Consider the following 144,179-nt stretch of genomic DNA (forward strand, 5'->3'; position numbering starts at 1 on the left):
AACCGCTCCACCGCGCAGAGCCCACCTTCCCCTTGCCCTTCCGAGTTACCGACAGCAAGTTTTTTTCCAAGCTAAACAATATCAGAGGCTTTTAGGAACTTCTCAGAAATGTCTGCTTAATTTCAGCGTCGATAAGCCCCTGCTCTGACTCGTTCTTAATGCATCACAATTATATGTTTTAAACATATTTATCTAGTTGCTATGACTTCGCCGGGTGCGTCAGACACTTTATCCATCAAATATGACAATTGAATAATATTTTTATTTTTAGATATGGATCACAGATCCTTCTCATGGTACTCTTCCCTCCCCCAGCCCCAGATTTTTGAACTCACTGGAAAATCTGTTCCATAATACGGCGGGTAAATGAATTACAGTCACAGATGGCCTCTGGAGATTTCATACATGCTGCAATTCATTTGTTCAGGAATGGGAAAAAAAAAAAAAAAAAAAAGACCCTTATCTTGCGAGGGCATTATCGGAGACAGCAGATCAGACATGTAATGCTGCCTTGCACTCTGGATTTTACCCGTTTCCTAAGCTTTTATGACTCGGCATTTACCATTCCTGGATTTGAAATTTTTTAAAAGCAATGTCAAATTTCACAAGCAAAATGATTGAATGCTAGGAACTGCAGCATTTTTAAGCTACGATTTGTTTTTACAGTCCTGAGTGGAACTATTGCTTACTGTTGCAGTAAGATGCTCGGAGAATTATTGTCTTTCTGCCTTAACTAGCAAGAAAGAACTTAATTCACAGGTGACTGTTGAGACTTAGTTAAAATTTGCAGTGTGCCTTGACAGCCTCTGGAGGAAAATGCTAGAAAAATAAGAAATAAATCGCGTAGAAAGCAATAAAAAATGTTACTGCGTGGACGCCTTGCTCAGCATAGGCTACGGAGCGTATCTGCAGGCAAGCACCAGGCCCTGACAGTTTTGCCCCGAGCTCGGGCCGTCAGCTCGGGGCGGGAGGGGGGCTGTGACTGCTGCATTCGCCGCTGAGGAAAAACTTCATCTCGCAAAGCAAGCTGCAAACTACAGGGAATTCACCTCAAGAGTGACGTCAGTAAACCTGTTTTCGTTTATGTGATGATATTAAAGATATAGTTCATCGTTCTTGCACGGTAAAATCTAGCGTGTTTCCTCGACTAGCCTCACGGGCAGACTGTCACCTCCTTGCAGGGCCAGGTTGCAAAAGGCCGAGAGCGCGAGTATTTTGATGCTTGATGCCTTGCGGCCCATCCTGCCACTAGGCCTCGTGGATAACACAGCCTAACGGGCAGCTGTGGGAAACCTAACGCAGATTCTTTCCAACTGTCGGCTACAACAGCTGACGCAGTCATTAAAGCAGAGGAGCAGCAGCCAAGGGGCCCCGGCTATTGCGGGACCCGCTCGGGAGTCGCAGGAAACCACCTGAAACATCACTTTGTTCGACGTCTCTGCGAGCGTGCGCGTCCGAACGGGGCTCCTGACCCGTGTGCGAACTCTGCGCCGCGGACCGGCGTGTCTGCCCGGAGCAGCCCCCCGCGCACAGCTCGCTGCACCCTGCCCGCGCGCAACTCATCGCCGGAGCGGCACCCTTGCTCCTCCGAAAATACAAGGTGCTGCAAAGCTTGCGCAGGAACACCTTCATCCGTGCAGCTCACCAGGAATGTAGGGAACCGGGAGGTTCAAATGCCGACCAAATCCTCCCAAGGCTAAAGTTTCCCTCGTTGTAAAATGGTGGTGATTAAGCCCGCTCAGCGCGCTGCAGTTTAATGGCTCGCTCATGATACGGTGCTTGGAGACCCTCTGACAGGGCGCTGTGAAAGGGCAAAGGGGTACTAATAGCTGCTGTGTTTTCCAGCAGCCCCAGCCAGAGATAGTTGTGGATGCGGCTGACAAGCAGTCACCGTCTGCTCCCTGTCTCTGTTTGCACTTCATCGAGTTATCTCCTCGCAAGCAAAGAAATCCCAGCTCATTGCACAGCACATTCATCATCTGCATTTCCCGCCTATCTTTTTCTGTATCGATGGTGCCATAAAAAGCCCACCAGAAAAGTTGACGGAGTTGATCCGTCTTCCATTAAAAGCTTTTGCAGAGCCACATCAAGATCTGAAGTTAAAAAAAACAAAACAAAACAAAACAAAAAAAAAAAAAAACAAAACGCAACAAGACTTTTTTTTCCCACTCACATGTCAATCAAGGAACATTAAACAAAAAGATTAGTTCTGCTCTTATTTGTTTGTAAAACAAAAAGCATGAAATATTTAGCAGTATTGTAATGCAAACCAGATGGGAATAATGCAGGCTTTCAAGGGCGCTGTTAACCGCCTCTCTTTCATGCGGCTGCGGCAGCAGGACGACTCAAGCAGCCCATTAGGACAATTTATGAACTGGACTTCCACAGAGGGAGTTCTAGCAAGAGGTCCGCAGCGCGTACGGAGCAACCCTGATAACATCTGTTAGGGTTATTCATTGAAGAGGATTATATTACAATCCTTCTTAATACCACGAATGCTGCAGTAAAACCGGATGAAACTTCAGTCTCATTTGCCCCAGCAATATGTGTTTATCAGAGTGTTTTTCTACCAGTTGGAAGCCAAGGCTGCATTCACGGTATGTCAAAAAATGGAATTTAGAAAGCTTGAAATATTAACCTAGAAAAACCCCCAGCCACTGCTTTTAATCTCTCAGGCCTGTAACGCTCAGCGTCTATGCGCAGCATCAAGCACACCATCAGCCCTTTTCCGCGGAAAGCCCCTCCCCACTGGCTCTCCAGGGCTGACTTTAATTTTACTTAAATAGTTCTCACTCGGTAACCTTGCTCCATCCTTTTTATTTAAGACTTTGCTAATGACGCTTTTTATTTTTCTTAATTTTACCTAATCATATAATGAATGCTCACATCTGAAATGACCTCATTATACTACCGAGGACTTTTCTGTGGATACGATTTAGTGCACAGACATAAGGGAGAAAAGAACTACAAAATGGAGAGGTTTTACGCATTCTGTAAAATCCCAGTTGACTATGAGCCAGATCCTCACCACTGTAAATTGACTTAGTTCCAACAACTTCAGCGAAGCTAACACTGATTTACTCCACCTGAGGGTCTTACCCTATTATTTTCATTTATTGAACTTGCCACCTTTTCTTGTTGTAACAAAAAGAGATACTTTCATCCTCTCACAGCAGGGTTGCTATCTGAAACAGGTGTTTCTCCAGTACTGTATGGCCTAGAGATTTTCAACTGGCTGGAGTACTTCAGTGTCCTCTAAAAGCATTTAGAGTAATTCTCCTTGACTGTATCATCTCCCACAGATCAGCTGCAGAGATGTTTGCAGCCTGAATCTGGTCAACAAAATATTCACTTACCACATAAGTGTGAGTTATTTTCTCTTTTCTGATACTTTTCTGTCTTCTCTGCTGGAAGAGAGTCCTCTGGGTCAATTTACAGTATCTGAGACAAAAGCAATTTTCTGGGTTTCTTTAATGGTTCCAGAAGAACTGGACTGACATACATATAAAGATCATGAATACCCCAGAAGTCTTGTCTCTGGCTCCACAAAAGAATAAGTTGTAAGAAAGAAAATATTTTGCAAAAGGAAAATACTTTGCAAAGGACAAAAAGGAAACCACTAAGAACAAAGATTTCTTTCGTGCGCTGATTATAGCACTTGTGGCAACGCAGCCATCTCACCATCATAGTTTGTTGTTCCTAAAGCTCTGAACTCCAGTTTCCCCTGTCCTCTCCTGGAGGGATCCAAGCTGCTACCCTCATCTTCACACAGCTACGAGCAGCTGAAGTGTTTGTTTTTGTATTTTTGAGGCTTAGCAGGAGATGGCTTACAGGAAGGCATAGGACCACATGGTACAAAAACCCTCAGAGAAGTCACAAAGACTTTATAAAGGTCAGTGCATTCATAAAAGCAACGGGAAACCTAGCCAGAGGTTATCTAAAAGCATCTTAGCAGTTTTCTACTCTTCCAGAAGTAACTGCCTGTGGTGTGGCTGTTACTTTAATGTCAGAGATCCCAGCAGACACTCTCTCTTAAATATGCAAGAAAGGAACTGGCAATTACTTGGATGCTAACGAGAGCTGTGCATCCACACGCAGAGACGCTGCAGTGATTAGCCTTCAGAGGAGTCAGCAGTGGCTAAACTGCACTCAGTGCAGGTGATCAGAGTTAACTTCAAATCTGAGGTTGTGAAAAAAACCCTGTTGCCTTAGAAGATCTGCGGCTCCCTAGAGAAGAAGTCTCAAAGGCTAGAGCCCTAAGAAATCATACAGAAATATAATATGATTTAGCAAATATACTTTTTCTATGGGCCCTGAAGAATTCTGTTCAAACAACAGCATGGTCTTATATCTTACAGAGTTTTATATATATGTATGTGTGTATATATATATATATATATACACACATACATATTCAGCACAATCATCTTCCAGCAGTACATGAGCAAAAGAGGAGGCAGGCGGTAGCAAATGCTACCCTTGCTTTGCTTGTTCAGGGTGTTTTGAGGTCATCACAAATCTACTGATGGTAAGAAATCAGCACAGAGAAAATGTGAGACCACTCCCCAGGAAAATATAAAAGCCCTTAAAAAGAAATATATACGTGTTTATTTACTGCATCGTAACTGCAATGTCAAATACAATTATTTTTTCATTACAAAAAAGGACACATGCAATAAAGTACTCTGATTTTATAATCTGATTCAGCATAGCTCAGGCGTAACAGTAAAGCATCACAGAACAGTCACAAGCTAGGGCTTGGGATGATGTATTTCCAGTCTCTTTATCCTACCTGCAAAGCCACATCATATTTTATTTGTCATCAAGGGATAAACTTTCAGAATAATGTGGCCTGATCCCAGAAGGTCCCAACTGCCCTTAGCTCCCAGAATAATTTTGCAGAATCTGATTCTTTTATTTGAGAAAATACTATTCTCTTCCAGGCAGTCATCAAAAGTCCTTCCATATTACACCATGATCAAGGTACAAAGCAATGGCCTCTATTTCAAAGGTGCACAGAAGCCAAGGCTGTGAGTGCCTTTAAACACAAACTATTATTTTGAAGAAGGAAATCAGGCCATTTTCTGCAATATTTTACTGCAGATTTCTATTACATTCATCTGTGCATGGGGCTTCAATTGATTTAATCTGGCATTCCAGCTATGGAATAAATCCAGAATATCAGGAGGCATCCACAGCAGAGAACTAAAACATTGTCATAAAATATTCAAAACATAACCTCTTCTCTAGTTAAAAGGTTCTGTTCTTCATTAGAAAAGGGTTTTATTCTGCCTGGCTATTCACACATCATAGGCTCTTATTTGTAACATTTCCAGTGAAATTTCAGGGGAGTACTTGTGAAATAAGGTCCTAAACAGTGTGAATAAACTACAAAATCAGGCTCCGAAATGGCACCATTCCTCGGGTAATTCTCATGACTTTCAGTCAAGACTTTTTAGGAAGTGTTACATAACAAGGTCCAGACTTCTCAAAAAATGACCTGATTTCTTTCTTTATATATAGTGTAGAGTAACACTAAGGATGACTTAGCTCCAGTACATTTAAATAAAAAATAAAGTTAGTCTTCTTATGCAGTTACATTTTTATACATTTTCATAGACAGTCAATATACAGAAGCTTACAGCATCTTTAGCTAATTCTGGCATATAGGAGGACATACAGGAAAACAGAGAGTTTCAAAACTACATGGAATTTTGTAGAATAAAATATATATCTATATATTATTTCGCAACACAAAGCAAGAGGCAGTTTAGAAAAATAGGATTGGTACAGTCTTTCTGCATCAATAGTTGTAAAAAGAAAGGATCTAAAAAATAAGTTTAGCTTTTCAAAAAACCACATTTTTAATAGGAAAATAGACTGGTCCACATTTCCCTGAATCAAGCCAAAAAGGTTAAGGAAAGGTCCAAGCAAGACAAGGAGTCTGACTTAGACTTGCTATCAGCTGTGATAACATGCACATGTACAGAGACAGCTGTTTGGCTCCAGTATTGTTTACCTTAGAAATGAGCCTAATTTATCACAAATGTATTTAAAAAGCATAAATAACATGACAAAAGTGGAACTGGTCCCTGCAATGCAAATAATTATGCTCATACAAGCAAACAGTGACATCAGTCCAGTTATTTTCTTGTGAAACTAAAAAGTATTTTGTACCCAACTGCTACACTGAACAGCACATGTATAAACATAGATTATTATTACAGACTCTGCTATCAGCTACTATACATAAACAAGCGATGTTCATGCTGTAATTGCTGCTAACATTTTTGTTCTACTTGAATATTAACAAGAAACAGAGATGGGGACCTGAATTCAAGCCGGCGTTTCCAAAGCGCAGAATCCACAGGGTTCGCATGAAGTTTTCTGATCCTCCCCACTGCAAACGTGCAAGTGGGCAGGAGCTCTAGGGAATTTTAAAACCGTTCACAAGAAGAGTTTGCATTGTGAATGGCCTCAGGTTTCCCTAGCGCTCAGAAGCAGTGAGACAGACTGGGACATACTGGTGAAATTTAGATCCACATCGACAAACCTCCCGTTCTGGAGGATTCACGTTTTAGTTACCAGTCCATTTCTAACAGAAGGCGGCAAAATATATCTTGATATGTGGTGATTTTTAAACTAAAAACAGACAAGGGTTTGATTACAGAAAACTTCACTCCAGGCTGTTCTTATTAACTTTTTAATAAGTTAATTAGAACTTATTAATTCTGTTCAATGTGAGAGTTGATTTTAATTTTTGTGAAGTTTACGGGATATTTATGTACCCTTCAAGGGGCTCATAGCACAACTCCTTAAACTTTCTTCTAGCTAAAAAAAAGCACAAAAACTGATGGAAGCAAGACTGACAGAGTGTTGGCGAAGTGAATCCAAGATTATTTATAATCCAGCCTTGTTAATGAAGTTGGGCCCAACCCAGCCAGCTGCTCTGAGAAGTGAGGACAGGTCCTCTGCAGAAGCACCATACATTGCTTAAGTTCTAGAAAATAATAATGCAGCTTCCAGGTCTCCCACCACTTTCCAATGTCAATGCAGTGCTGCATCTCACAAAACGTAATGACGGAAAAATGCAACACCCATGTTATTGCTTGTGTAACTGTTTCACAGTGGTCCAGTACCCCCAAGTAAACGCATGAGAAGAAGGTAAACTGCCAGAAAGGTGACTCTGAGGCTGAGCAGGTGGAATATGCTCTCCTGGAATCACCTGATAAACTGAGTAAGCACAAATTAAAAGGAAGGGAAAAAATGGAAAGAATGAGACTGATCAAAAGCAGTATGTCCATCGAGACAAAAAAGACAGTCAGGGCCTCAGAGCAAGTCAAAGATGTGTTTTTTGACTTGCAGTCAAGCGCATGCACAAAATGGAAGTTGGTACTTGGAGAGCTGACATATGTTTAGTACATGTAACATCCAAATACCTTCAGAAATAGCCAGTGCTCAATTTGTGATTATCAGGTTAAAAACTTTTACAGGGACTGATCTGAGAAGGTGATGGGAAAATCATCTTGGGTGCTTTCCACCTCAGAGGATGAGGCCCTAACTCAAAGCTTATTAAAGCTCATTAAAGGTCATTAAAACACATACCTCTAAACTCTCCCAGCTTCCCTTCCAGACACACTTTCCTTTAAAAGCTGCACTTGAAAGTTACATTGATGTGGAATGTCACCTATCTTTAAGCAGAAGAATAACACTCCCCATTACACACACATACATATATACATATATATCATAGCAATGGAAAGTACTGTACAGAGGCATTCATATCTGCAATGAAACCAAGTCTGTGGTGTTCAATGCGTATTGGATTTGACAAAAGAAACAGGTTAATTTTGAAGGTGGGGGATACATTAGGAAAAATAACAGATCTTGAATTCTAGCTGGAGACCTCAAGGCAAAGAGCTGATAGCGGTGGGTGGCACCACAGCCTGCCTCCAGCTTCCAGCCTCTTAAATTCACCTCTCCTTTCTTAACATACAGCTTTTGAGTGGAAAAAAAGGAGCTAAAATAAATGCTTTGGTAAAGAGCTTGATAAATGAGTTGTGAAATCAGTGCTTAAAAGTGACCATTTTCTTTTCTTACTTTCCTTTTTCCAGTTCAAAAAAAAAAAGAATTTGGCTTATTATGATGTATAACAGCAATATTCAAACATTCCTGGCAGCTCAAGGGCATACACTGCTCAATGCACAGCCCAGGGCTGGGGAGCACATGGTAGTGCTTATGCAGGCAGCGACAAGGCGAGGGTAATAGTGCTGCAGCTGGAACACTGGCCCTCTGCTCTGATTAAGGGGCAATTTTCTGTACGTTGTAATTGGATTACCCATCAAAACCTGCTTAGAGGGAACAAGAGAAAGAATCTGGGCAGGCTACGAACAATGCCAATGGCAAGGCTTTCACTACCAATAAATTGTTAAGTGACACCCTTGCGCTCTGACCTGCAGATGTGAATATTAAGAACAGGCCTGAGCTGATGCAGAAGACAGATAAGGGCAAGCCTCAGCCAGGAGACTCGTGAGAGATGGCTATCAAGGGCCAGAGTACCCTCAGACAGCTACCAAGGTTGCTCTGACATAAGTAGAGAAGAACAGGTACTGGAGCAGAGCATCTGCAGGAGGAATTGCAATGAGGAATGATTCGGGCTGGTCATGCTGGGACCAATATTCTGTCCTATGTGTTGAGCCTTACTAATTCCATGACTGCCTAAGAAGGCAAGGGTGGGTGAAGGTACAGAAAGGAGGGAACGATTCTGTGTGCAGGGCTCTGTTGTGAAGAGGCTAAGACACAAGACTGAAGGGGCAGGCTGAAACTGGACTGTGCTGGGTGTAGGCACGAGGATGAGACACTAAACAACCCTTGGCAGGAAGGACGGGAAAAGGGGAGCATTTGGCCTTTGGGACTGAGAAGTCCAACAGCTGTGGCAGGGATGGACACCAGGGCACAGAGGGAGAAGCTGAAGGAGATGGAGCTGTAATAACATGGAGCAAAGTGGCTGGGCAGCTGATAGATGTTTCAATTTGTTAAAACAGGACCAGATTTTTTGCTTTACTTGTGGAGGAAGGAATAGCACTGGAAACAGCTTAGAGAAAGGGGACAGGAATGATCCAGAACACAGAACAGTACTCTTATGAAAAGAAGCAGAAAGGATGTAATTGTTTCCCATAGGAGGGAGACAAAGCAGAGAACACGTGATAGAAGAAGGAAAGACAATGAATGCTCTGGAGAGGTAACGCTGCACTTTCTGTTTCCTTGGATTCAACGCGCAGAGGCCGAGAGAAGCAAAACCAAACAACTCTCTCCCCTCCTCCAAACAAAAGGTTTCTATTTCAGAAACAATTCAACGGAGTAAGTTTTTCAAACAACTCATAGGTAGGATGTGGAACTTATTGCTATGAAAAGCACTGAAGCCAGAAAGCTAAAAGTGTTCAGTAAGGCACTGAATAGGATCACCTCCAAATATCCAGAAGGCTAATGGTCAAACCTAGCTTTTACTTGGAAAGGAACAGAAAAAAATCTTACTTCAGTTCTACAATGAGCCTCTAATTCCTAGGGATTAAACAGAGACCCCCATGATTATCTTTCCATCTACAACAGCATTTCCTGCAACTTCTCCTGGGGCATCAGCAGCTACTACCTGTGTTTTATCTGTCTCTGGAGGGCTTAACCTAGTGGTTTCCTCTATATTTGATGGAGAGGAAAAAGCACCTCCAAGCTTCAAATCTCATCTGGAGTCAATCACCCTGAAGAGAGTCTCTTTCCACAGCCAGAGAGAGGTGAAACTGGACAATGCTGATAGCCACTGTCAAATTTTTGCCTGATAGAGCAGATTGGCAAGCCCTGTGTCCTGTGCCATTGACCTCAGGTTGCTTTCATCATGTCAGGATGGCTGCTCAGGGAGGATGGTGGTCAAACCTACAGGTTTATCTCCTGCATCAAGAAACCAAGTTGCCTTTTGAAAACTTAAATGTCTCCTGCTACCTCCACTGGGATGTAGTACCTTCAGCAGTGCAGCTCAGTCTTGCTCATGATTTAATAGGAGAATGGATAGCCCACAACTATAACTATTTCAACCCTGGCAAGTGCTAAAAATGTTGGGTGACAATGATGCCATTTAGGCTACTGCTTTAATTGGAGTATTTCTGACACAATCTTTTCTTTTTTTTTTTTTTTTTCCCTCCTAAATCTATAGCTCTCTTGGGCACTTTTTAAACTGGATAGACCAAAGATAATCAAAAAAATTCAACTGTATGACAGGTTATTCCATTCCATTTTATACTTTTTTGGAAAATGCTATATTCAAGATTCTTAGCTTTGCTTTGTTTTACCTCTGAGCAAGTCCAAAATGAACTCACAATTCTTAAACATATTTGCAAGTCAGAAAGTCTTGGGACTAAAACATGCAACAGAGTTACCCAACACTTACGACTAATCTGATTATAACCCAGCATAACCCATTTATTATTATATTTAAACATGACAAAGTAATAAGATTGGTTTATGAATGAATCATGATTTCTGTACTGACAATGTTATCTTTAGTATTTTAATAAACTGGTTTCTGAGAGTTGCCAGCAGCTGACAGCTAGATTAATGCAATAGACTTGTAATGGCTCATAGCAGGTCAATGATCTGCGAACTACTAAGAATATCCTTGACAGCTCCTGGCGACTCTGGAAGGAGTTGATGTAGTTCATTGGGCAAACGTGTTTTCAGCTGCAAGCTAGCAACTGATACTACCAATGGATAATAAAGTTTCCAAATCAGTTATTTTAGCCATTTGGGTACATAATCTATGACCTGAAAAGACATGAATGATGCCTAGCAAAGGTATGATTATTGGGGTATTTATACCAGTATTTCTTGAAAGGCAAAACTACTTCTCCACTTTACTAGGATGGATAATAAATAAATTTCAATCTCTAATTTTCAATCTCTAATCTTTAGTTCTTCCCAAAGGTTTTGTTTTCTCTGGGAATTTCTGCTATACAGATTTTTATTTTTGCTTGAGGAAAGAGAAAAATGTATTATCTCATTGACAAAATTTAAAAGAATTCCTGTATATAAACTCACTCTTCAAATCTCATTAGTGCTAACGAGATCTGTATGCACGCATCAGAGTAAAACGTTTCTTATTTAATATTAAAGAAGAGATTAGACTGAGCAAACTTCTAAGGTCCTACAGCAACTATACAGAACACACCACTTGTTTGGATATGCAGCGATTGCAATCTGCACATCTAATGATGGCCATTTCCAGAAGACATTTATTCTTTCTTGGGTCTTTGACTATTGCAATGAACAGGATTAAGGAGAAATGGAGCGTGATTCTAGCAGCTCTGTAAATTATTCAGTTATCATTAGATGTTTTTATCAGTTAGTTTAGTAGCTTTCTTTTCAGCCCCAAATGTTTGAGTTTAGTAAGTGTCTCAGCCAGAATAAATAAACTAGTGTTTATTATGATTGCTCTGAAGCTTCTGTGCTTAGGAGGATATGATTTTTGTAATGTGTGTGCATAGAACATGCTTTTCATACAGGGATTTCCAAAGAGGTCACATATAAATAGTATGTAATACAATCTTAATTGCTAGTTCAAACCAGAGAAAGGGCTATTAATGGACATGTGGCACAACAGCAAATTTCTACCTCGCTGTACTGCAGTCACAGAGAATTCTGTTGAAAGTGTCTGGCTACAAAATCAATTACAATTTATAAATTAGACTTGCTTTCACTCCAAAGGCTGAGTCTGAAGTCTGCCCTTGGGGCTGTGCAGAATTCTTAATTTAATACATGGGCACAGGAATGCTGGATTTTGCCTTCAACACTAGAGGGTCATTAATGTGGTCAATCAAATACTGGGTCCACTTGTGCAGGCAAAAGAGCTTGGGCAGATGCACAAGAGCTCTGCTCTGCGAACAGGATGGATATCTGCACGCAGTATAGGCTATGTGGCCTGAGACAGACGCACAGTTTACAAGCCCAAATATATTTGGTCTACTTCAGGGTTTTAGCACTCTGCCAGCGGCTGGATCTGGGTTAGAGCAAGGCAGCATGAGTACTCAACTGCAGACACTTAGTCAGTTTGCACATCCAAGGCTTTCAGTGAGGAGGGTCTTAAGACATTGGCCCAGTCTGAAGCTCAGCTATAAAACATTTGTTAGGTACACGCATGTCAGGGAGGTACGAGCTGGGATTTTATAGGTACAAAAGCTAGGGCATAACTCCCAAACTGTGTGTGAGCAAAGACTCAGGCATGAAGAACAGTACTCAAGATTTTAAAGACTGATTTGGAAATGGTTTAATGGTAAATGATTTAATATGCATTTTGCTCATGTTCCGGGAAGCTGAACCGGGCATTCTGTTTTCATTCTTCAAGCGACTGACTTGAGTAGTATTTGTGCTCTCAGAAATCAGCATCTCAAACTCTTCAGAAGTAAAATCAGAGAATTAAAAAGAGAATAAGTTTTGGATTTACATTTAAAACTTACTTTTCTGATTTTTTAAATTCTTTATTAAAAAATAAAGGCTTAATTTTCATGTCTCATCTGTATAAGACAGGAACATCCCTGGTGAGGTCAATGACATTTATAGAAGAAAGAAAGTGTCCTAACTGAGATGAAAACCAAGGCCCTGTACTTTATGCAGTTTCCACTGCAAAAAAAGTAGAAAGATTCATTAGTTATGTGAGATATTCAAATTACTTGAAGTTTATGAGAATGGATTTGCTGAGATTTAAAGTAAAAAGACTCCAAGATTACAGACAGGGGACTTCAACTGAATGCAAACCCAGCAGCAAAAGTGTGTTTCTAATTTAGTTTTTTTCTTTTTTTTTTTTAATCTGCCACAGCCTTGAAACACATCAAGGTGATAATGCAGTTGTTCTCTTATGGTCCTTTCCATGGAAATTTTATTATCCAGTTGCATACTTTACTGTTGTCCCATGTATTTGTGAACCCAGGGGAAACAGCCAGATCAGAAAGACTAGTCAGAAAGGGAACGGATGTGCAATTGTGTGCTTTCACAGACTCACAGACTTGTCTATCTCTCTGCTGACTTTCTCGTGCGGTTATATTTTTTCCTCAGTATTGTATTCTTTCTCTCTCACTGGCATTTTATATTCAGCACAAGGGAACAGCGAAGCAAAGCTCAGAGAAATGCAATATAGCTTTGCCACAGAAAAGTGCATGCAGGAGTACACCTATAAACAACCCCAGGCTTTGTTACTGCCCCTCTTCCCCCACACTTCTTTTCTGCCACAGCATTTAATTTGAAATGGAGATGTGTATGATGATTAGCTCCTTGCCGTGCAGCCACAGGGTTCTTCCCTCAGGGCTGGCAGCAAATTTTGGAGAAGCATTGTGAAAATGTGCATGGCTCTTGAACAGCTAATCGGGGGAGAGGAGGAGGTACATTCTCCAGCACCAGAAAAAGCAGTTGCAAGCAAGGAATTAATTTGCTCCATTCTCTGATGAATTATAGCTCCTTTCCATCTGGCTCCTTCATGAAAGAAAGCACAGACCATGCCTTCTTTCCCTCCCTGTTCAGCTGTGAATGTCTCATTTCTCTCTCTCGGTGTATGTTTTCTCTCCTCACTTTTAGGATTTCAGTCCCCCCTCTGCCTGTTCTCCAGATTTCTTCTCCTACCTCCTAACAGTCAGGTTTTAGTCTTCATCAGTTCAGATCCTCCTCACATTCCCCTTGGGCTCTACATTAATTCCTTCACCTTCTCTGCTATCTTTCTTCTGAATTTCCAGCCTCCTTTTCACTTCAGTGGAAATTTGACATTTTTATCCAGCTCTTGCAAAACCAATATAATTGGAAACATTAGGAACACAGGGGTAGAGTCCCACCAGTGGAGAAGTCTCCTCAGAACGCTAGTAGAGTCCCTGTTGCTTGCCCCATTTTAAACTGCACTGAATAAAGCTGTTTAATATGCAATAGTAACAATGCTCTAGCAGGGAGATGGGACCAACAGGAAAAGAGATTTATTTTCACAAGATCCTATACTCTTGTCCTGTCTGTTCATCATGACTTCCTTTCTTAGGCTTTGTACGCTGTTGGACATCTCTCTTCTCTATCTTTATCTAGTCCTCTTTTCACATCTGCCTGTTCCCTGCTCTGTGCCTGAAACAAGCTCCTTTCTTCTGTACCTTCCTGTCTTCTATCCAAGCTTTCTTGCTTTAGGAAAACTTTCACGTTTTTGCTACAGAAAAATGACTTCCTCCTCTAGTCCCCCAGCTACTAAATAATTCACCTGCACAACAGATTTAATACTATTTGGGACTTGTTTGGAAAACAACAACAAATACAACATGCTGCTGCCCAGAAGAGAAGCGCCTGCCACAACACAGCTGAGATGGGGAAAGTAACTGTTTCTTTGGTTAATATATTTTTGGGATGATTACTACTGAGGCTAAAAAGAAGGTTAACTAGAGAAAGCCCTCAGAAATGGCATAAAATTTTAGAAATTACCTTCTCTTTTAGAAGTCCAATAAGCTAAAACACCACAAAGAATGGTTTCATCACAATAAAGCTGAAAATTGTGTTTACATTAAAAGGCAACATTAAAAATAACATTCAAAAAAATTGATAAACTAGCATAAGGCAAGATAAATAAATGACAAGTTGTCATCATCTTGAAGTTTATACTGTATAGAAAACTATGCTTGACTGTCTTTGATGCAATCAGTTTACATTAGTCTAAAAATCATTAATATAACATTTTAAGAAGGAATCTTGTTTCCATGGTGGTATTATTAAAGTACTAGCGAGTTTTGTTTTGCTGAGGCTGAGCTAGGCTGCATCCAACTGCTTCAGCTTTATGATCTATTCACAAATGACTCTTATAAAACAAAAAAATCCCCATTGCTTTTTAAAGACAAGATCACTGATACAAAGTGTTGTTTAGTGGACCTCACATATTTGTTCAGAAAATTATTACTTGATTTTAGAAGTTCCCTTATTAGAGGTATATATTAAATAAAAAAGTTATTTTTTTCCAGCTTCTCTTCTATTATATTCCTCTTCTGATTCAGGTGGGCTAGAGAATATGATAACTGGAAAAGAAACCTGTTAAAAAATGAGAACAAGAGGAGGCCCGCCCCCACTCCTACTGAAGTCAGTGGGAATATTCCCAGTGCCTTCTGCAATCCTAGCATTGAACTACTGAAAAAATAGCTCAGGATTTTAAACAGAATTGTTCAAATTTTGCTTGGGCTGAACATCGACCACTGTATTTAAACATGATTCAATTTTGCCTGCTCTCCAATTTTCACTCTGGTGCATACTGACATCTTCTCATACCTACTTTGACTTCAGCTGTAAACAACAAGAATTTGATTTTTAAAAAAACCAACCAAAACAAAAAAATCCCATCATTCAGCGTTTCTTGCTGAAAGATGGCAGAAACAGAAATATTGCAGAATTATCCCCAAACAAGTGGATAGTGGATATTAGTTTGACCACAGATATGCAATTATATATACACACACATACATATATACACACACATGTATGTCTATGTCTATATATGTCTACGTATATGTACACACACATATACAATCTCTATATACACATTATAAATATAATCATAAAATGTAAAAATACTACATTTGCTCAAATACCTGATTAATGTGGACTAATATTATGCTGCATTTATGTGGCAAACCCAGTTAATATGATGGCCTTGTTGGAAGCCCTAATATCTACAATAATTGCTATTGTTAAAAACCAAGAGAGGAGCAGTCTGTGTTTCTGAGACCATCACCTTTGCCATGTGGAGAAGTTAGGTTGGAGGTGGGCCTTCGTATCTCAGCATCAGGTTGAAGGATCGAGCAAAGTTGTTGGCCAGCTTGCAGCTATGGGTCTCTTCTATCACGGGGAGAAGAAAGGCGAGGAGCAGGAGGAGCAGGAGGAGTAGCTGCAAAGGCAGTGCTGCCCAGCACACTCGACGCAGGAAAGCGCACACACCTCCAGAGTGTTTCTGAAAGACACAAATCAAGCAGCAACTCAGCCAGAAAAATGACAAATTGCTAAACAGGCACATTTCAAATACATCAGACCTCCAGACAGAGGGGCAGAACGAGTCATTCAACCATGTTGTCCAAAGCAGAACTGGCCTTAGTATCCAGCCTGGCTGTTTGGTACACCACAGCTGGCTGAAGTTAGTGCTTAAACAATTTTTCTTAGGAGACTATTTCACTCTGAAGAAGTGTTTCAGAGAAATTCACTGCTGTACACTGTCTTCTTCCAGCAGGGAAACACTTCTGACTTAATAGCAGAAGAAAACAACTGCCATCTAGTCCACTCCATGGTTATAAATGCTCATATCACAGCTGCTAGGTGGTCTCCTCACAGTAAGCATAAGGCACAGAAGGTCTGCTTTAGCAACTCTCGTGTTAGTAGAAGGAGAGTGCTGATGCCCAGAAGACAAGAGCCAGCCTTCCTGTCAGCAGAAAAGAGCTTCAGGTTCAGCTCATAGTCACCTACTCAATGCAACACGCTCTTTGGACCCTGACATTGGGGCATATGAGGCTGGAGGCTAGAAAAAGGGCACTGCACTGAAGTCTGCCTCAATACCTCTTGTATCTCACCTGGTATGTCTTTACACTTCTACATGATATAAGAGAATAAGGGAAAACACAACAGACAGTGAAGAGGACCTTAAAGTCACATTTACTGCTGAGCATCCACAAAGTTACATATCACTTTGCACTGGTGCAAATCTAAAGTATCTCAGTTAACCTTACAAGTTTAATCTGTATTGGCATCACTAGGAGAGAATAGATTTAGGACTACAGAGTTCAAGAAATATTAATTAAGAAGTAAAAATTCCATTGGCAGGTTTCCTGAATAGCTCCTGCCAATAAACTGAACAGGGCATTTCACAGAAAGGCCATATCCAACTATCTTTAAGGGAGTCCTAAAAAAAATGGGTCAAAATCCATTTATTTCATTAAACATGATTTACACACAGAATATAGAAATAATACTTAATGCTGACACAGCATTAGGCATCAACCTGCCTCACAAATACAAATATCAGCTCAGAATATTCACTGAATTGGGATCCACATTTTCTGCAGGGCAAGTTAAGTCAAAGATGCTTAGGTTTCTATTTGAGCCACAGAAGATGTTAGTGCCAGAGCAAAACTATGGCTTCTGGCCTCTACTGGATGCCTTATTAGGCAATGCCTTCCTCCCACTAAAGCAACATCAGGACTGTCACTGACAAAATCTGCTATCATTGATCACTTCTCACTCTTCTAATGTGCAGCAACATGACAGGGACATTTATTATAGTATCTTATCTTTAAGGAATAAGGCCTTTTCTAGGTTTCAGAAGCTATTATTATTTATATTATTTATAATATATATAACTTATTTATAATAATTTATATTATTATTATTTATTAACAGAGTTAGTTCTACTGGTGGTAGGTCAGGTTGGAGTTAAGCAAAGAAATGTAAGCCTACTCTTTCTTCTACTTCTAAGATGTAGCAGGATTTAATTTTTATGTTGTTGCAGAGTAGGCTCCTATGACTGCATGACTGCTCAACAGTTCATTATGGCTGGGACTGTTAAAAAGGTCCTCACAAATTCAAGCAGGGAGTTAGAAACCCACCTCCCACTGACATGCAATTGTGACAAAGGCTGCCTGCCTTCCTTGGAGCACTTCAACTGCCCATCCTTTAGAGTTGATTTTGAAAGACACCTCATTTTGAAACTGTTCTTCTCCTCCCAGACCAGATACTGTACCCATCTTCTCCCTTTGCCTATAAATCAGTGGGAAATACTGGGCTTTTCATGTTGTGTCTCATCTCTATTTCTGCCACAGCCCAGGAAGCAGGTGCCTTAACGTCATTCAGGTTTGTCTTTGGCTTGCTAAGATGATCACACTACCAGTCAGACTAGTCACTCCAATTGCTCCTACCCCAATTCATTTACTGATGCAGCATTTGATTCAGAGCAGGTCACTGGCAGTGGCTCTCTGTCCTGCTCTCTAAAGCAGAGACTATTACTGCAACTCTCAGAAGTGTGATGAGATTGAAATGCTATTTGTCAAATGCTTTGCTTTCAGATCTACAGGAAGGAGCTATAAAATAGATCTGCCAGGGAAAGCTCTCCTTAGAGCTTCTGCCAGGCAAATTCTAGCATTAGATAAGTCAATGGAGGGACTTTCACCTGGAAGCAAAACTTCAGAGAAGGAGAAATAATTTTTCTTTATCTGCTGCTTCTCTCCTACCTCCTTGCTAGGGTTACAGGCATTTGTGTTTGATGAACTTTTGTTTTTGCTGCCCAGCTTCTCTATTTTGTTTGATCACACAGCAAGGTCAAAATCTTGTATTTCTGACTCCATTTGTTGCCATGGAAATGACTCTGCTATCACAAACATGGTATTACAATGTCTCTGCAGGACTGAAGATGAGGCACATATGAGCTGTGAGGGTTTGGTGCTTTCAGTAAATTTGCAATGATAAGCCCTTAATATATGAAGGTCTCAACTTCCACACACTGAAATCCATGGGAGATTTACCACTAACTTCAGTGTCTGCAGCAGGATTATGCACATAGACATCTAAATAAAGTGAGGACTGGGAACTACTTATTCATGGAGTTTAAAAGATACCATTACAAATGGATTCATTACTTATATGCCCAGGTTCTGATGTTCCTGTGCATACGAATCCTATATTAGTCCTGTTGCTTTGTGCTGGCTGGAACTACTTTAGTGATATGAAATTTTTCAGTGGTGGTACTGCCAAAGGTATTATAGTTTAAGGACAGAAATTTTGAGGGAGAGAGAGTAACTTTTAATAGGTGAGACGATACAGTCGGAAAAAGTAGAGATTCTTTCTGGAACAGACTCCATCTCCTGCATGTGAAGAAAGCAGTATTTCAGTTTCACAAAGACTGAGTCAAGGTATTTTTTAGGTCTGTTCTGGGAGAAAGATGTTTTCAGGCTGTGGTGACCTGAGACGAGGGCACCAACAGAGAATTCAGGAGGCCAAGATTCAGACCTCCTCTCTGCTGGACTCAAAGTGATGTAAATGTCTACTTTCAGTCAGGATCACTTTCCCAACCTTTCAGAACATCTTTCTGGGTTAGGTAAGGACAGTATGACACAGTTTCAACTTTGCAAAAGAAAGCTAGAATATTTCATTTCCATATGAGACCAAATGTGGGAATCACAAACCTTGCTATGCAGTGGAACTCCCCTTCTCCAGTCACTCCAGCTACTGGTGTTGGCAGAGCTACTAACCAGCGCCCTCTCTGTATGCAGTATGTGTGTCAGATCTAGGCTTCATAAAATATTCTGAAACTAAATCCTCCTCTAAGAAAAACTGGCAAAGCTCCAGTGAAGTCAACAGAACTTTAATTTCCACCATCTTAGACTAACAGCTGGAATACCTCGGTATTAAGCCGAAGTGTCAGAGACATTTTTGAAATGCACACAGAAAAGGAATAGCTTGATATTAAAAATGAAAATATACTTTAAAAGTTGACCAATAATGATGAACACCCCCCTTTTCTCTCCAAATACAAGGACAAACATGGACTGTGCTGGCTGTGAACATTCACATTGGTACTTGATTCATGTTTGGGCATTTGAATGACAAGCATTGGTTTAGATCTAGAGAGTCCTCAGCACTTAAATCTGTTTGCAGTTAATAACTTCTTACAAAATACACCATGAAAAATCACTTGGATAGAAAACAGCAGAAAAGCACTTTAGAACTTGCTACATAATGTTCCTATGTAAGTTGCTAAAGTGTTTTGCTATCGACCACATTCCAGAATATAGGAAAACACACAGTTAATCCAGCTATATGAGGGAGCAGAGGGATGTGACCTCTTATACCAAGCTCATTAGTGGGGTTTTGCTGCTGCTTGCATGTCACCAGCATGCCTAACAAAAGCCATACTTGCACCACTGAAGCAATGATTCACTAGAGAAAAATGAAATAGCCTGGATTAATTCCTCTTATCTTAGAGAACTCCTGCTGTACATGGATAAAGGGACCAACGACTAGTGTTCTAACACGGACATACAAATACACAGTCATGCTGGTTCATGGCGATGCTCTACCCAGCCCCGCATCCTCTATTCTGCAGCAATCATAGTAAACTGGCAAGCACCTAGGCAAGCGTAAATACCTTCCTTTAACATTCAGCTTTCAACTGCTTTCAGCTCAGGTAGTTTCCTGAGCCTAATGTGGCATGTCCAACGAGCAATACTCGACCTTTCTTCCAGGAACTTGTCCTGTCTTCCCCTGAACCTATGTAAACTTTTAAAGTTCTCAATATCCCTTAACAAGGAGTTCCAAAGGTTGATTAACTGTGGCATGAAGAACAAACCCCTTTTGTTAGCTTTGAACGTTGCTCCCAGTTCTTTTTGTGGAAGAGATGGAGGACAATCAACCCCTATCCATACTCTGCACCGCGCATGTTTTTGTAGACTCCTCAGGTGAGACAGGATGAATCCAGGCCTGGATTCAAAGTGAGCAGACCACAACATAACTTTAACTCTAAGGGCTTAAATCACAGTGAGAACTGAGGAAGAACATTTTAATGTGAAGAACAGCTAAGTCCTAGCAGTAATTGCCTACGTGGGTTTGAACCCTATCACTTCACTATTCCTCTGAGAATAAGCAAAGCCGCCAGGAAGACAGTAAGAGCCTTCTAACATATTTCTCTTTTATTCTGAACAGGAGCATGCATTGATTTTTTTGGTGAGGCAGTTGCATTATCAGTGATATTTTGCCTCTAAAAGGTACTGTGTTTCTGTCCCTTGATGTTACTAGATACTAATTCAGTTGCTGCTTACAGACACAGGGTGCTGCTAATGAGGGAAAAGTTCCTGGGGGTGCAAGAGCTGCTCTCTCAGACCAAGGCAAATTGGACTTTTACCTCTATGTGAGGTAGAGCTGTGCTTTTCATGAGTTTTCAACTTGGTAAGAGCAATGAACATTCCTCTTCTGAGAGGAGCAATATATTGCAAATCACAGCTGGTATTTTCAAGAGAAGAATCCTTTTTTCTTGCTGAGTTTATAATTTGGGGGAGTTAGGTGCCCTGGCCCATACACAGCTGAGTCCAATATGCTCTTCAACAAAGCTGGGGCTCTTTCCCATGCAACACAGCAAGAACTGAGAGCTGAAAATGGTGGATCTGAGGTATCTGGCCTCTGCAAAGGGATGCTTAGCCACTGAGTTCAGAACTGGGCCTTTGTATGTAGGTTAGACAGGTTAGACAACCAGCGGTGAGGAATGGTAAGGCCAGCTGGGACCCCTTGGAGTCCTGTGCTTATCATTCTCTATCTAATAAAGAGCTACCAGAACATACATATGCTGAAGGGAGGTTAACTGAGGTCACATAAGCAATTTTAGTTCTGACATCTTCTATCTTCAGATTGCTTGACTTCCAATGTAAACGTTTCTTTCAATTCTGAAGTGTATGTATTTAATTAAGAAAGTATACAGGCATATTACACGCTTTGTTTTCCCCCTTGGAGGACATTCTGGGGCACTTTAACATAGCTGGATGATAAGCTAGAATCTTTGATAACAGCTTGGTTTAAAAGAAAAGAAAATGAAGAAACAGCCAGCAGTTTGTATCTAAAGTTTCAGCAGTAGCATATGGCAGATATTTTAGAATTTTTGCCGCAAAGTCGCTTAGAACTAAGCACTCTGCCATATGCCACTGTGACACGAACGGATTTACAAAGGCTCGCTTCTGCGTGCAGATACAGCATGACATACATTTAGGATAAAAATGCCAAAGGACAAGGGCCACGGCCTGACCACTTGAAGTAGCACTATATGTAAGGTACTGATTTCTTTAACATCTCCAGGCCTCAGCAACCACAAGAAGTCTCTCGTTTGGGATTCTGTCTCTTCAACACAAGGGCAGTGAAAATTATTTGCTTTCGATCTGGAGAGCGTTTGATGTATGAAAAAAGTTAGGAAGCCCTGTGGAAGAATAGTAAAGGGGTATGTAGAATGGGTCACTACAAAGATCTTAGTTCCATCCTATAAGAATATGGAAGGACAAACTTCCTCTGGGATAATTTTGAAGTATATTTTAGATCTAACAGCAGCCAATACATTAACGTGAGTCTCCTAGGGATCACAAGCGAAGTATCTGCAAGTTTCAGACCAGGATGAGAGTACTATTCAAGTAAGTACTCTGGAAATTCAGTCAGTATTAAAAGATGGATAGTCATTCCTCACTTTCATTGTGATCTCCCCAAAAAGTCACTGCAGAAACATTAAAGTGGACAATTTAAACCCACACATTTTGCTTGTTGTTTAAAATCTCAGCTGCTTCCAAAAATCAGCTTGCAAGAGACTTTATGTAGACAGTTTAATCTTACACTCATCTGCAATGAAATAACATCTTTGCAGTTTATTTGGACTTTCCGGTTGCTTTCCAATTGCATGAGGATATACTGCATGCACACAGACACAACTTTACAGTTTAAAATACGTTCAGTTAGAGTTCTAATTTTGACATATTAAGGTGTTAGATAATGGCAAACAGTAGTCGCCTTTGCTTAAATGATATATATTTTACTCATGATTTGTGTCAAGTTGTATTTGGAGGGAAATGGGAATTCAGTTAAAAACACAAATACCTAAGCAGTTTTATATACAAAAGCAATGCAATTTATCCAAATATATTTTGTCCTTAAAAGCAAGGCTGTATTACTTTTAGAAGAGTTGTCTGCAGCTAGTGAACTGAATGACTATTTTCAGTTAGCATACCCGACACTTTAAAGGTAGCAGATACCTGTGACTCACATTAATTCAGGAACAGTTCTCAATTTCCAGCTTCCAGTTAGCCTTGTAATTTGAAATACACTAATTAAAATTGGACATAAAAAGAATAAAGCTGAAATGAAGGCAATAGTTTCTTACACCTGTAAAAGTGGATATTGATATCAAAAACTGGCTTATAAATTCAACAATATCTGTTTCCTACTGCTTTACAAGTGACTTCCCTCGATTCAAGGTTAAACTTTTTAAAAACAGCTAATCCTACATAGTTGAATAGTATTTGCATTTTATTTAATCACTTAAAAATGTGATGGCTTACTTAAAAAAAAAATCTAAAACGTATTCACATTAATATATTCCCTTTAAAAGTTTTTCTTACCTACTTTTTGCAATGGTGTTAAAAATATGTTCAAGGTATCTACTGAGTACTGGTTTCACCAACTACATATACTGCTAGTACCACGGTAACACTAACAGAAGGCAAGAACTAGCCATCCTGAGAACCAGGTATCTTCTCCGCTGTGCAACGGCACTGCGTTTGCAGTGAGAGCATCAGGAGGGCGCAAAAGTGGCAGAATGGGATCTGAGACAAATAAAGAATCCCTGCTTCCTAGCATTTTTCTGGCATCTTGGGATGCAGATTGCTAACAACGTTAACGTCACAGAAATAGGTTGGACAGGCAGAGGCAGGCAGTCCCACAGCTGCAGTAAGGTGAAGAGAAGCTCCCAGGCCAGCCGGAGGACGAAGGGAATGATGCTGCCGGCACAGCACATCTTGCAGCGTCAGCATCAGAACAGGCACAGGCAGGATTTTTAGCTCCTCTTTTTGGCTTAGGAAGTTTCTGTCCCAAGCAAACATCACTGCTGAGGGGAAATAAGTCTTTCTGCTAATTTTAAGTAGTTAGATACCCTTCCTCCTGTGTCTGGGCCACAATACAATTCCTAAACCAGGCAGGCAGAGCTGAAGGGATACAGTGATGAAAAGATACGGACCAGGTCTTCTGAGAACAAGATTGTCCCTCACCACAGTGAAGTGCTTGTGCTTGACCTGCAAAACAGGGCCTAGCTCTCAACTTCCCTATGGTCCTGAAGTACCTGGGATTCATCTCTGCTTATATCCCATCTTTTTTATACAGATGGAATGTATTTCCTTTAGCGCTCTATAAAGGGAAAATAAAAAAAAAATGAAGTGAAAGATAGCTTTTCCTAAGTATACCTTCTGTTTCACTAAAAATGTAATTGTATAGAAGATTTCAAATGACTAACACCCAGCAAGACTTCAGGAAAACAAATGAACCACACACTTTCAATAAAAAGACACTGTACAGTGACATGAACAGGTCTATGTGATGCAATACACTTCTGTAAATGGACTTTGTGCCTTGTAAAATTCCTGTCGTATCTTCAGTTGAAGAGAGTAGAACATATTACTGTTTTCTTCCTGGCAAACTGTGGCAGCTCTTGCTTTGCACACGGCTTTCTGAATGGCTACATTAATTTGATTGACTCCAGATCAATGGTGTCTCGGTGTTTCTAAATAAGATTAAACTACACACTCCTTCTGTCTACGTGTTAAAGGAGATTACTCTTAGCAATACCTCAAAGGAAGCAATTAGCTGACCACAAATGTAATGAATCCTAATTATTTTATTTGTACAAACAATAGAGCCAGAATTATTTGTTTAGCAAGGAAATGTAATTACACTGAGAACTCAAGAAAATAAATCAAACAGCACTACCTAGGCCTGTAAATAATGAGCTTTTGACTTCCTATGTATGCTAAGAATTCTCATGGAATATTTTCAGTTAGCTGGGAGCCAGCCTTTGAAAGTAACATTCATCACAGTTATTATTTAGCATTTGGTTGATTATGTCCTTGAGTGTGCTAGGTGCCCTGCAGAAATATCCATCTACATTGCCCTGTCACTGGCACCTGCTAAAAATTCACTGCAGCCAGTGCAATTTCCTGCAACTGCTTTTTGTTAATCAACAAGAAGTTGCTCACATCGCAATCATTAGACCATACTGTTCCATCTACGGGGACCAGCAGCTAGAAGCATGTCCTCAGCAAAGGATGAATGATCAGAAAAAAAGTACATTAATATACAAGGAACAGGCTCTATCTTGACCAACGTTCAGCCCTGCAGGCTAGGAATGGAATAAAAACTGAAGGCAGTGGAATGAGACTGGCTGCAGCTAGGTTGTCCTCTTCCTGAGGCTGATCTACTGCTGCAACAAAAAATTCGTTGTTCAAAAGTGAAAGATGAGCAGAGAGTCACTAGAGACTTCATACTGCAGAAAGCAAGATCAGTCCAAAACATCTGAAATTTTGTCTCCTCTTCTGATTCTGTGCAAGCCACAAGAAAGAAAGAGCTGACAAATTAGACAATCTGATCCTCAAACAGGGATCCATGAACCTTCCATTGCATGTAAAGTCACTGGATGTGGCAAATGCAGTGATGCAGCCCCCAACAATGTACACTTTCTGCAGATATTAACTCTGGAAATCAGTAGTTCTCTCAGGGCAGTTTCTTTCCCCATGGTTTTGAAAGGATACTCAAAATATCAAAAATACTTTTCTAATCTTTCACTCATTTTCTAACTACACTTTAAGCATTAATTCTGAATTTAAAATAAACTGCAAGGCCACCATTGGTTGGTTTGCTTTTCCCTTTCTTGCAGCCTGAATAGTGATGCACCCAAAGGGATCAACATTATCTTCTGGTTCTCTGAAGTGATGCTCAGTGGTCAAATGCCAAGGCAGGCTTATGTAATGGTAAGAGCCTTAGCTTGAGGTGGGGGGGGGGGAGCAAGACAGTTCAGCTTATAGCACTAAGACTCAGATTGCAGTGATACTGCTTAAATCCAGAAAAAATGCTCTGAACTCAGCAGAATCACACTGATGGAAGCAAGGTGTAAATCATGGCAACATTTGTTCTAGCTGGTGGGGGACTGCAAATAACTTGGTGCTAGGGGAGCCATTTCATTTATTCTTCTGAGCTATTTCAGTTTATCATTCTTTCCCACACTGAGCTGTTTCTGTTTTTGTCTAGTAGCTATTCAAATCTCAGAGAATGCTTTTTTGTGCTGCCTGGTATAGGCCTCATTGACAAACTTGTGCTGCCTGCCATTATGTTATTCTAGTATCCTTCTAGATTATCAGAAGACTTCAGTCTTCTTCAGAGAAGTCAAGGAGGAATGAGTATCACCCACACTGAGCTGGTGGGACAGATGAATTCAACAATGGCACCTAACTGCTCAGTGGAGATGCAGTGATGCTCAAAGCCTATCTATTTTTCTTTTTTGCTATGAACAGCTCTAGTCAACTGAATCATATGAAAGCAGAGAACTCCTTGGTAGTTATTTTGGACTACTCCTTTAAGTCTTTTCTAGAGGAAAGCAGCACTGCTTAAGGTCTGGCTGCCTCCACATTAAGAATTAAAATGTCACATTGTTTTGCCAACCTGAAAAATTCTAGTGATCTTACTGTATGACCAACAGCACTGAATGATTAATGCTGAGCCAAACACGCAAAATGGAAATGCTTTGGGGATTACCAGGAAGGCTGAACTGTGGCCAAAATTATTCAGGAGATGCGTGAAAGCTACTCTGAATAGGTCAGTATTTCACTGGGGAAAAACATGGTAGATTCTATTCCAGCTCTGAGCACCAGAGGAGTAGCTCATCTGAACGAAGAAGTTGTGATCTTTGAGCATACTGAAGACGGTCAGTACAGTATGTTTTAACTATTGGTCTCTTTTAAAGAAATTTTGCAACAGGAGAAATCAAGGCTTTGATCTGGCTTAAAGTGATTATGTGATATGTGCATACAGCACAATATTTACTTTGTACTGGGCAAATAAAGCCCTATTCTGTTCCTTCTAAAAAACAAGGGAAAGTGAGTTAACAGTGCAAAGTGGAAGCCAAGAGTGTCTATAAACAGAGCAAGTTCTGATATAGATGAAGGTCTCCATTCAATACTACTGAGGCCAATGGAAACACCCACTGACTTCAGAGGAATGGGATCAGAAATGCTCCTTGGGCTTACTAAGAAGCTGGCAGTATTTCGTTTTCTTTAAGCTTGTACTTATTGTCTCTTGTACTGCTTTTGTTTCTTATGTCATCACTTCCAAGAAAAATTCCTTCACGAGAGGAATTCTGCTGCATTAGAAAGAAGGTGGACCGAATGATTCAAAGTACTTTTTTCAGAAATACCTAAAGGAATTAGGAGTCCCATTTTCAAAATTATTTTAGGCACTTAGCCCCTGAATCCTTTAGACAGAGATTTGGGCTCTTGCCTAGACTTTTTTGAAAAATGAATTGAGTGCCTGTAGCATGCAGCTGGGTGAGAGATGAGTTCCCCTAGTCAGCCTGAAGATAGATATTTAGCTTCTAGGGATATAGCAAGCACAGCTCAAGAGCAAAACTTTATGAGTAAAACAAGCTTAATATTCTTCCCTTTTAAAATGCAGAAAAGATAAATTTCCTTTTTACAGTATTTCAAAGAGATGCTCTTAACCATCAAATTAGTCTCAAGAATCTTTTTTAAAAGTCTAATTTAACATAATGACCTGTGAAATGCCCAATCAAACTTTTTTTTTAGCTTAATGATAGGAAACTCTCATACCTTTCTGAATCTGTCTGGTCCTTCCAAAGACCTAGGAGTCTGTTAAAAAAAAAAAAAGAAAAGAAAAAAAAAATATATATATATAAAAAAAATGCATGAACTTCAGATCCTAGTGGCGCCTATAAATGAATATTTTCCTCACTGGGGGTAGTTCTTTCACATTCATGGTCATCTGGATAGAGTGAACCAGCAGGTGATTTTTATTTAATGAGCTTTTAACACGCATTAGGAAGACGGCTAAAATGGTTTCAGGTTCCTGACTATTTGAATCAGATGCAGAGTTCTTGCAGCAATAGCTTTGATTTTACTGACCCCTATTGATAATACTTATGTTTACACAAGGTATTTAGTTAACAAAACATACCTCATTATTAGCAATTACACAGTTCATATAAATATGCTATTTATTGATAGCGGTCATGTTCATTTTCCATGCAATTTAAAGGATTTGTGTTCTGGATCAACTTTGGATTTGAATCCAAAGTTTCTTGGAGAGGAAAAATTTGATGCCTCAAATTTTAGGTTCTTGAGTTCAGATATCATAAAAAGTATATGGAAAATATACACTTTATACAGTTCTACATACTTACAAAGTATGTAGAGAGTGCCAAATGTACAGTGGGGAAGTCTAATCCCCTGATTAAGGTATCTTGAACTTGAACAGACAAAATAAATTGTTACGCTAGAAAATCTTACTTAGTAATTATGTATACATATGCTAAGAAACTGGAAATACCTTACAGCGTGACTTGGAATATCTTGGTATAAGTTCTGCCATCCTCAGTATGTCTTCTATGTATACTACCTTGAAAAGTTCTTTAATCTTTTGGTTCTCACATTAAAATACACTGCGGTTGTCCTTTAAAAATACATTCCAAATTCCTAGCCCATGAAAGTTTCACAAACAAAGTACCTAGCAATAGGTCCTTCTCTGTAACTTCCTGAGTCAGTTCAGTCAGTCAATGGCTACTCTGATCACTATGTCTCACAGCAGGAGACAAATAATGAACACTGAATATATTCTTACTGCAGGAACTATTTAAAAGAATTCAGTGGAAATTGTTCTGCTGAGAAATAGCCAAAAGCTGGAAATCTCAGAATAAGATTCCTTTATATGCCCCAAATGAGGTGTAAATACAGATTATTCACACACACAACCACACAGTCTCCAACTGTGTCTTTGACAGTGACCAATTGTTACTTTATTCTGAACACTCTACTTTGAAAAATATTCTGAGCATTGTTTACATAAGGAAAAAGACAATGCAGGACTTTTATTTTCATGCAAGAATGCTTGTGCTTACATTTATTGTACTGCCTGTACTGGTAGTTATCAAGGCTTTTTAATTAAGCACACACATACGTGCTCTTTAAGTGGGACTAGCACTGACTGACTAGACTGACTAGCAAGTGGGACATGTAGCAACCTAAAAGAGCAATAGCAGAGATCTACAGTGACTGTAAGTCAAGTGCTGTCACCTACCGGCAAACTGAAGGACTCTTTCAGTTTAGATTTGTAGAGCATCCATCGGTAACGCAAGTCCTCCAGATCTTCAGAGCTTCCAATAACAGGATGAAGACGAAGAAGGTCTTCAAAGCGACGCTGACCATCAGGAACATGAGACTGGAGCTCCTGCAGGAAAAGACAAGGTCATCAGCAACTAGGAATTTGAACAAGACCCCACTTTCATAATCTAACACTTAAAAGAATAGGAGCACTAAATCAAATTATTAAGTACTATGCACTAGCATATTTATCTTTGTGATTACTTTTTTGGCCTGAAATGGTACAGATGGTCCACTAATCTGCAGAACTCATTTGTCCCTTTCGCTCTTACAGCTTCCATCGTTGTTACCTCCAACTGCATTCAACAGAAAGGAAAATACTGAGGCCAAATACTAGACACTGGTTTTAACCAGCTTCTTTTAAACACCTTTGCCATACCAGCTACAGGCCAGGCTACTTCCTTCCCTTCTACCACTCTGGCTATGACAGACCTTCCTTAATAAAGTAGTAAAATACTTGTCTTAAATTACTGAGACTTCTAGCCTCTCTTCTCTCTGTGGGTCTTCTAGAGCAGGTAGTGCAAGATGCTTCTTTAATTCTGAGAGAATTTTCACTGACTGCAACTTTCATCTCCACCTTCATCCTCTGAAAACTAACCTCCAGCTTGTTGTATCGAGCCTTAATTTCCTCCACAGAAGATGACTGCAGAGCAAGAATTTCGGTCAGTTTGGTGTTTTCTCCTTGTAACCACTCTTCAAAGTCACGTAAGAGCTTAAGGTGGCTGCTCTTATTTCGCCATTCTCCTATCCTTTCCTAGGTTACAGAGAAGCAGGAATAAAAAAAAGTCCTTTTATGTCACGCACATCTTCCAAATGCCCGACTGCAAGATCTTCACCTCCAAGCTTGTAACCCATAATATCAGATGAAGCCAATAAACTTGTTTTTGTGAAGCTGACAAGAAAGCAGAGTCCTTCTCTCACCTGCTTGTGACTGGAATCTACACCCACAGGACGGAAGGCTATTCCAGACTTTTGTCTGCTGTCCACAAAAGCTATTTTCTTCTTCTTATCAGTCACTGGTCTATTTAACTGCCATTGTTTGAGAAGGCTTGAAAACACAAAACCAGAGATATCAGTGCAGTCACACAGTTAATGATGAGATGATATCCACATTTTGACTAGGGCTGTGGGGGACAACTCTAGAGAAATAACAGTCTTACTATTGCAGTTATTTCTAACTTCTTATCAACAAAATAAGATGAAACTACGAATGTCCCAGAGCAGCACTAGTTCTCCAGTTCTAACGCTTTCATTAGACTGTTTTGTTTGTTTTAGTGGGGTGAGGGTTGGGCGAGGAGGAAGAGGGAGACAAAAGCCCCACACCTTGGCAATATACCTTCTGATCCAAAACCAGCAAGTAGTAAAACCAGGCTTGACTCAATTTAATCAGTCCATTTTCATGCTGTTAACTATTCTGTAACTATTTATGTATGAATATACACACATTCACACATGTAGCATGGCACTAAATTTTAATACAGACTAACAAATCTGAACAGCCGTTAGATACTGCACAATGGGGCCAAAATAAATGAAGTGTACATCTGTCAGCTAAGGGAGGATTTTGGCTCTACTAAGAGCAGGTTTGCAAAAGGCACAGATTCCAGTGCAGAAGCAGCCTCCTTGGAGATATTCCCAGATGAGACAGAGAAGAACTGACAGATAAGGCACAACAGCAGAAGCCAGTGGGTCTCTGTCCTATTCTCTCTGCAGTGTGGACCAGCTCTAGGAGGGTAAGCCAGGCCCTAAGGACATATTGCCTACTCCAAGAGTGATGAGAAGGTAGCTTCAGAGATTGCTCTCACCCCTGGATTCCTCAAAGCAGTGTTGTTTGAAAATTATGGTTTCCAATTTACAAGTGGTTAAATAAAATCTCAACTTTCTTCCCTAGTGTTGTAACATAGCCATTCACTTTCACAGCGCAGAACATGAAGTACAAGTGTGTCTGGTCATACAGCAGGAAAGAGCATCCCCTTGAAATAGTAGGGGGAAGATGTACATGACCACTTACTTGTTTGCCACATCTCTGAGTGGGCTCCAGGACTCCTTCAGTTGATTTAGCTCTGCCTGGATATGGGCAGTCTCCTCTGGGGAAGATTTCTCCATGACTAGCTGGCCATGAGCTTCCACAAGGTGCAGCTGGATCTCCTTATCTGGAAACTCAGCTAGCAATCTCTGAAACGTACAGCCCTTACAGTTACTTCTAGGCATCCTGGGTAAAGCAGTCTATGTCAGACTGAAGGCCATGTTCAGTCCAGGACTATGCTGGTTCTGTTGATACTAGCTAGAAAATACCTATCGGGGAAAAAAAATATGCTGTGGATTCTCGCAAAGAGCTGATGGAAAAATTTAAAGGGGGAATCTGTCAGTACATCCCTGCTGCAATCTCCCTACGAGGTATCTTGGTTTCCTCTATGAAAACAAAAGTTGCTAGCCAAAGTAACCCACAGTGATTCAAGCATGCAAAATACTGCTATACAGGGAGAAGTCAGCAGCTGAGGGGGAACTTAGTTCAATACAAGTATAAGTTCAATACAGTATAAGGTTAGCTAACAAAGTAATGTTCACTGTATTGATTCAGACATACAGTCAAAGGTGAGTATTGTCCAGAGAGACTACCCTGGCAGGAAGAACTCTTTTTAAGACCACTTCTTTAATAATACGTTAGCCATTTCAACAGAACCTCACTGTTCTTTTCTTTTACTTAGATCCACACCCCATGACACAACACAAAGCAGCAGAGAGGCAGCTGCAACCAACAGTTGTCTAAGGAGGAACAAACCCCTATCACTCTCCACAGCCAGGAGCTTCTTGCTATAAAACCCTTTCCCCCAATGTCTAAATGCTGCAAAGTGAGTAATCAATATCTTAGATTAAGATGCTTTCCTCACCTTAAGGTCTGCCACCCTGCCCTCGATGCTCTGCTCCCCATCAGCATGCTGGTAAGAGTCTAGTTTCTCGGTGGTTATTGCGATCCACTGCTGGAGGTCAGAGAGTTTGTCACTAAACGCCCAGTACTTCTGAATGTGCTCCTCACTCTGCTGTATCATCATCTACAATTGATAAAAATGTGTCAGCAACTGAACACAATCAGAAGGCAGTTTCATTAGCCGGTCCAACACTGTGACTAATGGCACAGAATCTCATGAAGAGAAAGGGACCCCCCCCCCCAAACTATTAACAAGACACAAAAGCTTTAGCCTTTAGCATCAATGACACAGAAGACTTTTCTACAGGCCCCTGCAGGCCTGAATTCAACCACGTGGGGGGGTGTTAAGCACTAGAATAACTACCTTTCTTTTCAGTGGACAAAACATAAAGAATGAGATTTTTTTTAATACCTCAACCAATGTTACCTACATTTGACACTTTCAACCACAGAGAATTGTATAGACAAGAAAACTTCTTCTATGCTTTTTTTTTCCTTTTGATAAAAGTCCAGTTTAGAAATAAATGAAATTACTGAAACTTAAACTAGATTTCCACAATGCGTATTAGGGTTAACACTTTATTATAAATAATTTTATGCTGACCTACATAACTAGAGGTCATTTGAGAGGCTCTTCTAAGATTGCTTTGGAAGGAAGTTTTATAGGTATGTTTACCAGCTACAGAAAGCCTCAGGTCAAAATGAGTACTTACACAATAGCAACACTTTTTTCTCATCAACTTTTAGGTTACATAAAGCTATACAGTTTTGTATAGCTTTACACATACACACAGCAGTGAATGCTGGTACACTCTCATATGATAAAATTTTATTTATTTATCTATTTATTTACAGTGGCAACTGCTAACTCCACAGGCAGCTAAAAACTCTTCCTTATGTTACCTCCAATGATCTCTTCAGGGCCTGAGAGTCAGATGAAAGCTGGTTCATTTCATGTCTATGTGTGGTATTTGACTGAACAAGCTTCTCTACCTCTTCCATTTGAATTGCAAGCTCTGCCAAATCATCTTGGAGCATCTGCAGAGGAAAAGACAGATTACAGCATAGGGTAATATGCTAAACGTAACATGACCCTCCAGATGGATACAAAACCACACACTAAAGTTAGTTTCATTTTACAATGTGAAGAAAAAAAAGATATTTTTTTGACATCTAGAAGTGAATTCTTGCATGTTACCAATTGGTAAGAAAGAAGATAAGCTGCTAAGAAGGTGCCAGAGGAGAGATGGTACTACAGCTAAGCACTGCAAGAAGTTATGGTGACAACATCCCTATGGTCACCATGGTGAGGTGACACAATATAGCTGAATCTCCACAGTACATCATGGCAAAAGGAAGAATCACATTCCCCTTCTCTACCTCTCTTGCTCTTCCCTCCCCTTTTCCAATAGCCAGGCCCACTGCATGCCTTAAACAAGCCCTATTGCATGTTTGCTGAACTAATTCAGGACACTAACTAGGTAGAAAACTATCATCATTTTTTTTTTTTTATTTTTTCCCCTATTTTGGCCAGTTGAATCAGCTCTTGGAGCAAATTGGGTGAGTGTCAAAGCTTAGACAAGATAAACAGCAGGAACAGGAGATGTGGAAGGGGGTAGGACAGTGGAAGCTCCTGATTTTGGAGGAGTTTGATTGGTGTTTGATTGCTGTTTGATTGGTTCAGTTTTTCTTGTGCAGTTTCATCTCCAGCAGGTTCTATGAGAGTATGTTTTCTCTGTCAATAAAAGTTGCTCAAAATGTTGTGGCACCAATAGCCTTTCAGCTGCTTGTTCTTTCCCTTGTACATCAATTTGCCAGCTTCAGCTGCATTGCTTCAATTTCTTCTAGTCCATGTTATAAACTGGACCAAATGAAATTTTCTGACACACAGCCAGTTGAGGGGATAAGGTGTTGAATTTCTAATGCTAATAAAACACTAATTTTGCCTCAGATTAAATGATCTTGATTATGTATACAAACATGAGTATAATTAACTGAGGATACAAGGGACAGACATTTACTGTAATATACCTGGAGTCTCTGGAGTTGTGTCTTTTTACTTAACAGGTCAGGCTGTGGTTCATTCTCTAGATCAACTTTGGCCTTGATTGCAGATAATTTCTTCTGCAAAGGTGCAAAACCAGCATCGAAGTCCTTATGTTGCAATATCAAATTCTGGACAAAGAGGGAAAAAAAATTCACCATTCAACATTATGCCCTTGACATTATTTTTTGTCCACGTCCATCTCACACTCGGAACAAAACTAAGCCACATTGTGCAACAAGCCATACCTTCCTATAAGTCTTTGATCAATTTAGAAAAAGGTATTGGGTGCAGCTGCTTAGTACTAAATTTTTTGCTGTAAAACTGGCTTTATAAAAGATTAATATTATCTTTGTTGCAGACAAAACTGCAGATGGTTGCAGCTCACCTGCAGCTTGCGCTTGCTTTGCAGCAGACTTTTATGTAGAATTTCTCTCTCCTTTGAAGCTTCAGCTACTTCCATCAGAAAAGACTTTGCTTTTTCCTCACCAAGGATATTGTTTAGCAAATCTTTCTTCAGCTGTAATGTCATCAACTTATCTTTGAGTTGGGAGCTTTCAGCTAGAGCAGCCTGAAGGAGAAAAATTCTTCCAGTGAAATCATAACTAAAGTAAAATAATCACATAACCATGTTATTCTCACATAAGTCACATAACCAAAGCAGTATGACAAAGCTAGCTAAAACATCCTACTGGGCCGCCAAAGGAGGTACCTGGATGGTGCCAGTTAAAGGAGAAATCTTCCCAGTAATGTCACAAATACCAGGCCTGCATCCATTTTGCAAACAGAAATAGAGGAAAACAGTACTATGGAGAGAGCTGTCCGTGTAAGGGAGAGGCCAGAAGAAAGGACAGCAGAATGCTTGGACAGAAAGGACAGCCTGAATGCTCATCCCAAGGATAAACTCTATCCCTGTTCAGGGGCATGCTTATTCCAGAGATCAGAGGAATGACAAAGGAGCAAACAACTTTCAAGCGACAGGCAGAAACCATACATTTTAATCTCTGAACTGTATTACTGCACGCTTATTAACTGAGTTCACAGACTTCTTGCCCAGGGAGATTTGGGGTTAATGCCTAAACAATAATTATTGTTAATGAAAATTGGCATTTTAACTCACTTTAAGTTGACAACCCTAGCTCACCAAATGGAGGGCAGAAAATAGGACATTCTATTACAGCTAGAGGTAAGAGTTGCCCCCTGTACCCTGGGGTTTCCTATTATATTGCAAATGCCTTTCCAGCTGTTGCTCTCTGACAGCTGTATGCAGGCAGTTAGTCACATAGCCTTGGCAAATACAACCCAGATGACACAGCCTTGGCAAATACAACCCAAATATCAGCTTTGTAACTTAGCAATAGGTTTGCTACCTCAATCTGAGCCAGCGCTGGCTCTGGAGTGTCCAGGAGCATCTTGACTGATGGCTTCCACTGTTCAAAATCTTGCAGAGGGTTTTGAAAAAGCTGCCTCAGTTGACCTTCCGTATCAGCGCTCATTTTAGATGTCTTCCCTCTAACACTGCAGGGATAAAGTGACAACTGAGAGAAGAATTACAAAGAAATCTGAGTCCAAACATCCTATTCATCAAGGCATGACTTTACGCAATCCTCATGTGTAAACCGTATCCTACACAAAGGGCCTCAGTCTTTTTTACTCTCTGTGCCTGGTGTTGCACACCAACAGCTGCCCTGTCAGTCCGAGATGGCTGACAAAACTTTATTTAGACACTGTGAGACACACTTGTCTCTTGTGCAACTACATATCAGGAATTACTCTGCACCCTCGCACTCAGCAATCTTGTCTTGTCCGTGAGTATTGCTATCACCAGCATGATTTACCAAATAACATTATGGGAGCAGTCTCACCGATTGTTGGGAGGAACAAGCCAAGAGCATGCAGAATTTAACTGTAGTTGTCTGAATCATTTTACATACTACAGAGTATTCGCACCTTTAAATATTAAATTAAAAATAAATTGCGATCATCCCAAGTTACCTATAAAAGGGGGGAGATACATAATCTTTTTTGTCTTCAGATCTAATTTTTTAAAACTTTGCAGAATAGCATATATATTTTTTATTTCTCTATATACGTTCTTATATATGTGCATTTACACACACTTACAAATCTGTACATATCTCCACATGTACATATATAAATCAGAGGCTAAAAGCAAACAGCACTCACTTGCTAAATATCCAGGTTTCTCTTAAACAGGCTTAACCAAAATACAGCTGAGTAACAACGCCTTGCTGTGACACACCCTGTGCAGCTGCCTCCTGTTTTTCTAAGCTTTCCTGACCTCCCAGTCTGATGAATCCTATTTGAAATGGCAGTATACAGCCCAAATTGTATGTTCATATGGAAACAGGATCCTGCAGGCTCACAGGACAGGCAGGCAAGAGTCATGCCACCAACTTCCAAGGCAATCACCATTAATTCTGCCTTTTTATAAAAGTAGAAACAATAATCTTACCTGTATGACTACGATTTTACTGAACTACACAAAGATAAGGTTGTGGAGGACAAAAGCTCTGCAAATGGAAAGTCTGGATATTAGAGGTCCTTTGCCATTTGCTCCGCTGCTTCTGCCAGGCTCAGTGTGAAGCTGCCACACTTTGCAAAGAAGCTTCAGAGAGAAGCTGGCAAAAGAGCAGCTGCCATTTTCTACTGAGAGACAAGTTCTTCTGCCTTCTCTGCTTCTCTTTCAACTTCATTTACTTGTTAGTTTTTAAAGTAAAATCCTTTTTTCTAATGACCTATAACCCCCCCAGAATGGGCAGCACAGTGTGCACTGGGCAGAGGAAAATAAGTTTGAATACAGTAAAAAAAAAAAACTGACCTTTTTCCTCAAAAAAATTTGATCCTTTCTTCTAGTTTGCAAATTTTGCTGCAGCTTCTTTACTTCCTGATTCCAGGCAGCCTGGAAACGGAAACACTGAAGTCTGGGGAGAGGCTAAACTTTCAGCGCTTCCAACCCAAGGCAAGTTGAAAACAGGAGTTTCGTGAATACAAGCCGTCAGGAGAAGGGGGAATGAACTCTGCCAAATAATTACTAAGGCGGATGAGTCATCACAACAGACTCAAAAAGGAAGGGCCATAATTCTTCTGAACCGTTTACTGCTGCAGCCCCTATACTGATTTTCTAGTTGCTGTCATGAAAGGCAAGCAAAATATATAAATTATACAATGCTAAGAAGACTAAACTAGCTACCAAACAGTATCATTTTCTTCAAACCATATTCAACATTAATGATGCAAGATCTTGAAAACTTGAAAATGGCCAGCAGCCTGCAGCTCCAAAGAAACGGCTAAAATTGCAATGTAACTGGTAAACACCTTTCTTTCCTAATCATGTCACCTACAGTCAGATTGCATTTCATACTTTTCTCATAGGCCCTTGTCAATCCCTTTAGTGTCAGAGAAGATTCTCCCTCACATAATCAGACTTCCCAATACCTTTGATACTCCTGTATTGCAGAGACAACACTCTCAGTGTGCGGCTGTACATCTTGGGAAAAACGTAGCAGTTCCTTAAGCTGAGCTTTCAGCCTCTCAACCTTGGACTCTTCCGCAGCCAGAGACGCTCTTGTTGCCTAAAACAAAGAAATAATGAACAGATCACACCTTATGTAGTGCTTTGTGCATGAAATGGAGTGATACGACTGTCTCTCAAGGTAGGCACACTGCTAGCCACCAGTCCTCCTCCTGCTACCTTTTTTCATGGCTGTAATGAATAAGGACTTTGTTAGACAGACTACACTCTCTGGAACAGTGTTGATCCTGCAGCCTCTCTCTACTCTCTTCATACCACCTAGCCTCTGCCTCTGATCTGCAGGATTCACTGTTTGAACAGGGTGAATTGCAAACAAGCCCAATTTCAGTTTTCTGCACCTAATGTGAGATGCACGCCTGGCACAGTCTTACCTGCTTCTGCTCGCATGCACAGATCTTTCTCAAACACTCATATGTACAAGAGGTTAATTCTAAGGTCATGTGGAGAAACAGGAGAAGAAAATGTAGCTGGACTGAACTAATTAGTATTTTGTGGAGCATGTTTGTACATACTTTTCCCAACTACACGTGCCTGAGCACTAGCCACATGAATTGCAACGAAAGGTATTTTGAAAAGTGGTAATAAATGCAAAACCAACTCTCTAGAGGAAATGACTGTTAAAAATTCTCACCTACTTTATGTGTGGAGAACTTTTTCACTCTTATTTTTTCAACAGTTTTATTTTGGTTTAAATACTGGATTGTTACAAACTGCATTTCTTCTCAGGCATGAACATGTATCTCATGATATTGGAATACAGGTATCCACCTTGCACAGATGAAGGACATAACAGAGAAACAGTCCCACAAAATACTCCAAATTATATATGTACATAACTCACATGTACAGTGAGGCATTATTTTTTCTACTTCTTTATAAGTAGAGCAAATTCTATTGCTTGCTTTGTATTGTGCATTTTTTTGCAGATGGTCCTTTTGAAGTCAAGACACAAACTTCATTACTTTCTCCACACCACCCCTTGTGCAGAGTAAGATAAAAATTAGAATAGCTGATTCCACGGCTGCTATTCACAGTTTTCTTCAATCTCTTTCATACACCCTCCTACTCTTTCTTTATCACCTTTCAGCAGTGGGACAGGCATCTGTTGGATGTGACTAGGTTTGCTCAGTCTACAAAGAATAGGACGGCACTTGATACCTACTACTTTTAGGCATACAAAGGACAACAACTTACATTGCATTTTCTCCACAGAGCTACAAACTCATCTTCACTCTTCTCCCCCACCCCAGGGTCCAAGTTGTTTTCTAGTTTCTGTAGACCTTTTCTGAATTCCTGGACGTCTGCTTCTAACTGTCTGGCTTGGGACTCATAGGCACCTTCTGACTGTAGGACCTTGAGCAATCTATCCTCCTCCTCATTACACAGTAGTTTCAGCTTCTCCAAGGCTTTTCGCAGCTCTTCGAGTTCATCCTTCATTCTCTCAGCTCCCAGTGGGGAGGTATTCTGAATCACATCTGCACACTGATTTTCAAGATGCTTCCACTTCTTTCCACCACTCCTAATGTTTTTGGCAATTTCCTGCAGAAAGAGGAAGTTAAATAAAAATAAGTTGGGGGGGACAGCAAATTAGGGAAAAAGGTGAAACTATCTCTCCTGGCTGTATATATATATTTCTTTACTGCTTACATCAAAATATGCCTTTTTTTCAAGTGGCCAGGTGCTAGGCTTTGCACATGATGCATATGCCTTCTGAGCAATGTTAACTGGCAAAAAGAAAACATTGGCTCTCTGGAAATACTGGCTTGATTTTCAGAAATACTTGCCATCTTAGGTCTGTGATGAACACGACAGGAGCTGCAGGCAGTAAGAAGAACTGATAATCAGACTTCTGAGAGATTTAAAGCTGAACAATTTAAGCCTTGGAACCAAAGTACTAAGAGACTGTTTTCAAAACAGGTGCTTTCATTGCTAGCTCTGAATTTTCAAAGCCTGGCAGCTTTCTGGCTCTATTTGGATCACACTTACCAAGCACCATTCATTTAAAAATGTTTAAAGGCACGATTCTCAAAGACTCATGTAACTGTGGAAGATGAGGCTTTCCAAAAAATCCTGAGCAGCCCGTGACTCGTGATACAATTGGGAGAATCGTATGTACTAACGATCTTTCAGACCTGGTATAACTCTCCCTGCTAGCCCACATTACAGCAACGATCAACTTGATTTGCTTACATAATTCTTTTCTAAGAACATTTTTGTATGGCTCCACAGACGTGGAGAATGCACAGTCCTGGCCCCTTTGCAGAAGTATATCATATAAAGACCTGTAGTGCCTTTAACTTGTCCTTTGCTGAAGACTTGGTTGTTTCTCTAACGCAGTCATTTAATCTTTCTGTCACACCATTCAGCCACAACTGAAACTGGTTGACGTTAGCGCTGTACCGCTCATGTTCTTTGGTTATCTTTTCAAGCAGTTTCACTCTGGTCTGTAACGAGAGACATCAGAAACAGTGAGGACATGGCTTATCTGGCTTTTTCCTTTATACTGTAACCCAGAAAATTCAAACAAGAGTCCCTTTTTGCAAGCCTCCACAGCATTTGGCTCTGCAGAAATTCACAGTTTGTCTCAAGTAAGAGGATTCAAAAGTACATAAAGGCTTGTCCCAAGTCTTGGTCACGTTGCACTGTCTCAAGGGTTAGTCTCTGAGCATGCAAACTTCAAGATCCTCTCAGGTGAATTTCTAGCCTTCCCTTTCAAAAAGGTTCACATTGTGTCATTGGAAAATGAAGAGACAGAAGTCTGTTTCTTCAGAGAGGCAAAAACAGCTATGTTCCCTAGTGAAAAAATAAAGATAAGCAATATGATAGATTTCCTTTGCCTACCTGTCAAAATGAGAAAGAGAGACTGGGATAAATTATTTCAAAGTACTCACTATTTAAACAGGCTGTAAAGAAAGTGACTGTACATTCAACTCAAAGCATCCCTCGAAATCATGCAACCCAGGAGTTTTGTACTTTTTTGATTTGCAGGTCACAAACGATCCTCCGGTGGCGGTGCAGCCCCTGGAAGCAAATTTAAGCCTATGGGCAACAGGCTTGATTTTCTAAGCTACTCTTTGTGCATCCTATAGGAGGAATCTGTGGTCTCAGGGAGGCCAGCACACCACGAGTTGCTCACAGCTGATCTAGCCTGACAGCCCTTATAACAAGGCAGGGTCACATTTGCCCAAACTATCCCTGTTCGTCAGCTGAAGATTAGTCCTTTGCTGAGGGAGATTCTACATGAATCATGAAGAATCCTGTTCTGTTATTTCACTAACATAATATCCAACCTAAATATTATTTCCTGCAATTCAGACTGATTTTTTTTTCTTCCCCTTCCCCAGTTGGCATGGAGAACTATTAAATTACACTACAGTTACCCTAGAAAGAAATTTGTCTCTTGTGCAATACATTTAGTGCTTGCAGCACCCTTCAAAGGCTTTGCTCTCACTGGCACAACGGGCACGACTGGCTGAGTTTCATTTTGCGTAATATGGGATACATCCTGCACCTCTGAGCAGAGTTTAATCCCCGGCGCTCTCCACAGAGAGGAGGAGGACAGCCGCAACCGTGGGCAGAGGTTTGGGATCTCCCTTGTTGCTGTGAGCCTCTGGGCAGAGCCCCCCACCCCGTTGTGCTAATGGGGGGTGCCCCCTTGGGGGCTTTGCCTTTGGGACCTCTGGGACAGGTTATGCCCATGGTGCAATGCAAAGCCATCGCTCTCCAGGTGCCACCAGGCCTCACTGTGCCAGCGTTTTCCGCAGTTACGCTCTTATCTCCGCTGATACGTGCAAACCAAGAGTGACTCCCCTAAAGGTAGCTGGGTTGCTCTGGGACCAAAGAGACATGCTTAAGGGACAAGTGGGTGCAGTACTGCTTCCCCCTGTGAACAAAATACTGCCCCCTTAGAGCAGCCCCTTTAAAAGCACCAGCTGTGCAAACAGGGGTTTGCATGACAGACCAAGAGGCAGAATTATGGTAGCACACTTCTGTGACCAAGATGTATCCAGCAACACCTCATTTGTGTACTAGACCCCCTTGCCTCGATTCTCAGATCTGCAGAGGCGTGTAACAGTTCAACAACTGCTTTTCCTCAAGTCAAAGCTCTAGAGGTGTAAATGGGCCAAACACTGAGCTGAAGCAAGTCAGTCAAAGCTTACTGATACTCATGAATTAGGCCAATTTATTGAATCAACAGAAATACAAGTAGCAAAATCAGAAGCTCCAAAGGAAGCAAGTCAGATTAACAAAGCAGAGCCATTACACTAATCTACAGAGGGTTAAAAGGAAGTAGAAACGACCTCCCCCAGGACAGGCTGTGCAGCCACACAAAGGAGTGCACAGTTTGGATACTCCTGCTGGTCAGGGAGGTCAAGGAGATGACATGGATATGAACAGACTTTGTTAGCTGTCTAGCAAAAGGCTAACCAATTACTGGCTGAACCCCCAGCAAGAGGTTAAGCAGGGAATTTTTCTAATGATGTGAAAGATGCTGTCACTTGCTGTTAGTCTGCTGCTTGGGGAACGGGACAGCATCGAACTCCTTCTGCCTCCACGTGCACTTGGAAAACCTGAGGAGGCTTGCTCAGCAAGGACGTGGCCCTGGAAGAAATGAGAGCACTGGCAGGAACAGGACGGTCCCCCTGGGCTGCAGAGTAAGAGACGTGTCAGGGCAGGATACCCCCAGGCCTGGGTACTCACCAAGGGTCAGGTGAGGCACAGGAAATCCTCTCCCTACGTTCCCCCTATAGCAGGGGCACAGCCTCCTCTGGAAGGCATTTCAGAGCACACAAACTAATTCCTGCTTTAAAGCCCTCTGCGGGATCCTCTCTGCTGCCCGTGATGGGAATGCAGCCTAAGAGCAGCCTCTCTAAGTCAGCCTCTCCCTTCCCATTCCCCCGCCCGGCCCCAGGCGGCTGCGGGCGCTGCTGGTGCTGCGAGCCCCGGGCTGAGCCCTGCGAAGGGTGCAGGTGGCTCCAGAGCCCGGCAAGGCTGCTCTGCTCTGGAGCGCCGTCAGGAGCTGCCTCCGCTGCTTCGGGGCAGCACTGCTCCAGTTCTGTCCCTTGGGCTCTTCAGAGCTGCAGACCGTGCTGAAAAGCCCTGTGCGCGCTCCGCGGGCTGGAGGGACGCCTCGGTGCTGCACGCAGGAAGGCTGGACCCAGCCTCCTCCTCCATGCGCGGGCAGAGGCAGCGGGCTGGGAACAGGAATTTTTGCCTCGTGGCATTAAAGGGACGGAAGGATCTGAAACGTCAAACAAACCTGCAGGACAGGCTGCCTCGTCCCTGTAGCCCTTCCTGGTGCTTTCAGTCTTGGGAGCTCTGGGATACATGAGGCATGGCATTATAAATATCTAGTTTTGAGTTAACGGAGACAACATGCAGTGAAATTGATTTGACCTGCTAAGGCTTTAATTTGAATAAATTTGAGTAAGTATCAACATCCCGTATATTGTAACTTTTTCTACCATCTTCAGTCACCATTTCTGCTAAAAATCACAACCTATACCTCCGCATTATACCTCTGTTATTTTATCTGGCAAGGGAGTGTGGGAGGTGGATGCCACATCTAAATAAACTGCCTCAGTCAACGTAATTAATAGAAAATGAGGTTCTTTTAAAATTTCTCAGTGACAAGGAAACATGATAGTATTAAGGGAGGAAAATAAAAACCAAATCAACCCCCCAAAAGCTCCCATGTGCTCATACCAGAAGAGCAATGTCACAGGCAAGCCATTTAAGAAACACTGTCCAAGAGCTTCTCTTCTGATAGAGCTGGACAACTGCACAGGATCTAAAAATGCTCTTCAACTGCAAGTGTAATCTGTGAACAGCAGCAATCCTCCTCTGACAGGCATCTCAGACATTCAGCTGGCATCTGCAATTCACATTTAGCCTGGGCTGTCCTCACCAGAGAGGCCCCTTGCAACTCCTATGCCTCTTTCAACCACTCCTCCCTCTGGTGGAAGAGGTGGCAGGGTTTCTTTTAACTGCTGTTACACTCTCCAGAGTGCTTCCCAAGGTGCTGGTAACCTTGGCGTTAGCTAATGAATTTATTTCAGCTGCAAAATCTAAGGCTTCTCAACCCCCTTCGTTATTCTCTAACTCCTGAAAGAGGGCTTTCTTAGCTGGATTTTCTCACTCCATCTTTCTGTGAAATGTGGTATTTATAACCAATGCCAAAGAAGAGAACCTTTTACTAGCATCTCTGTCGGCTGGAGACATAAAGGTATTTTAACTGAGTACTATGAGCCACTTCCTCATCTCATTTACACCAGCATCTATCCAGATCAGTCAGAGAAATTACTCTATGCAAAATCAGTCTCGGAAGACATCAGATTCGGGCTCTGTGTATTCAAATGTCTTGTTTGAAAGAGCTGCTTTATTAGAGTATCTAATGACAGTCTCTTGCTTACAAACCACAGAAAATTTTTGGTTAGGAGGGAGCAAGTGAGAATTTAAAATGCCAATTTAGAGACACAACACTCTGAATTCCCAGGAACCTTCTTATTCCAAAAACCAGCTGCCTGCTACTGAACAGATCTACCTTTGAAAGGGAATTAAAAAAAAAAAAAAAAAAAAGAAAGAAAAAGAAAGTCAAAGTTGCGGTGCTAGTCTATCAGAGGCTTTACAGCTCTTCGCAGCAGCTGCAGATATACAATTTCCAAATCCTCTTGGCTTTTGGAGAAAGTTATTACAGCAGTTTGGGCTATTTTATGACAAAAAAAAAAAAAAAAGAAAGAAAGAAAGAAAAAGAAAAAAAAGAGTTTCGCATTTCTGAAAGCTGCCAGCTCCTGTATTTTACAGGACTAGTATGTGTAGAGCAACAGAGCGATGACATGAGCATCCTCATGTTGTTCTTCCAGTGTGATCTGAAGTTAACCTTGTATGACAACATCCAGGGAGGGAGAGCATACATCTCCATGACCAAATAGAAGGTGACAAAGTGATAGAGGCAGATGGTAGAGCCAAGGTAATGAAAATTATTTATATTTGCATCAGATAATTCCAGCTTACAGAATTCTCGGAAACTATTATGAAAAAAAGATGACATTTTAAGCAGCTCTTTATGCTTGGGGTAGATCCATCTCAATATTCCTCTGAGTATTCCTATTGATCTAGGATAGTGAGGAACTGAATTGAACTCTTCTGCCCATCTGCAGGTCTCTGCCCTTTAGCCATGGCATACAATCTAATCCTACCTTTACCCCATTTTTTTTTTTAGTGAAAAGTATGAGTCTTATCTGAAATCTGTACCCAGGAATAGTGTGAAAGGAAACCACTGGCACTGAAAGATAAACTAGAATGAATTATACCAGCACATCTAACAGCTGCTTGAACTGGGAGATTAGTGGCAGGCGAAAAAACTGTGTGTGTCCAGTAAAAATCCTTCAGGTAACAGAACTGGCCATTTGTGTTCAGTGCTGGAGGAGCACCTGATTCCCATCTCAATGTCTGCCAGTTCTGCAGGTGAGGACTGTAGCTCTAGATCTGGACTAATGCTCCTCCAACAAGCGTGGGTGCGTGCATGCATCAGACTTTACAAAGAGATGACCTAAACCAATATTCACTAGATCGCAGCAAGCAGCTTGCAATTAGTCTTCAAAAATATATTATAGCTGTATATATATATACAATGTGAGAGCATTGCAATTGTTGTTGCAAATAGTCCACTGAATGAAAAAACAGTGGTCCCCCACCCTGTTTCCTTTTGCCATTCTATCAGGAAAGCCTCATCACTCAAGAAACATGAATAGTAAATACTATTCACATTTAAGTACTATACTGTACACAGATAAAAACTTAACACCTCCCATTCTTTATAGGTATACCTGAGCTTCTTCCTTGATTCCTTCATATTCCACCCTCATCTTCTTCTGAGCATCTTCATCAACGCTGGGGTCACCTATCCTGTTGAACAAGGAAGCAGCTTCCTCTAGCAGCCTTTCCAGCAGGACTGACTGATTTAAGACGTCGTTCAGCAGAACCTGAGCGTGGCTCAGCTGCCACTGCTTCTCCTTTAAGCCAAGCTGCAACTCAATGTCAGGCTCCAAGGTCACCCTCATACTGTGAATCCATGCGTAAAACTCATCTTGGGCTTTCAGGTACTCACTCCAGTGCAGCCAGACCCACTCAATACGGCTATTGGAGAGAGCAAGAGAGATGAAATTATGATGGGTTCAGTGGAGACTGGCAAGTTCAAAATGAACCGGTTCTCAGCAATTTTAAGCTGTTCTCTCGGACTTCAGAAGCTCAGGATTAATTTACAGGTTCTCCCTGCTCATTGGAGGAAATCTCCTGCACAAGGCCAATGTGCCCAGCAAAACTGATCATTTAAGTCCCTGAGCTGTGCTGGCTATGCAGGGAGGAAGTGCTGAGGTCCCATGGCCTGTTTCTTCCCACAGTTACCACCTGGTCCTGGGATAAGAAGTGACTACTATCTACAGTTCAGCAGCAGAGAGAGGCAAGAAGCACTTTATGAAAGCAGTGGATGAGACAACTACCCCAACACACCTAACAGTCTTGTGCAAACAGTACATTTGCCTTACCTGTGGCAGTGAGTAATGTATATGGCTGTCTCTTCCCATAAGGCCTTAATGTCTTTCAGTTTAGACAGTACCTCATGTTTCTTATCCTCACTGACGCTGCGGAGAGCAGCATCTGCCTTCACAAGAATCAAGTCCATTTTCAAGCTGCCTTCTGGCTCCAGCTCGCGTATTTTCTATTAGAGAAACAAATGCGACTGAAAGCATGAGAAGAAAGCAGGCAGAATTAATGACATTCTAACTTTGTTTTTACCCAGGAATTATAAAGACCCTGCTGCAAAGCATCTCCTGAACAGAAAATAAGAACTTTCCTCAGATTTGTTTATTCTAAAAAAAAAAAAAAAAAAAAAACAAAAGCAAGCAATGGTCAGAGAGAAAGCTGTGGCTATACAGGCATTTTTCTATTCCAGATATTGCTTTTTAAATGATTGCTGTCCTTGGCTGGCATTTTCATTAACAAATTAACAAGAAATAAACCACAGGAAGGAAGGAAGGAAGGAAGGAAGGAAGCATGAAAAAAATGCAAGCCAGATGCAAAAAGAGAAATTGAAAAATGATCACTAGATTTGAAAACAGCCAGTAAGTGAAGCAGCGAGCACATCATGAAGAAGATTTGGCTGTTTTATTTAGAGAACAGACCAGTTAGAATTAAAGGTAATTATAAAATTAGTTTCAATGCTAATCACAGAAATAACACCACTCCTTCTAATCATGGATGGTAGAGATGGAACAAACAATAGTGTTTCATTTTCTGAGATTATAAAACCAAGATAACACCCAATGAAACTGAAGTTAATGAATGTGAATCACAAGAAGAAAGCAGGCATAACCTGCAAAGGCATCTCTGTGAAAATAGTTATAACAAGGGATTAAGTAAGAATAGAAGAAATGATAACATTTGCATTTTCATTAGACAGAATATAAAGGGGAGTCGTAAATCCACTTTATCAATGGGCCTTATGGAAAAGGACCAGTGGATTACTCTAGAATGCTCATTCCTCAGACCTACAATCTTTTTCTATCACTGTCAGTGCCAGGGTCCTGGAGGAGATGGAACACTAAGATGATCTGATTCTGTGTTACTATATACTGAACTTTTGCAAACCACTATCTGGTAATTGCAAGCAGCAACTCAGCCATCATTGCAGCTCCTGAACATGCTCTTCTGGGAGAGTAAACATTTTATCTGACAAATCAGAATCGCTGCTAGACTTTTAAATCAATATGAAAAATTTGGAAACCTGTGATACACAATTGCCTTCCTCTTTTTCTACAATGTCTGTAAACTTTTTGCAGAAGTAAAAATTAGAAAGGATACTGATGCAAGCCTATCCACACAGGAACGCTACTCTAGTGAGAGGGGACAGCTGATAATTTCCTAATGGAAAACTCCATGGCTCACAGCAATACCTGCAACACATCCCAGTGACACCTGGCTCTGAACTGCTACATCACACTCCCCTTACCTCAGTCTCTCTCAGTCTGGCTTCTAGGGCTGATCGAGGTCCCTTGGTGTTGTCATTGATCCTCAGCCTCTCTTGGATGGCCTTCATCCAAGCTTCTGCATTCTCCACGCTACTGTCAAATTCATCCTGTGGCTGCTGAGTCATTGCATTTGAAGAAACTGAAAGGATAAGAAGCAAGGAAGTATGACGTTTTTGATTAAGACCTCAGCAGGAAAACATCCAAAGCAATCTAAAGGAGCAAAGAGGAGAAACTACTAATGTTGTGGCTTTTCTTTTTAATAGTTATACCAAAAAAGCTCATCCATACAACAGTACAGTGATTCAGCAGAATGCAGAGTAGACATTCACATTCCAGCTTTTTCAAAAAAAAAGTCTACCAGTAAATAAAAAGTAGGTGGAGAATTGTGGAAGGCTCCATTACAATACACGGTTTTAATTCAAAGCCTTCAAATTAGATTAATTTGGTGTTCATGGTACCTTCAGACTGGCTAAACCAGTTACAAATATACTGTCTCTTTCCAGAGCCTACTCAGCACAAGACTCTTAAGTCCTTCCAGGCTCACGCACTGAGCATCTGACACTAGACTAGCAAAGCATTTAAGCACATGCTTAACTTAGAGGTATGTAAACCCCTTAAAGCTGGTGAGATCACGATCAGATACTTAGCCTTGTTCTGCTTAGGCTGGGCGGAGGTTATTTGAATGTGTGTGCTTTGAGTCTAGGATACACAAACACAACACAAATTGGCCAGCAAATGCCAAGACAAACCACTAATAAGCCATCACATGGAAACATCTATCAACACTTAAGAATTTCTTCTTTCACCATCTCTTCTATTCCTTATCTGCTTTTCTCCACCTCGTGGAAGTTTTGGTTTTCCCCTCCCTTCTCTTTACTCCCTTGTTGCTCCTGCACCACTGCAAGGAGCAGACATGACAATTGCTCGCACTGTTCACTCTGTTGATGTATTTTTACGTCCTGTTTAAAGCACGTGCTCCTGGCAGCCCAAACAGCATCCTGTGTGCCAGTTCAAATAAAAAAAATAATAAAAAATAATAATATAAAAAAAAAGGAAAGGAAAGGAAAGCCACCCTATGCTAGGCCTTAGGCACTGCCATACTGAACTTGATTAATAAGGATGAATCATAATAAAACCCTCTGTAGGTCAGCTCCACTGAAGTGAACAAAAAGACAGCCACTGACATAAATGGCTTTGGATCAGATCCTACAGCTACTGCCAGCCAAGAAAACAGTGTTTCTTGTAAATTAAAACATTTTTTCTCTTTGTTATTCATCACAGACATCTTTTCCAACACAACGTTTTAGAGTTAATTACTGAACCCAAATCTGTTGTACAGAATTTGATCCTATTACAGCCTCCTCACTTTCCCTGAGACATTTCATGTGGAAGAAACTGCTTAGTGTAAGAGGCAAAGCAGGGCTTTGATGAAGCTGGGCCAGTGGCGTTTTATAACCACTTGAAATTCTAGGTCAACAAGTTGTCACCATGAGAAGACAGCATCCTGCTCTTGTCCACTGGCAGAAAGCTTCCCATCATCCTGCTGATGTTCCTCTCCATGTGGTGGAGGACACAAGATATTTGCATTTGCAACATTGATGTTTGGCAATAGAGACTGTCTCAGTTGTTGCTTCCCAGCCTTCAATAGGCTTTATGCTCAACAGGGCCCTGTACAGATTGAGAAGACATCTACAGAGCACCTACTGCCCTATCCACAGGAATTACTAGAAGAAACAGAACAGGTTAAACCTCAATGTACAGACAAGTAGAGCTGCTTTTACGTGGAAAAAAGGAATTATTCTATAAGAGGGAGATGTCAGAAGAGGCAAAAGCCACAGATGTAACTCTTAGAGCTAGAGGGCAATTTTAAAAAACCTGACCTCGCCTTGAAATAATTAAAGAACAGAACAGGATGCACTAGATTTAGTGAGGGTGGTGTGAAATGGGGGAGTTACTCCCTCTGTCAGATTTAAAAAGCATGTTAGGATATATAATTAAAGGTAAAATCATTGACTTACATATCCAGAATCCTAAGGATGAAGCTGTCTAATTGAGTAGTGTTATTTTCAGTGGCTTGCTAGATAGTGCTGTCTTCCTCCAACAATGACTGGTCTACAGCTGATGTTTCTGAACTATAACCATCTAACTCTCATAAAAGAACTCCCATCTCTGCAGCTGACTGATCAGCTCATTTTCACACTAACATTTATCCTTGTATCTATATAAGCCATAGAGTAACCGCTCCCTATCCATTTTCCTTGTTTTAGGCTATCTGAGCAAGCAGGCTCTGACTGCATGAGTGTAAGCTGTGGTGATTCCAGTTACACTACTGTGAAACAAAAGCTCTCAGTAGATTTTCCAGACAGACTCTGATGAGGAGTGACATTCTTTTCCTAGGAGAGGTTTCTATTCCTGGCAACATCCATATCATAGTTAAAAATGGCTTCAGGACTCCAGTCACAGAGGAGCTAAGAGAGACCATTATGTTATCCCTATCCTGCTTCTCACAAAACGTGGAGGGCAATCCAACATGATTGGGAAGCACTGGAAAATCTACCATAATCTAACATGAAGAAAACCCCACTCACGCTTTCCTCTCACACTTCTGTCCTCTAAGAGTAAGTGTTTTCTGTCTAATGAACACAGGAACGCCAATCCTCATCCTACACACCCAGAGATTCCACTTATGCAGCCCACATAAAAGGCCATGAAAAAAGTTATTTCAATAATGAGGTCAGCAATTTTCAAAGCAAGAGAAACACTTGCTCTACCCAGCCGCCTGCATAACATCACTTACTGATTTTGACTAATTCCTATACCTAGACCAACAAAACAATCAGATTTAACATTTGCTCTGACTCAGTCCCCAGCTGGATTTCATGGTAGTTATGGCATACAATACCTGATACGTGTTTGAACTGACTGTTGAGACTTCTTGTGTCCTCCTTCCTCCACTCTGGGCCAGTCAGACCCCAGCTGAAGCAATTAGTTGAAATGTCCTGGAGTCTTTTGCTCTGGAACCCACTTTCTCTTCCCAGGTATTTAAAGGCATGAGTTGATATCTGTGGAGAAAAAGTATGTTTTCTGACTTATTGCCTGCTTGGGAAGAAAAATAGTTGATGACAACAGTTGTTTGGCAGTATCTTGATTATTTTGCAAAAACTCCTAAAGCTGGGATGATTCCTGGATAAATGTTTGTTATAAATCCGAAGCATTTACTCCTCTTCTGCTGTATCATTGGGAACAAAGGATTGAGCAATAGTTTTGGAGATGAAACACAGGACTCTGCTCAGTGTAAGAAATACAAAGGAGAAACAGCAGATCCTGAGCCAGACCAGAGCAGTTCAGCTGTGTAATGGCAACATTCATGGACCTGCCTGAAGGAGTGGTGCACTGTCAGGGCTACCAGTACCATGGTGGGACAGCCCCTGTCCCAGTCACTAGGATCCACTGTGCCAAGAAAAGCTTCTGCTGAAAAAAAAAAAAACAAAAAAAAAAACAAAAAAAACCAAACCCACAGATGCAACCTGCTAAGCAATTTGTACAAAAACAAAACATGTTTTTATCGTAGTCATTTTCAAATGCATGTAGCTGTTTAAACAGCCTCTTGTCACATGAATCAGTCCATTAAGTCACACTGTGGAAGGCATACTGACACTGCAGAAAGCTTTTAAAGGCTGTATACATATATTACTAAATAAGGCTAATAATTAGGCCTGAGAAATTCTGGCATAAATAATGAGGCACTAAGCAAAGCACAATTCTATTTCCCCAAATGCAATGATACAGGTCACTTAGTAAAGGCAAGCAAGAAGCACATTTCAAGGTGCTGAATATAACTGACCCAGGACAGCACCTGCATCCAGAGGTTATAAAAATGATTTGACTACTTCAGGAACGGGAAAATATTAGAGAGGGATCAGTGCCAGAATCCTTTAGCTGATCCTCTCCCACAATGCCAGTCCTCATACTTTCTCTGAGTTGCCCTTCACTGTCCCCAAAACACCGTCTGGCAGTGCCTGGGAGGGCACAGGCGTCTCAGTGGTGCAGAAGATGTGCTCATCCGACCTCCTGCATGCCCACGGCACAGCCAGTTTATCACGGTGGGTCAATGGTGGGCACGCAGCTCAGCCACCACGGGTGGGATATCCACACTTTTGACAGAGGGCCAAATCAACTCCTATGGCAGCAGACACCTCCCTCCAGCCAACATCGCTGCTCTCACCCCCTTTTGCCCAGCCACTAAGCCGTTTCATGAGGAGGAGGTCAGACAGCGGCTCTCAAACAGCCGGAGGAGGCCAGGTAGCTGACAGGGTGCTGGGGGCACGCTTGCTGTCCCACGAGCAGACAAATCAGAGTAATTAGCTGACTGGTCTGCATTATAGCTCATGGAGCCACGACATGGTAGCAGGGACGTTCAGAGATACAGAGATGTGCAGCTCTCCAGGGCAGACCACAGGACAGTGAGAGCTACCGACCATCCACCACATGATCCAGCCAGCACCCGCAGAGCCTAATTTCTCAGAGCACTTTTTCCTTAAGTACATCTGCTTTAGCTATCTTTCTACTGCACCTAATAACCCCCACCAGGGTACTGAGAGGTTTACTTATTTAATAATTGTAAAGTACTACCGAGAGCGTTTAAAGTTATTACGCAAGCACAGTGTCTTTTTGGTAGGATTATCCTATTGTTTTGCAATGTTTCCTAATGTACTTGTTCTCTCTCCACCAAGTCACGTTGCTACCCTCCGCTTAAAACATTTCTCATAACCGCTCCCATTTTAAACATTCTTTTAAACCTTACATTTATAGAACACAGGCTGCTAAATGGTTTCAATATGTCCTGAATTCTTATGTTCATGTACTACTTGAGTAACTTCCAGAACCCAGTTCTTACAAAAATAAAAAGAAAGTACAAAATCGCTCCAGGAAATTCAAATCACTCACCGTTAGGGAGACTGTTTTCCCATTATTGAAAGACTTCAAACTTTTCATAAGCCTTTCCATTTGGTAGAAATCTAAGTTACAGAATTGCATGTGAGAAAGATAAAAAACACTCGAGTGTGTCAAATTTTATATAAATGCACGAGTGTGGAAGTAATTGTGGTTCTGGGAATTGTTTGGTTCCTGGGGTAATTTAATAACTTTTCAGCTGCCCTGGATATTGTTAGAGCAGCTCTGAGAAGGGGCAGAGTTGGAAGCTCTGATTGGACTTTTGCAGGCTGGACTGATGGGCCAGTCTTTGGTACAGATCACATGAAGCACAGATCTCTGTTTTTCCAAAACTGTATATTTTTGGCCCACTCCAGGAGATGCTATTCTGAATCACCATTAGAAGGTGCTTTGCCAGCCAAGGGACCAAAAGCCTCCTGTGGAACTGCACCCACGTACAGCAAAGCTGAACTGCAAAACTAGATAGGAAGTCCTCAAGATGCAAATAAAAGGTTTTGCCATTTCCAGCATAATCTTTTTGGGACTCAAAACATTAATCCTACCATCTTGGCCATATTCCAGGACAGCCTTTTCTTGGGTTATCTGAAGAGAATATTTATGACTCTCAGTGATTGTTTGTCCTAATTAATGAAAGAGAGAAAATAAACAGTTTTTGGAATAATCACATCCAAATCCTAGTTACAAGTATCCTTTTCAACCAAGGAACAGTAACATCACCTACAGTGCATACAGCATTCGTGCATATCACAAGGATTTCCTTTCCCTTACAAAACAATACCCATAGGAAGCCTATGGCTAACGCAAGGCAGTCTGCCACAACATGATCACACCAGACAATTTTATATCTAATTGATCAATACAACTGAAAAGTAGATTGAAAAATGTGTCTGCCAGATAAGTTTTGGGTCAGACCAATTCTGAAAAGACGTTATTTTTCCTACTACGTTTAAAGAGTAATTTCAGACCTTGGTGAGAGCCAGTGTAAATGGGATATCACTTTTTCTTTTTATAAAACACCTTTGGCAAGTATGTAATTTCCAGGTCTAAAAAGCCATTTCCTAAAAATAGATCAAAAATTTAAAATAATTCTATATCTGAATAAAATCATTGCATGCAATAGGGCAGAGCTGGGTTCTGAAACAATCTTCCCTTTTGATATCAGCAACAACAGTCGGTATATCTGACTGCAGTATTTTTAGTTTTGACTCAAAACCATTTGGAAAAAAAAATGTTATGGAGGGGACCCTTCACTACAAATCTCTCCTCCATCCATACACTCCACGCACGCGCGCATGCACACACACACACACACACACGCACACACTTCTGTTTCCCCAAGTGACACTATGAGACAGGTGGGTCTACCATGATTAAACTAGATTAGTAAAATGCAGGATTTAGTAATGGTCCAGAATTTCTTCTTACTGGGGTTAGGTTTAGCTTAGTTGGTTAGAACGTGGTGCTAGTAATGCCAAGGTTGCGGGTTCGATCCCTGTATGGGCCACTCGTTTGAGGGTTGGACTAGATGATCTCCAGAGTTCCCTTCCAACCTTACTGATTCTATGATTACCACTAGGAAGACAGAGCATCCGTACTAGCTATTTGTCTTAGATTTTGGTCCTTGATCTCCACATTATTGAGGCATTAAACAATCATTAGAGCACTTATTCAGTCAGTACCACTGGAAGTTAGACAGTACTCCATCCCCCTTTTAGAAACAACTTTAGGTTCAAAGGTGCGTTGTTTCTTGCCTCTAGGCAATACGGAAAAGCAGGACAGGACAAGAATGAAATTGTTATTTCATGTTCTAGGCTAGTGGCCAAAACACTACAGAGAGTGTTTTTCAACCTCTTCTAATTGATGCATCCTTGCAAGTTTTTCTATAGAGATGCAGATCTCTGTTTAGTGACTTTAAGTCTAATGATGACTTGTTTCTCCCAGTTACCTTTCACAGACTCTTCAGCAGTAGCCTGAGAAATCTCAGGTTAAATGCTTCTACTCTAAAACATCATTCTTCATATTCAGGGTAGATTTTCACTTCTGAAATCACCCATAATTGGTATCTACTAGCTTACCAGCTATCTTCATCTTGTGAACTTGTATCCAGCTGCTGAAATAGGCTAGATTAACTTTTTCATCTCCCTAAGTTTTACTACCAGTCAGACAAAAAAGAAAGAAAGAAAGAAAGAAAGAAAGAAAGAAAGAAAAAGAAGTACAGCAAGCCAACAGCATTAGACTCATGGTTTCTAGAGGCTAGGAGTTGGGTGTTTGTTTATCTCCTACTTGTCCTCTACAGACTCTATGATCCTTCTTCAGTACCAGGTGCTAGTCATAGCATTGATATACTGACTAATAAACCTCTGCAGTATCTGAGTCTTGGGTAGAGATAAGTGAAAAATTCAGAGTGAATAATATACCTGATAAATTGTTCCTCTTTTGCTGGTCATATATTGCATATGGACAATCTATAATTTTCTCAAAGGTATGGTTATTCCAAATTATTTGCCAAATAAATTCCCCAAATTAGCTTTAAGCTGTAGATTGCTCCCAAGTTATTCCTTGGGATTCTTAATACTCCATCTGCATTGCTTAATTTTCGTTAGACATCATCACCCTATTAAGAAATTGGGTCTCTTCCCTAGCTGGCTTGCTCATCTCATTTATGTGTCCATTTTCATAATCAGGGCCACTTCCATAATCAGGATGCCAATGTGTTTAAGCTGTGGACAAACAGCACACCTTCCACAACACACAACGTGAGCAGAAGTGTTTTGTAGTTAAAAAGATAACACCTCTGTCCTGAAGAGACTGCAGGCTACACATCTGGAAGGGTTCAGCAGTGAAGGCAGCGCACCGGTACATAGTTAGGGAGCGGTGGAGGGAAGAAGGGACAATCAGAGAGTGCAGCTGTGTTTCTAGTGCCCTGTGCAAGCTGTGGTAGTTCTAATACACATCTCCCCTCCTCGAGCCAGAGATGCTCAAAAAAGAGAGGAGGCAGCCTCAACCAGGGGCCTGCAAAAATGCTGGGGCTCAGAAGAGTGTCTCACACTAGAGAGGCGAATTCTTTGCACGAGACCTCAGGCTGCCGGTGGGATGCCCTGAGCCACAAGTGTATTAGCCTGGCAATTCCCTGGGGAGCTGATGCAAGAGACAGGCACCTGCAGGCAAGGATTCGTGTCAGAGGGACCACTTGCCTTTTGCAGGACCCTGTGTCCAGGAGAAGCCTACGATCCTGACTGGGTGCTCACAGCTAGGGAACGGACGTCAATCTGTCTGCAAGTCTGCAGCCTCTCTTCTTCCTAAACAGCTTCCACATTTGGATCTGAGGGGTTTTGTGCACACATTTTTTTCCTTAAGAAAGCAGTGTTAACTCTTATTTGACCATGAGTTCTGCACTATTCTGTACCTGACAGACTCTGCCTCTGAGTGAGCAACTGTGCCCAGCTGAGCTGTAGGAGCACTTGGCATGCAGCTTTTAAACTAGTAAACCTTGTTAGCCAAATACTTATTAGAAATAAAGTCACTTACAAGTACTATGCAAATATATAAATATATACTAGGATCTCAGTATCTTTCTCCTCTTTAGAAAAACACCCTAAAGGCCAACTCCCCAAACTGTAACATTTCTCAGATCTGTCTGAACATCATTATCAGGATGATGCTGACGAGCTACTTAAATGTGGAAAGAGTGACACCTGAAAAGAATTGACAAGTAATTAGGACAATCCTAATTCTAAATGCTGAACTTGTTGATTAAAGTAAGTGTGTAACATTCCTAGGATTAAATGTGATTAATAGGATTAATATGGGATTGTGGAAAAATCAGCATTTTTTTTTGTACCAAACAAGAAGATTTGTTTATATATATATATATATATATAAAAATAATCACCACAAGAGCTAAAGCCCTGAAATGTTCTCAAAAACATATACCAGGGTAAGTAAAGCTACACCTAAACAGCCAGCCATTCAAACATAATTTAAAGTAATATTTGCACTAAGCTGATAATACCAAGCTTTATATTGCAAAATGGTACTGGTTTGTGTTCAAACAAACTAACTCTGGGGGAAACATGAACTGCCTATGTCCCAAACACAATAAATTATTGGAACTGGCAGCAACCTTATCCCCAAGCTCTTTTTTTCCACAGAAAGCAAGCAGACCACTGCAAACCAGAAACTTCATCTAAATTAGTTTTGAATGGTTGAGAGCATTTCTGGAATTGAATAAAATAAAGTGCTTTCCCATGACTCATTTCTGCCTGAACTTTTGCAGTTTCCGTATCTTTGTCACCCACCCACTGCGTGTACTCGCTAGGCACTGTGGGTCAATAACCAAGAAGGCATCTGCTTTCAATTGCGAAGACCACTCCTACCAGCCGTTGCAGTTGGAGCATATTTTCGACTCTGTAAAGAGCACCTCAAAAACTTAAGTGCTGCGTGTAACCAGGATCCTACAGCAACATGATGAAACAGACTCTTTTTAGTAGTCTTTTTAGCATGCTTGAAGGCTGAAGTCCTATAGTTTATAAACCTAAAGGTGATTTGAACCTACTCCTACTGAAGTTACTCGTAGTTTTGTCTCTGATTAAAGTGGCAGGACTCAGCCTTAAGCCGTGTTTGTCAGCAGTCCACTTCCAGTGAGAATGATCAGGGAGTTATTTAAAGCTGGGCTCACAGATAATTACTGCGCTCAGCAGTAAGAGTAAAGCCGATGCTTATTCATCTCACTCTTACATCATCCAATTTTAATCACCTTTTAGAAATAGAATGTTAGAATAAACCAAGGCCCCCCTTCTCCCCCCTGTGGACATCTGAGAAGATTAGGAGGCTCAGATCTATTTAGATTCCAACGTGAGCTCAATTCCTACTTCCTCTTGCCAACCTTGAAAGCCCCATTCCGACTCCCGCAGGATGCATCTCGGGAGCTGCCAGCGCTCAGAGAGCTAAGGCAGAGGCACCATCAGAGCAATGGTGATTTACATCAGCTGAGGATCTGCTGAGCATCTGATTTACATCAGACTCACACTGACACCTGGGACAAACACATTTGCTGAGTAACATGTCAGAGGTCTAATGATACTGAAGCATTTAGAGTAAGTAAAAGGAGTAAAGATAGTATACACTTTTATAAAGCAAGTAGTAAACAATTCTTCCATTGGGAGTAGTATGTATTTACATCATGGCAAACACTTAGCTTTGATCTCAAAAAAATACCCATCTTTTTCCTCAGTAATCTCCAAGAAAAACATTAAAGTCTTCAGAATAAAAATGTGTCCATTTTTTAAAGGATACCACAAACACTTGTTATATTTTAAAGACATTTCATGTCACAAATTTTCCAGCACTCTTTCTACTTTGAATTAATAGTTCAGAGCTTAGCAGGCACCTAGCTAAAGGTTGGATCAGAAAACAGGTAAAGCAAGTTATCACCTTTCTGGATAAAAATGCAACAGGCTCTGTGGTAGGGCACTACTGCCAAACTGCAGCACAACAAAGCCTGCAATGATCAGATGTTTACTGCAAAGTGCTCAATATGCACAACGCGAGAAACAAAGCTACGTGCAAATTATACTCCCTATTTAAAAATAAATTTGCATTTCTTTAGTCTCTTTTTAACTTCCTGTGTACACCTAGATCATGCTTCTATAGTGGTATATGGGATTTTAAAACCACACTACTTAACAAACTCTAGGGAAACAATCCCAGCAGTCCCAGTTCAGTGAGCATTTTGGAGCTGTAAAAACCAGTATCATGTCTTGAGCTTTAGCAACCCTCCCGGACCCCAAAAGACACTCCGTATTACCTTCCCTGGCTGCCCCTTATCTCTAACCCTCTGCCTTGCAGTCAGTGGTGAGTACCATAGCAGGGATATTTTCAGGGCTTCTTCCCCGTCTTACATCAGGGAGACAACCCCCAGCCTGGTTCCATGCAACAATACATTCTGCTGCTCAAAACCAAGTTTATCAGGCCTCAGTTCATCAGAGAGCGTCCATGTCCTCAGGCCCTCCCAACCTAAACATGCTTGCTGCCACTGCCCTGCGGCACTTCCACCAAGCAGCAGATGACACATGGGGCTTCTCCAGAGACAAGCACGCGAACTGGCTGATCTTCATGCACGTCAGGAGCAGCCAGCCGGGTGCTGCCGGGTGCTCAACCATTGCCCTCCCCCAGAAAAGCAATTATTTCTATCTCCTCATTTATAATTCAGCTCCATGAGATTTAGAGGAAACAAAATGCTTCTAGCTCCCTAGCAAATTTCATTGACAGTAGAGTTCAAAAAGTTATTAGTAGCAAAAAAAAAGAGAGACAAACAGAGGCACACAGCATGGCCACGACAACCTCATTTCATTTCATTAAGGAACCAAATCAGCAAATCCTGCAGAAACCTTACCAAGATCTGGGGGATTCCGGAAAAAAGAGACCGGTAAAAGTCTGTGGCGATTTCATCAATGCTGCCCCGTGGGACCCACGGGCACAGTCCGAGCCGCCTGTGCTGGGCGGCGTTACGCCGCTCGGCGCGGCTCGCGCTAGTCCGGCGGGAGGAGAAACCGACGGGTTCCTTCTCTGTCGTGTCAGACGTAGAACAGGATTTCCTCTCTGCCTCCTGCCGCAGGGTAGGGGCAAGAGAGAGGAAGGCAATCGCAAGAGCAGTCAGACTGGAGGGAAAAAACCCAACAACAACAGCAAAAAACCACCAGCGTGGCATGCTGCCTCTGTTTGGAAGGTGAGTAAGATTTAAATAGCAGTAATCCCCAGAAACTAAATAGAGTTCAGGTCATGAAATAACAAGCTGGTTAATTCCTGTAAGGATTAATGCTTGAAATTATTATGCCCGGCAGATGTTTGCTGAACAGGAATTAGTCCAGAATACTCAGCCTGAAAAGCAGCAAAAAGCAAAAGTGCAGCTACATTTCACAGCTGAGATTTTCAGAAATTGCTGGCTCCAACTTTAACACAAATATAACTTTCCTTGTGTCCAATCTATCTACCACTTTTTTTTTAAGCTCTCAGCTCCCTAGCAAGAGATTTCCTTCCTAGACTGACACACTAATCTAGATTCTGCTCTCAATTATAACTGTGCAATGGGAAGAACAGCTTAGCTAATATTTTCAAGCAATGCTAGTGTTGGCACAATTTGGCTGAAAGATATGCACTTTTTAGACATTAGCCGTCTCTCATGATTGAGTGCATGATGATTTCACTGCTTCCCAACTCTCTGAAACTACTGGAAAATATAAAGCAGCATTTTCCCTCAACTAATGATTCCTCTGGGGGCTCTTGCTGCTAGACTTGCAATGAAGTGGTTTTATCTACCAACCCACTGCCATCTACATCATCTTAATAGTGTAAATCTAGTTAATATACTCCAGGGCCAAACCAGATCCCACTTGCACTCCAGCTAGTATAAATCCACAATTAGCTCACAGGGCCAAAAACATCCCCTCCAGTTTCACAGTTTCTCTGTATCACAATTTGTACTACACTAAGCGGTATTTCTAGGATTACAGTAAATGTAAGTAGGAAAGGTGAAGAAATCACAGTGAAAGGAAGTGGGAAAAAAGGTGAAAATTCTCATTTCAGACTAGGGGTCAATAGGCGTGAACAGGGATCAAACTTTGACAATCTCCATCCATTTTGGTGATGGAAACAGACAACACAGGAAGGCAACGTGAAGAAAAGCTGAAGAGAGACGGGATTAAAATTCTAAGTGAAAGAAGAGGAAAGGGACAGAAACTGTGCTTCAGGCTAACCCAGTGGAGCTGCTAATATAGCATATTTACTGAAGACCAGTAGTCCAAGCTATGTTGTGACACCCACTTGCAATAGTGATCCCAACACAGCCAACAGAGCACAGAGATTTGCCAATTACGGTAAAAACAATCAGGGGACAGAAATAGAGGAATATCTTAGGAGTTAGCAACACTGTCAGTGCACTCCAAGGAGGTAGCTGATCTACCCGCTGTTTTGGAAAGGTCTTGTTAGCCTTTTGCTGACTTGCATGATCCCTAGAAATCCTAAGAACATCTCAAAACACTTCCGTCTGCAGACTGAAATACGTGATGCCTGGAGAAACGTGAAGAGTAGGTCAGTTTATCTGAAAGTTATTGGGATTGTGTTGCTGTTTGAGAGGCAGGACTTAAAACGCCTGTAAGTGAACCTCTTCACATGCTTTTTCCCTACCCTCCTTCTGCTGTGTTAAATCCCATAGCTACTATAAATTTACCATAACCTTGTAAAAACTTAACTAATACTACAAATACTAAGGAAGCAAAACATGTATGGTTAAAATCAGCAATATACAATCACTTCTAAGCGCAGTAAGCAGCAGTCTCTTTGGATGACTTACCTAGAAAGCAATGGGGCCTAGCAGCTACCCTGGTGTGCATAGACAGCCACAACCCAGAATGAGCAATGAAAGAATCAAAAACCAGTCATAAATCTGGCAATTCCCCATAAAACTTTCAGAAAGTTGGTATCAAAACATAATACTTTTAAAATATATAAATCCCAAATCACCACATTGAGCACAATTCCCTTCCAATCTAATCTGATTTTAAATTTTGTCTATATTTTAAAAAAGAAACTGTAGTTTCAGCAAAACACAGAATGCTCCCACAGCACCTGACCTGCCTTTCCCTCCCATACGAAGGATGCTATGTTCAGGTTCAGTGAGGGATGGAGTAGTATTTTTCCTACCCCTTAGACCCACCATCATTACTTTTGTGTTAGAAATATGTATTGAAACAGCATTCTTCGTAGTCAGATAACTCTATGTTCAAATACGGATTCAACTACATCTCCAAGGAAAATAGTTGGATGATCTTACATTAGCTAACAGTCCATCTTAGATTAGCTGACTGTCTACGCGCATTGCAAGGGAAACACATTTCTGCAGACCTAGTGCAGCCAATTGTGTTAAAGGATACGTTGGCCCACTGATTAACCTACTCAAATGATACTCTGGACAGACTGGCCTCATTACGCAGTAGTCATCTGCAACCTTGAACAGGCAGTGGTGTACCAGGAGCAAGTCCCATAACTGTTTAGGAGACAGAAGTTGTCCTTGTCCCACCAGTATGGTCACAAGAATTATGAAGTGCTGTCAGAGCTCTAACAAAGAGCCACAAAACCTCAGAAGGATGAAACAGAGCAGCAGAGTAACTGTATAAACGGTTTCTTCCAAGAACAAAAACATGGCTGTGTTATGTATCTTTCTACTCCACAGAGTCCCAGCTACGAACCAGCACTCCTCCATGCTGCAGGTGGCACGTGCAGGGCAACGATGGCATCTCCACCTCGTAGAGGTTACTACACGAGCAGAAGAGAAGATGGATGCAGACAGAGGGGGAAACACACAAAAGCAACAAGGCAGTATCAGTCAGCACGAAAAGCCACAGCCAGAACAGCAGCAGGCTAACCACTGTCAAATTTCCACAGACTCTGCAGCAAAAGAGTTTTGAGGCATTTGAGAGATTGTAATAGCATGGATCTGGGAATGGTGACATGTGAGGACAAGAATGAGGGAAAAAGTGTGAAAGTTCAGTGTTCAGGTGAAAATCAATCAATTATTAGTGAAGACTGGCACCGCAGGCTGGCCAGAAATAGAAGGTAGTCTCTCACGAACCAGATGCGGATGTATGGGAATCAAAATTTCCATCTTATGGAGAAGTTTGTATCTCTAAGTATATTTTCATTCTGAACTGGAGCAATGTTAATAGGTAAGAGCTCTCCACATAGCTGACACTCTCTAAAGAGCCTGCTGTGAAAGGACTTTTCTGAAAAGGAACACCCATACCAAACATTCAAGTTGTTGTCCTACGTACTGGGCTTAGAGTCACTGTGGCAGGACTGGCAAAGACAGGTGCCAAGTTCTAAGTCTCCTTCTGTACAATTTCACTCTGTGCAAAGAATGAATCATTAGGCAGAGCAGGGATGCAAACCCTAGTGTCTCACCTCCAAGCTGAGCACCTGAAAGGTCAGGCTAAGTCAGTCATTATGCTACAATAAAAGCAGTATTCTGAATTTATCTCTTGGCAAGAAAAAAAAAACATTAAAAAATGTCTAAGTTGATTTGGACAAAACTGAAAAAAAGAGGGTCAGCTGTTGGCTTTATTGCTTAACTGAAAAATCATCTATCTGCCAATTAAGGTGTACAGCTGTTAGTGGCAGTTGCACAAACACCATGGTGATGGACAACATGGGAAGGGACACTGTACAAAATACAATTATAAAGTGGAGCACTGAAGCAGCCTCCACACTGGCAGGGTTTTAGGAAAAATAAAAGGAGGGCTGTGACATTTAAAGCATTGGGATTAAAAGTGTTCATGTATTTATTTACAAAAATGGCTTTTAAAACACCTTCAGCTCTTTCATTAGATAGCAAATGCTACTGCACTCTGCAGCCTTGCTGACAGCCCTGCTCCATAATTAGGATTCTCACAACAAGCAATAGCTAGACAAGCAAACAAGCTTCTAAAAGAAGCATTGGAAGAAGAGCTGATTTTGCAAACAGACAGAAGACAGTTTTACACCTCATCCATGGCATCAGAGAAGGTACGAGGTGTTTGCAGGTGAAATGAATGCGGGCAGCAAACTGTGGTCCGATGAAGAGGTGACAAAAGCTGGCCATACCGGGGGCAGGCAGGAATGGTGCAGATGTGACAGCACGGCACAAGCCAGTGTGCAGGCAGCCTGCCAGGCTACGCCAGCGATGGGCTCCTCCTGCCCTGCCTCCCTGCAATAGCTCTTCTTGATACTTTACCCTCATTCTCTTTCTACATTGTTCTTCATCTCCTTAATCATTAACTTAACATTTCCAGGCTGATACATAAGCTTTTTTTAGGGCAGGAAATTATCATTTTAAGTTCTTCACAACAGGGCCATTTTTATGATAAGAACCTTCAGTACTGGGCCAAGAGTTTTGCTGCAGTGGCACTGCCTTCCAACTGCAGTTCTGCAAAGCAGAAACAGTTGTCCCTGGAGCCAGGTTTTAAAAGTCAAAAAATCTGGGTAAAGCGATTAAAATCACTTTAAAAAAATTAACCAGGGGAACAAAGACACAAGGGATAGGGGAGAAATTCTACAACAGAGGAATTTGAAGCCTTTATGCTAAAAAAACAAATCAAAACAAAACAAAAAATACCAACAACAAAAAAAACACTTTAAGGTTGGCGATGTGTTCTGTAGACTAGTGTCTCCATACCAGCAGTATGCACTCATTGATAGAACAACTAATTCAGTCTTTAGGCCTATAATCTGAGAATATAAAGGCAAATCCCAGGTTTAGGTGAAGCCGATGGCAATACTGTCATAAAGCCAATACTTCTCCCACGACTCCTACTGACTTACAAGACAAAGTAACAAGAACATTTTTCCTTGGGTGCTCTCTTTAGCTGGAGATCTAAATAAAGATGAAAGCTTCTCTGCTTTTTACCGAGCTAGCATTATTTACATGCATTATTACATACTTTACACACAAAACCCGTGCTGAGCCCGCTGTGTTTCACCAGTAGAGCTATACAACTTTCTTGCCAACTTGCATAAAGAACGTCACCTATACTTACCAACCATGTCATCTGCCATTCATATAACCACTACTGCATTCCCACAAGGAGTCAAAAGCAGTCAAGCAGTGAGACTTCTGCATTAAGAAAAAAAATCAATCATTTAAGTTAAAGAAAATGTATTGCTTGAAGAAGAACTGTCAGCACTAAAGATTGGCTTATTTACTCATATAATCTTCAAGGCATGGGCAAATTTCCTCACGTGGCCCTGCCTTTCCATCTAAGTGACTTGAAACCATAGCAGGTACATCAGTGACTGTATACTTCCCATTCTCAGCTTCCTTGACCTTTTTCAGGCTATACTGACTACAAGGTACAAAGTCTGGACAGAGACAAGCTATTACATCTCTTAAACTATTCCTCACTTAGGCATAACACATGTTTTCCCTATAGAATTGCCTCATTAAAACAGTAAAATGATAAAACCATGCAATAGTTTAAATCAGTTATCACTGTTACGCAAGGCTAAGAGAAAATATAGCCAAAAATAATCCTTACATCCTTTTTTTCCTCCCACAATTTCATTTCTTCTTGTTGTTTTATCAGTCTAGCTGAGTAAGTGCGTGCAATAGTCTCATAGGGTAAAAACTCTAATCTCGCTGGTTCTTAAGTAAATCTGAATACCCAGATCCAGTATGGGCTGTTTACTCTGTTCTGCCCATGACACCCTCAGCCTAGTGACTCACAGCACAGGTGCCGCACACAATGAGTGTCCCCTGTGAGGGGAGATGTCAGTATCCTGGATCACACGTGGAGATACTGTTGCCCTAAGTAGGGCCTCTGACTACAAGTGCCAGACTCAAAGATCCATTAAGCACCCAAAATCATTGGTGACATTTTAAATCTTTGACTACGCACACTCATGCAACATCATGCAGGAAACCTGTGGCCCAGAACCCAGCTCTTCTGAATCACAGTTTAACACATTAGGAGAAGTATGGCCATGTACTCAACCACATCTAACTCACACGTTGTTCAGGAGGCATGAAAAAGAAAGCCTTGATGAGCATGCTTTTTGCTCAGCAAAACTATGTGAACACTTCAGGAGAATTCCAGCCTGGATCAAATCAGTACTCACAGGTACAGTTGCTCTCGAAAATCAAGTATTTTCGAGATGTTTTGAAGAACATCTCTCACTACATCAAAGATAATTTCCTGAATCTTCTGTTATTTAGTCCCACAAGATGACATTCAATGAGATTACAAGGTGCTATTACTCTTCGGTAGAGGAAAGAACATGTCTTGGGGAGGAAGCCTGCAATATGGTCTGCTGGTTGGACTTCTCTTGCTGTTCCCAACCCTGTCAATGAATTTCTGTGTCACCTGGGCAAGCAACACAACATCACATGCCTTAGTTTGTTCAGTTACCCTACAGATTTAGTAATACTCACCTACTGCTCAAGGGAGCCCAGAGGCTTTTGTGGGTCTAATTGCCTTCCTACTAAAGCCAGTGGATACTTTTTATTGTTAGCCACAGGGGGAACAGCATGTGGCCTTAAATAAAATACTTCTAGGATTCACTCATGATAGGCACTATGTGACTAACTCCCCAACTATATGACTAACTCCCGCAGGACAAGTATCTCACATGGGCCTTGCATTTATCATGTGCTCCCAAGTATTACTGAACAGACTTTCTGCATAGCACAACTGTAACAAGTTACTTCACGTTTTTAATACCATTACACAAATCAACCATGAACAAAACAAAATAAGCAATCCATAGCTTGATATCTGAATTCCAGGTAAATTATAATCTCACGGTTGTCCTTAAATCTTGTTATCTCATTTACTTTATTCCAGTATGTTATTTCACGCTACATTATCTGTTCAGTGAGATCCAAAAGCTGATTGCCACTTAATCCTCAGCCTAAAGTCAAAGCAGAAATTCCCTTGAAATCCCATGATATGAAGGACTTCATATCATGCCCATGTGTTCTGTTTAACTGTAATATCGAAGAGATACTAGCAGCGACAGAGACATAAAACGTCCATTCTGCTAAAGGAAGTAGGCTAGTCAGCAAGAATCCCAGGGGAAACAAACAAGCCCACACCTCCTCTAAAATCACTGCATTTTTTCCAGGTAATTCATTAAGCTGTGCACTCAGAACAGGCTGTCAAAGGTTGCTTATTAACCCAACATATGCTAAGTGTCAATGAGAATGCTCTTCTCTATCAAAGAGATTTAGCATCTTTATCTTGACATTGAGGTGGGGCTATTTAAGATAGCAGCTATGAAATACCCAGAACTCAAAACTCCATGAGTCATTTTTGTTGTAATACAGGCAATATCATCCTGTGATTCAATCATTAGCAATGTAGGCACATAATCTGACAAGCAATGGTTTCCTTCACTTTAAGTCCACGAAACAGGGAAGCCAAGAACAAGGCCTAACAGACTGTGTGCTTACTGCGTGCCCTGGCTTCATCCAGCTGCAATTAAGCATCTTCCAGAGTCATCAACTCTTGTAGAAGGCAATGACTTACTTAGAGCTTCATCTCTGGAGAAGAGTGATTATGTAAGGATCTTCACTTTCATTTAAAAAGACCTTTCTTTGTAGCTCTTTCAGAAAGAAATGCATATGCCCTAAATATTCAAGCACTAGAGAGCAAAAAAAGAACAGTAAATTTTCAAATAAAAGAGAATTACATTTCAGCTGATGTTGAAAATACTGCAGTTGGTCATGTCAGAATTTTAATAAGAAAATTCTACCTTTTTAGGTACATACGGTAATATCAGATACAGGTAATGCAATCACCTTTCAGTCCAAAACTTCTATGAAATTCAGGGATGTCTAGTATGAGGTCTACCACTAACGAGGCCATGAACACCTGCTCTCTATTTTTAGATCTCACAGAATTGTAGTCAAATCAAGCCTGACAAAACAGAAACACTACTGACCATCAGTGAATATCACCGTAAGAGAGGTGTTCCCTGAGGACCTATGCCAAGATAATAAAACATTCCAAAGCCGACACTCCGCAGACCTGTAGAGCAGGGCAGATGGAGGCTTTAGGCCAGACTCACAGAGGTATTTAGGAACCTGGCTTTTACTCCTGTGGATCTCAGGTGACTAAATACCTTTGCCTTCCTGTTTTTGTGCCAAATAAGGAACTCCTTTGCCAATCACACCCACTGTCAACATCCCTGGAGCTCAAGAATATTTCCTGTTACCACATGGCTTCTTCCTTTTAGATGATCAAATCACTAGATTTCAAGCCGAGCTCATGATCCTTAAGTGGACATGTATGATGCAGTTTTAAGGGAACTCTTTCTAAGGATGCCATTGCACCTGCAAGAACCTCAGTGTATTCAGTGTACCTCACTGTACTGTATCTACCTCAGAGCAAATTTCCAGGACAGGTCATAGCCTCTTACAGCAGACAGGGCCTAACAGTTAGAAAAGCCAATATTGTGTCACTGCTACAAACGATCCAGGATTTGCCCTGTCAGCCAGATCAAGGAATGTATCATTCTGAGTTAAGATGAATAACGATCAGTTTTGCCTCATTTCCTATGGGAATTATGCTTATCACCTTCAGTAAGTTTTGAAACTGTTGGCTAATTGTTGACAAAATAAATTACAGCTAAAGAAGCTATTGAGATCACAGTCCTTCTTGTACTTGATGTGCTGGTGCAAACGTGTGCCTGGCAGAGCAAAGACAGGAGGAGCTGTGCCCTGGGGATGCAGCCATGTGAAAACAAAGAGCTTTGTGACTAGCACAACTCAGGAAATCAGATTTCCTACAGAACTGTGCCTCTTGGTTGATTAAATGTTTACACTGAACTATATTAAGATTTTCTGTTTCCATGTTCAAAATGCAATGTATCAAATCAGTCACGTGTCCTCCTCAAAACTTTCAGGGAGATGTCAATTCAGAGGAATTTACCCAGAAAATCCTTCTCCTTTTTTTCCATATGGAAGCAGTCACATCTGAAAGTATCATTCAGTCATTGGATTAAAAAGCCATCGGAGAAAACTGACAAATATCTAACCCTAGACTTACATTTTCCTGTTGCTCTATTTTTACAAAACTTATAAGAACTTAATTCCCCTTATATCACATTTGGTTTAAACTGGGAAAGTGAAACAAACTATTATTTAAGGAACAGATACCAAGGTGCATGTGCATACACGTATTAAGAGATAGCAAAGACCTCGTTTTCAACAGAAACTGTGTGGTTCTGATGAAGGCCAGTTATCTTTTATGATGCTTTGAAGGTTTGGAGCATCACCCCAGGCAGTGGTGTTGCACTTTAAAGTCGTGCAGGTGCAACTACTGCTCTTAGGACCTAGGACCGATGATCCACAAGTGTACAGAGAGGTGCTGAGGATTATTCAGGAGTCACAGAGAACTGAACATGGGGCACAGGAAAATGGCTTACACCACAGGAAGAGTAGAGATCCTTTTCACTAAAGGACAGCGCATGAAGGCCACACGAAGGAAATGCACAAAAAAAAAAGAAGGGACTTGAAAGTGTGGTAAAAGCCTTGGCCGGGGTATTAGGGAAAGGGGGAGAACTGAAACAAATGACTGAAGAGGTGGAATTAACAGAAGGGATAAAAGTAAGAGAGCCAAGCACTGCAGTAACTCCTCCTGAAAGGCAGCAAATTCTGTCTCTGCTGGGAATCTGAGAGGACTCAAAGTGCGATCCATGAAGAACAAGAAAACAGCACGGGGCATGGAGCAAAGCTGTTTTTACTGACAGCCCATCTTTGCCAGACTGTGCTTCCTGACAGCTAGCTCGCAGGGAACAATGCGAGTTCCAGTGACTCACTAAAAAAAAGTTTCCCTCTTGTAGAAATAAAAGTCGCAATGGGGCTGCAGTGAGTTACATTTCCTTGAGATGCAGCTGGCTCACACGCTCGGCAGCCACAGAGACTGTGCCAAGCTGGCGTGCATTTCAGCTACGCACAGTTCCGAGACGCTAAAAAAAAAAAAGGAAAACATTTGAAAAGCAACCAATCAGCTTTTAAAGTTTTGTGGCATTTTTTAAATTTCTTCTCTAGAAAACAACGACTGTGTGCAAAGGTTTTCAAATAGCATGCAGAATGCCAAGGGCTTAAAGCAACAACAAGAAGTAGCAGCAAAGAGCTAGCAAGAGTAGCTTAATGATACTATTTTTCATTAATGCTATAAGATGACAAGGCTTACATTTAAGGCAAAGAAGACAACATATCCTGCCTTAAGGAACCTGCAAAAGAAAGCACAGTCTCACAACCCTGATTCATGCATAAAATGATTAATTTTTAAAAATCATTCATGCAGATTTCAGTGTCATCACCTATTTGAGTGCAAGCTATCTGCAAGAATAAGGACCTTCTGGACAAGGACCTAAACGAATGCAGCTCATAAAAATAAGCATTTGGAAATAGAAGAGAGAGCGGAAATTAGTGTATGAGAAAATAGCGCCTTACTACATATTGCAGTGTGGCTGTTTATATATGGAAGTTGAGCAGATTCTAGGAAATGACCGTTAATGACTCTCTTGCAGAAAACCAGGGAACCCTTCAAACTTGTTTGGAAAAAACAAGGGAGACAAGGTCAGACCTGCTGAAGGGGAATCACAGCTGAGCTGGGTTAATGGATTTGAAGGGGAGAGAGGCCAGAACGGAGAAGAGAAACAAGGATCTTGCAAACCGCGTTAGACTTCTGGCAGTGCGGACCAAGACCGAAAGAAAACCGACAATAAAGATGAGCAATCAGATTTGGCAAGAGCCCGACATCTGGGAAAGAAAAGTTGCAGAATGCTGCTGTACACTTCTACCAGGCTGCTACTCATTCAGAGATGCGGGTTTTTTTTTTGTTTGTTTTTTTGTTTTTTTTTTTGTTTTTTTTTTTTTGTTTGTTTTTTTTTTTTTTTGTTTTTTAAAAAAAAAAAAAAAGACCCGAGGTGCGAGCTGTCACCCGTTTAGCTCACCCTGCTTAGGGCGCGATGTTGTTACTAGAGGCGCTGTGCTCACCGGATCGCTGCCCCCACGCAGGGGCTCGCGCCGCGTGGGGGGCCCTCCGCGAGGGGCAGCCGTGCTGCCCGCCCCCGCGTTGCACGCACCGCCGCACCCCGAGCCCTCCCGCGCGACCGCGGCCGCGGCGCCCACGGGGCTCCGCTCCCGCCGCGGCCCCGCCGGCTCCGAGCCCAGCAACAGGCGGCCGCGCCGCGCCGCCGGGCGCGCTGTCACCGACCCCCCCCCCCCCGCCGCCGCCGGGCCCCGCTACTCCCCCTCCTCCGGGCCGCGGGCAGCGCCCCCACTCACCGCCGCGCCGCGCCGGGCCCGCTCCCGCGGCAGGGACGGGGCCGCGCCGCTCCTCCCCCGGGCCGCTCGCTCGGCCGCCCGCCCGCCCACGGCGCGGCCGCCCGGCCCCGGCGCGCTGGGGGCTGCGCGCAGGGCGCGGCGCGGCGTTATGTAACGGCGCCGCGGCCCCGCCGCGAGGGGAACCCCGGCGGGCGGGCGGGCGGGCGGCCGGGGCGCCGTGCGCGGGTCCCGCCGCCGCCGCGGGGTGGGCTCCCCGCGCTCGTCGCCCTAGCGCGGCGGGGCGACCTCGGCGTGCGGGGACGCCGCGGGTGCGGCAAACCGCGCCGCTTGCCCCGGCGGAAGGGGAAGGCAGGCGGCGGCACTCGGGAACGGGGGGCCCTGCCCCGAGACGCCCTCCGCGACACCCTAGAAATCGGAAGAGGGGGTTAAAAATAAAAGGAGCTTAGCCGTCCCTTCCCCCACACTCGTCTTTAAGCACGTAGGCTTTACATTTTTAAGCTTAAAAATTAAGCATTTCTTTTAAGCTCTACCGCTTCTAGCTCGAGCTAAAAAAGCTAAAGCTAGAGCTAAAGAAAAAGCTGAAGTTCTTAGAGGATCATGTTTTGGGCCTCAGAGCTATGAGAATCACCAACCACTGGGAGACCGGTGACAAAAACAAGAACATCCTTTACACGTGCAGGCAGCCCCAAGCGTTCACACCAGCGTAGCATACGGGCAAGTTCTTAAGCAAGGCCGCCTTCCTTCCGAGCGCCCAGAGAACAGCCCCGCGGGCTGCCCTTCACCAGCTGAACGCAGATGAAACAATCCCAGGCCTTTGCAGTCAGTACCTACAGAAAGCCCTGTAGACCCACGGACTGCTACAACAAGCAAAACTTTCTGAAGCAAAACCTAGGAACCAAAAACTCTTTCTACGCTGTCATGATACTATGCAAGTTTGAGTCAGATGATTCTTTCCTGTGTAACCTATCCAAGCAAAAAATCTTAATACGTATTTCAAATTACTCTGGAAAATTAGTTAGAAACAATATGAAAAGCACGGCTTTGTAGCCAACCACAGCATAGGCTTTTTAATCAGACAACCCAGAGCGTCACGAGCATCTAGTAGCTGACCAGAGTACGACCATCTGTAATCACATAAAAGCAGTGTGAAGGAGGAAAGAATGAGCAGCATCTTCATATTTGAACAATAATATAATAGGAACTGGATGAACACGTGACACTCAATATTTCCTAAGGGCCACAAATGCACTCTATGGGCAATCTTGCATTACTGCCCTCTGCTGCTGAGAGTTTGGAGGGTTCACCCGCACAACAGGAGCAGAAAAACTGACCGTTTGTGATGAAGTTCTTGAGCCCCACGCAGCATTAATGTGGCCAGCACCCTCAAGATACATAGCTCCAAAGTGAAAAGAGGGCGAGCTCTGGCAGTAAGTCAGAGGCAGGGGACACCGAGCCTCGGTGTAGCCCCTCTCCTCTAATGCAGGACGGAGCAGGGCGTTATCCGGCCCTATTAGCTACGGTCGCCTTTGCAGGCTCACCTCTGCCCGCAGTCAGGCGTTCAGATCATCGGCCATCCCCATGCCAGCACAGCCTTTCCAGGAATAGCTCGGTATTTAAATTGCTCCCAAGCCATCAGAATTGTCCTCCCTCATCCGTAAGGAAAAAGTAGATGGAAACACCAGTTTAATAGTGAGGCCTGTACTTCTATGGCTGGCTCTGAATACCCATGACAGGTCCTGTAGTGACATGATTTGGAGTTGCTATGACCTTTTATATCATCACTGAGAGGAGATCTGAATACTGTAAGCTCTCAACGTTTGCAGATGAGCTTGTTATCAAACTTGGGAAGTCTGAGTTATTTGCTAACGTTTTGATGGACTATTTACTTGTAGTAAAGTTTAGGTCATTGTGTCAATGCAACTGCTCTTGCTCCTTAGTAAATGTGAAGTTGGTTATCTCTTAATGAACTTTGGAATAGCCAGAGGAACTGGATACAGTTAAAAAGGTTTAGACTACATGAGATTATGTTGAGGGTAAGTAAATGATACAGAACTGAAATAAGATCTTACCTGCTTATTTGGGTAGGTTATCACAGTGAGCAGCCTTCACAGCACTGATTTATTTATAAAGCCACCACCTAAAAATGACCTTTTTTTCTTTTTTTAATCAAAAAAAATCAGCCCCTTGACTTCAGAAAGCATGCTTGTATTGAACAATGCACCATTATAGATTAAAAAGAAAAAAAAAGGAAAAAAAAAAGTTTGCAACTTTGGCTCTTCTACATCTCTCCCAGCATGGAGGCTGTCATGGCTCTAGTTAGATTTTGCTACTTCATACAACTTTGTACATGCCGAGTTATAAAGACCAATATATTCAGACAAGTAGTATGTATTAAGCAGATGAGTGCTCAGTACATTATCCAAACAATATAAAGCTGCCCATATACCACACCTAAGCAACACAGAGTGACTGAAATCAGAATGGAAGGGTGGAGAGCTTCTGTTCAGAAAAGAGCAGCAGCTCTCTCTTGGAAGAAAGGAATATATATATATATTTAGAATCAGTTTGCTCAGCCTCTAAAGAAAACCTTAACTGTAAATACAGCATTTTCAGATGTTTCCTGTGATGGGCAGAATGCCCAAGAGACTGGGTGGAACGTGCCGAATAACATTACTGATAGGCAGAAGTAACAATAGCGTTGGCATGGTTTACTCCACAGGAGGAACTGCACAACGCTTTTATGACAGTTGAGAAGCGCTTATAAAGCTGCAGGCAACTGCTCTCTCATTAGTATAACACACCCATTTATCCACACTCACTAACTGATGACAAACAAGTATTACAAGATATTAAGATGTTTCCCTTTATGTTTGCTTGCATACAGCAATGCAAAATTATATTCACATAATGAGTCATTTGGCAGTCTTTGGAGTAGGAAGAACAGTTTTTACTGGGAGAGAACATCTGGGCACAGCATACCAATGACATGTCTTTGGCATGAGAGATTGCAACATCGGGGCATCTCAGATTTTTCTTTTATAGCTACTAGAAGGTGCACATTGCTGGACAGAAAACCTCAGTAGGTGTCAGCAGGAGTTGGTACAGAACACTTTCCTCAGTGAATGAGGAATGAAAAGCCATAACCTTTAGCTGCTAGTGTCAGTATCACTGGGGCAAGGACCTCATCTGTAAAACTAGCTCATTTTTTAATTCTGTATTCACACAGAGATAACAGAGACTTAAGTAGGCATTTCACATTCTTCCTTCTGCATGGTTTGAAGTTTGCCTTTTGTCTGATTAGGCTCCTCATCCTGGGCACAGACTTAATATCTCTGCATGAAGTGGGACCTCATGATACAGCATCAGTTCTGTCACTCCTGTCCCAAATAGCCCCACTGTTAAGCACATACTATTCAGAGTTTAACTCATGAGAAGACTTGGACAGTTGCATCAAATTAACAGTTCTTAACCGAGCACCTTTTACCCACATATCCTTCTGAGAAAAGGAACTTTGATCATGTAGAATATCAAAGTCTGGATTTAGTACTCCTGATACCACTCCTAGAACGGGAATATGCAACTAAGAACAAAGGAAACTTGTTAGCAGTTTTCTGCTAGGGCCAGAGCACTGCTAAAGAAACCTCAGATCTCTATAGCTTCTGTAATTGATAGAAGAAAGCCTAACACAGTAAAAAAGAATAAGGGAAGAAGCTTAGCAGATAAAGTCCACTGAAGTCAAGGGAGGAAGATAGTATAAGTCAGCTGATGCACCACCTCAATTATTTGTTTTCAAGCAAAACAGACTGCATCATATGTTCTAGACATTTCAGGATTCTTCAGATGAAGAGCACTTGCTTAAACCACACCATATTAATTGGTACGTGTGTTCTAAAGGAACAGTTTTCATTTTGATGGTACTGGAGTCCTTCAGCAGACTAGAAACATTCCCAAATAACATTCAACATACCTGTTAAAAAATCAAAGAATTCTATTCTTGAGAATAAAGCAGTTCAGGCAGGAGGTAAATACATACTAACAGCCATTATTTTTCTAAGAGATTTTGTATTTTGGTATCCTAGTGTTTGCTTTATTTTCAGCAGCAGCACTGGCCTAAGGCACATGTGAACCCCAGCACTACTTAAATCCATCTCTAGTGCTCTCAGTATTAACATATTTTATATATATATATGTATGTATGTATACAATCTCTCCATAAATTGGGCTACATTTGTATCAATAGCAATTATGCAATGAAGATAAAAGTGAACTCAAGGGCTTTAAGATATTTCTCTGTCAAAAATCTCTTTCACAGACTCACAGAAGAGCGTATAAATTAGTCTCCACTTTGATACAATAGGAAAAAGTGGAGGGGGTATACATCTTCAGAGACAGAATATGCAATATGAACCTATGATTTTGATTCCATAGTGTCTTGTATCTATTTACCTTGCACAAAAAGGATGACAGACTAAGAGTTAACATCAGCACAGTTATTTTAAAGGGTCTCCTCCTTCCTACCACCTTCCAATGCCATTCATAACTAAAGCAATGACACTCCAGAAGAGGAGACTTATTTCTTCTACCCATTTTTCTTTGCAGGTCCTCCGAGGCTCTGCACTTCATTTTCTGTCTACTGAAAGCACTCAGAAAGCTTCTCTTTTCTCCCTAAACACAAGAAACACTCAGTTCATGGAAAGGTATAGTAGGGATGTTCAAAGCTGACAAAAGAAAATGATCACATTCAGGGTTGAGACATCATTTCACAGCTGATTCATGGAGAAATTTGTAGTATGCCTAACTACTCTGGTGAAGTTTTTTTTTTTTTTTTTTCCTGAAGTATCTGCAGTAGTGAAACTCATTATATTGTGGCTTTATTTATAGTCTTTCTGTATAAAAGTGGTATAAGACTGTATCTTAATACTAAAAATTATTTCTGTTTAAGACACGTATATATTCCTCAGGTAAAAATATCAAACAGAAAACAACTGAATGTAAACCAGGTCAGGAGACAGGCAGAGTGAGAAAAACAGCCAAATTCCAGTTAAAGCTCAAACGTATTTTTGATGACTTATCACAATATCCCCCCCCCAAAAAAAAAAAAAAAAAAAAGAGAGAGAGAGCAGCAGCAGTCTGTGGAATATAAATACTTGGCTGTATGCCACTTCACCCCCCTCATAGGCTGGTCACAGAAGGGAAAGTTTTATGATGTATCATCACACATACAATACCTCATAAGAGAAATAAGTTCTAGGAAATAAATCCAAAAAGTGAATGAAGTCCCCTGCACTTGAGTGGATTCAAAGTCTACATTATGAACTCAAAGTCCTGCACAATGCCTAGAAAATATTTATTTAGTGCCAAAGGATAGGATTATAATTAAACTGTCTGCTAAGTGTGCTCACCTGGGTCAGCACCTTCAGCATGCAACTTCCTAGACAAATCCAAGAGACAGCAAGGAAGACTAGAGAGTGTTCAACCTCCCACCCTTTCCTGAAGTTTATGCATCTCATTAAGAACTGCATGCTCAGGATGCCCAGGCTATTTTCTTTTCTTTTAATATTTATTTATTTTTAAGTCACCTGAAAAGGTCTGTAGTAGGAACTTGTCTGCATAGCACAGTAATACTACTGCTCACAGACCACAAAGACAACCTCAAAAGCAGAACCCCAAGCCCATGATGTTCCTTGCCCCAACAAACATTTTCACTAGTAGGCTATAAAATCTCACAGTTTGCTCTCTGCACCTCCCAAGTCAGTTGAGTTCTTCTCTGCAAGTTGCCTGTAACATTTAGGCATCTGCAAGGTTAGCATCTAAGTAATGAATACAATTTGACTTTTCTACATTTTGCTCCCAGGCCAAACGGTTGAGTTTACTTTGTTTCTCTTGATAATCATCTCTCCTACTTTCAGTTACTTTCTTCACAAGGTATTCTGAAAGTGAACTATTCTGCATAGTTCTGTATTTTCCTGAGGGTAGAGTCTCCTTACACTCCTCAGTAACTTAAGTTGGATTATATGCTAACATGCAAATAGCAAGAGGCTACAAACTAGAGTGTTGAAATATCTTTAAGGGAAAAGAGATCCTTCTTCACTTGTAGACAGAATAATGAATGCAGAAGTGAATGTATCCACTACTTGCTGTACAATAGCAAATTCTCCAGAGTTATTCAAGCTTATACAACTTAGACCACTGCACTTCTACAGCACACACCATTTGTGAATCCAGAGCAATTCTGGAAACCATGAAAGCAATATGCTAAGAACAGACAATAACCAACCTCCAACCAAGCTAATTAGAGCTGTTATAACAAGAGCAGAAACAACTTCCTACCTGTAAAACTTCACACATTAAGAAAATGTGATTTTTTTTAAACAAATTTGGCAAATATGGTAAATTGGAATAAGAATAAAGACTTAAAGACAAATCAAAATGTCTACCCTCATTTTGAAGTGAAAATGAATCTTCATTTTGTATGTTTTACATTGTATTTAGAGTAGAAAAAAATGACATTCACATTTTTTAAAGAAAGGTATGAGCAATATGCTTAGGTTTATAAATAATTCTGTATACAAACAGTGTTTTTATAACTTTATGGACAGCAGCTGAAGAAGTCTCAGATTTCATGCATTTATTGCTTTACGCTGTGAACTCTGACAACCAAATAAAGTTTTATGACGATACTACAGTAGCACCCAGAGGCCTTCAAGTGTAATCAGATGCACAGTATGACAGAGAGTCTGAATAAACCTAGAAAAGACTAAATTTCTGAAGCAGCAACAACCTAATCAAGGTAGAAAGCAAATGAGGAAAGGGCTATGTTGACTTCTACAACAAAATTGAAGGGGTGTGTGTGTGTGTGTATATGTAGAAGTACTCAGTCTTAACTTTTTCTAACTAGACAGCAATGCTCTCATTGACTTCAGCAGGAGATAAGGCAGTGGGAAATCAAGGCCTTTTGGAAATTAAAACAAAATTTGAACCCAAACATCCTGTGTTCAACTGCAGCATGTTGGCTCTTTTTCTTACTTCCATACCATTTTCTAAGTTACAAAAGTAACTGACAATCTGGTTTAATTAATACCTGGAGTCCTTTATCCAAAGAGCAAAATTCTAACCTTTAAAACAAAACATTTCTTGAACCCTCTATTAATCACAAATGACTACATTTGGCTCTGCCTGTTTCCCTTCATGCTAGATGCTAAAACACTATATTCAGTGATAAACGCAGTTTTGCTATTTTGATTTCTCTTAACACTTAGTAGTTTGCAGTTATGCTTTTATCTCTACTGGACTCTCTGCTTCCAGATGTGCCAACTTTATGAAGCACTTATTTGTTTGTATCCAGTCTTAAGAGGTAGAAAACAAACTCTAGCCAAAAATGACTGAGCAACAGTATTTAAAAGTGTGTAGTTGCAGAAGTCAGTAAAGCTTTCCATCTTCCTTGGTTCAAGGACCTTAAATCATTCATGCTAGCTTACTGTGGTAAAGGAATACAGAGCAGCATTTCCTCAGATCAACAGCATCTCAAATGAAAATATAGCAATGGAGAGCACCTGCTAGAATGCATTTTGTGCTCTCATGGCTCCCATGGCTAGCAAGTCAAAAACTAGTGTAAGAATAAACCTTTGGAGAGAGATTTGAAAGGCTACCAATAGGGAAAAGCATCCAAGGACAACTCAAAAATATCTGCTTTTACTGTACAAAACCCCACTGTCACAAGAAAAGTATTGTTCTGAAAATCAGAGCTTTTTCCTGGCTTCATTCATGGGGACCAAAAAAAGGCTTTTTATTTTTAAATGAAGTCAAACTGCTCATAAAACAGCCTTTTGCACAAGCACAAAGTGCTACAATTAAACACCACATCTTACAAGATCTTCATCCTGCAATTTGCTAGGTCCAAGGATGTTGCCTAGCAATCTCAGGTGCTACTGACAGTGAGAGCAGGCAGCTACTACAAACCTTAGAGCTTAGGCCACTGCAACATTGAAACTTAGACGGATGTATGGGGAAAAACTTGACTGAAAGGTAAACATGAAGATTTGAGAGAGTTTCCAAGCAATTACGTTTTTATGCAAGTTTATGGAAAGCGCATATGTGGGTATTTGTGGAGAAGCTGCCTATCCTGTGAAAGGAATGCTTACCCTCTAAAAATGCATGGTTAACAGCCAAACAAACCTGTACACTTGCATCATGCAATTATAAGCATTAAAGACATTGCATGCAAAAAAGAAGTAATTAAAATACTTATATGAAGCATTTGGCAGTGTTTCATCAATTAGTTCTTTTGTTCCTTAGAACAGTCAGATTTTCAAGAGATACTAGTTTTCCTACTTCAAAAAGGAGAAAAAATACCACTTAGAACACCAAAAAAACCCATACAAACTCCTCTTTTGTCATATTGATATTTTTAGTTTCACTTTTTTTAAAAAATAAGTATAGAAAATTAAAAATTCACCTAGAATTCAGGTTTCTGGCCTCCCTTTAAGAATCTATATTTTTGTCTCTCTCACAAGATATTTCAACTCTGCTCTTTAACTTTTAGTCCACATATTGTAAGTGCAAATATGCCAACACACCCACTCTCTGCCAGGGTGTTTTTACAACTAGTTGTCTAGATAAAGGTCAGACTTATTAAAACTCTAAATGCTCAGGACAAGTTTTTGTGCCTAAAGAATATATACAATATCAGAAACAATACCAATGAAACCCCGAAGTCAAATGTGACCATGCAATGCAAGTGAAGGACAAGGCCCAGGACAGGTAGCGCTCACAAATACAGGTGAATTTTTAAATCCTCAAATTCCAAGCCACACCTGTCTTCTAAGAAGCATCACAAATATGAGTGATATGGACATAAAATAAGTTAGCAGAACATAAAATATTAACTCCCACGGGAAGCTTAAGTCAATACAATTCAAACTCACTTAAAAATTTGACAGAAAACTTCAATCCACATCAGAAGTTGTGAACAAATGAGTCATTTTATCCTGCAAAACACTTCATATAACAGTAGGAATAAGAACACCACAAATTACAATGATTAATTTTAGCTGTTTCACTTTTAACCTTTGCTTCATTCCTGCTTTAAAATGTCACCTCTGCACCACCAAACATGCTATATAGCTGAGACTTGACTTCATTGGTTTTAATAGAAATAACAGCTAATTTATATCTGATGTAATACTATCTTGAAAACATAAGCAACTGAAGACTAATGTTTTAAAGAAGAGCTTCCATGCTGCCAAGGATTAGTTTAATACAGATTTGTCAAGCAAAGATTAAGCAATAGCAATTCATGTGATTTAGGCTTGAAGTATAAGTTAGACTACAGTTCCTTTTGAAAGGAAAGTTATGAAGACTTAAGCATGTTAAGATGTGTACACACACTCCTAGAAAGAATTGAAAGACTGAAGGGTGTGTGTGATAAAAAGAACTCAAATCTTTATTCAAATTCAGAATAGTAGCACCAAATTCAGAAGATTATAATTAAGGTTCTTCATAAAAGTTCCATCCATTTCACAAATAGGTGGATGTGTGCAAAACTCGGGAGATTTCTTCAAGTAAAAATTCATGCGATACCACATGCTTGGCAGTCTCTCCTCTGTCAGAGAGATTATCATATAGTCATGCTGCTCAGGGAAGTTTTTGTAAAAGATGATGCTGTGCACATCTCAAAATGAGATAAAAATACCCTGCTATAAAGTCTTATTCTTTAAGCTTTACATGGCAGAGATAAGGGTATTCAAAAGCACTGAACAAGAACAGATGCAATCATTTTCAGAGGAACAGCAAGTAACAAGCATTCAATTGCTACAAATTGTCATTTCAATAGAATTTAGAACTCTTACATATCTTTAGCTGCCACATCTGATCGAGCCCCCTCGTGGAGATCTAGACTGGAAAAGACTAACTGGCTTTTTTGCTTCATAGCAATTACACATTCTTGACTGACAAGCTAAGTCAACAAAAGCACTCCTGTCATCATAGCTATATTCAGGGTTTGTTAGTATACATTAGCTAGGGCACGGAACCTGTCTTACAGGCAGGAAGTGCCCCGGGGTTTTCTCAGGATTCAAGAAAGCCCAGAAGACACTTCCAGTGTTTGCAAGTAAATTACAATTTGTAAGAATTATCATACCAACTAAAGCCAAAAGCTCAAAGTCCAGGATCCTGCTTTTCAATATTGATCAAAAGTGAATGCACAGAAAACAAAAAATAGGACATGTACATAGTTATAATCCCAATCTAGAATGTCTAGTTAGAACTCTGCATTCAAGCTTGAATATCACGTTCCATTCAGTTTGTTAAATGTCAGGCTCAAACAGTTTTCCTTAGATGATGTAAGGAATGCCTTTGGCAGAAAGAAGTCAGGCTAGTCATCAAAGTCAAACAACTGGCTTAGATCATGTAAAATCACCCATCAAGTAAACTGACCTAGCTAATTTCATATATGTTCTCTGCCTCTAAATTATGAGATGAACTCTTTATTTTCAAGCTAACATCGTTTTGGGCACATGCTATGAATCTATAATATGAATTTATTACCCACCTAATAAAGAAATAAACTTGGAAAGAAGTTAGATGCTGTTTAGATTCTAAATCTGTGTCTTCCCATTGGACTCAAGCTTCTACCATAAAAGCACTTCCACATTTCTACTGCTTGACACACAACTCCAAACTATCACATCTTCAAAATGTTCAGGAGCTTTTCACAGCTCTTTCTTCAGCATTCATCTTTTAGGCGGCCACACAAGTTTTTAACAGTGCAATCCAAAACTGTATATACACTTAAACTCTTAATGCTCTCAATACTAAAGATATGTTGGTGCTATCAGATATTGCCCTGACAGTATGTCCAAATTATTCACCAGACATGTAGAACAGCAGGAGCTCATACTATCCTCTTAGAAAGCTTCAGGAGGAAATAAAGCTACCTAAACAGAGCTCAATCATTAAGGCACATAGTAGATTCAAGGAACCCTCACAAATCAGAATGACAGAGATACCAAACCCGGGTATGAAGCTGTCCCATTCCCATAAGCTGAAATAAGAGACCTTTAATCCAATCTTTCTCACTAGCTAATATTTTAAGTTCCTCCCCCCCCCACACACAAAATATCATTCTTAGATGTCTAACTCCTCTTGTGCACTGTAAACAAACTGCCAGTCCACAACTAATAGTTTTGTTCAGCCTCAAAATGACTGGAAGTAATCTGAATTGTGATTCTAACCTTGAATGTTTGTTTAAGTACAGCAGTTTGAACACTGGTAGTTTTATTACTGATTTCAGAACGAGACGGTAATTGTTCTTCTAACAGGAAGATCAGCAAGATGTGAGGAATCCCATGGGAGTCTCATTAGTGTTTCTTCTGAACAGATGATTTAAATCATTATCTGGAAAACAGAAGAAGTTTCACTCAGACTGATGGAAGACTTGACCACATATAGAGAAATAATTATTTTTTAACAAGTGTATTTGGGGTCTTTGTTCTAAATCTTACCAGCAGTATTATTTCATAATTCAAAAGCATTTCTGTACCTTTACCATACTAAGTATTTTACTAAAAAGCATTCTATTTTAACATTATCTCAAAGGCCACTTTTTTCACCAGATTATAGTAAATAATTATAAATACAGATACCTGTAATTAACCCAATACACAGGCTTTGGAGAACATTTCCAACATGTATAGCAGTTTAAGTGTTCAGCAGATGCTACTCAATTTGCTAAACAATATCAGACTGCAAAATTGCTCTTACTGTTGATAGATCAATAATGACATGAGGTAAGTCATTATCTCCGTGGCAACAGAATTGTAACTGTCAGAGGAATAATGCACATGTTACTGCTGCGACTCTTACAGGCATGCCTCGGCTTCCTCACACAGGTACTCTCTCTGCAAGCCTGGTATGCCCAGAGTACTAACAACCAAGGGCACCTCTTGGACTGCAGAGGATAAAACTGCAACAGTGGCTACATTATTTCTGGAGGTGAACATCCTCACAAGTGTCCTTCATACACTTCAATTTCACATCGTTATTTCACTTTTTATTTTTTCTACACATCTCCTTACAGAAATAGTTAGAATGAAATTTTGAAAGGCAAATAACATGAAGTTCTCTTTATAGTCCAACATTTTCTAAGTTTAAAGATATTTGGTTGTCTTTCTGAAAGAAAGATCTTTCACTTTCAACTCAGTTTCCATTTAGTTCCCTTCTCACCAGCATCTTAAAATAGCAAGATTCTTTTTGCTAGATCAAAAAGAACAAAGTAGCTTGCTTAATTATTACAGATAACACTTCTTAAGCTTCTGCTTGTGGATATCATACCAGTTCAAGAAAAAACAAATGTTAATTTTTTCCTTGCAGAATTTGAACTGTAAGAAGAACTGTAGAAAACACCTTTTTTGTCCTGATCAGTATGATTCTGCCTCGCTCCTGATAGCCTAAGAGTAAAACACTGATACACAAAATGCACAGTATTAATCAACAACACTGTAACTTTACATCGTGATTCATACTAGAAAGTATTTCTTCATAACTAGAGACATTCTCAAATACTACACTTCTTTCTAATTATTCATAACCTATTCACACGGAAGAATAATTGTGACACTATTTGCTTTGGGATTTTTTCTAATTAAATTGCAATAAAGACCATAGAAGCAATGCCTGAAGTTAGATCAGTTTAGAAATTCAGTGTCAAAAGTACATTTCACTTCTTCTGAGCAGAAGTTTCTGTACAGAGTATTCTTCTCCCCTCCAAAAAAAGTTTGATTTTGTAGGAAATTAAGACTGAGTTGTCATTTAAGTGTCAACTGGATTCCAGAAATTGAAAAACTAGAAAACCTAGCCACCGAAAAAAAAAAGGTGCTCCTGTTTGTAAAGCTTCTACATTAGTATAACTGTGGAATAAGGTTTCAAAAAGTTTCTTTTCCTTACAAATGCATGTCAAACAACACAAGTGGCCATTAACCTACCAGAAGTCTAAATGCCAGAGCCACAATGCATGCTAATACTTAGTGTATTTTTGAAAATAACAAATCAAAGTATATTCCTGTTTTGTGCTTTAATAAAGACTTTTCAACTCTTTCTCTCTACTTACAGCGTGGACCTTGCTTCTGTAGATGACTTCTATGCTCTGTTCCATGTTCTTGGAAAGAATTCTGAATCAGCCCAGGAGCTCTAACAAAGCTTGCAGCACACACAGCCATTTCCAGGACATGTTCCAATTTCATCACTTTTCTTATACAGCACAGTTCAACTGGTCTTTCAGCACCACACCAGTCAAGCCTTTTGCACACACAGCTAAGTCTAGCCTTTGTTTCCATCTCTCCACCTTGCTGCAACCCCAGCAAGTTGATCCAGCAACATACCAACCTGCACAAGAGTATCAGTTGCTTTGCTGCTAGTACTAAACTGAAGCCTGCAGAGAACTGCCAGTTCCTCGATAATATCAACTGCTGTATTCACCCCACTAAAACCAAAAAGTCAAACCAAACAGCTGAATGCTGAAGTCAGAATGGCCACTAGAAACAACCAAAGGTACCAAGAAAACTGACACCTCTAGCATGTTCTCAGCTGCACAGATAAGTCTTCCACTGTTTCTTCCACCTGCCTACACAAAAGAACCAGAAAGTACCAATTCAACAGTGCTGCTCTTTTTAGGACACATACTTCTGTCACTACAGCTTAAGTGTACTTCTACACACCTCACCACCAAGGCAACACACCCTGCACAGGCTGAAGATACACAAGTGGCCGTCCCTTCCACAACCACGTTCTCCTCACGTTTCATGTAAGTGTTTTAAACCGCTGTCCACCTGCCCCCAGCCCCACAGAGCTCTATCACAGCCTGAGCCACCCCAGGGCTGGCTGAAAGAAACCCCACCCGCACACACAGCGCCGAGAGCACCGGTTTGGTTTAGCCACAGTCCCCCAGCGCGCCGAAACAGGCCCCAAGCCCACGGCCCGCACCGCCCTACTCCGCCCGGGAAGCGCCAGGGCCCCGCCCGCACACAGCGGCGCTGGCGGGCACCCGGCCGCGACGAGCCGCCAGCAGGAGCCTGCGGCGCCGCGCGGCCTGGCCCAGCGGCCGGAACCTCCGCCGGCGGCAGGCCCAGGCCCAGCGGCCAGCAGGCGGCTGAGGGGCCCGGGCGCCACCGGCCACGCCGCCACCGCGGCGACCGCTACCCGGAAACGGAAACACTCGCACGCTCACGCCCTCGCGCCGCCCCGGACAAAATACCGCACAAGGGGAAGCGCGACCAATCGCGGCCCGAGAGGAGGAGGCGGGATTAACCAAATCGGGTGGGAGTGGCAGGTTATCCACCCAATGCAACTGCAGCAGCTCGATTCCCTCCACAAATAGGAAAGCAAGCTGCCCTTAACGCTACTGGGTGGGAGAAGGCTGGCTAGAGCCTAGCGCTATTGGCTAGTAGCGGTGATTGGCAGACGACCGCTCCTATGCGGGGGAGAAGCCCCTCGTGACCTGTTCTCCGCTCTGCCAATAGGCGGGCGGTGGGGGCCGCGGGTCGCGGAGCGCGGCGGGCGCGGGGCAAGATGAGCGGGGCGCTGCGCGCGGCCTGGCGGCTGCGCGGCGCCGCGCCGGGCTGGGCCCAGCGGCGGCTGAGCCAGGCGGCGGCGGCGGCCGGCGGGGCCGAGGGCGGCGGCGGCGGCGGCGGCGATGGCGAGGGCGGCGGCGGCTCGGGGTCGCGGGAGGCGGTGGAGCGGCTGGTGCGGGCGCACCCGGTGGTGGTGTTCATGAAGGGCAGCCCGGCGCAGCCGCTGTGCGGCTTCAGCAACGCCGTGGTGCAGATCCTGCGGCTGCACGGCGTGCAGGACTACCGCGCCCACGACGTGCTGCAGGACCCCGACCTCCGGCAAGGTCAGCGCGGCTGCGGGCTGCGGCGGGGCCGCGCGGCGGGGCGCCTGGCCGCCGCGGGGAGCTGCGGGCGGTCGGGCTGCGCGGGTTTGCGCACCTAGATCGCCCCCCGGCAGAGGCAGATCTGCCCTGAGAGCTTATTTCTGTTAGTTCTCCAGCTTCTTTTTTCTTGTAGATTATTTAGTGCTCTGAAAAACGGGTTGTTAGCTCATCAAGTTCATAATTACGCGGCAATCCTTTTTCCCTCTCCAGAGACACCGCTTACTTTTGCTTACTTTCTTATTTTCTGCTTCATGAGAAGGCTTGCACCAAAGGAGCTTGGGGGTATACAGAGCATACCGACACGAAGCGTCTCACAGAGATAAAGCTTAGAGGCTGCCCTGCCTAGATGTGTCCGTTTGATTTCTGTAATACTTACCGTGTCTCTGAGCATTTTAGTTATGTACAGAATACAGATACGCGCACAAGGAAATTCTTGGAGGCTGGTCTTTTCAGGCCGTGCTGCCTTTCCTAGTTAATAGAGACGAAGTTGCTAGTCATTTTTGGCAGATACTAAAATACTTCATTTTCCAGTCAGAATTTTTGTTTTCTTTGTGAACAGTGTTGTGAAACTTGAATAGCTTGGAAAAGCTCAAGCTTGTGCCATTGTATTCTCTGCTGGTGCTGCCAGCCGAGGATCTGGACTACTTTTGATGAAAGTACAAAATTATGCTGTCATATCCTAATCACTTGCATAAGAAATATTTACTAGTTATTTTACTATTACTGCTCAAGTAGTAGGAGCTACTCTACATGAGATATTTTTGCAAATTTGTAGAACACTAATACTCTGTTCACCTGATGCTTTGGTGCTGTCTTTCCCTGTTGGAAACACATAGTTGACCAACTGTTGAGATTTCATGTGGGGTTTTTAGAGAAAATTTTAAACAAAAGTGTGTAATAATTGGTCGTGCAGATGCATAGCATTATTATTTCTTTCTCAGAACATACTAAAATGTATGCTGAATTCCCCATTCTATGGGAAAAAAAGTAGTGTTGGCATGTATCGAGTGACTTCCTTCTCATGTGTTTTTGGTCTCAGTTGACTTAGTTTTTCATTAATTGTTAGCTGAAAGGCTGATTCTCTAATCTTGCTCTCCGAAGATGCTTTTCAGTTCACAAGTACGATGGTATTATATAAAAACTTAAATAGTATAATTTTGGTGTGATTATGGCATGTTTTATTAATGACTGCTGGACTTACTAATTCATTCAAGTAAATCTCTTTACCAGCCTTTAGCAGACAAACAGATGGTGGTAATTTTCCTAAACTTTAATACATATAAGAATTTATTAATCTTACAGTTTACTGGAACAAATTGGTCAAGTAAAAGACCTTTCCTCCCCAGTTCACTGAAGTAAAACATTCAGCTTTTCATTTTTGGTAGAGAGGCCTTTCACGAACCCTTGAATGGGCAATGCTTATGTCAGCTGCAGTCTTTGGGGATTGGACCACATGAATATATAGTTCCCTTCCTTGCACCGGCTTTGGTGCTTGCCCAGCTGCATAGAGAGCCAGCTCAGTTTATTAATGGATTTCTGGGTTCATGAGTTGAACTAGCTTTCTGCAATGTGACACAAATGCCAGAGCGAGCATGAGAGATGGAGCTTTGAGGTGAGGACCTGGGGAATAGCAACATTGCTTTCAAGGGCAATGGCCTGTTATATTGCTTCAGCTGTATTACCTATTCCACCCAGTATATGCTTCCTTCAGTGGATAGCTGTCTGACAGAGAAGACTAGGCTGCTAGAAGACTAGCTCTGTAAATTGCCAGGGTCATTCAGCTGTGTTTAAAGGCCTTCCTAGTCTGTTCCTGGGTCTGACCTCAGGTGCTGAAAAGTTAATTTGCAACATATGACACTTTTCTAAGTCTTTTTTTGTGAACATAATCTGTACTGTGTGCATATGGTGTTAGTGAGGGGATACTTCAGTTGTGACGATATCTAACACATCAATTAAAAAAACCCTACTGTTCTGCGTAGGAGAATAGTTTGATAGTTCTTTGATCTGGCTCATCATTCATGAGTGCTAGTGTTGGCAGGAGGGAGACTGAAGACTTGTAGCTAGAGCTGGGGAGTTTGGATGAGAGTGCTCTAGATACTCCTTTCGGTAGCCATTTGCACAGACTCTGGTTTCACAATCACCTTTCAGTGTGCTAGTTCAGTTGTCAAGCTTTAAATCAGATCCGTGGAGCATGGTTTTACAAAACAAACAAGCAGTATTTAAAAAAACAGAAGCCTACAGCTTTTTAACTGCCTTAGTTGTGTGACTGAGCTCTTTGCAGTGGCGTAAGTGCAGCTGGAAAGTGTAACCTTCAAGGAATGGGGAGGAAATCTTTTTGCCTGTCTGCACTGCCAGGGATTCATAACTGAAGCTCATCCTGAGTGCAACAATTGTAGGAGAACTTGCTCTAACCTTACTAAAATAGTTGCATTGAACAGTTCTATTATACCAGAAGATAGCTGACAGGTTCACTAGCTGTTCAGTTTGTAATCTGGTTGAACCTGAACATGCAAACATTTAAAGTAGTTTGTCTGATACATGAAATACAGAATGCAGATGAATTAAGCTTGATTATATTCATATTTTTAGCTGAAGTTGAATTGATCCTTGAAACTCCTATCAGTGCTTGTATGTATGTGCAGTTGGTCCTTGAAGAAAATACTCCTGTAGAAGAGTAATTGGTGTAAATATTATCCTGGAATGTTTATTAACAGTAGACTTATTATGCAATGCCCTTGGTTCACAATGTGTGTTTAGTATTACAGTATCTTAACAAAAACAACACTTTATTTCTGTGTATAATGGCTCCTTTTAGAAGGGCTATCCCTGAGCATGCTTCAATGTTTGGGCTCTGAATTCTTTGTTGCAACTATTAAAGACTAAAAAAAATTTAGGATAGTTTTAAGTACTTATGAGGACAAGGAGTGTTTAAGAAAAGTGCTTATAAAAACAAGTTCACATCAAAACTTCATATTTCTGCAACCTGTAGCTAAACAAGTGAGAGAGGTTTTAACGGAACACTAGGGAACAGATTGTTAGGCTAGAGATCAGGTTAGCGGTTGTGTGGTTCTTCTTGGCTTGATTTGTGTGTAAAACTTACTATTTTGGACTTACGAAGCATTAGATGTTCATGTACAAAATCATAAAACAAAATCTCCTAGCTGTTGTTGCACTTCATAGTTTAGAGAAGTTTTTGCTGTGACAAAGTATTCTTGATTACTACTACTTTAGTGGATGCTTTTATTACTGCTGTTTACCTAATGAGAAGTATTAGCTTTCTTTTATCTAATAAGGCCTTAATTCTTTTACATATACATAGACTTTTACATATTTATTTAAAAACAAGTATTTTAAGTTCCAGTAAAATAAAAACAATTTGCTAATGTGGTTATATTTTTACATAAGATATTTTTACTTCTACAGTCTTTAGAGGTTATAAATGACCGAGTTGCTTTGGATAGGTCATGCTTATGCAATTGGAGAAATCAAGTTAAGGTGTTTCAGCTTGATTCACTATCAGCTCTAACAGTGATCAGGTGTTTTTCATAAGCATCCTTTTCTGTAGGAGTTTATGCAATTCCATATCATAGTAGCTGGTATCTGCGAAGCTTTGTTCTTTATGAAGAGTTAAGGATCATCTTTTTTTGTCTTTAACATCTATCTACCTTTTGTAGGTGTAGGGTGTATCCTTTATCAAGGTGGAAGGTTGTAGAACTGTGGAGAAGTGTGTTTGAGAGGACAAATAAGCATTTTTCTAAATTTCTCTGTGTTTGCTGCACATGTAGCAAATCTACTGTTAATAATTTGACAGCTAAAGGATGTGCTGGTTGGGTGAAAAGGAGTGACTTCCAGAGTTCACGGGCTCCTGAGAGTCTCTGAAGTAGTCCTGATGATCTGAAAAAGTATGCGTGTTGTCTGTAGGCTTAAATTTGCTGTATGGCCTTTCATGCCTTTGTGGATAAATTCTAAGCATCTGTGTATGGAATATTTAAGACATCGGATTACAAACATGATATCTAACCAAATGCTGATGGGCTAGGTATAAGAGCATGTAGACATGGAATTTAACGGCATTTCTCGTGCTACAAAAATAATAGCTTTCAGTGTGAATGATTATTTTAAAGTGACAAATTAGATGCACTAATTCTTCTGTGGGTGTCCCCTCTCCTTCCCTGATGTCTTTTATAAATTGAGTCCCAATTTGCACTTAAAGATTTAACTTTAATTCTTTGTTTTGTAGCTGTGACTCAAGTTCTATTTTATATAGTGAATACTCTTAAGAGAATTTAACATTTGTGCCCCTCCCATGGACTGTAAAGTCTGGCAATGAAAGATAAGTAATTTGAAATTCACAAGGCTTCTGAAAGGGTGAATGTGTCTTGGAATTGAGCTTGCAGTAGTAAGTATTGCTGTATGAATTAAAGACAAACATAAAACATAAAACAAACATTTACATTCCCTTTGGGGAAACGTAAACGCTTCTCAGTGTTTATGAAAACTTCCCATTTCTTTAATTGAATGAAAACCTTATTTGCCTGTTTTCCAACTCCTCTGAATAGGAGCCAACTCCGTATCTTTCAACCCATAGGTTTTAGTTGGAGTGAGAACCAAAAATAACTGTAATGCAGTTTTGCTTACAATACTGTTGTAATGTAGATAAATTCTTGCCTCAGTGGGGAAAAAAAATGAAAGTATCAGTAGTTCTGTCAGCCTGAAACAGTGTATTCTGTTTAAAATTTGAGACAATTTGTTGAGGAAAAAACAGAATCACAGAATGGTTGAGGTTGGAAGGGACCTCTGGAGATCATCTAGTCCAACCCCCCTGCTCAAGCAGGGTCACCTAGAGCATGTTAGACAGGGTTGCATCCAGACAGGCCTTGAATACCTCCAGAGGAGACTCCACAACCTCTCTGGGCAACCTGTTCCAGTGCTAACACTTAATAGTTTCATTTTTCTCTTATACAGGGATAAAAAACTACTCTAACTGGCCTACCATCCCACAAGTATACCTCAATGGTGAATTTGTTGGTGGCTGTGATATACTCCTCCAGATGCATCAGAATGGAGATCTAGTAGAAGAGCTGAAGAAGTTAGGAATCCGTTCAGCACTTCTGGATGCAGAAAAAGACCAAGACAAGAAGTAAAGCAAGCAAAAAGATGCTGTTACAGGAATAAAGAAAATCTTCAACAAGAACTTGTTACCAGAAAAGCCTTATGTACTTTTTCTCAAAGAAGGCATCTTTTTGAACTGACACTAAGATTTATCTGTGAACATTTGTTAATTCATGGCAAATATGTAGTAATCATGGTATTCTGATTTATGGATATTGTTGTGAAAATTTGAGTATAACCACTGCTCTATAAAGCATACATTTGTGGAGATGGTTCCAAAAAGTTCACATCTGAAAGGCTTCTCTTAATTGAGGCAGGAGTAAACCAAAAGACCTAATATTTTTATGGATTGTCTGTGTGTGTTTTCTTGTTCTTTGATACATGAAGCTATGCAAACAATGTTTGCAGTTCTCTTGCTTCTCTTGAAAAAGTGTTCACTAACAGTACATTTTTTTTTTTATGTATAAACACATGCTGATAAGACTTCCTGAGAGCCTGTAAAATTTCTGTAACCTCATACAGTACAGGAGAAAGTCTTTAAACAATATAGAAGAAAACAAATAATGTGAGAGTGCATGAAATACACTTTTACTCCAAAGGGTAAAAATAAACACACTAGTACAAATACATGTCTAATGGTCGTTATTACTTTGTAACTTGCTGGTGGCTCTTAAAAGACCGCTGAGAATTGTGCCTAAAGATTTTACAAAACCTTTTCTACCTCCTGCAATATGGCTTTCCCCCCTGCGTATACACTTTTGTATTGTAATTTCTGTATCAGGGCTTAAATGTGGGAATTGGTCAAGGCTTCAGGCTATTTGCTTGAAATAGTAAAGAGAAGAAGAGTTAAGTTACTCACTGTAATCTTACACTATTTACTAGTTATCAGGTTATCTTTTTAGATTTGTTGTATTTCCAAGTATTTTTTCCTGACTGTTGTGCTTCAAAGAGTATAGTCGTTAAACATGGGATAAACAAATGAAATGTTTCATGTAGATAATGAGGGCAGCAGAAAGGCCACTGAACAGATAAACCTTTCTTTGTTGGAAAGTCTCTGACGTCTTCATGAGCTATGTAATCCTGCTTCCCTAAGTTAAAAGAAATTATTTTAAGCAGTGGAGCTTCAACTGTACAACAGGACTGCTAAAGTTAAAAGTTCATTGAGGTATTCGTAAGTGTAGTGTACTTAATTAATTAAAACCAATGTCTGCATGTGAATTAGGCAAATGATCAAAAATAAACTGTATTTTATGTTGAATGTCTACAATATTTCCTTTTTTCCTCCTTTAATGAAACTGTTCTTCCCCTTCATTTGAATATGTTCTTAAAACTTTTCCACTACACATGATAGAAAATAGGGCTTTTTAAGAATAAGGAAAGATTGTGAATGGTCAGTGGGAGAACTCAGGACTGTAATTTGTAGACTAGTATTGAACAAGAGAGGTTTGATGCAAGTTCCAGTTCTAAATCCCTTCTTTCTGCTTGAGTAAGATGTCCAGTGCAGAAACTATATACTAGTTCAGTCTTCACAGACTTTACAAAGTGTGTGCTGGTTACAGTAAACTTACTATATATTTTAAATGCAGTCAGCATCACCCTGGTTGACGAGTGTGTGCAGCCTCTAAGTATTTACTCTTTCATGAAATTCATAGAGCTGCTGAGCTCCAGTACAAGAAGTGACTTGAATGATCGCTCATTATGAATAAACTGCACTTGAAGGCAGTCATTTGTGACTGTGAATCACGTATACATAATGAGTACCAGAATTTTACCAGTGCAAGAATAACACATTCATGAAAGGGACTCACTCCATAGGTGAAGGCTGAATTTGCGTAGGTGAATTCAATTTAAATAAGATGTCTGTCTTACAATTAAACTTCATGAGTAATTTTTACCATTCTGAATGTAAAATGAAATTTGGAAAAAATACAAACTTCAAAAGGCTTTGTGTCAAAAGATGAGTTGAAATTAAGGTATGCTACAAATGGAGAATAAGGTAACTTGAAGAAAAGTCAATGATTTTCTGCTTCAACAGTTAACTTTGGCTAGTGAATCTTATAACACTAACCCAGTATTTTGCAGAACTCTTATTCTGTGAAAGTTGACTGTTTTTTTCTGCTATTAGTTTAACATAAATGCAACTTTAGCGTTGTCAGTTCTTTCTTCTCTGAACAATCAAAAAAATTTTTTTTCGTTTTTTTTCAGTTACAGTTAATAAAAGTATAAATAGCTGCCTTTTAGGCTTTAGCTTTTAATCATTCAGTTCACATTTTGCATAACATACAATACCGTTTATATCAATCATTTGCCTGAGTGTAAAGTTGTTATTGAGCAAGTAAAGATTCAAATACTGTAAAGTACATACAGCAAAGTCACAGAGGTGGGAGTATTGTATGTGATTTCAGTCTGCATTTTTGTGCAGTCTATATCTTTTCAGTCTTTGTGTTTATGCACATTTTACCTATTACATCTGTGCAAATGCTCATACTAATCCCATTGCAATATGAAATCAGCATCTGTTTAAGGCATAAAACTTAAAATGCTCCTGAAGAGGGTACTTTAAAAGTTGACTGTCTTTCCTTAACTAGTTCTCAATTGGTTTGATTTGGTTTTAGAAAATTCACTGATCAACTGTTACTATCCCTCAAACTAGAGGCAAAAAAGGAGCATGAGCTTACAATCACGAAGGAAAATCAAAGGAGCTGATTTTTATCCAAAAAAACCCACGTCTCATTGCTGAGAGGTTTGTACCTGCTTTCATCATGTCCATTGGGAGGTGAGAAAAGGCAACTGATAACATTAGAGTCTGGGGTGATAATGGTGCATGTACTGAACTCGTAGTAGGGGGCTGGTGCTGGCTGGGTACTCATTGGAAAGATGAACAAGGAGTTCATGGTTGTGCTACAGAGGGTTCTGAAGGTCAAAGTGTGACTTTTTTTTCCTTGAGCAGAGGGAGCAGAGGAGGCAGCAAATGCAAATGTGATGGATAATGTGGAAAGTCCCCTGGGTACTGCTGCTCTTCTTTCCCTGATTACTTTCTAGTAAAATGATGACGGAGGAGGAACAAAAGGGGTAACAGTGCTCAGGAATACAGCTTGAGAAGTCCATGGTGGGTCTGGGTGAAGTTCCTGAGGAAGACAACCAAGAGCAATGACAGCTGTCCGAGGCATCTTTCTTGGTCTTGAGGTTTATGTGCTGACAAGAGTACAGCTCAGTGAGATAGGTGTCAAGGTTGTGCGTGAGTACTGCTACCTGCACTGCTTCTGTTCATCAAGATCAGTTTTATCGAGTTGCCAGCTCCAGAAATGCCAGGTATTCCCATTCCTGCTATTTCCAGTTTTAGTGTGTCCAGAAGTATCTCACTTCAGGACTCATTTTGACTATATTGCAGTATAGGGGGCTTAAAATGAGAAGAAAGTGTGTAAACTAATCAGCTATCATTGACAAATAATGTCATCAGAAGGACGGGCAATTTAGCGGGAAGATGGTCTTCATGTTGGGTTTTTTTAACCACATTTGGCAAGATATGTTAAATGCAGACTTAATTGGCAAAGCATTTGCTTTAGCAGTGAGATGGTCTTTGAACTTAATATGTATAAATTTTCTCAGAGCGCTCAAAGTTTTCCATCTCTTAAGCCTAAATGAAAATCTTTAGAATCAAAGAAGTTTTCTGTTATTAAAGGATTGTAATATAAATGCTTCCCTAATTGGAAACTTTACTTTCATTATCATAATTACTTGCATGTTTTTTTGAGGAGGTCTGCCTTACACCTTTGGCACTGCTGCAGTGGTAAAAGGCCGAGCTAATTGGATCAGCCTATTCAGCAGGCCCTAAATTAAGCCAATCCTTTGCATCTTGAAATTCTTCTCACCTTTTACATATAAAGCAAGGTGGCTTAAGCAACTTAGATTGTTTCTCTTCCCAAAGACAGCTAATACCTCCAGAAGCTAATGAGTTAGAACTTCACTAAAGGAGGTGCTATTCCTTAATGGAGGGGAAGGTGGAGAACAGAAGAGGGCCACAAACACAGGTTATGTGGTAAGGGGGTTTCTCAGCCCTAGTGACCTTTTCCTTGGTTTAAATTTGCTGGCAAAGATTCTGATGTGGTCAATATTTTCCTTTTCCTGTCTCATGAAAAAAGAAGTTTATGCAATTTAAAATGGCCTGAAATATTTGAAGTGTCCTTATTTGAGTCATGATATAAAGGCCTTTTTTTGTGTGTATTCTGAGTGAATGCTGAGATTCTCTCCAAAAGGTGGACTAGAGATCTTTGGTGAGACTTTTCCAGGAGTGTGTCAATGTTAACAAAGTGCATAGAAAACAGCCACGCATGAAAACGTGAAATTGAAGAATCACACCAAGGAAAATACTTCTGTAGTTTAAGAAACCAATGAAGGCCTTTTCAGTACCTATATCTACAAAGGGTAATATTAAAATGTAGAATTGGTAGTTTTAAGAGCAAATCCTTGTCTAATCCAGCTTATGCATCCCCTCTGCAAAAACAGATCTTCTTATGTTGGATTTTCAACATCCATATTGCAGAATTGTCTAAGAAAAAGTGTTCATTTATTACAAGATAGGCATTACCTTGAAAGAGTCTCTGCGAAGGAAGAAAGGTGGAGAGAGCAGCAAGGAAGGTTAAAGAGTGTCTGAGACTGTTGGATTGTTTATTCTGTCAGATGCTTGGTGAAGCTTGCTTTTTGGCTGAAAGGGTTAATCTGAGAACAGTGGTCTGGCAAAGGCTGTTGGTTGTTATTTGGTTCTGACTTTTAATTGTGGTGTTGCTTGCTTTATTTAATAGTTCTGTCTTAAGGCACCTTTGTCTTTTACCTGGCCTGATTATTGCTATAGAAACCACCAACAGATATAATGACTTGAGGCCTATCTTGACCTTTTTTAAGAACGATAGGTTTTAACTACACAGAAAATAAGACTGAAGTAGCTAGTTGGATTGAGTTCCTATTTTCAATATTTTTTCTTTTCTAGAAGGTCTACATGGAAACTCACATTTCAGATTCAGACTTTAACTGAATTAAACTAAACCAAAAACAAGGGCCTCAATAATGTTGGCACTGCAGTTGGCACAGATACAGATAGGGGAAATGAGAATAGTAGTTTCCAGGTCATAGTATCTGCGTCTTTGCTCTGTCACGGTTATTCTTCAGAATACTTCTCTACATTTGCATGCCAAAGTATCAAAAGCAAAAATAAGCTTAAGTCTTGATGTGGTTTAAGAGAAGGGGGAAGAGATTCTGACTTTGCCTTCTCCTACAGCTTCTCACAAATATTTTGCTCCCATGGAAGTAAGGGAAGGTAGGCTAGAAGCAAAGACAGTTTTAATTAGAAAGACCATGTTTATAGTGTTTACAAGTCTTGGTAGTTATGGAGTGTAGCTGGCTGAGAAGAAAGTTGCAATATTTTCTTTGAAAAAGAAAAAATTCAACAAGTTTCAAGGACCATTTATTAATCCAGAAATGCAGGACAGCAGGTTGCTTTTGTTCCTCTTGAGAAGAAAGAGAATCCTTTAATGGTGACTTTAGTCACAAATAGTTTAGAAACTTCCACATTTTTTGAATCAGAGCACACAATAGACTTCCTTAAAGATGGAGGAAGTCAGTTTATTCAGAAGATGTGAGATCATTTGAAATTTGCCCCTCTAACTGCTGGAATACCTGGCACAACTTCCAAAGGATAATTTGGGTATGTGCAGGTGGCGATCCTTTGTAGGACTTGAGAAGAATCCAAAAGCCAAGCTCAACATCCACTTTTGAAATGGCTTTGATAATTTAAGAAGTTAATTCTAACAAGAAACTGGGGGACAAAAAAATTTTTTTTTAATCACTACTGCTGTTCTACATGAAAAGCAATGAGAATGCCCCTGAATATGTACAGAGGTGCATACACGTATGTATTTTTGTAATTATTCTCTGTCCTATCTAACAAAGTTTACTTGGGGGCTTATTTAGCATTTTGTAAAGATGATCTGCTGTAAAATTCTACTTGTCATTTAACAGTGAATGGAGTCAAAAAGGCTTTGGAGGAATGTTGAATTAGGAAGAATCACTTTTTACTTTTTATATAAGCCCATTCTTCAAAACTTGAAGGATTTTATGTATGATTTAGCCTCAGAATAGTGAAGCAGGGCACTCAAATATTTGTTTTATGGACTAATATAAACTGAAGTAAAGAGAAGTGATTTGATAGTCTTTTATTTTTTAAAAAATAGCTATAGAGCAAAGAAGAAAATCTTGTAGTCTTTATTCTTACACCTATAGTTGAGTGAGTGAAGAACACTTGTGTACAAGGGTATCTCTGAAGACATCTTAAAGCTACAAATACACACTACAATATGTATTTTTGAGATGCTACTTGTTAGCCAGGATATCATTATTGAATAATAGTACTGTGAAAACTAACATTTCTGTTCTTTCCCACCATTCCATTTATCTAAAATCTAAACACTTCTTCAGGTAGGTTTAACGTTGTTTTCTGCTAAAAGAAAATGTAGATATTCCGCCCAAAGAGTCCCTTTTTTTTCTTTACTCTCCTTCAAAGAGAAGGTAGTCCATGAAGACTATGTTCGTGTCCAAACATTCACTGTTCAGCATTAGGGCTGGTATTCAAGAGTGTCTTATACTTGGATTTTAAGAACATATAGAATCTAGGAAGTGCTTTTCTTCAAGTGTTTCATGTATTAGCTAATCTGTCTTCCTAAGATGCAAGGAAATGAATGCAAGAAGATTAATACTTCTGAAAGGACCAAAGCAGCAGAACTGAAATAAAACATGTAGAATTTCTGGCTCTCAAAGAAGATTGTGGAGGGTCCCTCTGTAGAAAGTGCTCTCAGGCCAGCAAGACTTTCAGATGAATTCTTGTGCCTGAGCGAAATTCTGGAGCTACCCAGGAGGTGGTGCTATTGAACCGAAGAAGCAGCACAGCCCTGACCCAGAAGCATCTCTTTATGCAGCCCTCCCTGTTTTCCATTCGTGTTGCGTATTATTCTTTAGGGTCCTCGTTTTATTTTCGAAAAAAATGTCTGTGTTGAACCTGGAATATATTCCAGTATGATCTGTAATGCAATTTTCAGAAAGACAATCTTACATCCCCAACTGCAATGACACTAGCGCCCAAAGGAAATGTTTTTTCCTTGGAGTGCTTGGCTAGAAAGAAAGCAAAGCCGAGGCAGGGGATGGCCTCAGAGCTAATTGCCCTAATCTGAGCAACTGCATGAGCAGCGCTGTGCCAAAGCCAAGCGTTTGCCGGGTGGCCGGCTTCGCCGCGGCGAGCTGCTGGCTGCGCGGGGGTGGCCGGCAGCCGGGCTCTGCAGAAACACGGTGCTCGCAGGCTTCCTCCGGCCGCCCTGCGAGACTGCCCGTCCCCAGATAAGGGTTTCTCAGAAAGGTAAGTGCAACAGCAGCTCTGCTGCTCCATGGCAAGGGCTCGAGCGGGGCTGAGCGCAGGACGCGAAGCCGTTCTGCTCGCCGTGTGGCAGCGGCTGGCTCTGGCACCCAGCACGTGCCAGACCCGCGGGACGAAGGGAGCTGCAAACGCGTGTGTACGTGTGGGGCATCCTCACCGCGTGTTCCTCGTGAGCGGGGGGGTCAGAGCTGGGTGCCTGGACACCTTTCTGCTCACTGGTGCCTGCAGCTTGGCAGGCCATAGCAGGCGCGTGGGTCTTGAACTGATTTAGGATAGGGAACGTTGAGGTGGCAAAGGGGAATTGTGCTTCTGGTTTTCTTTTAGTCCAGGTTGTCTCAGCTGAGAGTGGCAACAGGTGAGGTACTTGTGGTGAAGTTTCCTGCTGATTTGCTGTGTTACCAGCATCCTGGAGTTAGGTTCAGAGGCTCTGAATTTGGCCAGGAAAGAACAGCTGGATCAGATCAGGGCTGGGCATTTACAGACTGCATGGTGGGGAAGTTTGGTAAAGGACTTTTTCCCCCGATGCAGGAGGGCTGATGTCTCTGAGTCTTTTTGCATGCTCAACCAGGCAGTTCTGACTTGGTCATATAGGTGATATGAATCAGAGGATCTAAGTTACCAGATCTGCTACCCGAGACAGTTTGTCTAAAGTGGTATTACAAACTTAGGCCTCTTATGTTCAGGTGCAGAAGGCAGATAGCAAGCCTACTGCTGATGTGGGGTGGTTTATAAAGCCTTGATAAATGTAGCTGCTTTTCTGGTACCAACTCTTTTTGAGTTTGTTGCACCTAATAATCTAGGTGATTTAACTGAGTGCTGCTGCCTGCACCGAAATGGTCGGTGATGAGAGAGCTGACCCCAGGCAAGATGGGCAAGGCATGTGTCATGAAAGCCTCCAGGAAGGCCAGTGAAAGATTTGGGAATTGCATTTGTTACTCTGCATTTCATCTCTTTCTAAATGATTAATAACAACCCACTGCTTAGCATTTTCCGTGGTTTTGCCAGGCAGTGCTGTGTTAATTCTCATTGTCTTTTGCATGGCCAGAGGTAGCCTGATTTTTCAGCTACTTGCTAACAATAAATGATTTAAAATTCAACTGACACTTTGTGAGGGCTTTTACTGCCTGAGTAATTATTTGGCCACTTGTGTGGTTACAGATGTGGCTGAGAAACCTTGTTGTCCAACAGTAATTATGTTTGTCAGCAGCAACGAATCAAAAGAAAATTCTAAAGAGACTTCTACCAATTTGAGAATGAGAGTAACTGAAATAAATTAGCCTGCAGCCCATCCATTCAAATACCTTTAGTTTTCTTGTAGACCTGAGGTACAATTCATCTTGCTCTGCTGAAGAACTGTCAAGCTTTAAGGCTGAAACTGCGGGTTGCTCAAACCTGGGTCTTGGGATTTAAAGCTGTGAACAGGAGATGGGTTAGGGCTCAGGCCATGACTTTAACTCCATAAATACAGTCCTGCTCATCTCCTGCCTCGGAAAGATAATCTCTTCCTGTGTATCAAGGGAGAGTCTCAATAAGCAGGCACTAGGCTGATGTTACACGTGCTTTTTTGTGGATGTATCTATGTATTTTGAGGTAAACTCTCTCTGATTTTTTTAAAAAAAAAAAAAAAAAGCTAAGAATCAGCATGGTGATCAAACCTAGGGCACCTCCTTCCTCTGAGACCCCAAACCACCAAGCTATAGAGAGTCACTCTTCACTCCAGAAACTTTGCCTTCTTTTTCTGAAACGAGGAACCTTGCATCAGCAAGTTAGAGAACGAATGTCCTCTTCCTCCTCTGAGACTCCTTCCCAGCCTGGTAGCTGGGTGCGTCCCCTGAGGTGGGGGATGCTGGTTTGAACCAATTCGTGCGTATGCTTCCTGTTTCTGGAAGGACATACCCTAACCAGCAGGCTGTTCCTGGAAGGTGGATGCCACCACTACCACTGCCATCATGTAGTACATACATATTCTAGGCTTGTCAGCTGCTGCCTAGTTTCTTCCTTCTGGCAAGTCTAATACAGGAGGTAGATGTCTATCTATTCAGGCTGGGACAGATTTATGTATAGGCAGGGAATTTCAGACTGAAATTTTCTTTTATTAGGTATCTAAATCCTGGATTTGGCTTCTAATCTTAAGCAACACACAAGAAGGAGTTAAAGATTGCATCTGAAGGCACTAACAGACATAGGAACATAATATGGTCCAGCATCCTAGTGGGAGATAAAGTACAGGAAAGTAACTGAAACTAAACTTCAGAATCGAAGTATTGATATGATAGCATTGAGATGATTAGTTAAGAAAGCTCCTGGGGAAAAATAAAGGAAGAAAAATCCTTAAAGATGGCATGAACTCATCCTAAAAATAATAATAGATTCTGGAGGGCATGTGTGTTGCTAACTAAAATAATACTATGCCGACAAGGAGGAAACAAGCACAGCTGAATTGCAAGGCTTGAGAAGTTATTTGAATCAAACAGAAATCCTTCTAAATTTAAAAATCTAACCTTAGCTTACTGATATAGGTGTATTGATTAATGTAAAGATTAGAAAAGAGGTAAAGTAAAAGAAACACACTAGACTGCAAACAATTAGAGTCATAAAAAATGCTTTAGGTATATCAATCAGAAGAGTAGAAATAATTAATTGATTATTCAGAAACAGGATCACTGAAGAATAAAGGTAGGCATTAGAGCAGATGAAGACATTGCTGAGAATCTAAATGATTTCTGCACATCAGTCTTCAGCACAGAGAATATTAGAGCAATACCTACTGGGACTTGCTCTTTTCTGGTAATCAAGATGCCTCAGAAGAAGAGGAGCTGGAACAAATGGATAATTTAAAAAGTAGTAAGTCATCAGCTCCAGATGGCATGTCGAAGAGTTCTGAAGAAGTTGAGTATAAAATAGCTGATCTGCAGCACAAATATGCTTTTCCTAATTAAGAACTGCTACTTCATCAGAGAACTGGAGGATAACATTTATACCTGTAGTTAAAACTGGCATTGAGATGATCTGGGGAAGCACATGCTCTTTTAACCCAGCCTTACATTTCTATCTTATAAACTGGCTGAAAAAAGAACTTAAAGTGGTGGTGGTGGTGGGGGGGGGAATCCACACAGGGAAGATCATGACTTGTTAGGCTCTGAAGAGCAAGGTTCCTGCAAAGAAAAAATATGCCTCATTCCTTAATATGTTATTTTTCTAACTGGGCCAATCTAGTCATGGACAAAGAAAACGCGATTACTGTCACATAGGTAAACTTTGGAGGACATTTGACCTAGGTAGGATACCGTATAGACAGGGGATCAGAGGCAATATGTTGTCTGGAATCGGAAAGGGCTACCGGGTGTAGCATGTGGCTGATGTGCCTGTGCCAGGTGTGTGTTTAAAAAGCCCTGGCCATCCTTGGCATCTCTTTACTGTATCAGTCCTGTGACATGTTTCCAGGTGACGCCAGCTACGCTTTGGAGCTGAGAAATCCAGAAAGGGAACAAGTGATCTGTTTCCAGCCTCTGCGAAAGGTTAGCAGTGGGGTGGTTTTCCCTCTATGTTAGGAAAAGGTGAGTATTAGTGAGAAAGCTGACACACTGCTTTTTTAAAGTCCTGCAGAGGTTGCAAAGGCCATTCTGGAGAATTCATGAGGGCAGACTGACAGCAGAGGAGCATCAGGCAGCGTGGTTAGTCTGAAAGACAATGTAACCCTTGGGTATCTAAATCCCCCCCAGACTGAGGAATTTGAGTGAGGGGCCTTCATGCAGTTAGCACCAAGACAGCTTTGTACTGAATGCACACACCATTTGAGTTACTGGTAGAAGTATTTTTAAAAAAAATCTGATTGACACTTGCTAGAGGTACAAATATGTATTTTAAAATAACTAGAAGTAGCTGTGTAAAAGGAGGAATTTGATGTTAGGGAAACAGAAAATGAACAGAGCAATGAATCTAACTAGAGAAGAAGAACGAGGAAGAGGGACTGCATTAACTCTCCTGAGATCCCAGGCAGTTTCATCATGAGCATCATTTAACAACATCCCTGTATGTTTATAAGGAATATTCTGGGTGCCCTGAAGGTGAAACAGCATCGGAACTAATATCTTTCCCTTTAAGTGTCTGTGTGTTATACCTGAATTTTATGCAAATTGTGGCTTGCTCGTTATGGTCTTTGTCCCACATGCTGCTGCAGAGATACCCTCCTGCTTCCGTGCTGCCAGTGAAGCCAGATAAACTGCTCGTGTTCCTTCTACCTAGAAAAAACCTTCAGTGGAATACAAACCTCTTTCTATAGAACAGAAATGATGTTTCTATGGCATGATTCTGTGGATTTTTTTTTTTAAGCATTAATAAATATTTAATGCCTAGACTCTTAATAAATAGAAATCAACATAGTTTTTATCAGCTTCAACAAGTGGTTCTTCACTTCTTTAGACAGACCCTAAAGCTACTCTTTCTCCTTGTTTCTGCTTCTTTATGCTTTCTTTCTGCCTTGTCTATTTTCCTTCTTTTATCCCTCATCATCTCTGCTTCTGTGGCTCCCTCTCTGCCCTCTTCCTAGGATCACCACATCTCCCCAGATGTGTAATGCTGCTGCTACTCGTCTTCTTCTGACCCTGATGCTGCTGCCTCATGGCTCTTCCAGCTCACAGCTGTACTGACTCTAGTGCAAAGCCAAAGTCAATTAAGCCATCATAGTTAATTAGAAGGCATAGGATGCAAGGCCTCACTTTTGAGAACCGTACGGCTCAAGATAGTAGTGCCCTTTGCTGGTTGGGAGATACTGATATATAGTAACATTAAATGACACAATCCAAAAAAACCTGGATTTACAGGCTTCTGGAATAGCCCTCCTCCTTTTACTTCTGCTGTGTTCTATACAGTTATTTTCACATCAGCAGGCTGCAGTCTACAGCATGCCTAGTGTTTCATTGGGCATTTGGTAGGGAACAGCATCAGCAGTGAGATGCCTTGAGAAGCATTATATTTAAGAAGAGTAGATATCTAGAGTGTAGATTCTAAGGGGACTGTGCTTCACCTTTCTATTTAAACTCCTTATGCAGTGTCACAGAAGGGAGGAAGAGGTGGTGTAGAGGCTACCTTTAAATTAGCTAATTTAGATGCCAAATCAGTTTAGCCGTGGCAGCATGGAGTATAGCAGCACGGCTGATTCACTCAGCTTGGCAACAGTCCCAAGGGTCCTGCCACTCTGCTGTTTCAGTACTTTTCTGCTAGATGTGTCTCCCCTGTCCTAATACCGCAGGATGCTGTGATCTGTGTCATCACACAGCAGTTCAGCTGCCTGCCCACGCAGTTTGATGAGATGTAGACTGTGTCAGTCACACATTGGGCTCTTCTAAATGCAAGGTCCATGGCAGAGTTAAATCTCTAACATTTCAGGTTCATTATATTTGGGTCCTTCCTTTCCACTTCTGAAAGCACTCATAACTATTTACTGTGAGCTCAAGAAAAGTAAGACCTACAGATAGCATGAACTGCTTGTTTATCAAATGCTTCTCTAAACCTGGTTTCTGTCTCTTGAGTCTCAGCCCAATGTGCAGTGATGTTGTTACCTTTGCATTGATGGAGAGCAGACAGCTGTGACATCTCTTCCTACAGCTGAAATTGCTCTGGACTGGGTAACACAATAAAATGCTGGAACTGGTGATGGTTAGTCAGAGAATTTCTCGAAAACGTTTTATTCATCATTAAGACGAGGAGAACGTTCCTCCTCAGTAGCAGGACTATAGAGTGGGAAATGGAGAATTATAGGCACAACCTTGGGACAAACCTTGTTCTTGGTTTTAGAATAGTTCAGAAGAATGTAGGATAGTAAGATGTCCAAATTGTTAGTTTAGCTTGGCTCCACCTCATGCTAAAACATAAAGATTTTTTTATGATCATTCTTGCCAGATAATGACAAATTGTAACTATGTACTCTGTGATTTTCTTGTCCTTTTTCACTTCATGGCTTTATTTGGGATCTTCATTGAGCTGGTAGACAAGCTTTTTGAGCTTTTATCTCCCCCAAAAAATGGAGCGGGAGAGTGAAATTTCAGATCTCTTGTGTAGGAGACACTGCTAGGATTTATTCTGATTTTCTGCTTGGAGCAGCCAAAGCAGAGGGAAGCTAACGCTAATTTTTCCAAAGAGGTGTATTGTTTCGCATGGTCAGGTTTTGAGAGTATGATTTCCACACCTTTTGAACTTAGCTGGAACCGTAGGTGCTTAGTTACTTTGAAAATCATGCACAGAGTCTCTAAACCTGGGCAAGAGGTCGTGATGGTTTATGCGGTAATTCTGGCACATAGGCTGAAGTAGAAGTTCCTTCTCTTAGAGCAGCCTTTTCACTTCAAAGGCTTCAGGGCTAATGAATACTGAAACATCACTGTTTGCCATACTTTGCACTTTGAGCTAAATTCCGCTAGAATGTGCAATCCCTGAGTCCAGCCCAAAATATTGCAGCCCCAGGTGAGGAGCTGCCTCTGAGTCCCCTCTGTAGGTTAGTATTTGTCACTTTATTTTTTCTTGGAAAATCATAAATTATGCATGATGAAACTCTACAACAGCCCACCAGAAGTATATTGGGGTTTGGTATTCCTGGAGGAAGCCAGGAAAGTGACTATCAGTTGGAATTTTATTAACTAGACACATTCTTATTTCACTATACCTGTAACTAGATTAATACTTAATCCCGTTAACTGTTCCACTTTGATTGGAATTTCAAATGCTAAGGCCAAATTGAGCACTGTATGTTTACCTTCTGATTTTAACACTTCTGTTTTCGTATGACCACACTGTATTGCCATCTTCCCTTTAAGTCTGGATGCCTCTGTTCAGATCTTCTGAAAGCACGTTTACCCTATTCTGGCAAGCAGAACGTTCCCAGTGAGTCCTGGAAACTGATTTCTGGGGACTCATTCGACTTTGAATTCAAATGCTGGAGAATGTAGGTATAGAACTATAATTGGATTTTCAGTGTTGTTTTTCTCCTCCTATTAGTTGACTGCAGATGAGTGATTCACTCTCTTAACTTTAGATTGGCTCATGAGATTAAGGAGCCCCTACCTGCACTCATATTTTAGATGTGTCCTGCCATTCCTTTATAAACAGACTGTTTAATGATAATAAGTTTGAACCTAAAGCACCTATTTTCTATTTACCACATTAAAGTGTAGCTGAAGGCATCCAAAGTTCAGTGCAGCTGTTAAGGAAAGTGATTTACTGTTTTCTTGAAACATATATATATGCACACACACACACATATATATGTATGTATATTTTGGCTGATATGCCCTATTGGAACTCAACAAAGGTAATACTTGGATTATTGTAATAATCCAAAACTGTACTCTTTCTAATGAAATTCAAAGAGGCGCTTGCATTCTCTTCTGCGTGCAATTAGAGCAGAACAAACAGTGCAAGAGAAGACCTTGACCCCTTGCAGCTGTCCATGCTGGTGCTGTGGTGAAGAAGCCAGAGGAGTCAAGAGACTCTTTAAGCTCCGTTACTGACTTTTTTTTTAGAGATGCTGCCTTGGAAAATCCAGTGCTCAGGATCCAGGTTTTGTTTCCTGTTATATCAATCATTTTAACATGAATTTTTAAGCAATGAATTAACACTAATGAACCCATTGAGTAGGATTTATTAACCCATTATGCAGGATTTGTCCTTCAGCCCGTAGACTGAATTTTATACCTTTATGGCACAGAAAGTATATCTAGATGACAATACTTTCCTGCCCTGAGATCAGCCTCTCTTTTCATGCCTGGTGGGTTGTGCTGAGCTACAGATCTTTACATACCCAAATTTCTAAGATCGAGGAAAAATCAGAGAGTTGCAGAGCTTCAGCAAACCTGTGGGCCTGGGCACCTAAGGTCTGCATAGACCCAATAAGAGTGACCAGAACAGCCCAAATGCATCAGAAAACTGTGTGCTATTCAGTGTGTAATTTTAAAATAAGATTTGAGCATGTTGGTTTCTACAACTTTTTAATTTTTAGTTTATGATTTAGGCCATTTCCTCAAGTTGTTCAGAGTTCCAGCTCAGAATTATTTGCTTTTATTTATTTCCTTCCTAATGAAAATGGTATCTTTTCTCCTGTCTGAATAATATAAACATAGCTAACAGCTGAGACATACAAAGTTTGGTTTATGACAAAGAAACACGCAGTGGAAGAGCTCTCTGGCTCATCCCAGACATTAAGAACATGATCGCAATTAGAGCTCTTCTGTAACCAGCCTGGGGACACTCACTGCAATGAACATCTTGGTTGCCCCAGAGTCGTTTTCACTCGCTACAGTTTTTTCTTCTTTAATTTTTACCTCCTGTCACAGAGTGACTTCTTAAATTTTTCTCTCTTTCTTTTTTCCTTACTCTGATGGTTAGTAGACGTTAGCACAGATGTGTCAATCCTACGGCTTATTTAGCCTTCTGTTTAGTTCTTCTAAATCTTCAAAGGTGCCTTTCTTTGCATTTCCAAGCTTCTTGGAGTATATCTCAAGCTTCATGATCCTTTAGGGTACAGTGACATAAACAGAGCTTTAATTCTACTAATGAGTAGAACAATGTTCCCAGGGTCCTGAAATTTGCAGTGAATAAGTTCTGAGTCTGAAAATAGACAGGTTTGGTTTTGCCTTGTTTAATTCTTGTTAACATCTTTTGATTTACAAAGTTCTTTGATTACACTTTTTCAGCTAATCAGAATCTGGAAAGAGAAAGAGCCAAAATTTCCTTCTTTGATTTGTATTTTTTTTCTCTGAGAAGACACATCTTCAAAATAAGTAATGTTCTTTCGTTACGCTTAGCTAGTGAAATGCATGTTGCTCATGTTCAACTGGTCAGACAAAAAGCTCTGGTGAGTGCTGTGAGAGAGGCCGGTGTCTCACTAGCTCTGAGCTGTCTTTGCTGGCCCTAGCTGCTGCTGCCAGATAACATCTGTTACAGATGTGTCCGCAGTACACGACAAGCATGGGGGAGAGCGGGTACGTGCTATGATGTGAGCTATGCAGTCCTGTTCTTGTCTTCAGCGATTTGTCCCATCCTGAAGATGGCTGCTGAAGGTAAGCACACAAGAGAGAAGAGGGCAGTGATACTTCTAGCATGCTGCAGTGAGAGCAGAGAGCACAGCCGGGGTTGTGCAACAGAGCTGGAAAAGGGATACTTCTCATGTGTCTATACCAGTCACTTCTTTTCCATGCCTGTGCTTCCCTCAGTTCAGCCCTCTGAACACCCATCTTTTCTGAAAACCAGTATTAAATCTCTTACTTGGAAGCTTTCATAGGCAAAATTACACTAAAAAAGCCCTGGGGAAAAAAAAAAAAAAAAAAAAAAAAAAAAAAATCACCTGCCTTCACGTCTGCTTTTACTACTTCTTATAATTCCTTGAGCTGATTTTACCATCCCTTTGCTCCTCCAGATGCTGTCACAGTTTTCGTACACCAGCACAAGGCTCAGGCAACCTTACCAGTCAGCCGTCCTGCTTCAGGCAACAGATTCATGAACAGGAATTATTTGCTGGAAGGAGAGATCTCACTCATTTTAAGCTGGTAGGAAGAAGAGTTGATATTGACAGAGGAATTGGAGTAAACCACAGTCCAGTGCATACCGGGGGTGGCTAGCTGTCACTAGAAAACATAATCCCTCTTTTGGAATAATACGTCTGACAGATGAAGCCATTTTCGTCATTAATTTGGATCCTGACAGGAAAAGAAATTCTCCTATACAGAAGACATTGCTTGTCCTTCACTTAGGTTAGAGCCATGGCTTCTGGGCTCTAACCAAACACTGAAATCCTTTTCTTTGTACTTTTCTAGCTCATTCGATGTGCCTTAAAAAAAAAAAAAAAAGAAAAAAGAAAAAAAGATGTATTAATCACACAAAAGGTTTAAGCTTTAGGTTCAGTTTGGATGAATGCCTAAACTTAGTTCTGAACCAGTGGTAGTCTTTGAGTTTATAAATGTCAATATCCACTTGAGAATCTGATCCAAAGCAAGAGAAAACTTTAATTCTGTTCAGATTCCTTGTTGTCTGCTTATCACTTAGCAAATGAGCCCCTTTCAGACAAGCGACAAGTGGCATGACCAACAGCCATGCAGCATTTATTCTGTCTTTCCAGCGGTTCTGGTGAGAGCAGCCAAGGCCCAGCTGTTCAGGCTGATGACTTAAAAAGGCATCTGATGTTTTTGAGGAGATTTGAAAAATTGAATAGAAATTTTCTTTCTTTGGGAATTTTCCCACTCCTGTTTAATCAAACATGGAGCATGGTTTCATGCCAACATCCATTCCCTTTCCCAAAGCTGCTGAGTGAGCAGATATCCCACCATAATGTAACACTTCGTCAAAGAAGACGGTGCTCAAGAACAGCATGATCAAATTAGATGATTAGTCTGACAACAGCTGAAGGCATGACAATACTGCAGGGACAGCAGGGATAGTTATGATAAAATTGGGGGAAAAGGCTCACACATTTAAAAATGAGGAATTTGTATTTTGCTGACATAGAAAAACAGTATAGGATTTGGTGGTGACATCAAATAGCTGAGTGAAACGCTGGCTTTGGAGTTGGATACATGATAAAGGTTAAGAAACTTGGTGAGGATTTTTTCTGAATAATTGATAGGATTTTAGGAAGAAATGTCTGCGGTGCCACAAGCTATGTAAGCGAATGCATCTTTTCAGCCTACTGTTAAGTATTTGCGTGTTTTTGGGTGTATATGGCAGTTCCAACATAGATAAAATCATGCTATTATCTCTTGGTAACAGGCTGTCTGGATGGATTTGGGGAATTTTCAGCTTCTGGTAAGGCTGGAAATATCACCAGGACACGGCATTTTGTGCTAATTTGAGATTTCTATTTCCAGTGTCAAGATAGACAGCATAGAAAAAGTGTCATCTTTCCAAATCCTGTACACATTTCATTTGGGCCTGGGTATAGGACAAGAGGGTATGCAGCAATATTTTATTCTGAAGGAGCTCTTCTTTTATTTGCAAAAAGGTGAGCAGAATCAGAAGCTTCTTTTCTTGACAAACAGTGAGTGAATATTCTTAGCATTTGACACTTGTATTCAATGTTAGACAATTGATAGTGTGCTGAACCATGGTCTCAACTTACCCACATGCAATTAATAATATTGATCACTCTGCACTGACCTTGCGAGTTAATAACATTTTTTTCTATTTTTGACCGTGACGAATGGTGCTTTCTAAATGCTAACTAATAATTTTGTCAAGTTGTCAGACTACAGGATCTGATCCTGCAAACAATGAAACGCACCTTAGCTCTTGCTGCTCTGAGTCAATAGGACTACTCAAGCCTAGGCCAAGAAAGAAGTACTTTTTTTCCAGGATTTGGTCTGGGGAAAGGCTTTGGAATGCTTTGAAGCCTACAGTTTTATCTGTATATGAGCTGGGTTGCTTGAGAGCAGGCGAAGATACAGGGCTAAAGATTTCGAGTCTGTTAATAGGATTACGGCTGTTGTCTCTGGTACCAGGGACAAACTATGGAGGTAGCAGTCCTCATTGCCCATTCCAATAGTTAGCGCTGGATGAGCAATCTCATTCTTTTTTCCAGCCAACTTTAATTTTGTTACTAATTATATTTTTTGTAGATGGGAGGGGGGAATAAGCATTTGTTCTGTACATAGATTGTTATCAGCAGATTAGCAGAATCACAGGAATCAATGCTGTAAGACCATATATTCACATAGTACCTGGAAAGAAATGGGCTAAAGAGGACGATTCTAGTTTAGAAGTAATGAATCTGTAAAGCTATGACACTGATACTAATCACTTCCATCTCCAGAATTGTTTAGCTCCTACTAAATACCCTTGTTTTGGATGACATTAACTCTTGGATGACAAAGACAGTCAAGGCTGCTTGTAACTTTGTGCTGCTTGCTAGAGTTGCATGATAGAGTTGTGTGTGAATCTTCATCTCACTGTGAAGAGGGATCCACACTATTCTGGACCAACAACTTAAAGTAAGTCAGGGATAACTTCCTCAGTCGCAGCTTTATTCTCCCTTCTCTTTTGAGCCAGGGAAGTTTTTAAAATCACTTTTTCCATCTATACATATCTTTTTAAAGTCTTTTCTGGTGTACATATCATGGTTAACACACAAAATACTAGAATAATTGGAACAATTTTTGTCTTGTTTCATTTGGAGGTCTTTTTGCTCTAGGTAGTCTAAACCACATCTTTTTCCCAGTTGGCCTTGAGCAAACCAAAGACTTCAGTTCTGCTTGTCTTTTATTTATAGGCTGCCCTGTTTATCTAATTCAATTCTTGTTATCTAATATTATCTTGATAATGAATGCTGCTCTTGTTTTGTATGACATTGATCTCTTAAACCTCTATTGCACTAGATGCATGTACACTCATGCACATTTATCTGCTACAAATTTTTCTGTTGATATTCCTACCAGCTGAAAGGTTTAGGCCTGCCACTAGGTTGGAAAATGGAGAAATTAGCAGACAGGCTTCTGTCAAAACCTCTGAAACATTTGATTTCCTTTGCAACAGAGAACGGGAACAAGCCTGGAATGTCTTGAAGTGGTGCTACCAACCTCGTGTGCACCATCACTGAGAAAAGCTTTGCAGGGCTGTTCTATCCAAGAGATGCATCAAGGGAGGTTTGGACCTCTCCATACCAGTTTTTCCACATCTGTATTGAGGTCCGTTGGCAGAGTAGTATGTGGGAATAATGTGCCAATAATCTCACTGCTGCCTGCAGAGCAAACAGAGCTTGACATCTTCTCGTGCCAGCCACCCTGCACTGCTGTTTAGCACCTATTTGTCTCCCCTATAGACATATATAATCCCCCTCTTTTCTCAGACAACAGCACTATCTTAAGACACCTTATCTCTGTAGAAATCATCTTAACAAACTGTTCAAATACTGCCTCCTTCTTGCTTTTTGTGTACTCATTTATTTCTTTCTTATTGCAGCATTCACTAAACAAGATTATTGCAAAATCCATTTAAAAAATACAGTAGTTTTAAACTGAAAGATTTCTAGAGGGCATCAAATCCAGAGGGAAATGCCATTCTCCAGCGCAAAAGAAGGCTTCTCTTTTATTTCAATTATTTGTGAAAAAATCAAGCACAGAGTTCCATAAAGCTTTTTTTTCTGCTGTGCAAAGAAGCAATAGTAATAAGATATCTTTATAAGGCTGACAGAGGTAATCATACCTCAGAGCAAATTTTTAATTTGATTAAAGCATCTGAAGTTCAGGTGTGAGTTATGAAGAAACTGCTTGGCCATTTAAAATCATCTCTGAAAGCAAATCTATTTCTAGAATGCTGCTGTGCAACATGGAATGGTCTCCTAAGTTATTTGTTCGTAACTGCAGTTGATATGCAGAACGTATTTAATTAACTATTAAGATTGTGCTGCTGATTGTACATCAGTCATTCTTTATGTTTGGTTCAAATTCTAGTTGGCCAAGCAGTAACTGGGATCCAATTAACTGCAAACAATGAAAATCAAGGTTTCTGTGTCATCTTGTTTTATTGTACACAGCATTCTTCAGCACATTTTGAAGCCCTTTGAGAAGTATTTCTACAAGTACACCTACTGAATTTCATTGCCCACTGTTAATACATTCAGTAACAGGGCTATCAGTAACTTCTCTTTTCCTTGTTTCCCTCATATCGTATGCTTGGTACTTGAGGCCTGGAGTTTGGCCATCATGAAGGTATCAGTATGCTTTAAAAAAATCACAGTTTAAAAGTATCCAACCAAATGGTTTGGGTTCTTAGTCCTTTTGTGAATATTTGTGCTTTGATTGTGTATAGCTAACTGGCACTTGTGCGTTGAGTTGTCCACGCAGGTGTATATTAGTGCAGCTTTGTGTATATGCTGGCAGTAACCAGAAGGTGAACAAGCTTGAGCACACTCAGCAATATTAGTGCCTAAACAGCCAAGCCAGACTGTGTGCCTCGAGACCGATCCCCCAGGACCTGTATAATACAACCGTGCTCACCTAAATCATCCTTGTGTGAAGCCTGGGCTGCAAACGCAGAGGTTAGCCCGGGTCTAAGGGACGCAGGGGAGGACAGCTGGGCACGGAAGTCCTGCCTCTGTTTCAGCCTGCCGGGAGGCCTTGGGAGGTTACCCATTCCTCAGTTTCTGAACATTCAAAATGGGGATAATGAACTGATCTCTGTTGCTCTGATGTTTGTTTTTGCATTTACTGATGAAAAATGTGATAGGAAAGCTGTGAGTGATCATTATCAAAAGGAACATAATTGTATCAAAATAGGACAGGATGTATGTAAGAGAGAGAGAGACTGGGTCTGCATGACCTGTTTGTGCTAGAAGGCGTGCCTGGAAATGGAAGGACTCGTGTGGAACTCTGTCAGTGCGGATCGCAAAAGCTATACCAAAGGACATCTGTATTGATGTTTTTCTTCCAATAACAGTTCTTCTGATGTGCAGACTAATTCCCTTTCCTGTCTGGTACATGTAGAGATTTTGCACGGTTAACATTACAATACTTTAAAACATCAGGGAGTTTTTGTTGCTGAAATGGTCAAATGTTACTGAGTATACAAAAGGTAGCAACTTCCTTAAATGACTATCCCTCTGAACATCTGTTCATCTTTCTTCTGCAGAAAGGGAGGATTCTTGACGAGTTGAGCAAACCATCTTCGGGTGAATTCTGAGCAGATTCCTGACTGTCAAGATGACATCAGGAGTAGCTTTACTAAAGTTTTCCTTTTGTCTCAGATAACTACACCATGACCACTCAGTGACTTCTCAACACAGCTGCAAGCTGTGAGGTATGAGTTCAGAATGAAGTACTGCTGAAAACAGATGGCCTGGTGCTATTTGATTTAGTGACTATTATATATACACACACACACACTATATATGTGTATATATATATGTATGTATATATATTTTTTTTCTTCCAAGACCTTTGGTTAATTCATATACATCAGGCATGGAGCGCTGATGTATATGAATTAACCAGAAGCTTGTAGCCTCTGAGAGGCGTCCCTCTTTCCTCCGCACGTGAGCAGGCTCAATCTGGCAGTGCATGGGCTGGAGGTGGCTCTCTGACTTTCACAGGAAGAGGCTTTGCTGCTGGGTCCAGGCAAGGGGGAGCACGAGGGCAGAACAAGCGGCTGCTGGGGTGGGTAGGGATGCGGGCAGGGGGCTGCTGCCGGGATCAGGGGGAGATCGCTGCCGCGGAGAGTGACTTGGGGTGCGGGCAGGTAGTTGCTGCAGGCGGAGGATGTGGTTGTATGAATGAAGGGATGGTCCTAGGTCAGAGGATCTCAAACAGGAGATGTGATTTCTGCTGACAGCATGCTGTCGGTTCGCCCTGAACACTGAAATTTTTTTTCCTAACTGCTCAAAATTGGCCCAATAAGAAATAAATACTGTTGCCTTTTGGGGAGGAGAGGAATCAGGAATGCAGAACAGCACTTCTCTGCCACATACAGTCTGTAGATGATGGAGGGCCTGATTGAGGTCACACTAAGTCAAAAGGAGTCTTTCAAGATATTCCAGCCGGAGATGATTCTCAAAAGGATACTTTGCCCTGCAAATGTAAGGCATATCTGAGCTGTGAGGGGTTAATCTTTTTTGAACTCCTGCAATGTTTGCTCAGAAAACTCTCACTACTATGTGCTTCATAGATTAAATATAAACACCATTTACATCTGCTCAAATTCCGAATTGAACTTGAAATTTATGTTCAGTCCAGTCGTGAATGTAGCTGCTGTTAAATTGCTCCATTAAATATAAAGCAAAGTTTAATCTGCTGTGTTTTACTTCCATGAAGTGCTTTCATGGAAACACTGGTAATGTTCCCTTTATTGAGTTTCTTTAACTTTACAGGAAACTGGATTTTATTTCAAGCTTTCTTTCTTTCTTTTTAAAAAGAAGATTTTAGGATTAAAGTAGCCATGAAGGCGATGCAAACATTCAAAAAAGAGAAAGAAGGAAGGATCAGCATTATGAGGATGAATTAAACAAAGTTTTGGAGCAGCTTGCTAGTTTGCTTTTTCCTTTTCAAATATTCTGTGGTGAAAGAGCTATAGTAAGTAGATTACCTCAAGTACTCATAGAAAGAGTACAAGTACAATCCAGAAAGGCAATTACTTTTTCATTCAAATAGATTTCTTTGCTTTAGCTTACAAGGTGGAGTTAATTGCCTTCTTTTTTTCTCTTTTTCTTCCTGTAATAGTCCTTCATATAGATTTAGTCATCCTTGAGGGCAGCTGTTCTGTCTGTACAGCAATTGCCAGATGATTACATCTTTAATGCTTTCACTGAGTACTATACTGGTTAACCTCCTTAACTGGAGTGCTGCTTATTGATATTTATGTCTTGTCAGCAAGAGGTTCATTAAGCGTTGGTAAATGACATGTTTTTATATCTGCTGACACTAGAAATGCAAAATGATCAATTGCAAATTGGCTTTAGTGCAGCAATAGAGTGCATTTAACACACATCAGTGGATCATTCATACAAGCAGAGCTAGATTTTTTTATGACTGTTTATCTCTGTCTTACAGCCAAGAATAAATTCTCCCAAGTAAAGGAATTTTTAGTAAAACAACATGTGGACAAGTGGTCCAGTGTCCCAGGTCAGCTCAGTACGGTGTCTTATGGGCTATTGCCTTTCCTTTTAACCAATCTCTTCTGGCTGGAATAGGTCACGTTCACAGCTGTTTCTGGATCTCTGCTCCCCTTTCTGCAGAAGTACGTCTCAGCGGCATGTGTAAAGTTTTCAACCCAACACATTCCGGGCAGATTATATGATACAGAAGTGCTACCACAGCTAGAAAAGTCATATGTTAAAAAAGAAAAGGCCAAAAGAAGACCTTTCTGAACACAAATCTTCATTTAAAAAAAGAAGATCAGGTTCCAATTTAACAAAACACTGTAAAATAAAAGGAGGTGATGAATGCAGGCAGTAGCCTTGGCGGCATCCAATGCTTATTTACTATGCCGGGATAATATGTTCCATAAAGTTAGTATATATTTTTTTACTATTCTGTCACACACTGGTGCATGTCTGAGATCGCTCACCAGTAACTGACAAAAAGCTGAGGATTTACTTGCATTAAGTCCATTGTTTTATATACTAGAGAAGAAATTAATGGTTTATATTAAAATTTCTTTGGGAAGAGAGTAGGATCATTTCACTGCTTAGTGGGGGTAGATTTCATAACTAAAAAGGTATATGTAATGCTAAAATTCTCTGTATTTATCTGGGGTACCCTAGCTTTCAGCTTATGCTTTTCTTCAGTTGGAATACTTGGAATATACTCTTCGCTTTATGCTCTGTTAACCTTTTTGTTTTGTCTTACAAAAACAAAATGAAACTTTAGATTGTCTTTTCTGCATAGAAAGGAGCTGAACTTCAAATCTGGTCTGTTTGGTTAGTGACCCTCCTAAAGAAATCTTTCAGTTCTGTAGTCTTCCTGCTTATAATTACTCTTACTGAATGCACCAAATCACATTCTCGCATTTGCAATTGAGCCGCAGGTTGTGTATGTTTGCTCTCTGTGAGTCAAACCTCACGAAATAGCATTGTTTCAGCCTCGTGACTAGCTGAATACTAAACTAATTTTATGACACTATAGCAAAATAAGGATATCAGTATCTTACATCAAAGTAATTTTGTTATTGAGCCATAATATTAATTTAGCATTCTGTTATTCACAGTGCTGAAGCAATAGTGGTAGTCTTGCTAGAAGTACAGCTATGGAGTTATTGCTGAGGTAGAGAATCAGTTGGAAGAAGGCAAATATCAATTCAAGTTTAAGGTATAAGATGGCTCAGATGGCAGAGCAAGTGATTCAATGTTGCTTGTAAACATAACCCTTTGTTTTCTAGAACAGCGCAAGGCCGGATCCTGCCCCCAGGAAAGCTGCAGTGCTTTGGCAGTCCTGGCCCATCTGCCAAACTGTCCCTGGCACGAGGAGAGGGGCTGGCTGGAGACAGCTGCCCTGCTCGGCACAGGAGGGCCGGGCAGGAAGAGATGTGGCTAGGGCTGGGGCTGGCTGAGCTTCAGCAACTCCACCCTTCTGATAGCTGGTGTGACCGGGAGTCATTTGAGCTGAGAACTGAGTTGCTTAAAGTTGAGGCTCCCCACCATTTTTCCATGAAGAACCCCTGCAGTATCTCAGTGTCTCCCATCTCAATGCCTTTTGTCTTTTCTATGCCCTTGTGCATGCCCCATACCTGATGTCCCTGATCCCACCATGCCTCTCCTCTTCTCCTCGTTCTGCTGCCTGGGCTGCAGAGCCCAGCTCTGCGCAGGCGCTGGCTGGCCAGACACTGCCCAGAAGAGTGAGCAGCAGCTGAGCTGTGCTTGCCCTGCTGCTGGAGTACGTGCTGTCTCCCTCGTGTGCTAGGATACCTGTTTTCTTTGACACTTCTACTCCTTTGTCAAATTTGGTTGCAATTAACCAGTGTGTTTTTAGGTGTGCAACTGAGAGAGACATCCTTCTGGAGGAAACCAGGCTAAAAATCATTGAGGGGCTTTCCTGGAGAGATGGTGATTTCAACAAGAAAATGAAATATGTTGTAAGGCAGTGTGTTGCAGGAGCGATGGCTGATCACAGACCTGCCACAGTAGGGTTCCTGAGGTGAGGTGCCACCGTGGGCACCAGTGTCCTGCAGTGGTGATGGGTCAGCACCAGCGCAGCTGGTGCTGTGCCAATGCTGAGGAAGGGCAGGGAGTGTTTGCTCTACCCAGACACCTGAGGGAGGGAGCACTGATGCAAGATGGGCTTGCAAGTCTGCGGGGAAAGGCAGCAAATGAGGGTTTTGAGCAGGACCTCGCACACCAAAGTTATGGGCCGTAACCTGGGCTCCTCGCTGCTTGTGCAGTATACCAGTGAGGAACAGAAAACACCAGCTGGTATTGGATGGCATTTAGTGTCAGCCCATATCTGTGATCCTGCTGTAGTCACTGTCTGATACCTGTGAAGACCCTGGCCTAATACCCAACTTAAACTAGAACAAAGCTGAGGTTTGAAATAAGTAACTCCTTCAGTTTTAATAATTGACAGCGCCACTGTGCTATGAAAAGGTTAATCATGATATAATAAGAGCAGTAGCTTAAAAGGGCATGCGTTACCCTGCATATAACTGTAACCTAGACAAAGAATCATTCTCACCGCAGGCCTCCAAGTTTATTTATTTAGCTGCAAATGCTGTTATTACTCATAAACACGAACCACCCTCCGGTAATCGTCTTCATAACTAGGAGTGAGGGTGAATTTGAACTGAATGTGCGATCAGCTCCTTGGAGCAGCCGTGCTGCGTGATCTGTTTACAGTCGCGGGGGCACCAGCGGCACCACGGGAGCTGATGGGGCTTGCTAGAGTGTTATATAACCCCCATTTTTCAAGGCTGTATAACTTTGTTATAAAATATCGCCTGAGGGTGAAGCTTAGTGTGCCATTTCTTCTTCCTAGAAGAGGTTCTTTGTTTGAAAGTGCGTTTAAATACGCTCAGACAATAGAAAGCTTTCTGAATGCAAGAAATGGGAGAAAGGAAGACAGTAGGCGAATACTTTTGGTAGTTCAAAATACTGAGACAGAGCAAGGCGTACAGTCCGTTCCCCTTCCCATCCATCCAGGCGCATAAAACTAACTGTTCGTCATAGATCATCAAGGGAATCGTGAAGTGCTGCATCACTTGTATACTTAAAAGAGCACAGAATTAACCTCCTATGAATGTATTTGAATCCTACAATATATTCCCATCACATATGGTATAGCAGGTGTTGAGGTTAAATACCTGGTTTTGGTAGATCATTTACTGGTCCTGTGGATGTAGTCCTGAAGTCCTGAACTCCTCAAAAATAACCTCCTCTCCCTCTTCACAGAGTAAATGACAGCAGAGTTTCACCTTCAGCAAAATTAATTCAGCAAAAGTTATTGCCAGCTGGTTGTGTGACTGTTTCCTTGCAGGCACTTGATCTCAGTCACTCATATTTTTCTAAAATTTTCATTTGCTGAATTGAATTTTTGGGCCTGTGTTTGCCTGCAAACAGATTGTCAGAACGAGTCATTAAAACAAAAAGATAAATATATTTATTCATCACGAAATTGTTTTTTTTTTGTTTAAGGAAAACCTTAAAAGTGACAAACAGTAAAAAGGTTTAAAAGAAAAGATCTGTCTAAGAATGTTTGAATGTCTAAGCAAAAAATATTGTAGTTCCACTAAATTCTTGGCAATTTAACCAAGCTCTGCTTGCGCATGCATGTGGAAGAAAGGAAGAAAAACTGAGCTGTATGTTTTGAGAGCTCACATATATTCCTTTCAGCACTCTCCAGAGGAGATGGTGTGTAAAAATATGGTATGTAATGGTATGTATCGAGCCAGTAATAACCAAACAATTTGAGATTATGGGATTTCTCTCCTTCTTCTTTTTTAAAATCAATGAAAAAGCAATTTTATTTCAAGAACAACAGCACTGCCTTGAAAGATTGGGAAAACACTTAAGCAGACAATAATTTATAGACAGCACCTAACAGTAGATGATATTGCCCCCTAACAACAAAATATAAGGAAACAAAATCCTCAGACTCTTCATCTCTTCTCTTAAAGTCTTCCAGAGATCTGCCAGGGTCAGGAGCTTTCTCAGAGACACCCCAGCCTCCCTTTCTGCTGTTTTCAGCCATCAGAATAGCTCAGCCACTGCCGGACTGTAATGCAAGGAGCTTTAAATCTCTTTGCCTTGGTTGCCTCCAAAGCCCGTGCAAAGCTGTGGTGCTTTGTAGAGCGGGGCTGTAACTGCCTGTGAGAGTCCTCTGCAGAAACTTCCATGGCCTAGTTAAGGGATAAGGGCAGAGATTTTTAACAGGAGGTTTTTCCCTGCCTGTGTGCGCATGTTCATAGGCTGTTTCCGATCCCACAGCTGTAGGTCAGCTGGGGGGCAAAAATCGCTCCCTCAGCCAAACACGCATGCATGATGCTGAGCAGAAGCTGTGGGAGGCTGTGATCCCGCTCAGCGTGGCTCCTCTGGTTTTGACAGAGGGCAGTTTGAGTTACAAAGTTGCATATAGTTCAAGAATAAAAAAGAAAATCAGCCAAAAATACCAAAAGAACCTGTATTTCATTAAGGAAGATAGATTTATTATTAATTTTGTATTCATGTTTTAGAAGTTTTAATTAAGTTTAAAATTTATACTTGTATCATCTAGTCATTCCCTGGTTAGTTTTATTATAGAATCAGTAAGGTTGGAAGAGACCTCTGGAGATCATCTAGTCCAACCTCTCTGCTCAGCAGGGTCACCTACAGCATGTTAGACAGGGTTGCATCCAGGTGGGCCTTGAAGATCTCCAGAGAAGGAGACTCCACAGCCTCTCTGGGCAACCTGTTCCAGTGCTCCATCACTCTCACAGGGAAGAAATTCCCCCTCACGGTCAGGCAGAACTTCCTGTGCTTCAATTTCTGCCCATTGCCTCTTGTCCTGTCACATGGGACAACTGAAAAGAGTTTGTCTCAGTCCCCTTGACACCCTCCCTTCAGGCACTTGCACACGTTGATAAGATCCCCCCTCAGCCTTCTCTTCCCCAGGCTGAAGAGGCCCAGCTCTCACAGCCGTTCCTCGTGGGGCAGGTGCCCCAGTCCTCTGATCATCCTCGTAGCCCTATGCTGGACTTTCTCCAGTAGCTCCATGTCTCTCTTGTACTGGGGAGCCCAGAACTGGACACAGTACTCGAGATGAGGCCTCAGCAGGGAGGGGCAGGATTGCCTGCCTCGACCTGCTGGCAACACTCTTCCTAATGCAGCCCAGGAGACCATTGGCGTTCTTGACCATAAGGGCCCATTGCTGGCTCATGGTCAGCTTGTCATCCACCACGAAAACATTAACCTTGACATTTTGACAACTTTTTTCCTTTCATTTAATCTCTCATTTAAAGTTTGTTTTCATTGTCTGTGGTTTAATGATTCCCTTGGCCTGCTTACACAACCAAAGTCCTTTTGAAGAGTGACAGCTCAACATGCCCAGTGGCAGCTCCCAGCGCGGGGTTTAATTCTTAGTTCAAGCTGAGCAGCAGAGCTCTAGCTCTGTGATACTGCACCAGCGAGATGCCAGATTTTTCAGGCAGTGGTGTGAAATTTGCCTCCAGGTTTGCACAATGCACTTGTGAGAACAACATGCTGATGTCTCTATAGCTTCCAGGCCCCAGTGAGCAGAAGAGGATCTGGGGTCCTCCCTGACGCTGGTGCTTCAGGCAAGCTACTTTTACTGTCCTGCCTGTCATCACATGCATGCGTGCACACACAAAAGAGTCCTTCACCCTGCAGTGCAGTTTACTGTATGAAAATGTTGTTCTCTCCAACACTGAAGGCCCTAAGAAGTCCCCAGGAACTTATGCCCTGTGTTTTGGTGAAGCTGTTAGGGCACAAGGATGTTCTGGTGAGTCCATACAGTGACTTCGAACTCCTGGCTTCACCTATCAGCTGTACCATGGAAATGCCTAAGGCCATGTAAAAACTTAATTGAAGTCCTCTCTGCTCCATCTTTCTAAAGGTATTTAGGTAGAAGCATATTCAAAATATTTAGGTTTATACAGTGCAGGTGGGTGTTTTGAAAGTCTCACTGGTATCTTTCCACAGTTCAGGACATCTAAACACCTTTTGAAAGTCTGAGCCTTTAAGCTGTCAAACTATTTCTACTCAAGTACTTTTCTCTGCAAAGCTGCCATGGTTATTAATTCATTGGAGTTTGTGAGGCTGAAAGCTCACAAACCTTGCTGAGGCAGGGCATTTGGGTGTCAGTAGTGGCACGTTGATAGACAAGCAAGGAGAGATTCTCACTCAGATTGATGGAAATTGCAAATTGTTTCCAGAGAGATATGGGAACTCACAATCTCTGCAACCGTCTGAAGACAGCAATAACCATTACGACTGAACCCTTTCACACCGTACCTTAAGGCTGTACCTTATCACGAGGCATCGCTGTTCCAATCCCACCGAATGAAAGAAATCAGTCTTTGCCAGGAAGAGGCAAAATGAAAGGTTTTCATGTTGTGTGGGGAAAAAACAGAGAAAGAGCAGCAAGACAGCCTGCTGGAATGGTCCTGCTGAGTATATCAAATTCTGTGTAAAACTTCAGAAGTTTTGCTGTTAGGAACTGCCAGATTAAGGTGACACAAATGGCTGCACAGAAACTAGGAATTTAAATAGTGCAGTTGTACCATTGAGGGCCAACAGCTTTTTACAATGTCCTGCCATTTCCTTTTCAAATATCGTCCAGCATGTTGATGACTGGACACGACAACTGCACCCTCTGGTTCCAATTTTGTGAGGTCAGGATGGAATCACTTGTTCTTACCCAAGGTAACTTTCTAACCTAAGTGTGAGTCAGAAGCTAAAAAGAACTACGTAATTTTACACGTTAGGGCTAGCAGAAAATATAAAAGATTCTGCCTCATTTAAGGCCGAGGGGAAAAGAATGTTGGGACTGAATTTTTAATATTCTTTGGGAATCTTTGAGTCCCTCAGACAGGCAATGTGCTGCTTCGTGAGCATGAGGCAGTGCTAGAGAAAGTGCCATGAACCTGTGTTGCAGTCTCCCTCCCAAATACAGCGACAACATGTTTATAACCGAAACACAGTTCCTATTCCCCAGGTGAAAAGAGGCAAAAGAGAACTGAGGAACCAAACACTGCTTTTTAAAATCTCTCTTGAATAACAAATGTGTCTCTTTCCTTGCATAAAGTGAGCAGCAGAGGATTGACTAAGAAATAACAAAAGTGAAATTTCGGTATTGGAATTCTGATTTTTAGAAATACGATGAAATAAGTAAAGTATAGCTCTTGAGAAAAGATGGAAATGACAATGAAACTGAATAATTAAGGAGATATCCCTGGGAATCCCCAAATGAAAATTCTGCCATTGATTTCTTCTGTCGCTGGGAAAGAAAAAGCCAGGTCGACATACTGACAAGCATTGTATAGAAAAAAAAAATACAGTCAGGCAATAATCCCAAATTCACAGGAGTTCAGAAGAAAACTGAAGTGTCTAAGCTTGTTTGATTCTCACTGAACTTTATAAGCATGGAAGGTATTCCCTCAGGATGTGATTATATTGACCATTCCAACAATAAAATTTAAAAGGAAAAACCCTAGAGGAACAGATTACACTGAACTATCAATAAATTATTGGAAGGAAGGAAAAGACTGCCTATAAGCATCTTGATTAATCCTAGGAGCAACTGAAGTGATGCCTTGTGCCAAAAATGCAAATATATACACATTTTTAATCACTCCAAAATTTAGTGGTAGTGATTTCCTACTAATAATCAATAATAGCTTATTAATATTATAAAAATCTAATTTCTTTTCTTATATTAGTTCATTTCTCTCACTTCATCTATAGTGGACTGTAAAGTCTGGCTCACCAAACCATCTTTTCAACATATTTGGCCCTCATTGATAAGAAAATTAATTTTTTTTTTTAAGGAACTGGACTGGCATTTAGGTTTCCAGAGTCTTATCTCCATCTCTTACAGAAAGTTCATATATGACTTATTTTTTTGTGCCTCATTTGCATCTCTTTAAAAGATGACTTTTTTGGAAGATAGTTCCGGACTTCATACTTCTAATAATTAGAAACCTTCTTCTAGTTCCCAGAATGGATGTGTTTCTGAGAAGTTTATATACATTATCTTTATGTCACTATCTCTACCAAATTAAATAGTTCTTTTTCCCTCCTGGTATTTAGTTCTGGGATTTAGTCTGTACCCTTACAGACTGCAATCCTCTCCTCTTTCAGTTCCTTTTTTACTGTGCAAGACAAGTCTTTTAGTCTTCTCTCCCAAAGCACACCCCTGCGGTCACCGCAGCAAGCTCCTCCATGCCTCTGTTGCAATTTGCATTCTTGCATACGGCGTCCAGATGGGATTTTTCTAGTGTCTTTTTTACAAAGACCCATCAAAAAAAAGGCTGCAGTTTTATCCCCTCAAAAATACAGGGATCTTTCTGAGCTTGTTCTTTCATGACAATGCATCAGGCAATCAGAAGGGTGCTTGTAGCATTCCCCAAAACATGTCCTTCACACGTTGTGCCCCGCTCTCCACCAGCAAGCAGGGGAGGTCCAGCCCAAACGTTCGCCTTTCCTAGCGGAAAGCCTGCCTAAACAAAATACAAAATCAAACATTCTGGTGGAGCAAAAGAAAGGAGTTGCTGTACAGGCATGTTTTAATACGGAATACCCCCATTCGGCAAGAAAATGCTTGAGATCACTGTTTCGGATCCTGTAACGTACAGATCGTGCCTTTTAACAGAGTTTACGCTTTAACGAGCTGTGTATAACGTATATAATGAACTGCTGCTTCCCCGCTGGCGGTGAGGCCGGCCGCGGGGCGCCGCGGGGCGCAGACGAGCCGGGGAGAAGGGGCCGGGGAAGGCCGGCACTGGCCCGCACGGCCTTTCGTCTTCCGCTTGGGGAACCGGCAGAGAGCGCTTCCGAGGCACGAGGCTTCCTTAGGCGAACGTGCCGCTTGTTCCCGCTGAGGTAATTAACGATCTTTCTGCTGAGGACTACAACGTGATGATTGCACTGTTTCTGCAGTAGTACCCTAACTTGCTTAAGAAGCACTTGATAGCACCACCCTGGACGTCTAGCTCGTTAAATCTCTCCCACAGCTGCTCCGTTTTCGATGCAAAGCTAACCTGTACTAACATTTCCTCACAGCTATAAGCATTTCAGAAACTTACATTTTTAAACAAGTCCTTCACCTTTCCTCAGGATTTTCAGAGCCTTCTCTTAGATAATTTTTCAGATTGAAAGACAATGAAATATTTATTTAGCTTGCTGGGAAAACTCTGGAGGCAGGATTTATTAATAGTGGAAATTCATTATTGATGTTGTTGCTCTCAATTGACGAGCAGTTTTATGCTTGCATTCTTTTTTTGAAGACGGTATAGCTGGCAGCTGCTCGTAGCTATTGAAAATCCTTCCCTGGCTTCTGAGCCAGCAAGCAACTGAATCCTTTGTGTTCAGACTTAAAAGCTGAGTTTCATGACCTGTGCCTGTAAACTCAGCTCTGCTTGTATCAATGGAAGCAAAACAGTTTCTTGTCCGTGTAGCCTGCTCTTCATGCATTTTTCACAAGGCTACTTCAGATTGTCCGAAACTGAATCATCTTTTGATGGCTACAATCTTTACAGCAACATTTCCCCTAAATATTTCCATCTGCCCTGATACTGCATCCCCTCTGTTCTGGTATGCCGGCCTCTGATCTAGCACTTCCGTGAGTCAGTGATACGACTGAGGCCTGGCATCTTATAACCAGGCTGGGGCGGAAATGGGTCCTTTTTGTTACTGTTGGGATGGTGGGCAGAGCTCCCAGCACATGTATTACTACACTCTGATTGCTAGAAGCTCCTGTATTACAACAGCCGTGCTTGGCTCCCCTGAGAAGCCAGCCTTTTCCATTTGGCAAGTGTTGGTACTATGTCCTGGACAACTAGGCATTGAAACACTACCCACCAAACAAAGATCAGAGCTTTCCTACATACAGCACGTCTTATCCCGCTGATTAGCTTATGATATTAAATTAATGGTTGAAACACAACCTTCCTGTATGTCCACAGTCCATTATTCATTACTGGGTGAAGAAGCACTATTAATCTGTTTGAGAAAGAGCTCCTTAATGTAGCTGAACTTTCAACAAGAACACTGATGTGGAGTTTGTTGCATGTACCGAGCACTTTTATTTTGGATGCTTATTCTGTCTTAGAGTTTGCAACCTAAGCTGCTTTCTTTTTTTTTTTTAAAAAAAAATACCTCCTAGAACTTTAGGGTGGTTGGAACTCTAGAGGTCACTGTGTTCCTCCCCTGCCTTGAGAAGGGAATGAACCATGTTCCTGTAATTTGAGAAATAATTTTCAAAGACTGGAGCCTTTATCTCTCATTAAAGTCCAGGTCTGTTTTGGCCCATCTAATCACTTTGTCTATCTTTAACTATAATTTTAGAGAAAATATAGCTTTGCAGCTAAAATAATCAACTTAGAATAATTTCTAAACCTTGGCATGAATTTTCCCACTTCTCATTCCCAACAGTCTCTCTGCTGTGGTAATCTTCCTCTTTCCTGGGCAAAAAATAAGTATCTCTGAAGATGTCTTCATGCCAAGCGTGCACAAAACTACAAGGAGTTAAACTAATGCCTTAGCTGCAAATAGATTTTGTGCTTTATTATGCACCTCACAGTGCTGCTAGGTCTAGCTCCTTGGCAAGTCTAATTGGTGCTCTGAGTACACCTACAACCCAGAGAGGTCCTTCCGCCCACATACGGCAGGTTTCAGCCAGCCAGAACATTCAAGGAGTTGGCTCTGCTTAGCTCGCATCTCTGCTTGTTGAGTTGACATGAGACAAGTTATTACCATATAAATGAGATAAGGTGTTAGATAATTGCTGACTGAAAGTAAAACTGAACAGGATTGCTTGTGGCCGGAACTTTTTAATGTACCTTTCTATCTTCAATCTTTTTTTAAAAAAATCTGTATATTTTTTTCCTTCCATCCATTAGCCTACTCTATAAATGAAACAAAGAGCCCTTGTGTCTTCCATCAGCCTACCAATTATGAATTGATTGTAGAGCTGGAACTTTCCTGGTGCCTTTTGCTTCCCCTCTGTTGGCTATTATGGAAGCTATGTGCAGAAGTAATAAAATTGCTTTGAGGAAAACATGGATGTCAATCACCGTGATCCAAATAATCTAGTGCAGTTACTCTCTTCCATTCTCTTTAGAAAAATGCAGAGAGAATGTCTTTACCTGATTTGTTGTAAAATAGTCATTCTTGTGCTTTCCCCTGGCCATATAAGTTGGGTGGCTGAATTTGGAAGAAGGTATTCTTACTCTAGGCTGTTATTTTTGTTTTCTGTTCACAGGTATCTGATTGAAGTGTGAAATATAAGCAGTTGAGAAAAGGTGATACTCTGCTCCATTCATCTCTGTTGCTCATATTTGTCTTCTCCTACTCATATAGCACAGAATCTCCCAAGGGAAGGGGAGAGTCTTCGCACGCAGCTCATCAGGGTGTGGTGGAATTGAAGATCACGTTTTAGTGCCTTAAAGTAACGTTTTTCGACTGGCAAACACCGAGCAGTCCATTTTTTGCCAGGGAGAAACATCTAGTGAGACAAAGGGTGAGCAATGAATCTCTTACTTGTTCTGGGGATCAAACTTGGAGCAAGACCAGCTGTTACATGCTGAGCTAGGATGAAATCCTGCCTCTTACAGGAGGCCAGGATGAACTCTGTATATGCTTATACCCAAGAATCAGTGCCTGCAGTGGGACATAGGCCTTATGCCGGATAGCTTGTGGGAGACTCACATTTGTGAGTTAAAGGGCATTTGCCAGCAGCACACAAGAGCTAAGCCTTAATCTTCTATAACAAGTGTGAAGTCTAAACCTCCCCTAGGCTTAGAGGCTGCTTTCTCCAAAGCACAATTTATCTAGAGAACAGATTTTGAGATCTATGATGTGCTTTATCTTGCAAGCTTAAGACTCTGAGGCCTAGCTAGAAAAATCTGCTTCTGTTGCTGATACAGAGAGAAGAAGGTGAAAGAGCCTCCTTGCTCAGGCTTTCTCACTTGTATATTTAGCTAATGCGGAGCTGTGTGGCAGCTGACTTAAACTAATTTGCATCGTGAATCACAGTGGATGAAGTGGAGAGGTAACAACGCAGTGAGCTGGTGAGATATATCTATCAGGCCCTGCTGGGGCTGTAGTTCTCCTCTCTTTGCAGCTAAGCGTTACCATATATTCTTCTACTGTGTGATTGCAGACTATTCTTTTCCTTTTATGGTCTTGGCTTTGTTATTCAAAAGGCCTGAGAACCCAATTTGTGCAGTGAAACAAATATTTGATATACTCTAGTTCTGAAGTTTTTGACCTTAGTCAATTTTCTAAGTTTTTTTTTTTTTTTTTTTTTTTTTTTTTTTTTTTTTCCAGCTGAACCTTTATAAAGAGAGACTGCCAACGTATGGTGTAAAAACCCACAAGTGTGGTTTTGGTGTATGTTTGTGTAAATGTTGTAAGAGACAGTGCTAAGTGTAACAAATTAATATTATGATTCTTACAATAACAGTTTTTCTGACTGATCTCCAGTGGCTGTGGTTCACATCCTCTCACTTTACACGTATGGAGGACTTATATTTTTTCCCCTAGTGCAGGGTTTCTCAAATAATGAGACACTCACTTAAGTAGTCTTGAGACTGGGTCCATCCAGGTTTATGAGGTTGATCTTGACAGCAGTGGGGATGAGAGGAAAGAAGTAGAGTATTTACTCCTGCCTTACGCAACTTGCCCCAGTTCAGCTCCATTCACTTGCATGTTTTCGTGGTAATAGCTGCACCTATTGCTAACATAGTGGGAGATTTAAAGGAGCAAAAGATGAATTCTCTGAAAGAACTGTTAAGCTGTGGAATATTCTTTTGGAGGAAGATACTGGCAGCTCCTGCTCTTGTCTTGCTTAAACCTGTCACAGACTGAGGGATAGGTATGTAGTGCATTTGAAGGGTCACGGAAAGGGGCATCTACCAGCTCTGCAGTGCAGAGTATGTTCATGCTGAAGGTAGGAATGGGGCAATTGGGAGCCGGAAGCCCTTCCTGCTTATCAAATGTAGGGTTCTTCTGCTGAAGGCAACTACCACTCCTCTCATAAAAGTATTTTTGCTGTAAAGCTGACTACTGAAAACTCTTGCTCCCATTACCTCAATTGTAAATTTGGTCCGGAACCCATCTCCTCAGATGTTTAGAACACTTACTTACATTTTCTAGCTTGAATATATATATGGGCAGTTTATAACCATCGGATTAAATTAGGTAGATTAAATAAAGCCATAGATGGAAAAAATATTTTTATACTGCATACATAATAGAATTCCAGGTATTGAATAATTACACATCATATATAAACAGCTAAACCAAATCTCGATCTGAATACCACTCTGTTCTTGGGATATAGTGTAAATCTTTACAGAAGATTATCTAAATTGACTCCCATTTTAAACTGTATCTCTCTCAATTTACAAAGCTGTCGTTCAGTATTAGTGCCTATGCTTATTATCACGTTTCACAATGTTGATCACTGGAGTTTGCTGTCTATAGTGAATGAATTGCTAAGAGGCTGGTTTACTTTTCTTTTGGCTTGGCTGAGCAGCTAGAGAAATAGCAAGCCCAAGGAAAAAAAAAAGATAAAGCTACAGCCTAATCACCTAAGGTCACTGCAGTATCATGAATTTTAAAACAAATAGATCCTTAAATTTGAAGAAGATGATAGAAAGACAGACAGATATTTCAGGGAAAAATGAATCCATATGAAGAATAAGGAAATTGTTCCTTTGGAACACAGTGAAGCTTAAAATACATGGATCTCGTAATGCATGAGTCATCCTATGGATGGGATAATGTCCAGAGGATATTGGAATGTACACAGGGAGAGAACATCTGAGGGCATGAGAAAAGTCAAACAATAGAGGCAGAGTGAGAAAATAGTGAAAGCTAAGATTAATATTTCAGCAGTCTATTTAAAACCATGTTATTACAGTGCTTGAGGCATTAAATTTGCTGGGCTGAATAGTGTGGGAAATTGGTTAGTTTTAAGCATTCTGCGATCTTGGAGAACTTGCTGAAGTTTTCAACTAAGGTGATGCATTATGTATCTGAACTGGACAGAAAAAGGTGTAAATCCTAAGTAAAATAAAAATTGATGGAGGAATAAAAAAGCTGAGAGTTTAAAAATGGAATATGAAGAGCATCCAGGGAGATAGAACCACGTGAAGGAAGAACAGTGATGACAAGGTAAAGGAAACTCTACAAGTGAGAATGCCTGGGAACTTCATCACAAGATTTCTCAAGGGTATTTAGGACACATTTTTCCCATTGGCTAAAATTAATTTTCAAGGCATCCGTTAAACCATTGACTTGCAGGAAGCCGGAAACAGTGCAAGTCAGTGGCTCTAATTCCAGTCCACATTTTTATCAATAAACAGTGAGGTATAGACTCTTGAAATGGAAAGTGAATGCTAATACACAACTTCTACATAAGATTATCTGCTGTTATTTCCCTTCTGTGCTTCCTGTGGAGACACAGGCTTCACGTTCCTCCCTGAATCCCACTAAGAGCAACTTCCCCATCTTTTCTGTTTCCAGTTTGAGAGGGCACAGGAGGAGTCATTAAAATGCAACTCCTCCCTTCTCAAAGAGCTCATTTGTGGTACAATGAGACCAGGAGCAGAGGTCTGGTGTATTTGTTGGGCACAGGAAAGAACTAGTGTTAGGAATCTCCTCTTGCTCTTGGTGTAAACTGATTCTTAGTGTGGAACCAGAAGGAGTTTGTCTCCATCTTCTTACTTGGGAATATGGTATTAGAAAATGGTATGACTGCACTTCTCCAGGCTCCCTTTACTGTTCTGTGAGTATATGTAGTGCTCTCGGACTTATTGTGTGACTCAACGATAGAAAAAGTTGGATTTTAATCATTCGTTCCGTCTTCCTACCCCGCCTGCCCCCCAAAAGAACAAAACAACCTTTTCCCTTCAAGCATCTCCCCAAAGGCAGAGTCAAAACCAACCCAACAGACCTCTAAACCCTAACTAAATGCTATATATAGTGCTTTGTATACTCTACAGGGAACTTTTGTGGCAAATGTCAATGTTCACTTTAACTTATTTGCAGTGCTTGTACTGGAGGTTTAGGTTTTATTGCTAAGCATCAGAGATGGAAAGAAAAGAAAAAAAATCATATTATTAAAGATCACAAAAGTTTCTGATGTCAAGGAGTGTTTCAGTGTAGCAGAGTATGTATACCCTAAGATTTTGCATATCTGTTTTGAATGCCTTCCCATCGTGAAAGGCAAAGTGAGTTCTGTAAGAGACATGGCTTTGAGCTAATCCCGTGTTTCTCTTTGAACCTCCTGATTAGCCTCTCAGTAGCATAAAAAGGGAAATGGAGGGGAGAGAAGCAAGGGCTAAAAATACCTGTCAGCTATGAACCAAAACACTGGCAAAATACCAAGACACGTGAATATCTGTAAGCATTGAGCTTGGCAAGGAAGGTTTAAACCACCTGTGTTGGTGGAAATGCCCATCCTCCTCCTAGCGCCTGCGGTGGATACTTTCCTCAGCACTGCAGTGTGAGTGCCTGGAGGGAGCCCTGCTTCGGCTCCAAGCTGCACGGGAGCACTGCCGTGGCAGCAAGCTGGTGCATCTCCCCCCACAGTGGCAGCTGCCTCCTTTGCTTTGCAAGGCCAGACCTTGCCGAGAGTCAGTGCTGGCAGCCAACACCTGAGCCCTTGAGGTTCAGCACTGAATCACAGTAGTTGTCAGCCAGGCTGTGTGTGCATGGGCAAGCTTGCTCAGTAGAGTTTGGAACAAATTCATAGTCTTGGTGGTGGCTGAGGTGTGCTATAACGAACTCTTGTCAGGGTTTGCAATGCTGTGTGGTGTGTCTGTTATGCTGTTGGCCAGATGGCCCATTTGAGACCTTCTTATTTGAGTTATAACTCCTTTCTGTCTAAATGTCTCAAATATAGCCCTAGAATGATATTCAGCGTATAATTTCTGAATGAAATATGTTATTATTCACCTTTCAGTTAATTCTCTGACAGAGACAGAATTTCTTCAAGGTGTAAATCTCTTTTTGAGTCTTCCTTACAAAGCTCTTCAAAGCACTTTTCTAATTTTCCTTTCCTTTTGCATCTGGGAACTTTGCCTGGTGAATTTGTTAAGGTCTGATTGCTGAACAAAACATTAGCAGACATAACCACTGTGCTACTAAAGTCTTCATTGACTATTAAAAGTAAGCTCTACCTGGAACCTGTTTAGATCAAATTTGTCTGTGCTATCTCATAGTAAAATAGCTCCTTGATCAATGAAAGACTAGGACTTTAGTCCCTCAGACTAGGACTTGTTTCAGTGGATTAGAGTGTTTTATATTTAGTCAGTCTGCATGAAATCGATGCAGGTATTGGAAGTTTGGGAGTCATGGTGGGGTGGTACAGGGATGTGAGCTGCTCTCTGTGCTAACCCCAAGCGATCAAAACCGAGACCACACTGGAACACAAGGGAGCTTCTTGCCTTCCCTCATGCCCATGTTTCCTTCCAAAAGGAACCATAGGGGTGAAAAGAAGGGGTGATCACATTATCTGTCACATTCTGTCATATAGATGGGACATGGCAAAGGCATGCACCTGGGGTCCTGGCCAGCAGGATGATAAGCCTGTCTCATACTGAAGTCATGGCTTAAGTCTAATCATCTGTTCTCACTGTGTGCTAATACCCTTTGTTACAATAACACGTGCAGATATATAAGTGTTTAGACTGCACTGGTATTCGAGAACCTAATTCTGGAAGATACACACTTTGAAGATATTTCATGGTCGCCATATTTATATATCTGCCTTTCATGCCTTGTGCCATCTTTTCCCCAAACTATTTGTCTTTGATGCAATCTCCCAAAGACTTGGGAGACTTGCAAAGGCTTGCATAGAGCTAGAATAGAGCAGCCTGACACTTTTGATTGTTAATATGATGTATTGCCACTTGTGGAGATTGTGGCCTGGATTAAGACGGCAGAGAAAATATTTGTGTGTGGCAGATGAGGGGTAATCTTGGTATTTGCAAAAAAACTTGCAAACCACACACTGGGATTTAAATTGAGCCAGGAATCTCCTTTTTCTGTCCCTTATGCAATATCTATTCTTGTCTGGAGAGCTCCAAGTCTAAAAATAGCAGATAGGACGATGTCAGTGGAGGTTTGTATATTGACATTAAAAAAAAAAAAAAAAAAAAAGAAGAAGACGCATGCCTCTGGCTTTGGCAGGTGGGATCCGGATTCCTGACCCTACTCTGTGTGTTTTTTCGTGTAATGTTGGATGCTCTCAGTGCTATCTATATTCATGACAATGTTTCAGGACAGGAAGTTATCCAGGACAAATAATTTCCCCTTGTCTATGAACTTGTTCTGATGATTTAGAAAAGAGGTTTGAGTAGAACTTGTGAGAAGCTGAAGAAAATGGCAAATGTTTTGTCGAAGGTAGCAGGGTTAGAATGCTTTAAGTCCTAAATACAGTCTACAGCAGGGGACAAATAGTCACTTAGTATTTATATTTAGAGTAGTATTAAATCTAAAGCAAATGCACTGAAATTAAATGACTTAAAAGTGACAAAATGGTCTTCCTTCCCAGGATTCTCCAAACAGGAGCTAACATTCAGATTGTGATAGTGTATTTTGACAGATAAGAACAAGCTTATGGAGTATTTGGATCACAAAGTACTGCTTAAAAAATAATAGGCGACTATAACTTTATGTAACAATAAGCACTTGTGCTTTTAAGAGACCTTAAAACCTATTGTTGACTACGTAAACAGCAGTTTCTGTCCAGAAGAACAATATCAGAAATACTAGTTCAGTAAAGTGTACAACATAAATCCTTCGGAGTAATAAACAAAATAATAAAAACTATCAGTGTGGTAATTGTTTAAAAGATGCCTTCAAGCTGAGAAAAGCTGAGACCCCATAGTCAGAATAATGACTTAAGATGTGGGAAACTTGTTTAGTTCTTTGCTTGCCTGCAGATTTTTCTACATGTCTGTGCAACTCAGTTCCCCTAATACTGGCTCAGATGTCCAGCTGAATTGCTGCTTCATGAGGTTTCCATCTGTCCGCTGAACCTCAGTAACCAAGTATGCGCATGTTTACAGCCTCTTGCAAGTATGAATTAAAAAGTATTAGCTTCAGTTAAAAAGTTCAATCTTCATGCATGTATATTTTGTGTATATATATGTGTGTATATGTAAATATACATGTATGTATATATTGTGTGTGTGTGACAAACGAAGTGCAGGCAGGTTTACTGATAGATAAGACCCTGTTAAGGTAATATTAACTCTACTGGACCCAAAACAGGGACAATATTGCTTTCCTGCTTCACAATGTGAAGCCCTCATGGTCTGTAATGGGAGCCGTATTATACCAGAGACAAATATTTTTTGGTGGTTCTGGATAAAGGTTTGTTTTTTCCTATTGAAGTAGTACTTAGTCATGCGAAATATTTTCTAGCTCGACTTCAGCTTACTATTAGTCACTACTCCATACAGTTCACTGGCTTAATGTCTATGGCCGCATCTCTTTCTGACTGGAGGCAGAATATCCTGCTGTGCGGCCGGGGAAGCTCTCCATTAGCTCAGTGTTCACAGGGGTGGTTTTCCTGCTGCATGTCCAGGGTTTGTTCTATGTTGATTATATCATCCGTGAGATGAAGCCACAGTTGTCAGGAGGTTATGAAAAAGAAACTGCCTTGAAAGTGAGAGTCATTATGTGTGCAGGTGTAGGAGCTGCTGGAAAAATTGCCTCTGACAGAGCTGTAACTATTTTTCATCAGAGGAAAGATCTTCCAACAACTCAAATAACCCATTCTCTTACCTTGTCATACCGTATTCACTGAGTAGCAGAGAAGAAAGTATGCAACAATTCAGTGTACTTTTTCTCCAGCTATGGCTGATATAGCTGGAAAAATTTCAAATTTCATGTGTCTCAATGATTTTCCCCAAACAGTTATTTCCATTAAAATTTCCATGACAAAGAAAACACCATTGGAGTTCATTTCTATTTTGTAGTGCAATTTGTGGTCAGTGGAAGGAACTAAGCACATTCTGTTGCACAAGAGCTATGTGGACAAAAGCACCCTTTAATCTTTTTAGGACCCTATAACTGTAAGTGAAGCCTGGACTGATCCTTTCACTCTTCCATATTCATGACTCACTGTCACTTAGGCCTGCCTGACAGAAATGCAAATCTTGACTTGTATAAAACATAAGTAGTAGTAAGCTGGATTTCCACCAAGATAATAATTCAATGATTTCTGCTGACAAAGTCTGCTGAGAGAGGAATGGCAACTGTAAGAAGCCTTCCACCGATCATTTGAGCATCTTGAGAACTTCTGTTTCCCCTCATATTCCTGGGCTTTAATATTGCCCCTCAGACTTGTGGATTAGATCTCAGGCAAAACTACAGACTTCAACAACAGTTTTCTTAGTCTCCTGTCACGTGGAACAGACCTGAATGCAGGTGTGTGCAGTCTTCTCTAGATTTGCCTAGTAGGAGGATGCTTTCCAAGAGCCTTTGCACAAGGAATTTTGCAGTTCCTTAGTCTAGTTTGTGACCTGTGTCAGTGAACTTCACTAGAGACTATGTTTGTTATTTCTTTCCTCTGTTTGGAAAGATGTACTGTACATATTATTGCCAGCTTTGCAGTCAGTATGTGGAGGAAGAGCATGAAAGCAGCAGTACAAAGTACCAGAGGTATCAGAGCTGAGTATGAACCTGATGATTAAGGCCTAAAGAAAAATTCCCAATTTCCAACTCCCCTGAAAGGCCCAGAGGGAGGCGAACCAAGGTAGGAGGAATGCCCCAGATGCCTGGTGGAGAGGAGACAAGAGAAGAGAAAGGGAAGGTAGGGCAGGCCTGAAATACGTATTCTAGATATGCTTTTTTATCATGTTTAAGAAGTAATCCTATCTTTCTAAGTGAGTGAAGTATGAATTGGAGAGGCATTCCAAAGGCAGTAAAATGCCTGAAATAGCTGTGGCCATGTATGGTTGAAGTAAATTGTCATTTTAAGCTACAGCAGTAGCTGCCATTTGTCAGGTTGAAAAAGTTACATCCTTAAAGAAAATAGAGGTAGGACACTGTACAGAAATTTGCTGTAACGTGTGGAGTCCCTTCATGAGCTTCCTCCGAGCAGGGGGCTTGCAGTGCTGCTGGCATCTTGCTGCAGGCGAAAACACAAGCTATAACAATATGGTGAAGGCTGGTGGAGCAGAAGCAGCTCATCTCACGAGGCTGGTGGCAGTTTGAATTGGATGTTGCCACCCTGCAAGACTTAAAAAGTTACAAGTTCAGTGTTGTTGTAAGAGGAGTAAAAAAACCCTGGTATTTTGTTTACACTCATTCACTCCATTTTCCCTGAATGTTGAAACCAAGGACACCCAATACCTTTTATAGGTGAACCAAAGAGGTTGTGGAGTCTCATCTCTGGAGATATTCAAAACCCACCTGGACATGATCCTGTGCAACATGCTGTAGGTGACCCTGCTTGAACAATGGGCTTGGACTAGATGATCTCCAGAGGTCCCTTCCAACATCAACCATTCTGTGATTCTGTGAACTGTCCATTTCGCTATCCTTTAAGAAACTGTTTTGCAGGCTAAAAAGTAGATTTCCGATACTGTTCGTGTCAGTAGCTGGTTAAAGACTTCAGCGGTGACTTACTGTGACAGTAGGTCAATCAGTAGGAATTAAGTTGGGGATGCTCAACACTGTCTTCAGGACCCTGTTTCACTCCTACCTGGGCAAAGAGAAATTGGAGCACAGTGAGAGCTGGAGGGATGAGAAGTATGGCTGGGAGCAGCCCTTTCTTCTGCACCATGCTCTGTCTCATGTGTTGGTACAGTGCGAAGTGCGTACCTTTGAAGTTGGTTTCGGGAGAAGGAGGAGGAAGTGCATTGTTCTGCTCGCATCCTTCTATATCTGCATCCGCCAATCCATTATTGACACAACACAGACTCCAGCAGCAGCCACTTGTGCTGTCTCCATCATGTGCATTTGGAAGTTAGAGTTGTTACTTTTGAAAGGGTTTCTGTTCAGGTTTGTATACTGATGTGGATGCAAGCACAAGTGGTAGTTTGGAGTCCTACATGTGATCTCATGTGGCACCAAGTGGCTGCAGAATTTGATATACAAAGAATAAGGGACATGCAACCCTAAGAGCAAAGATTAGCCTTAAGCCAAGTGCATTCCTGGATTTCTCCAGGAAGTAGAGAAAAGGAGAAAGAGAGATTATCAGTCTTGACTAGATGCATTTCTCTGATTTCCACTATTGTGGAAATTCCACATTGCTTTACCCAGCAATGGATCATCACTTCCTTGAGGCCCTTCCACTTCGGTGAAGTCTTACTATGAGGCCTCGTATGATGGAAATGTCCAGGCAATTGGCAGTGAGCCAGGGCTTTCGCTAATGAAAGTTGTCATGATTCTGTCTGTTTATCTGTTGTCATGGGGACACAATTTATTGTCTTTTGATATCTATTTGCATGATATCATGCAAAGTAAGCTGGTATAGCTTTAGTTGGATTAGATTAAAAAAATTTACAAAGCTACTTGCATTTGCTCTGTTCTGCAGTTCAAGGCATTATTTATTCTTCTGTTATATAGATTCATAGCAAAAACTATCTACGATTGTGGCTTAAAATTTGGAGACTAAATAGCTACTGCAGTAAAGATACTGGTGTGCCATTTGAAATACCACAAGTTGCCCAGCATATGTAATTCTATTATACGGAGTGGAGAGATAAGATCCTTTTATGCTTAGAATCAACAAACACTGCCGACTAAACCACACTCTTCTCAAATAGCTAACTAAATATGCTCTTAAAACTGAATCTGATAGTTGGCTACTTGACTCACCAAAGTAAATATAGATAATGATACATGTTCTGAAATTGTCAAAGTGAAACACGGTGCTTCTTTCTCCAGAGCATCTCAAAAATATGATTTTTCCTTTGCGTAACTCTAGGCTTGCTCGCTTTTTCTTTTCTCTTTAAAATTCTTTCCTTCTGCCACAGTAATAGCAACTTTATTGTCCCATTTGTTAAGTTCATGCAAAAACTTCCTTTTCTTTTTCTGGATAGTCCAGCTCTAAGTGGAATGGAGATTTGTTCCAAGAAGACTTCTGACATGCTACAAAAAAAAAAAAAAAAAAAAAAAAAAAAAATTTGTTTCCTCCCCCAAATCCTGCACTAAGGAAATATTAACAGGGTTGCAAAGTCAAGCATTTAGAACTTTGGGGAAACTCTCAGCTCTTTTACCCTTGCAATCTCCCTTCAGGCCCACTATGTATGTGTGTTGGGATGCAATCTTCAGTTAACTGCATGTTCACATATTATTTTTAAAAAACTTTATAACATTCATTTAATAAGGATTTTACATACCATCTCCAAACAATCTAATCACTTTGAAATCTATATTTTCACTAACTGATTATCTTCCATTTTGGCTAAGGGCTTTAAATGGTAGTTATGATAGGCTGTCTTTCTGTATATGGACTAGCACATATTTCTGCTTGGATGCTGCAGAGAAACAGCGACCAATGAAATTTTGGGTTCTCCTGACTTAAAAAGGCATGGGTGTTAATACTTTCACCCCATCTCCTCAGCCACATCTTCATCTCCTTGCCCTATACTTTTCAGCTGCACTAAAATAGGATGCCCAAAAGAGCTCCTGATTAAGTACAGGGATAAAGGACTATTAAATATAGGAAAGAATCTAAGTGTAGTGGCAGTCTGTTCTCAGAGAAAAAATACAAGATTAAACTGTAAACAAACGGTAGTGGAGGGAATGGGAGCCGGGGACTCTTTGGTAGGAGCTGTGGATTTTCAAATGCTGAAGTGGCAAAATGTGGAGTAAACTCCGTAGGTTAACAAGGAATTTCATACCCTTCCTGGACCATGTACCTCTAAGCTGCTACTGCAAACTGTGGGCATTATTCTGGTGAGAACCTACAGCATTTCTAATGCATTTTGTTGCATATGTGGTGTTCATCTCCTGTGGTGTGATGTAATGTAACATGGCATGTGGTGTTATAAATAGAACGATGAGATATTGCAAAACCCTGCCTGGCAGGCAAACTCCCTGTCTCCCTTTTTGAAAGGTTTTCTGAGCACTCTACTCCCCTGTCTTTTTTTGCCAAAAGGTAACTTCCACTCTTGCGCCCTCCCTTGCAGGTTCCTGGGGAATGATTGGGTTAGAACAGCTTTTCCTCCCAATTCCTTTTCCTTTTCCTTATCAGTGGCACAGCAGAGGTGATCAGACTTCATGAGGGCAGTGTCTTGCTGCTCTCAGTTCCTGTCTCTCTTTTCATCTGTGTCTATGAATTTCTAATTTATTTGGTGCTGTGGACAAGAATCGAATTTTAGCAACCTTGTGCAATTACCCTGAAGTCATTGGAGTTAACCCGCAAGCACAGTAGGGTTCCAATCAGAAACTGGCCTCGTGCTGTCTTCTCAGGTTCTTCCCCCCCCACCTCTTCCCTCCCACTCCCTTTCCCCTGGCAGTCAGTTTACTCTCCATGGTTTTGACAGCAATGCTACTGGTACAATAATGTTCAAACAATGTTTTAAGATAGGTTATGGAGTCAGTTACCGACAGGACAATGCGGGAGCTGTTTCCTGGGCTCTCTGGCAGTTATGCTGGACTGCGATTTCATGGTCCCCAGCTTGCTTTGTGCTCTCTGCAACAGTACTGGGCTACTATGTTTATACAGATCAGTTAAGAATACTGCTTTCCTATTTATCTATTTCTAGAGCTGCTTGGGTTTCCAGGCAAGTTTCTCCTCTAACTGAATGCCTAACCACGAATAGTCCTTTTCTGCTGTATCTTTCATAAGAGTTGAGAAGGTCTCACCAATTGTATGCTGATAGTCATCAGAGTCTAAAACATCAGCTGTAGAACTTGGGCTTGTTGGTACCTACTCTTTTGTGTGCTACAGTCTAGTGGATAATGAATTGTACAGAGAGGGTCTTAAACTTATTTTTGCTAGCAATTTTTGATTATTTTGTCTTTTCTTCTTTTATAGAATATAGGCTGTAAAGTGTCAAGATACATTTCTGAAATTGAGTTGAAAGATATGTGAATGAGCAAAATTGCAGCTCACCTGTGTGAGGATCAAATACCTCCACAGACCTCTGAATATATTGCTCTGTGAACACCTGATAAATTATGAGAGTATGTGATTTCCTGGTGCAACAAATAACTTATTGGTCCTGAATTTCCTTGAAAGGAGAAGCTTGGGAGGATCTCTTGACAATATCGAGCATGTCACAGGTTTTGAGTGCCCAAATGTGGCACTCAAAAAATAGTGGGACTGAAATCAGCGTGTGAGACAGGAGAAACCTGGTTAGGTATAGGATTCTTTCTTGCCTTTTTATGTTTTTATTTTTGTTTGGCTACTTATAATGATTCTTTTCTTCTCTATTCAACTGTATGTTTTCATAAACTTCTCTATGAAGCCACTTTCTCATTGGCCCGTCAGACTACAAGTAATTTCCTAGGTAGTAGAAAAAATGAACAAACAAGAAAAAAAACCCACCAAATCAAAAAAAACCCCAACATTTAATTTAAAGCTTGTTGCTTCTGTTGAATGAAAAACAAATGTGTTTTGGCACCTCTTCCCTTAATGGTGTTGAGATACCAAATGGCAAGCTCATGCAAGGTGAGAGCAGTTTGATAATGTCCTTTTGTAGTGCCACACATGGGAAGCACCACATGCAAGTGCTGTGGAAAGGGGACCTGAGGTACTTTGCAGCAGGCAAGTTGCATAAAATTTCACAAACCTCCTGAAGTATGAGGAAAAACAGTAAAATGTAGCAAACAATTAATTGGGCTGTTTAATAACTTCTGACTGATCAAGAATCCATACAAAAGAAGTCATTAACCAGAGATAATGTTAGTATATGAACCAGAAAAAATGTTAGCACATGAACGCTGCATTGATTTGAAACACTACACATTGTGTTTGGCTCAGCAATCTAGGCAAAAACAAAACAGACTCTGCCTAAAGCTACATAGCTCTTATTAAATTTCACAACTGATGAAAGAGTTGGTAAAATGCTATCATGTTACAAATTAAAAGCATGTTTATATGCATGACTAGATGCATATTAAGGGATAGTTTTTTAGTGGAGTCTTTTTTCCTTTGCTCTTTATCTCTCTAATTACACTGAAGTATGATCTTTATTAAACCTCATCTTCTGCTGTATCACCGTGCCTCCAGTTTCGGGCATCTAATGCCAAAATTTCTCTCATTTGAAACCAAGATACATGATGAACTATACTAGAACTGCAAGAAAGTGCAGTTGCTTAAACATACAAACCCAACAACAACAACTCTCGCCCTAGCTTCATAAATAAAACTTTTAGTCGTTGTTGTGTCCTGTCTCTCTTTGCTGGTAGATAAAAATTCTGAATATTGAAAAGAAGCACTAAGTGTACTAAGTAGATGTTGTGGGATCCTCAAATTCTTAATCTTTATTTAAACTGGACTTGCAATTTGTAAGGCCACTGAGACTTGTATTCAACAATGCAATGGAATCTGAGATCAGGCATGACTTTAAAGATCTCCGGGCACTCAAGAATATTTCCTAGATTAGTTTGATTAGATTCTGTAAAATTATCCAGGGGTTATTTTGCGAATGGCCTTATATAGGGATGTACAGAGCAGCAGAAACACCTTTCTAGGAAGGTGAGCAGAAACTAGATCTCTCCAGGACTTCCTTTCTCACCTCTGACCGAATTGATTGGCAGAGTTGTCTTAACTGCAAGAAATTGGCACTGGAAAGAAAAGAAGATATATATGCAGCAGATGCAAGATTTTTGCATCAGTCAAATAACCAATCTGAAACAGCTTTTTTAAAAAATCTATTTTCCTGATGTTTTCGTAGCTTTATTCTTTCCCTGATACTAATGAGGGATTCCCATATACTGAAAACCCAAGGCTAGGAGCTCCACAGCCCACGTTTTTGATGCAGCAAAGAACAAGTTATGTTACATTTGCCCACCTCTAATATTGTTTGGCTGTGGTATTCTTTCCTCACTGAGCCATTCTTTCCTCAATGAAATGTCTCTACAGCTCCTTTATTCACCTGCAGATGAATAAAGGGAGGGAATTATTTAAACCAAATGGTGTGTCTGGGAGAATGCAAGCTTGAGTAATGCCAATCCTAGCCATCTACATTGCTAGAAACTGTTGAACATATAGGCAGTTTTCTGGAGGCAAGCCTGCTGCATATTCAGAAAAAGTAACCAAATGGACATGAGGATGCTGATATGAATTAGCTATTTTATGGTTCTGCCTATGAGCTGCAGAGTTGGTTGGAAGTTCTAATCTGCAAAGAAATGTGCTATGGAAAGTTAAAAAAAAGTACAAGCCTGTAGTTAAGAGAAGCAACTTGCCAAAAGCTATCAGGAAGTGGTTGACACTGCTGATTTCCTGTTGCTTCTGTACAGAATCTTTGGGCAGTGCTAGAGCTCCTGATGGGGAATGACGATATGCTTTGGTTATAAGTGACAGAAGTGCTGGTAGCTGCTGCAGAGACTTGGAGTATAACTGCATTTTAGGCAGGCTCCCTGAGACATGAAGCCTGCCTGCCTGCCTGTGTCTTTATGGTGGTTTTCCTATGTATGGTCTTGGTGGTATTATTTTTTTCCCTCTCTCTAGTGGTAAAGCTACACCACAGGCAAATATAACGTTTGTAAAAGATGTCTCCATGCATGATCATGTGATAAATGGGTACATTAGGTGGACATCTCACACCTTACTACAGCAAATGTAGGTAGAATCCTTAAAGTAAGAGTTGAACAAGAAAAGTTTCCATTTGTTGCATGCTACATGTCTCATTGGTGCAATGAAATTTGTTTCTCATGCAGCTTATGAGAGCTGCACTGTGGAATTTGTGTGAGTCTTCCACAGTTGTCTTTCAGCTTAATGGTCTCATAGTGGAGCTGAGCCAATAAGCACAGGGTAGGCTTTCTGTTGCCCATGTGTATCCTGAATATTGGAACAGATGAGATGTAAGCTTATGAGTCCCTCTCTGTAAGCAATCAACTGAAGCAGAGTCTGCCTCTGATTGAACCTGCTCTGTAGAAGCCAAGGCAAGCTTCCCCAAAGTTGAAGTTGGCCTCTGAGTATTTTTACAAAACTATTGTAACTAGGCCAGTTTTGTTCATAATAACTCTTGATGTCAGAATAATCTTTCTAGCAAGATTCCTGGGTCCAACTGAACGAAATATGTTTTTCTTTTCCTTTTTTTTTTTTAAACTATCCACTTCAATTTCTAAAGCTTGTTACTAATTGAAGAGTTGGTTTATTATCCTATAGATTCCTGATAGAAATAATTAGCTCCTCTCACCACTGAGAATCAATGCAATAATTCTTTAGGCCTATCCTGCCAAAGATAGGTGTTTAAAAATGTTCTCTGCGTGAGTAATTGTTTTCTGTGTTATCTGGAGAGAGAAATAGATTTACATCCCAGAAACAATTGCAGTCTACTAAAATTGGCCACTTTCACAAAAATCAATTAATTTTTTTTCTGCCTTCCTCCTAAGAGTTCAATTTTGATATGGAAACTATCTTGACTTACAATGATACAGGGTCAAACTTATCAGAATACATATTTTGGTCATTCATTATCGTGTTTTGTGGGTCCTGACTTCTTTCTCTCTCTGACCCCTTCATTCAAAACATTTCCAGCCTGCTTATTTTCTAAAAGTCGTTGATTTTTTTAATAGTTCTTTAATCTTCCCTGCTCTTCCTCACAGTGTAGGTTTCCCCTGTGTCTGAAACTTCCCTTCAGGGCTGATGTTGCTGTTCATGAAGGGTGGGGATTTTTCAGTAACCTGGGGACTGTGGTTGATAGTTGAACAGAAGACCAGCCTACAGGAGGATCTGCCATGGGGTGCCCTTCTAAGGAAGGTTAACAGAATGGCAGCTGATCTGCCAAGTCATACTACTTGCTCTAGGCTATAAAATAGGCCAAATTTTGCTACTCTTGCTGCTCTCCAGGCATGTTGGGACCATGGAGCTTCAGGTGTTTTGATATCATTGCTTCTTTAAACACAGGAGAATAACCACTGAAATACCTGGTAAACAGCATTTTATTCAAAGGGGGACTGTACTGAGATTGGGCAAACACAGAGTGTCTTTCATGGCTCTAAGCCTGTAAGATATATAGGGCCATTGTTTAGAGCCGCACACATGCTACTTATATGTAGCATATACTTCACCGGGGCGGGGGGGGGGAAGGTTAAATACCTTACTTATTGCTTGAGATTACAAACCATAGCACAATAGAAATTCAAAGGCTTTGTCATCTATAATGTGCTAGTACAACTCAGAACACGAGCAAGGTTCCAGGCTTTGTTCACAAGAGACCAAAGAATCAGTGAAAACAGTAGAGGACACAAATCATTTAGATTCTTAAAATCTAGACTTTACCTCTGATTTATGACCTGTGTTTGTCCGGGTGAGTTGAATTAAGCACTAACTTCAATGAGAAGAAAATAAGCTTGATATAAAGTTGTTAAAATCACTTTGGTGAGAGGTACTTTCCTGACAAAGTAGACCTCTGTACTATAGCTATGTGCTGTTCACAGGTTCACTCCTTCTTTTAAAATAGATGAATGGCCATAAATGTCAGATAGTGATTTGTGTTTTGCTAAAATAAAGGAGTTTTTGCTGATCTTTTTGTGGAGAGTCTTGTTGAATACCTACAGTATCCTGATACAAATTGTGATCCTTGCGGTATTTCAGTGATGACTGAGGTAGGCTTTAGGGCAACTTGCTTGAATAACTAAAGAGTAACTTGAAAAGTAAATTCTGGCTGTGATGCCAGATTCAAGACTTGGCTTAAGCTGCCTCCTGCCTTTGGGTGCCTGTGAAACCTAAAAGGAAATGTGGTAGTTTTTATTATGTGTTGAGAAACAGGAAAGGAAATCATCCATCTACACCATATCAAGAGTAACTCAGAATAGAAAGCAAGGTAGCAGATGAAATCTTGATGTGCAAATGATAGCATGATAAGTGACAGCAATGATGAAAAACAAAATGCCTTGTTTGTTCCTGGGAGCTTAAAAGATAGGTGACAGCCTGTATAAAACAAAGGATGAATCAGTGTCTTTGCTCAGTTTTTGGCTCTTACTGCTCAAAGACCAGCTCTGATTACATATAGATAAAACAGAGCAGCAAAGAAATTAAGTGCAGACAGTGGTAGATTATTATTTGTGTGGCTGTACAGTGGGCTGTGTTTAGCAGCCTATGAGAGAAAGCTGCTGCTTGTGCTGGCATGCAGAGCAGCTGTTTGTTCAGATGAGGACATGAATCTCTCTCCCAGAAGAACTGAAAGATTCAGAGGATCTGGGGATATAATGAAGACTTCATTTTATTTTTTTATTTGTCTTCAGATAAAAACAAGTGAGTGAGTCTCCTTTATTATAGGAGACCCCTAGTAAATTAAACAATAACAGGAATAAATCTGTCCCATATAACAAAAGTCACACACACACACACACACAAAATCCACATGATTAAATCAGGATGTTGGAAAACCCAAATGATATAAAACATTTGATTAACATTTTAAAATTTATGTTGCATCTACAAATAAAATGATGAATCTGACTGAATTTGTTCAGTGACTGAAGAGATCTGTACATTTGCGATCTAAGTGCAAAAATAAAGTTTATGGAGATATAAAAAAATCTTCTGAAGGACCAAGTATTAAGAAATCAATATATTAACACTGATATGGCTTGTTTATAAATACAGTTGGAGAAGGCTTTCAGTTCCTGCCCTATGAAGTGAGC

At 41.0% G+C, this 144,179-nt stretch overlaps 2 protein-coding genes and 1 non-coding gene across 10 annotated transcripts; 1 reads left to right on the forward strand and 2 right to left on the reverse strand.

Moving 5' to 3' along the window:
• Positions 1-4,585: 4,585 nt before the first annotated feature.
• Positions 4,586-81,670, reverse strand: SYNE3 (spectrin repeat containing nuclear envelope family member 3). Of its 8 annotated transcripts, none has more exons than XM_062576237.1 (20): positions 70,317-70,367; positions 64,060-64,136; positions 50,442-50,601; positions 47,521-47,678; positions 46,058-46,230; positions 45,341-45,650; positions 39,794-39,955; positions 38,706-39,050; positions 37,415-37,551; positions 35,326-35,473; positions 34,344-34,526; positions 33,943-34,086; positions 32,815-32,949; positions 31,874-32,035; positions 30,994-31,157; positions 29,904-30,030; positions 29,581-29,736; positions 28,900-29,049; positions 27,417-27,455; positions 4,586-15,994 (listed from the first exon to the last, which is right to left on the reverse strand). In XM_062576237.1, the coding sequence occupies exons 2-20, from the start codon at positions 64,069-64,071 to the stop codon at positions 15,797-15,799; spliced, it is 3,063 nt and encodes a 1,020-aa protein (XP_062432221.1). In that variant the 5' UTR covers positions 64,072-64,136; positions 70,317-70,367; the 3' UTR covers positions 4,586-15,796. The 8 variants fall into 8 exon arrangements, with proteins under 8 accessions (XP_062432221.1, XP_062432225.1, XP_062432226.1 ...); XM_062576239.1 differs by lacking the exon at positions 4,586-15,994 and adding an exon at positions 24,440-25,018; XM_062576238.1 differs by lacking the exon at positions 4,586-15,994 and adding an exon at positions 24,440-25,136.
• Positions 81,671-82,001: 331 nt separating this feature from the next.
• LOC134141727 (small Cajal body-specific RNA 13) lies at positions 82,002-82,272 on the reverse strand. The gene has a single exon (XR_009958709.1). It is a non-coding gene; the product is annotated as a small Cajal body-specific RNA 13 (non-coding RNA).
• Positions 82,273-84,863: 2,591 nt separating this feature from the next.
• GLRX5 (glutaredoxin 5) lies at positions 84,864-91,612 on the forward strand. The gene is made up of 2 exons (XM_062577937.1): positions 84,864-85,203; positions 90,208-91,612. The coding sequence occupies exons 1-2, from the start codon at positions 84,879-84,881 to the stop codon at positions 90,384-90,386; spliced, it is 504 nt and encodes a 167-aa protein (XP_062433921.1). The 5' UTR covers positions 84,864-84,878; the 3' UTR covers positions 90,387-91,612.
• Positions 91,613-144,179: the final 52,567 nt, after the last annotated feature.

The sequence above is a fragment of the Rhea pennata genome, chromosome 5, assembly GCF_028389875.1.
Source record: "Rhea pennata isolate bPtePen1 chromosome 5, bPtePen1.pri, whole genome shotgun sequence".
Taxonomy (NCBI): Eukaryota; Metazoa; Chordata; class Aves; order Rheiformes; family Rheidae; genus Rhea; species Rhea pennata.

Coding starts and splice junctions, on each gene's coding strand:
- SYNE3 (XM_062576237.1), bottom strand. Junction 29,737..29,903: donor TAGATTCCAGTCACAAGCAG/GTGAGAGAAGGA, acceptor TCTGTAACCTAG/GAAAGGATAGGAGAATGGCG. Junction 29,050..29,580: donor CTCGATACAACAAGCTGGAG/GTTAGTTTTCAG, acceptor CTTTTCCTGCAG/GAGCTCCAGTCTCATGTTCC.
- GLRX5 (XM_062577937.1), top strand. CDS start 84,879: ATGAGCGGGGCGCTGCGCGCGGCCTGGCGGCTGCGCGGCGCCGCGCCG. Junction 85,204..90,207: donor GGACCCCGACCTCCGGCAAG/GTCAGCGCGGCT, acceptor TCTCTTATACAG/GGATAAAAAACTACTCTAAC.